This window comes from Lathamus discolor, chromosome 2 (assembly GCF_037157495.1).
Source record: "Lathamus discolor isolate bLatDis1 chromosome 2, bLatDis1.hap1, whole genome shotgun sequence".
In the NCBI taxonomy this organism is placed as follows: domain Eukaryota; kingdom Metazoa; phylum Chordata; class Aves; order Psittaciformes; family Psittacidae; genus Lathamus; species Lathamus discolor.
Genome location: NC_088885.1, coordinates 92,006,268 through 92,128,163, shown reverse-complemented (window position 1 = coordinate 92,128,163; position 121,896 = coordinate 92,006,268). Strand labels below are relative to the sequence as shown.

At 41.2% G+C, this 121,896-nt stretch overlaps 1 protein-coding gene and 1 long non-coding RNA gene across 4 annotated transcripts; one reads left to right on the top strand and one right to left on the bottom strand.

The window, feature by feature from the left end:
* Nucleotides 1–19,647: 19,647 nt before the first annotated feature.
* LOC136008440 (uncharacterized) lies at nucleotides 19,648–65,732 on the top strand. 2 transcript variants are annotated; one of them, XR_010610094.1, is made up of 3 exons: nucleotides 19,648–19,783; nucleotides 54,436–54,567; nucleotides 65,385–65,732. It is a non-coding gene; the product is annotated as an uncharacterized LOC136008440 (long non-coding RNA). The 2 variants fall into 2 exon arrangements; XR_010610093.1 differs by lacking the exon at nucleotides 19,648–19,783 and adding an exon at nucleotides 53,872–54,098.
* A 6,387-nt stretch (nucleotides 65,733–72,119) lies between these two features.
* INO80C (INO80 complex subunit C) lies at nucleotides 72,120–102,417 on the bottom strand. Of its 2 annotated transcripts, none has more exons than XM_065667746.1 (5): nucleotides 102,172–102,417; nucleotides 82,176–82,286; nucleotides 79,258–79,369; nucleotides 77,510–77,577; nucleotides 72,120–72,722 (listed from the first exon to the last, which is right to left on the bottom strand). In XM_065667746.1, the coding sequence occupies exons 1-5, from the start codon at nucleotides 102,307–102,309 to the stop codon at nucleotides 72,591–72,593; spliced, it is 561 nt and encodes a 186-aa protein (XP_065523818.1). In that variant the 5' UTR covers nucleotides 102,310–102,417; the 3' UTR covers nucleotides 72,120–72,590. The 2 variants fall into 2 exon arrangements, with proteins under 2 accessions (XP_065523818.1, XP_065523817.1); XM_065667745.1 differs by lacking the exon at nucleotides 102,172–102,417 and adding an exon at nucleotides 93,301–93,394.
* Nucleotides 102,418–121,896: the final 19,479 nt, after the last annotated feature.

Genomic DNA, 121,896 nt, shown 5'->3' with positions numbered 1-121,896 from the left:
GTAGGCTTTCATTGATGAAAACCACTTTTCATATAGTGGTGAAAACGTAAGTACATTGGAAGAATATTTGTAGGTATCAAATGAACAGCACTTATCTTCTGGCAGCATCCTCAGAAGCTTTTAATCCATGCTGGCTACTGTTGTGCACGTCAGCCAGTACCTGGCGGGAGAGACCAGCTCCTTCTCCAAAGCACAGGGAATGATGTCCCTGATTTTGGCTCTCACTGGCCAGTTACCAGGCAGCACTGGCTGAGGCAGTCAGGTTGGGCCACATCCTTCCTGGTCAAAGATCTTCCTTGCTGAGCAATGTGCCAAGCCTCTGGAAGGAGTATTGGCCCCAGCAGCAACTCTAGCCTGCTTCTGTTTAAGGTTTTCCTTCTTTTTATAAGCAGCTTTGAATGGAGATGACTTTTTGGTGTGTCGAATGGGCCTTTGGAACAATAATTTATGCGACCATACCACAGAACGCCGGTTTTCCCAGTAGTAGGGGAGCTGGTAAGGGAAGAGTGGACAATGCTTTCTGCTATCCTTGAAAGCCTCTCTCTGCTTTTCAGCATTTTCATAAAGATGTGTTTCACAAAGGATAGTTATCCTCCTAAGCCATGGATCTGTCACTAAGATGAGGTCTTTCACTAGTTGTGAAGAAACGGGATGTGACATCTGGGAATAGAGTAAAAAGGCAGAGCAAAAATTCAGGGATCTGAATGCAGCCAGACCTCTGCCAGCTAGGGAATGATCCCTTGAAAAGCTTTTATTTCAACAGGATGACAGATCCAGAGCAGACAAAAGATTTCTTCACCTTTTTCAGAATAGTTATAGCTGTTTTCGTCTATTTTTTCCATGCTTCCCCTCCTTGTCCCCTACCACTGGTCTAGATAGTTAATCAGGAAATCAGCATGTCAGGAGATGGAAACATGGTATAGTTTCTGTAAATTCCACTTCGTCCTGCTTGCCCTCCCTGAAAACATTAGTAACAAGTGTCATGGATATGCAGAGGTCTCTGTGAGAGATCTTTCTTTGAAAAACCACACTGCAGAGGGTGAAAACCCCTTCTTCTGCTCATTGACTATTGTAAAGTCAAAAAAAAATCACACCAATCATCAGTGCAAAAAATTCATTTCTTCTGTAGGTTTCTTGTACCTTCAGCTGCTGCTGTTCTGCCATTTATATTCACATCTGTATCAATGCAGATATTTGATTACTGTGAAAGTAAAATGGGACAATAAGTTTTCTTACTCAATATGCAGTAAAATACTATCTGAAAATAGTGTCTTTGGATAGTTGTATCAAAAACAGGGGAAAAAGGAGCATATTCACATTCTTGAGCAGTCATTCTGTCAGAGGTTATTGTGGTATTTTCACAATTAGTATAATAGTCCTGATTTTACTTTTTTCCATTCTTTTATTACTGACTGTACTTGAATACTTTAGAAAATTGACAGTGGTAGAATTGGACTGTCTGATCAGGGCTCAGTTCTGCTGTTCACACTCCAGCTTAGATTCAAGAGCTCCTTAACCAGGTTTTGGGCCCAAAGTCTAGTCTAAACCTAGTATGTATTTACATTCCTTACCGTAGCTCTACTTTGAGTACATCTGTTTATCATTTCCAGAAAGGAGACACTTATGAAGGTTAGTAAATGAACAGTAAGATCACAGCTTTGTAAAACTGTATCTTCCAGGCATTCGGTTATAGCCAACACATAGCTTTAGATTTGGTTTTATTCATGTCAAAGTGAACAAGAATTTTGCCATTGATTAAAATTAGCAAAATCAGGTCAGAAGAAGTCATTTTGTTGTAAGACCTGTACAGACCAAGGTATTAATTTTCCTATGTGGAATATGGTTAAGCTGCAGACAGGTATGACTCAATACTGTGCTGCTTTTGTGGCTCCTTGTATCGGCTGGTATACCAATTGGCTAAGCATGTGCCCAAAGCTATTAGAGACAGAGTACACAAACCCCAGACCACTTGAGGCCAGGTTTCTAAAGGTTTCCATTGATTTAAATGGGAGCCAGGCACCTAAGTAATTAGAAGAAAAAAAATCTAGTCCTTGCTTCTGAGTGTACCAATCAAGTATAGCAAACACTCATTTCCCCTGAATCTTGAAAGCACAAGACAAGCTCTGTGAATAAAGTAATGCTGGTGATGTGTTTGGAAGAAAAATAATTTACAACTGGCAAATAAGACACTGCTAGCAATGACCATCTAATTGAAGGGACCTCATTTGTTACACAAGCCACAAAGGAGCTCATTGCAACAGACTGTAAACTAATTACTACCTTCGTGTAAAAATTAGGGGAAAAATTAGGGCTTTGTTTGATTTTGGATGCTTCTACTTCTGTGTACTCAATTTGAGAGGGACTACCACGAGGAGGTCAAAAGATGGAGAGCAGAGACTTGGATGGAGCAGTCTGTCCTCTAAACTACAGACATGCTGGCATAATAGGATCTTGCCAAAGCCTTAGATAATATGAGCAGAATTCCATGGCTGCATGGTTGGAATGATTTTTCCCATTGTGCTGACCACTCTGTTGTATTTTAAATATGTTTTCAACAGTATGGTTGGAGATCCCTGTATGAAAGAAGGAAGAATAGGTAGCTGAGCCTTGTAGATTGCATGTATGGTTATTTTTTTATGGTTCTTGCCCTGCAACTTAAATTCCACCGCGGGGCCTGAAACCACAGCAGTGTGCATTCAAACCAGACCAGAAACAGGGATGGAGTTCTGCTCCCTCTATCTCATGACAGGTTGCTCGATGCAAGGATGCCTTGAGGAAAACATCAATTGCCCCTGCTGCCACATTCCCCTCAGGAGTCTCATGTTTAATACCATTCTATGCAGTCCTTTTGCCAAGAAGGAGATCTGTACTTCATCTTTGGATAAAATCTTGTAGCTCTGCCCCAGGATTCCTTTTCCTGGATAAATGACATATGCTGAGGCCCAGCTGGAAAAGCTACCTATTTTGCTGAGTAGACAGGAGGAGGAAGACAGCAAACTTCTCTGAGTCATTCTCCAGGAAAAGGAGTGATGCTGCTGCAGGTTGTCTTTTTAATTCAGGCTTTCTCCAGCATGAAACCTCCATCTCAGAGTTAGGACCAGACCAATTCAGCATTACCTCTGTTGCCTTGCTTACAACAGCTTAGTGCTGAGATGCACCTGACAACTTTTCACATTTGCCCCTTGGAATTTCTGGTAATGCTCACTAACATGGTGAAAGTTGGTATCAAGCCTGTGAGAGATCAATTAAAATAGGAAGCCTGTTTTAAATAATGTGTTTCTGCTTTTGATCAGAATTGCTTTGGTACTGAGGAGCTAAACTCTTTCTCCAACCTTTTATGGACACTGTAGTGATTAAATTATACAGCCGTATCCTTTGGTCTGGAATCTGAGAGCTTCTCAGCCTCTTAGTGTTCTGGATACAACAGTAGACCTAGGGAGTGTTGCTTTGCACTGCAGCACGGGAACCCTCGTTATTAATCTGTAATTACATAACCAGCACTGGGCAAAGACGACACTTATTTTTGGTGAGTACACAGTAATTACACTCAGCTGATTCCAAATAAAATTTTAATAGTTCTTTGCAACACTAATGAAAAAGTTAATAGTAATAGTCTGTAATTTACTTGTGATGAAAGTGTACACTGAGGGTCAGTTACTGCTGCTGCTCACTTGGGTTTTGCCTCATAAAATTAAAGGATATGATTACATTAAGCCTCATCTGGCTTTCAGGATTCATTGCACTGGAATCTGGTCTCATTTCCTTTAGAATAATTACTGGGAACTACATAGTTTGATGGTATTAGTCAGGATTTATGCTGATGTAACTGAGATGAGTTTCAAGCTCAAAGGTTTGCAACTACAGTGGGAAAGGATGTAGAAGTGTTTGTGGGTTTATTACTTACTACACTGTTTGTTGTTGGCCTCTCCTTGTAGGCTGACAGTGACAGACTGCACTGTCAGACAGAAGCTCGAGACTGAGTGAGTCAAAGAGCCTGGGCTGGAAGTGCTGGATTTCTCAAGCAAAAGGCTGGGCGGTAAAGCTGAGGTTACTGCTCACTCTTTCATTATATGTTCCTATTAGGGAGGAGACACCAGAGACACTAACTGAAATACAAGCCACACTAATACACGAAGATTGCTTGACTATAGCATTGTCTAATTTCATATGATGGAACATTTTGAGGACACTTTTTGTTTGCTTTACAGCTAGTGAGAGCTTTGGCAAGAATTATATTCTCGTGTATATTTCTAAGTAAAGATATGGCAGAATGTCAGCATCCCAACAGGATACTGTCTGAACACAACAGAAAAGCAGTGTCTGGAAGGGCCTGGGAGGAGAAAAAGAGGCTGAATGAAATTACGTTATAATAAGATGATTAAAATTCCCCTGGCTTCTGAAATGGGTATACAACTTTATCTTAACTGAAGGCGTGTGTCTGATTTTTAAGATAGTATTTTTTAAGACAGCTGAGTAAGAATGGCCATTCATATCTCTGACTAGCCCTGCAGACACGCAGACCTGTGAGTGCTGGGGAATCTTCTATCACCTTCCCATTAACGGGGAAAAAAAGCATAAAACCAACAGAAAGAAACTACCACTTGTGTTATCAATCTGAAGGTTTATTGTTCTGTTTTTACTCTGGTATAAATCCATAATGTAGTAATAGATGTGGTTGTCAACATAAAAATAAGAAATCTAACTCTTCAGAAGGATTATACTGCAAGACACAGCAGGTATTTGTATGTCTCACAATACAGTAGACTTACATTTCTTTTCCAATACATTCTTTTTGAATTAGTTTGATTGGGAAAACATAATTTTTAATTAAAAATAAGTCATTTTATTTCTTGCAATAAACAGAGTAAAGCGAGGAAAGGTTTCACAGTGCTACAGCAATTTCTGATTAAAAGCCCATAATACTGTGAGACATCTGGATATTTTTTTTCTCTAAATAGGTTGACCCTTCTGCAGTTCTCTTGAGTGAAATCCTGACTTCATTAAAATCAAAAGCAAAATTCTTATTGGCTTCCGTGGGCCAGGATTTTGTCTTGGCACACATTCCGTAAGAACCTTTCTTCTTTCAGACCATAGCTCTGTAGAGTACTTAAACATATGGTTACCCCTCAGAATGTCTATTTGTTAGCAGAAAAATGCTCTTGAAAATATGTTCATCATTAAGATAGGTACTACTAGCACCACTCAGAGACGTCAGCTGAGAGAAAATACATTTTGAAAGAAATATTCCAGTTTTACTCATATTATCCTGTGAACATTCTGTCTGCATGTAAGAATCCAATGGGTGCACTTTTCTTTTAGATTTGACTAGTAACTTTTCATCCCTGGCTTCCATAGAAGCAGGAGTGCTTTGATGAGTATTGCTGTGGAGATAATTAATTCCAGTATTTTGTGAACTGTATATTAGAAGTAGAAGAAAGAAGGGAGGCTAAAGAATCGGAAAGTGGAGTAGCCAATTTAAAAACATGTGGCTCATAAAAAGGTTGTGCTGTTGCTGTTGTTCTTCCAAGGAAGAATTTAATTAGTTGCCTGGTTGCTACTTACCTTTTTAATGCTGTTCAGATTTAAAAGACAAAAAAAGGTGAAAAAAGATATATTTTCTTATACTTTAAATGTTCTACTAAAAAAGAACATTTAGGTCAAAGGGTATTGTTCTGCTGAAGAAAAGGAACTGAAGATTGCTGAGGGCATCTCATTAACATCAGTATATGCTGCTCTGAATGAGTGGTAATACGTGGATGTCACAGATGAAGAACAAATGAGAGAACATACTGCACCTCAAACAAATCATTCCAAATACCATCTTCTCTGGAAGCAGCCTTTTACCTCTGGTGAAAGCCTTGTACTAGTGATTTCTGGAACTTTCTTTCTGACAAGCTGAGGGCTGTTGTCTTGCAGCTCTTTCAAAAGAGTGTTCAGGAGAATACAAAAAATACCCACAATGAAAAACCAAGGGCGGTCACAGGCCTTGCTACTTAAATCACACAGACCACTAGACACTGCTCAGCTCTGTAAGTGTGGGGGAAAACTGACATGCATTACCCACACAACTAGGTATTGTAGATCAGCAATTGTCAGCAGCACATACTTGGCTCAGAATAAAGTTAAGGCTGACCCTGAGAAGCTGCTGGGAAGAAAGCCACTTAATACCACCAAAGGTCTACCACTTGTCAGTAAGTTTTTAATTTAAAAGAAAAGAAAAATGTGCATGTGGGTATAGTCAAAGTAACAAGCAAATTTTCACTGTGTCTCTCTTGGAAGAAACGTGAATATTTTGTTTAAATCAACAAAATGTGCAGCTCCAATTTGGAAACATTACCTATCCCTTCTGCACATACAGGCTTTTGCATTGAGAAGGCTGTGGTAAAAGGAATGCCTGCTATAATTTGCATTCATCTCATTAGTTTGTTTATAGAATGCCCTAAAGAGAGATTTTTTTTGTTTGTGAGTCAGTATAAGCAGATGGAAATAAAAGACCTAATAATACAATCTGTGCTTAAAAAAGACATAAAACTTTACATGAAGGCAGAGCAAAACTTGAATGTGCATCCCATGCATTACTTCTAAGACAGGAACCGTTGCACCAGTGTGAACAAGGGAAGAATTCGGCCTGGTGTATATTGCTAATTTGATTTTATGTACAAATACAGAGATGCTGGAAACATGCAATGTTGATAATTAGGGTTTCAGGGTACTGGATACACTATGTATCTCCTTAGTGCTATGGAGTGCATACATTTCGTAACCAAGAGTTAAACCAATACAAGCAGTGAGAAAAGTTGTGCAATTTGTGGGTTTGTTTGTTTTTTTCCCCCAATTCCCTGTAATAACATGCTACTTAAGCCCTAAGAAGACACTCTCCTGATATTTCCATTAAGTGAACCCAGTGTCCCAGGAGGAGGTGAAAGGGTGGAGAATGGGTGTTCACTTTTCCTGTCCACAGTGAAGCATTTTCTCATACCTATGACTAAGGAGGGAATTTTGCAGCTGAGGTTGTTTTTCCTTTCTGCCTACTATGTTTCTTAATATAGTGATAGGAGAAAACAGTGCTTACCTTTGGTTCCTTGACCAGGGTAGAAAAAGAGGAAGGGAAGCTGTACATCTTGGCTTAGTCTTTGCTTCAGGTGTGAGGGACAGACTTGTGACCCTGCAAAACTTGCACAAGGAGGCTCAACCTGGTTTTGAGTCCTTCTGTATTCCCTCTGACTTCCCTTCAGAGTGCTGTAAGAACTTTATTGTATCTTGGTCTCCTGCTCATCTTTTTCCTGTGGTCCCGAGTTAGCGTAGTCTGTGACAACTTGCTGCTGGTTATTTCAGTGCCTCCTTGGCTGCTGCACTTCTAGACCCCTACTGGGATCTTCCTGAGGCTTTTCAACCTCCTGTACTCCCTATACCAGTATGCAGAGCCCTGACAGGATGAGTATGGGCCCTTCAAACGCTCAGCTGCTCTTGAGAGCCTCTTTGCAGTGGTTGAAGACACCTCTGGTCTTCCCCGATGTCAAAAGTAATGTACCTCACAAGTCTCAAGCCAATGCAGTGCTCAGATTGTCTTGGTTGATCCTTACGGTTGCATAGTAATACTAGTAAAATCTGTACCAGGTATAGGCTGCTTGAATATAAACTTGAAAGATGTTTCTAGGTAAGAAGACAAACAGAAGAAAGCAGTCTTTTGAAATGTGCTAAACCTTAAACATTGCCACTCATAGGCCTCAGGCTGTATATAGATCTTGACCTTTTCAATGTAAAATGGGGCAGGTTGCCCCGCACACTGGAGTGTTTGCCTTTGATATAAGCAGATTAGTTGTTATACAGCCTGACATAAAAAGAGTTAACATAGTCTATTCTTAGTAATATCATTGCTTTTAAGAGTAAGAAAAATCTTTAACAGTCATAAGCAACCAAACAAGTTTAGTTTACATGTGGCTCACAGCACAGCTCATGTCTTAATAGACAAATTGTCTCCTGGATACTTCACAACCCATTCAAGATTATTTATATCCCCTCCCACGTGAGATTACAGCATTTCCCTGATGGCAATTACAGCAATGGTCTACCTGGAATAGCAGTATGAAAGACTCTCTGATCTTTCAGTTCACGGGCAGCAGCCAGAGACAAAGAGCAGAACCAGCTAGCTGGTCCGGGGAATCTGTCTCCACTTGGTTCACAGAGCCTGCTTTGAGATGTTCTGTCTTGCACAGTGGTCTTCTGAACTGTGCACACAAGCATGAGGGAGGCAAACCTGTTTGCTCTCGGGCTTTGAGCACAAGGAAATGGGCAGACTTTAAAGAAATTGTACATTCTGGTGAATTTAAATAAGATAAATATTTCATAAACCTGCTGGCTACCTTGGTTATGTGTGAATTCATAAAAGAGTTTAATTCCTGAAGCAGGAAGGGCTCAAACATCAAAGCTGTCAGCACCTAAGCCCTGTGACTTAAGGTCATTGAATAATTGACATACAGATTTGGTCTTTTGACTGTAGAATATACATGCAAAGTTCTGAAAGTCTTATCAGGGAGAACCTGTGAATGCGGTACATGTAACAGGCATTAAGCACACTTTTAAATAGTGCTGGAGTCAGGCAAGCTTATTTATATCAATTGAAGTTTAATATCAGCCACAAATTTTGTCTGAACAAATAAGAATAATAATCAAATTCTGACAGTACTTTATGTAACAGCCAAACTATAAATGTACCCTTTAGGCCATTAAAACTTTGTTTTGAACTCTCCACTTCCTGAAACATCTCGGAACTGGGAATTTTACATTGTCTGCTCCAGTTACGGTTAGTCTTGAAGAAAAAAATATGTCCCAAGGATCTGTAACTCAGAAATGGTGAAGCAGGCAAAATAAAATTATTTGAAAATCTACCAAGAACCACTCGAGGCATAAAACTGAATCTCAGATGCAAGAATCTTGTTTAAGCAAAAGACCAGCTCTTCCTTCCATATGTTTTAAATAATTCTGAAAAGTGCTGTTTTAGAAACTAACTGCGGACTATTCTGCTTACTCTCTGGAATTCCTTATACAAAATTTGTTTCAAAAATATTGCTGTTTATAGAGAGAACCACATGGAAAGAGTTTCACATAATTTTTTCTGTATCATAGCTGGGATTGATTAGCGTGACTTGGGTTTTCAAAAAAACCCCTAGACCAACAGGCAAAATCCCAGCTCCTTTACAGCAGTAGGTGCTTTCAAATGAATGGATCTGATTTCCTTTCTGATATTTGCAGGGCAAGAAATGACTGTTTAGTTTGTTTTAAGATCTTCCCTCCTGTTGAAGTTTATTACTTTTTGTCATTCCAAAAGCAGTGTTTCTGGTTCTTTGAGTTACAGCTCCTTATTGAACTTTTTAGTAGGGGTAATAGATTTTTATTCTTTCCACATTGTGTTTTTATCAGCTCTTGGTTCAGAGCCGTGACTTCTGTTTTGCGAGGTCTTGGCCTGTTTTTAGCCTTCAAGGAGGCACAAGGAGCAGGAGCGTGACCATCTAAACCTTCAGCTTATGTCTCACAGAGTTGTAACACTTGACTTCATTATTCTTTCATAATGTATATACTGCTGTCATCAGAGTTTGACCTCAGGTTGGCTTTCAAGTTTATAGCATTTATATCTAAAGAAAGCCAAATCAAAATAGGATCAAAACATGAAAGCAGACAAGCTGCCATAACCTAGAAGGACTTCTAAATACACTGACTCAACAGGCACACCATTAAGAACTGAGTAGAAACAGATTTTTCTTGTTCTTTATTCTGCTTTAGAAAATCTTTTCAGAGGTTATTTTCCTTAAATTCTGTCTTCACAGTCAAGCTCTTTACTGTACTGACTTAAAAAAAAACCCAATCTTCAAACTTGGCTAGAAGAGATATGAAGTTTTCCCTTTTTTCTCCTTAAAATATAAAGCTTTTGAATATAATAAACCAAACCTTTTAAGCCAGCAAGAGATACCACTTGCAAAGTAGGCTAAATTTAGACCTTACAATAGAGCTACTCATAAAAGCAAAAAAAAAAAAAAAAAAAGTTTAAAAACATACAAACAAACAAATCACTCTACCATATTATATATCAGTTCCTAAACTGTTCTGTAACATTAAACCTATCCTGCTCATCTGAGAAGTGTTTTTGTTGAGGTGTGAGAATTGCTGGGCTGGACCCTGGGCAAGTCTGTGATTCTTTCCAATATTCAACTTTGCTCCACTGCAATGGATGCACAGGGTCTGATGCAGAATCCTAATGAGATGCCCAGCTTTGACGCATTCACATGCACTACTCAAGAGCTTATTATGTGGCTCATTGGTTTGCGTTTTTTTCACTGTGTTGCTTTCGTGAGGCAAGGATGTAGGCGGTGAGGCTAAGATGACTGACAGAGAAGACAGAGATGCTAAGGAATCAGCTGGGGTATGGAAAAGGAAGGTGGTTACATCTCCTGAACTGATGATCAAAGTGGTGTTTGTGTTTTGTGCCCAGCAAGGCTTGTGTCCCTGAGGTTGCTTACAAGCTGGGGTCTTTGGCCTGGGGTGGGCTCATTGTAAGAGGTATTTGCAAAATCGAAGCCTGTTCTAACCAAACAATCTGTTGGAAGCCATGAGGTTGCTAGTCTGTATCTTATGAAGTCAGTGCAGGCTTGGGAACCTCGTAGTGACAGCTTTAGGCTGGAAAGTTTAGCTATTTATTGCTGCCACATTTCTGAGTTGTCCTTCAAAGAACATTTTTTGACAGCAGGTATCAGACCTTCGATGTAGTGAAAGGTTCAGTTAGGAATGGGGGAGTCTGGACTGAATGTAACTCTCAGCCTATCTCTATTAGATGAGCAGGGTTTAAGTCTCATTATTACATTGTGCATCTGGACAGATTTCCTGGATCTTGATGAGATTTCATACTTCAATTTAGATGGTGCAGGAGACATCTAAGATGTAACCATTGAAATCAGGAGAAAACAGTTTTTAATATTGAAAGCTTTTAAGTCAGAGTTAGCGATATGAAAAATGAAAGCCAGTGTGTTGCCAAAACCATACCAGGGACTGAGGACTTCAACCACTGTTTAAAAATTATAGTCCTGATTCTTACACTGTAAGTGTATATTATAGACATACCCCGTATAGAGCAATAAATACTTAGAAGCAGGATGTAAGTACTTCAGTAATGTAGAATGAAAATGTGCCAGTTGAAACTGCTTCAGTTGTCAATCCTGTGTTGATGTATGCTTCTGTAATAAAAAGCACATACAAAGAGGTTCAGCATTCAGCTTGCCTTGTAGACCAAGCTTGGCAGCTGACAACAGATTAGATTTTTCAGAAAACTAGGGGAAAGTTGGTTTTAGGCACAGGAATATCAGGAAATATCTCACTCGTGAGTACTTAGAACTCTTCAGTCAGCACCAGAGCAGGAGAATGCTTCGGAAGGAAACTCAAAATAAACGAGCAGCCAAAATGGAGAGCGAGGCTAAGGAGGGAAGCAATTTAAATAGATCAGGAGGATTATGTCAGAGCGAGAAAGGTATCTTTTAGACAGCAAAAGCACTCTTTTTCCCCTTCATTGGCCTTCTGCATTACAGCATCTCTTGTCAACTAGTGAGGGAAGGAGGAGGTGGTAATGAAAATAGCTATTTTAGATTTCTTTTTTCTCTTGTTTTTTGACTCCTGCAGCACTGCCTGGCTGATGGAAATTGGTACTAAAAGCCTGAGCAGTGCTGAGGGAACAGGAGTTAGTCTCTTGACTGACCTCTTCACTCAAGTATTGCCAATATAGAAATTAATTAGAGGTCTTTCAAGTAATTGAGATCCATTACTATTACTTAATAGACCACAGCACACAGAAATCCTTCATTCTTTCTTGACCTAATAAGGTCTGTGTTCCTATGAATCATTTCTATGGCAGCATAAATGTATGTTCTGTGTGCCAAACAGCGCTGGCTCAGGTGCCAGAGGTGTGGAGCCTACAGTGAAGACAATGGGAGCTGCTCTCCTGCCTGCAGCCACTGCAAGGCAGAGTGGTGCTGGGGCTCTAAGCAGCCCTTTCATCAGCCTGGCTTTCATTAAAGGACTGCCTACGTAGCCATAAAGTAGCAGTAGGTATGGGATGCGACCCTGTCTTTGACTGTGTTAGCTAACCACAGCACTTGACCATGTGTAACTGCCCCTCAGTCTAGTGTACTGAAAGACAGGCGTTGCAAGCTGTCTCCTTGTACTTGCATTTCTTGTCTTGGAGATTTTAGGAACTGTATAAATGACAACATTAAGCAGCTAGACAGCAATTTCTATCTTCCAAGCTTTGTATGAACACTAAGTAGTAACCACATTACCATAAGCATGAAAAACAGAGATGGAAATAGCAGAGTTTGAGTGAAATTGGTAAGTGACTCAGCTAGACACTTCCGTGAGCAGGGAGATGATCCAAGCTCAAGCTGTGTTGACTAAGAAGGACCCATAAGAAACAGCAGACTGCTACTCTGCAGTTGGATGGTTTCTAATTCAGTGTCAAACTTTGCTCTTAAATGTACCACCAGTAGCTGGGGAGGACAGGAAGGGAATTTAGGTCTTTGTCTTTACTCATTAAGTGCATCAAGACAATGGTGTTAGAAGGTCACTCTTGCCCCTTGTTATATCACTGTGTGATTTCCACCACTACAGAGTGTGCTCCAGTGGGAAATCTGTGATTCTTTACTGGTTTTAGGTAGGAGTAAACTGTTGTAGACAGCTGTATTTGCAGTCAGTATAGTTGTAGAGCAGTGCCCAGAGAGCTGAGCTGTGATCTGGAAGCAGTGTCACTGCTACACCACAGAGCTTCAAGGGAGCTGCAAAACTCACTGGGGAAGCTCTGCAAATAATCAGATGGTCAGCACAGGCTGCAGCTGAACTTCCATCAGCACATACACTGGCAGGTTTGAAGGTGGTTCTGACGTGTTTGCACTGCACTGTGTTCCCATCTTAGGGAAGTGATTCGTAGAGACTTTGGTGAAGGTTGTTGTAAATGCACAGAGTTTCCATGTGTTTCAAGTAAACTTGGTGAATACTTGGAATAGTATTCCACTTTAAACCTTTTGGGGTTTAAATAGTAGACAGACCACATTATGTTCAGGAAATTGACTGAACCAGTAAGAGCTGAAGGTCAGGAAAGCACTCAGGAAAAGGAGAATAGATGTATGCAAACCCTGTTCTTTTTCTTCCTTTGTTGACCACTCATGACCAGAAGTGTCAGGGTTAGGATGCTGGGTTAAAGGGACTCTTCTTCAGAATGCTTACAACCATTCTTTCGCTTTGGTGTCAAGGGGTCACCCTAGCAGTAAAATTACCTGTCAGAGGGCTTGGCTAGTCATAAGGTGGCAGCAACTGAGCTATTTTCAGCCATTTTCATGTGCCTTTGTCTGTTACTGGCTTCTATGTGTCTGACACCATTGCTTACGTGCCTCTTGAGCAGTACAACTGTAAGCCAGAAGGGTGAGATTCAGAGGGACCAGAACTGTAGTGTTGAATGTTAGTTCCAGCTTTCAAGGATTTTCCTAAAATACCAATTGTCTCCTTAAGGTTACAGAGGGATGTGAATCCAGTAGCTGGCTGTTCTGGAAATGATTTGGTGGCTTTTAACAAGTGGCATACAGCCATATTTGGGGGATTGTTTGGGTTTTCTTTTTCCATGGATAGCACTTGCATTTTTCTACAGATCACTGACAGAACATGTTAAAAAACATATATCCAAGAGCGTAGCTGTGCAGAATCCCTTCTGACATGGCTCTGGCTCATGGTTCCAGCTGGTTCTTGAGAACTTAACTTGGGCTTTAGTCAAAGTAGCCTGTTAATTTCTCTGTTTTGTCTTTCAGCTAAGGATTTTACATATGAAAGACCATTAGGACTGGATTTATCAGATCTTATTACCAAGATCCTGGAGTTTAGGAAGCTTACCTCGTGAAAGTAGACATTTTTGATTCAAAGCCATATTTTGCCATAGGCAAAGTAGATTTATATTAGTCTCTTAATAGCAAGTCCTTAATAATCAGGAAGTAAGTACTTCAGGTCTTCCTTCCTCCAATGTCAATTGATGGAGCTGGTCTGCACTATTTTGTTTTGTATGAAATTTATAAATAGTCATGGAGACAGAAGGCCATTGAGTGGGGGCTACTTGGTAGCCTGGAACTGAGACCGTCCCTTGAGAAAGAAAGGATGTGGGCTGAAGCTTTCCACAGCAGAGGGGAGATATCCCCAAACCAGTTGATGTGCTAGAAAAGAGATAAGATGGGCAATTCATAAATTAATATCATTGGAAAAATCTTTCTCAAGACTGAAAGTATTTGGCAGTGTCAACCCAAATGCATAATTTTGAAATGGATATTTTCCTCCAGGAAATTTTCTAGCTTTGGGGTCTTGTGGGGTTGCTTGGGGTTTTTTTCTTGATTGGTTGTTTGGGTTTGTTTTGTTTTGTTTTGTTTTGCTTGGGCTTTTTACATAGTTATAATGTGGAAATTGATGTAAATGCTGAGTGAGTGGGAAATTCTTGTTACTACCCATTAGCATTTAATTTGTACATTTCCAAATAAGTACTGTACTCTTACAAATGATTCAGACTAATTAGCAGACAGGGAGTTTGAAAAGCAGATGTTATTTACAAAAGGCGATAGACAGGAACTTACGGAGAATAGTTTGGAACAGAAGAATAGAAGCAGAGAGACCAACAAACAATCTGGTGTTTTTTTCTTCTTCTGCTAAATATAGAAGGCAAAGCTGCATTTTTTCCAGTGCTGTCAAAAGTGAAGTGCCTTATAAAATGGAAGAGATTTAAAGTAACTCACAAATAAATAGCTGCTGTTGCTAGAGGGAAGGAATAGCTTAGAAAAGGAAGAAAAAGAAATTCTCTCTGAAAGAGACTTAGCTGAGTCTAAATATGAACTTTAATGTCACTGAGACTTTTTCCTGAAATTATACATCCAACCTGAAGGAAGACAGAAAAGAGAAATTCACTCCAAATCCACAATGTGGTGAATATGTTCCTTTAGCATTTTGACTGAGTCTTCGTCATCATCAGTAGCAAATCAAGTTCAGTAAATCATATGGCAGAGGAGTGCATCTGCCATAAAAAAGCTGGGTGCAGAACCAAAAACTGATGAGGCTTTCTGAGCAAGGAAGTGTGCAGCTGCCTGATGAAAAAAGACTTGACTAGCTTAGAATTCACTATGTAGGATTAAAAACATAGGTCTTGCAGTGGATCCAAACAGGTTATCCCAAAGATGATGGTTTTCCTCATGCTATAAAAACACATTGCTCAAGTTTTACAGAAGCATGAAAATCCCCTTGACCCACTGAAATTATGTTTCTTTCTGTCTTTCCACAGAATTCAAAGTTTAAATTCAATAAGGTGGAAGCAAGCCTGTATTTTTCCCTGTTGGTTGAAATAGGAGGATGAGTGGACCTATCCCTTTTGATTCAGACAAATCTGAACTTAATGAAGCTACAGACATGAACATTTCTAGCAAGGGTCAGAGGGTGAATTGTTAATACTCACCCATAATTGAAGAGCATGAGTTAAATCTGGTAAGGAAATCTCATTTCCTACCTTGCTGCAGTAGTTGAACTTTGTTTAAAAGCCAAATGCATTTTACACCATTACTGAAAATTATAGCTTGCAGTTTTGATTCATGCCTCAGCTTAGTTTACAATTAGAAGTCCTTAGATAATGTACTGCAAATCTTTCTATTAAACCCGCAGAGCTTGTTTTCTGTTGAAAGCATTGAGTTCATAGAAGGCTCTTTTCCTCAATGCTAGTGTTTTTACAAGATGCATATGCTGTAAAAGTGCTGTTAATGTGACAAAATTACTTGCTCGTTAAGGAACAGCACATTAACAACTTGGAGATCCAGTATTGTGGCGCTTGAGTCAACAAGAGGGCCCAGAATGTGAGAGCAGTAGGTTTACAGTACATTGGGCTAAAGAGACAAGCCAGCATGTGGATGGATCATCAGACATGGCTGGCTCATGAGCTGTTTCTTTCCTGTATTTCTGTAGTTAGTGGGCAGTTAGGATAAAGAAGCTGGTATGAGAGAACACTACTGGTGCTGCTAGCTTCAGGTCTGTACCAAGCCGCTGGAAGGAGGGGTGTTTTGTGATCTTGTGGCTCTTTTAAAGGGGAGTTGAAATACAAACAAGCTGACTGAGAACATGACTGAGAGGAAGACCCAAAACTCTGTGCAGGACCCCAGCTCTTTCCCTCTGTAAGAAAATGAAAAGACTGTTCAGGCTTTGGTACCTACCATGGTGGGGATTAAAACTTTTGCTGGCTCTGTAAGAGGATTTGTGCCTCTGTCCCATATCCCTGCCCTCTGTGGCATGGGTTTGCCCCTCCGATTGCAGAAGCAGCATTGTGAAATTGGGTGTGATATCAGGGTTACCTTCGAAATCTCATCTTTGGCTATATCACTGTATAGTAAGGTACTACCTTTCCTCACAAGCCTTCCTTCTGTGAAATCCAGGTCATAGTAATTATCCTGATAATACTGAAGGGAGAAATGCTCCAGTGAACAAATTATCAGAAAGACAAAATCTGTTTTGGCAAGTCTCGCTTTGAAATTTGTGAGTTCCTTAAACTGGCCCTGGCAAGAGTATTTGATGCAAATGCTATCCAAGGGGAAAAAAACCCCAAAACTCTAATTTATCATTCTGTAATAATTTAAATCAACTTCAGTGACAGCATAATAGTGAAAGTGATTTACATTTCACTCTATACCAAACTAAAACATAAATTCCTCTGCCTGGCAGGAAAGAATTGCACTATTAATAGGTGCGAAAATGGATCCGGTGCATTTGTAGAATTTTAGGTGACCTGAAAACAGCACATAGTGTGTACTAGGGTGACAACACAAAGGTATCAGAAAATGGCTATTTCCTGGGCCCCCTTAAGAAAAAAAGGATCTTTTGCAGTCAGTGATATTTGTTCAAAGTGAGTTGACTCACCATGCTGCTTTTGCAGAGTTTCACACCAATTTTGCACTTTCGCAGCTGTTCAGCTTAAGGAAGCCTTTCCTTCCAGTGGTTTAATCTACTGCTTTGCTTCAATCCCATCAGGAAATAAAGTGTCACTAGGGGACAGTTACCCAGCATGATACTCATCCAGGATGGATGTCTGCTCAAGCTGCAGAGACACCAGCTGGCAAAGTAGTTGGCCTGTGACAGAAATGCATAGGATGTAACACTACAGAGAGCACAACCCACATTTTTGGTCACTTAATACCACTCAGCTACGCTCTTATGACAGGAGCATGTCAGAAATAGCAATAACACGTGGAGCATGAACAGGTTTCTGTGACCTCATGAAGTGGATCTCCGCAAGGCTTGAAGACCTATAGATTTGTGTACCAAGTACCATATAACCATCTGCCCTCCAGAATAACCCCTGCTCACCTAGGGGCTTCAAGGCCATCTCTCACTGCTGCAAGTCTGTAACCTTCCAGAGTGCTGAATGCTACTTTCCACAATACATCTTTTTTTTCCATCTTTCCTGTTAATCTCTCTTTTTCTACAGACCTTCCATGCAGGTGCATGTACAAACAGTGGGTCTTCCCTGTGTTCCCTACACTTCCCCAGGTTTCCTGCATGTTTTACTCCATGAATATGTGTATGTTGGTTAATTCTGTAAAGTGCTGAATTTTGCCAGTCTTTTAATTATTAGGGACACAAATACCTCTGAGTTTCACAGAACTTACAAAATTTTCCCATTTTTGGGAACTCACCTGTCTTTGTGATCTGACTGATAGTGCCCAGTGGACTAAAAAAGTTGTTAGGAGAAAGAGACTTACAAACAGTGTGACTGAAGAAACATTTTTCCTCAGGAAAGCAGGCTGTAAGGCAGATACATGAAAGGTTTAGAGATGGCTCTTGAGTAGAAAAGATGCACACAGCATTCTGAGGTAGTCAACAAAATAACATAAGGACTACCTGGCAGATTTCACTAAGTATCAATAATAAACATACAAAATATATATGAAAAAAAAAAAAAAGACCCACACTAGAAAACATCCTCATTTTTCATTTACTTGTCAGCTTTGTGAGCAGGGAGTGCGGCAAGGCCCTGCAGCTCTGTCTGCACTTGTATGATCTGAATAGTATCAGTTACAACCTGGATCTTAAAAACAGAGTTGTGTGCATTTGTAAATTGAAGAACCTGAGAGTCAGAGTCTGTGGGATGTTGGAGTTGGGGATTTTGTTTTGCCCCCGTGAGCTTATGCTTTAAGTTTAAACTTGGGAATGAAGAGGGAGGGAGGGAGGAAAGAAAGAGAAGCCAAGCCTTTCAAAGCAGCCAAGCCTTAGCAACATCAAAGAATGAATAACAGTCTATGTGTTCCTAGAACAACTTACCACTGCTGGGGATGGATGGAGTGGATCACAAAAGCTAGGAGGAATTTCATGAGCACTGAGGACCAAGCATTCCTTGCCAGCAAACCTGTAGAAGTGATGAGGCACATTGATTTTGATGTCCATCACAACAAAAAATACTTGTTTCAGACATTTTGGGAAGCAATATAAAACTCACAGACAGAAACAACATTAATAAGGCTTTACACAGTGGAGGTGATAGTTTGACCTAGCAAAGAAATAGTACATATTGGGTAAGGTGAGAAATGGAGTCACACCTAAAAGAAGTGTCAGGCTGTCATGTGGCCTTTAAGCCTTTTTCATGTCAAAGGAAGAAATTAAGCTTTTTAGGGTTTTTTTTGCTCTATAAGTTTCAGTTTTCATGAAGCCAAATTGAGGTAAATCTGAAATTTCGTATTACTTTAAAAGAACACTTACTAAAATGTTCCTGTTGTTCACAGTAATATGGAGTGAGTCAACTTGTTCCACACAGTGACCTTAACTTTCTTCATATTCCAGCAAATCCTGTACAATCCCAGGAGTGTAGGTACAGGCCTGTGTATTATTGTCATTCTGCCCCACACTCCAGTTCTGGTGAAGTAATGCTTTCTGAATATTGTGTCTGCTAACTCTCTCTTTGTGCAAGAGGCAGATGCACGCATCGTCTGGTTTGTAGCAGAGAATCAATGAAGTACAGTTTTACTTGTTTTGTCTTTGCAGAGGCAACAAAATCAAGAAGATAGCAGCTTGGTGACTCCAACCGAGATAACAATTAAGATAAAACCGTGGTATTTCTAGCATATTTTAAGAAGCCTGGAGAAATTAGCATAGCTTGCAGGAAACTGTGGCCTGGAAAGAGATATTCTTTAAGAGTAAACATGAAAATATTGTCTTTTTACCAAGTGTGGTGGGGAACCGATATATCTGTCCTGTGTTAGGATAGGTAAGCGATGTGTGTGAGTTAAGAGGAGCTGAGAATACAGTTTGCAGGGCAACTGAGAAATTAATGAGATCATTCAATCTCTTTCCAAACAAGCACTTTTTAAAATATTGTATTTCCATTGTTATCCAAAATTTTTAACACATCCCTTTATTTTAACTAGCTCAGTTTTAGGTTAACAGCTAACTGCAAAAAGAAATAATAACCCGAAGTGTCCTTGGAGACGTTAACTGTACCTTTCTATTCCCTACGAAGATGTCCTGGATTTAAAGACTTTGTGTATTAAAGCAAGTTAGAGAAGAAATAGCTTCTTTTCTGACACTTGCGCTCCTTTGCTTCAGCTTGTGCAGAAGGCTGGCAGCCCATCTCATTCCCACCAGCGTATCCCACCAGCTTCCCTGGAAGTTCAGCACTGCATTTGGTCTATTCTACTGGTCTTCCCGAGCCCCTCATTTCTGACCTGCAACACCACGCTCCATGAGAAGTCAGGTAGGAGTTGAAAGCATTTCTCATTGCTAAAGTATCAAGCCTCAGTTGTCAGTTTTAGCTTTTTGTCCTTCAGATGTTTGTTTTGCTGGATGATAATATAATTTTGGGGTTTATAATATGGTCTCTTTAGCGATTATTTTAAGCTTCCAGTGGAATAGCAAAAAAGTAGGTACCCTCCTTTAAAAGAGCTGTGCTGGTTTTAGTTGATGTTTGTATACCTTAGCTATCCCTCTGCAGTTGTTAATCAGTGGTACGGGGCATTTTAAGATCTTTATACTCAGGCATCAGCTGACTCTTCCGCAAGCAGATCCAAATTAGGGCCCACGCTGTGCCTTTTTTGTTACCTAGAATGTGCTACTTGTGCATCTCACGTATTCTGTCCTTTAACTGACCTCTGACATTGTGTCACCCCAATAATATCAACTGTTATACCCAGCACCCTCTTGGGGATGCATGGAAAACTGAGAGAGGGAGCAGAACACTTTGTGGCTAAGAAGCAACTTCCTTTTTATTTGAAAAAGACTGCTAGGAACAGCTATGGGAGAGCTTGCAGACAAAATTACTGTGCCCATTTGCTCTGTGATAATTGCTGGCAAGGAGGCTTTGGGGTCAGTGATTTGCTTCCCTCCTGTCTACATGGTTGTTTCACAGTTCTGTGAAACTCAGAGGAAACACTCTGGAGAGCAGAAGACTCTAAACAGCCTTGCTGCAGGCTCACTAGACGGGAAGAGCAATGTTTAGTTCAAGATCAGAAAGACACAAAACACACTCAGTGGGTTGATTCCCTCCCCTTATCCCCCTTCCCACTCCCTACCCTGAGCTTGGTACCAGTTTGAGCCAGAAGAGCTTTCAGTGAAAGTGAGTGTAAAAAGCTGCCCAAAAATGTTTTATTTGGAAAGATAAGTACATTGTGAGATTGTAAAAGAAATACAGTACCACATCAACAGTGCCCAAGGACATGGCATTCGTTACTGTAGCTGCTGCAAGTTTGATTTCCCAATCCCCACCAAAATGTTTGCTCAAAGGATGAATCAGTTACTGTTACTGGAAGTCACACTTTCTGGTCTGAATAATACATTTGCACTTCTGAGGTCTCACTGGGCAATCAGGTGGAAAAGCCACTGGTGCATGAGCAACAGTAGGAAATCATGGCATTGCAAAACTGACCCATTTAGAGAAAATGAACTGCTTATTTCTACAACAGGCCACCCACCCTGAAAACAAAATGTGAGACTAAACTGCAAGAATAAATGGTATGCCTCAAAATAATTATTCAGACACCTCTAGCAAGTTGCTCCAGCTCCCATTCATGCTAGCTTGCCACTAATATGAAAGGTATAGTTCTTTGCTCTCTACAGCTTCCTGAGGAGGGAAAGTGGAGAGGGAGGTGCTGATCTCCTCTCCCTGGTATCCAGTGATAAGATAGGTGGTAATGTTTCAAAGCTGTGCCAAGGGATATTGGCAATGTTTACACTGAGCAATAGGAAGCATTGTTTTACAAGTGAGAGGTCAGACACCTGTCTGTTAGAAGTAAGACATTTTTATGTGGAAATGGGCATAAACCAGAATTTCAGATGTGAATATTACTGGGTTGTTAGATCACTCAAACGAAATGTAGAAAACATTTCCTTCCTTGTCCCAGCCTCTCACCTATATAATAGATGGCAAAAAGTCCCTTTGGCTTAGAGAACTCTGATGTTAGAGTTGATGTAGGCCTATGATCTGGACTTTGACCTATTCAAGAGTAGTCGGGGTGTAAGGAACTGCATAACCCAGACTAAGGGAGCATCCTTGTATCGAAGTGGCAGTTGATAAGTACCATTTGCCCAGTGAGAAAAGGGTATTTTGAGGTGAGAAAAATCTCTGGCAGCCCAGCTTTCCAGTTGAAAGCATCCAGTCCCCAGGAAGTTTATAGGGAGGTGTTGAGATTATTCGTATAGCAGGTGGCTTGTTATCTGAAATGGGTTCTGTACCAGATCTGGAACAGGACAGCAGCATAATGAAGGAGCTATGATGAAGTCTCAGAAGTACTGAGGAGAGGCTAAGTCAGGCAAAGCTGTAAACCTCTAGGGACTAGAGTGGATAGGAGTGGCAGCAATAAGAAAGTCATGATGACAACCCCAGAAGCATGCTGCAGCACAGAGGAGCTGTGTCAGAGAGGCTGTTGCTATGAGATTTCTTTGGATAAACATCTGGAGCCCTCGGACTTACTGACGTGATGCTGCTTCAAGAGCCAAAACCTCTGTCACTACTTTAATTGGAACCCTGTTGCTTAAAGAGCATTTAGCACCATCTCAGCTGTGAAACCACTGCCTTGAATGAGTGTAGTATCTCTGAGAGAAGACATCTTCATATAAGGTACAATCGCATGTAGAAAAGAAAAATGGTCTTGTGGTTTAATCTGAAATGAGGATCCTTGCCTTTGGCTTCTATAGACTGTAATTTTGTCCTCTGGCAGGTCACTTTGGAACAATCTTATTTTAGTGGCACATAACCAAAACAACTGCCTTGGCCCCCAGGCTGTGGGTGTGGGTAAGAAGCAGAACATGTTATGCAGTACACAGGGAGAAGGGTACAAGATTATCTTTCTCTGCTAGGGACTCCATGAACCTGCCTTTTATTTTGCTTTGCATCTTAGGTTAAAAAAAAAAAGAAGCCAAAAAAAACCCAGAACAAGGCATCTCTTTATTTCAGCTCCAGCCTCCAGGAGCGTATGACCTGTTTTTCTGTGTCATTTAGCTCTCAGAACACCCGCTCTAAAATCACCTGTTCCAACTTTGCAATTGCTCGACATCTCTGAAAGCTGTTCTGGGGATCTGGAGTGATGTGGACTTTATAGGAGGCATCTAATCTTGGGCTTAAATGGAATTATGAGGCTGAATGAAATGCTGCTAGTTAGAACCCGTTAATATCCTTAGTGGCATGTGCTGTACAAGTATTAATAGGGCTTTCAGGGAAGTGCATGGCTCTGTCAGTGCCACATGTGAATGGAATTCAGAGCTGCCTGTAGTTTTGTCCCATTGGTGTTCAAAGAAGAGGAAAGCTTTGTGTTTGCTCTAAGTGGCTTTAATTAAGGTGTATTGAAGAAAAAGCTGAAGAGTATAAAAGACTATCCACTGTTAGGAGAGCAGTTTATCTTTCTCCTAAAATGCCTTCTTTATTCAAAAGTACTTTCACACAGAGGGTTCTGTGTTTCCATTATACCTTTGGTATGTGTCTTTGATTTTATCAGCTTGCCTCTAATTTCTCTGTCAGAGTTTGGTAAGCTGTAGACTGTTCATTTAACTCAGCAGCTTTGAAAATCATTTTGAATATTGTGTATGAGTCACTGTACTGAAGGGAAAAGGATGAAAAGGAGTGAGTGTGGAGAAAACTGGAGCTGTTAAATGTGAAAGGGGAGACAGGTATCCTCATTTACATGCAGCAACCCAGGGGCTGAATAGGAGACCAGTGCTCAGGACACCTGCAAAGACAGACTCCAGTAGAGTGCACTTTGTCATATCTGAGTCCTACAAGGTCATTTCTGGGAGCATCTAGACTTAGCAGAAGGATTCTTGTCATTAAGGAAAATTGGTCTGATCCCTGACTTGACTTTCAAGAAAAAAGAAGGAGACAGCTTCCCTGATAACCAGCACATCTTGCTCATGGGTTGCCACAACTGCAGTGTTCAGAAACTTGGGAGTTTCATAGAGCCAACTGGAGCTTATGTGTACCCATGTTCATATCCCTGGGAGAAGATAAACCAGAGGGCTCCAGATTTCTTTTTCCTGGGTCAAGGCCTCCTCTAAAGTTTCCTCACCTTTGAAGAAGATACAGTGTATTTAGTGTGAAGTTGGTTAGCCAGTGCATGTTGCTGGCTACCTTGCATGCAGACCCATCTGGTCAAATCGTGTCTCTGCCTTTCTAGCCTACTTCACATGCCCTTGTTCATGTTTGATTAACCTCCTCCAGTTCTCTTTCTTCTGGTCTTGCCACCAGCATTTTTGTCTCTTTAACCAAAAGGATTTTCTTACATGCATCCACCGGTCAGCTATGTTCTTCTCTTTGCAGTGCCAGCTTTCTTCAGATTCTGCCTCTTTCCTTACAGCCTTTTCATTTTAGTTTTGCTGCGCTACAGGATGTGCATAAGGCAAGTTTATCCTCTATAATATCCACATAGCTATAAGCCATCCCTTTACTCTAGGAGACAAAGTCTGTGGGATAGAAGGGAGCATTCTGTTGGGCATCTTTCTGAACCTTGTTATCCCAGCCCAAACATGAGTACAGAAGTAAGCTCAGACAGCAGAAATCAGCTCGGGCTGGGCTGCAAGGCAGCTGAATCAGCTGATCACAAGTGGCCTTGGTTCTTTTAGACTCCAAGATTTCAGGTATCTGTACAACCTGTATCAATGTGTTTTTCCAATTGTGAAATGTTTTCTGCCTCCAAGACTGAAGAAAAATTCCACTCTAACTTCTACAGCCCATGCATAAAGAGTTTTTCTTAATTGCAGTAAAGAGATGGATACTACTACCACACAAGAAGTATTAATATGTGTCTGAGGCAGAAGGATTGCACTTGTTTCTGTGAACCTCTTGGTACATAGAGATCAATGGGAAAAGGAAATTTAAAGACAGATGACATGTCTGATAAAAAGCTAATTGCCTGGAGCGTTGAACTAGGCTAAAGACGTCCATTGTTGAAATTTTCCTCCCAAGGAGATTTTGCCCAAGGGAAACCTTACTTCATAGCATGCTGGTAAGAAAGGGAGAAATCTCAAGGCGGGGAATTCATGGAACAACTTGGAAATCTTAATTCTAGTGAACTGCTAGAAGCATATGGTGTTCATCTTAAGCCTTGAGGAATCTCAGCTCCAGAACTGGAAAGCTTCTGACAAACACATGCAATATATTCCTCAAAATAGGAATTCTTCATGGTTGCTGTAAAAGTATCACTGGGGAGCATCACTTCAAAAATGCAGTGAAGAGTGTCCTTGGGAGTTGCAGGTGAATGCGCAATATCCTACCTAGAGGGAAAGCATTTCAGGGTAGTCAGAACAGAAACATATACTTAGAAAAACAATTACATAACCTGACCACATCACAGTTTCTGCATAAAGTCCTCAGCTTGTCTTTGAAGAATCTGAAGACTTAAAAATATTGGGAAGAAAAATCTGGCATGTATCGTCCAGGTTTTTTGGAGGTTTTGATGACGTTTGTAAGAAAAAGGGACTTTATGTTATACTAGAGAGGTAAATTTTTTGTACCTAATTAAATTCTGGCTAGGCATCAAACGTTTTAAAAGTACAGGCTGTTTTGCAAAATGTAGGTGACCTAACAGTGGCTTGTGAAGCTCTGTGCTGGGATTGATCTTGTTCCATTTTGTTGATGATTTAAAGACTGAGTTGAAGATGTGGTCACTGCATATCACTATCCATGTTAGGACAAACTAGCACACAAAATCTAGAAAGAATTCAATGAATTCTGTTTTGTTCAGTGAACTAAATAGCAGGCACAATTTAACGTGTGCACATACAGACCCATGTACAACAGAAAGAAAAATCTGGGTTTTCACAGATGGTGATGAATCTAAACAAGGAAGTTTTCCTTCAGAAGCAGAGATCTAGGACTGGTTATTGACAGTGGTTCAGCCTGTTTCACCCAGACAAACAAAACAATGAGAAAGTATTGCTTTAGGTTCCCATAAAATGAAAGCTGTAGTCACATGAAGCAGCAATCTGAATATCCTTTAAACAAATGTAAGGAAGTAATTCTGCAGAATTCAGTACTAACAGCATGTCATAAAAAGCAAGGTTTGCAAGATCTAAAGGATTAGATCATTTTGCTACCATCAACAGCTTTATAGGAGAAAAATTATACAACTAATATCAAACATCAAAATCTGGGCTATAAACTTCACTTCTGGGAAGTAAAATGAAGAAAAATACCTTCCATAGAACTCTACAGTGAGAGAGGTATAATTTTAGTTGGACAGAGGTTACCTTTCTCTTACACAGAAGAATGGCCTGGACTGGTGAGTTAATATGTTACTTTGCTGTTGAATTCTGATGACCCATCTTCAGCTTTAGTATTTGTGAGGAAGACAATGCCTGTCTGTGGGCTTGCATCAGTTGTGTGTGTTTCCTCATTAGACATTATTTTATAGAGAATGGAAGTTCAGTTAAAGTCAAATGAAATTGTTGGCAGTTTGAAACGCTGGCTGCCTCCTTTGCCCTTTTTAGGTTATGTAATATGGTAAAAAAAAAAAATATTGTATTTTATGCTTTATAGCAATTATATCCAAAGTAAATGTAGCCATCTCTGCTAAGTGTTTTCACTGAAATACCAAAAGTCAGGTGTTCTTACTTTAGCATCTGAAGGTCAACCTCCATCTCATAGTTACAGATTTTTCCAAGATACTGAATTACATATTAATATCTAATAAAAAATGTAAAAGTACAGAAATTGTTTTTAAAATGAAACTGGGAAAAAAAAAAGAGAAAATAATTTCTTTCAACCACAAAATTGATGTAACTGCTATTTCCTATTGGGAGTCTGATTGCCCTTCTACTCAGTTTATTCCCACTGGACTTAAAGAAATAGGTCTTCTCTTCCCTTTCTTTTTCTTTTCTTTTCTTTTTATTCCTTGAGGGGGAATTATAAGAGATTTTCACAGCAGAATAAACTATTGATGTAATAACACATGTAGTGCTTAGTTAACACACGTTCACAGACAGGCAGCAATTACTAGCATTTTTCTCATATTAAGTTATAACTGCTGAAATCTTGCAAAGCCTTTCCTGGCGCCAAATCTTCAGACACCAGATAAGATTGCTGAAAGCACTGAAGGTGTTTATAACCACGTGGCGTGTCACTTTTCAAACATTGCTTGGTATTTAGCCTTAGTTCGAAGTCACCTTTAAGAAGTCAGATGTCGCAACATCTGTGTTTATCTATATATATATATAAATATATGTATATGCATAATGTATATACATGTATATACATGGTTTAGAGAAGGAACTAGCAGAAAAGCTTACCTTTGGGACTTTAGGACTGAAAGAGTCACATTTTGAAGGAGGAATTAAAGGAAAATACTTTGCATTAATGACATGTATTTTCTGAACCTTTCCCTGCAGACTCTTCTCTCTCTCAAGAAGTATTGTTTCCCCATAAAAACTGTGGAAGACTTTTTAAAGTCCCAAATAAACTTATAAGCCATTAGATACAAATTGGGTGATTATACGTGAACAGTTCCTAAATTGTTCTGTCTGGATAGGTAGGAACTCAGTAGTATTAGGCAGCAGGAGTCCCTGATGTGACCGTCTATTAGCAGACGTCTCTTGATAATTGGGGATAATAGCAAAGTAGTGAACAGAGACTTAATTGTCACTGATTTTCTTTTTTCTTTTCCCCAAAAGTTTTACCTTCTAGAAATTAAATTGCTTTCTCTAGACTGACCTATCACTGAAAGATACCCTTGATATTCAGCCCCAGTAACCAACTTGACTCAGTGGCGAAATCAGAAAGCACTGCAAATAAATCATGTACTGTGCTCAGAGCATTTCTGTCTGTCCTCATCAAAAGTGTTGTGATAAAGGTAATGGATTACTCCTCTTCACTGGGTGTAATCACTGTGAGCATCAGCAGCCACAGCACCTGATGTGACCAATAGAAATGCAACCTTGACATAATCAGCTGTGACTCTGAGGCTGGTTTTCAGGCTATGAGGAGCAGTCTGTGTGGAGCAGTTGGTCTGAGATCCTTGCTTTGTTTTGAAATTCACTGTGAAGCACTCAGCATAGCTGACAAACGAGCTCATTTTCTGGGTGCGGCTCTCCAGGGCTTGGGAAGGACAACTGCAAAGTTCTCAGGGAAAGCTTTTTTAGAGTGCTGAATATCGATGAGCTGGTAAATTGTTTTGAGTTGTTTGCTTGTGCCGAGGGTGCTTTTGAATCATGCGCAGCCGTAGTCAAGAACAACTCACTTGTCATGAATGAGAATGTTTTTTGTCTAAGATTTGCTCTGCGAGTCAGTGGGGCATTATTGTTCTGCTTTATCCTTCCCTCTGGATGTCCGTCAGTTGCAGTGAGAGAAGAAGCAAAAAGATGAGAAAGGACAAGCAGAAATCCAAGAAACCTGTCAAGTAGTTAATACATAACAAGGTTTACACCGGGGAAATGGGAGAGAGCCAAGACACATATGTATGGCTCTGGATCCGTTGCAGAGGTTTCTGAAGACCAGGAATGTTGTTGTTATTCCCTGACACAGCTGACCTGTGTGCCTGCCAGGGAATGGGGAAGGCAGAGGAGGGTGTGCGTGTGTTTGTCTTTTCCTCCTCGGTATGAAATACGTCTTCTTTCCTCTGCCATTGGCACTGCTTGTAACTGTGTCTGGTTACAAAATCACCACCTCCCCTGTGGAATGATGAGGTTGTCTGAATCCCAAGTGTGAAGGGATGGGCTTCTGCGTAACACTTATTTTTGTTTTGCTTTGTGTTTTATTCAGGTTTTGCTTTTTGTGTCTATAATGCAGTGCTCTAAATACGTCTTTTGTTTCTGTAAGGGCAGTGTCTGAAATGTTCCCTTCTGATTTTTGTTTGAGGGTGGCTACAGAGTATTTTTAATTTCCTCTATTTGGTAGCCTTTAGCAGGGTCTGATCCACACTCAAGGACTAAAAGCCTTTTGAAAATGTTGTGTCATCCTACAGATAGTAGGACCTAATAGGTCGAGTACCTACTGTAAACAAAATAGTTTACAGTACCTTTAATAATTTATGCAAAGTAACTGGTTCATTTTGAACTGATTTACTGCTGTTATGTCCACAGACAGGATTCATAAGGATGGGTTAAATGTACGTGTGTATACATATATGTAATAGCTAGATACAAATACATGTTTCTGTATAAATTTTAGAGCATTGAAAGCATTTAAAGCATTTGAAAAAAAATAAAAGCCTTCTTCAGACAAGCTGATATTGTTGAAATTACCTTTTCACTGCTCCCCAAGGGTCTTTAAGTCTTCCCAGTTCAGGGCATGGGGACAGTGGCCCACAAACTGTGGGATACAGGCCAAGAAGTCTTGCATGCGCACGGTTTCAGGGAGTGCTTGCGTGTCACACCTTGTGCCAAATCAGTTGGCAAAGGGACAAGTTTTGCTTGCAACAGTTTCCTGTATGCAGTTCAAAACAGCACAGCTTCTGTGCCATCCTGTACAAGATGAACTCAAATGTATGCATTGCCACACCTTACCTCTAACTCCCATGCATGCTCTTCTCAACACTTGTCACCTCTGGCCTGGATTAAGCCACTGAAAGACATGTACAGGCAGTGGTGTGGTGGCTGGCTGGAGTCCAGGGGCTGCTCCTCATGGAGAACAGTGCTTGATCAAGCTCTCCTGTGCCTGCTGGGAACACGCACGTTGTGGCACATGTTGAGTCACCATGTGGCTCATGCTGAGTCTACTCCGGTCTCCACTCCCAATCACCTCTGTGACCCTGAGCCATGAGAAGAAGACAGGACTTACCTTCTGCCCCTGCTCAGGTACCAACCTAATGCCCAGAAAATGGGAACAAATACTTCTATTAACATCACTGTGGAATTGCATAGTCCTTGAGCAGAACTGCCTCACAGTTTCGGCTAGGAAAGCCTGGAGAGGTTCAGGGTTGCCTAGGAATCCTCAATTTCAGGGAAGTAAGATTCCATCAAATGTATTGTCACTTTATGGTGGCCAAAAAGGGGAGTTTGGATCTGCTTGAACAGTATCTCTTTGTCAGAAAATCATCCTGGGGGAAGTAGCAGGATTTGGTACAATGAGAAGGTCTCAAAAGGCTGGCTTGCTGCTTCTCACTGCTACACCAAGTGGGAGACACCACTTTCTCTTTCAATAGCAGTTTCCTATAAGGGGAGTGTGCACAGTGTTCCTTACTCATTCCTGTATTTTTAGCTAATGAAAAGGAGCAGTCCGTCTCTGAATGGTCTTAATTACATACACATTAAGAACAAAAACAAACCTAATGCTAATAACTATGTTGAATGGAAGTCTAAGCTGCTATAGGTCACTTGATAGAATGCAAGCTGAATTTAATGCATTGAAATGTGCCTCAGAAGCTCTGCAGAGACTCTTGCACATTGTTTTAGCAAATGGGATAGAGAAGGCTTAGATTACCAATGCCACTAGTGACAGCAAAATTTTTTTTGGCCAGGCTGCACTGCAGAAACTGTTGTTCCACTTGTCACTGCTCAAGTACCTGATTTGACATTCAGCAGCTCTTTGAAAGAAAGAAAGCTTAGAGAGTTGTTTCCTAACATGAGCTGAGCAGGATAGAGAGAGCTACCACGTATGTCAAAACTACCAGGAAAATTGTTTTCACGAACATTTAGACCTCTGAGAAGGACCCTTCTACACACGTTTTGTTCCATGCGCTTACCTTGCTAGAAACTGTATTGAGGGCTCACCTGGGTTTATCAGCTCTGTGGCATGGGCCCAGCTGTGACCTGGAAGCAGTGTTCTTCTGTGAGCAAGGACAGCTGCTTCTGCTGTCAGCCACACCTGGTCATCGGTGAGGATTTTTGTACCTCTAACCATAAGGCACTTCATTTTATTTACTGACAACATTTTATTTACTGACATTTTATTTATAGAATCATAGAACCATAAAACAGTTTGGGTTGGAAAGGACCTTAAGATCATTTAGTTCCAACCCCCCTGCCATGGGCAGAGACACCTCACGCTAAACCATCTCACCCATGGTTCTGTCCAACCTGGCCTTGGACACCTCCAGGAATGGAGCATTCACAGCTTCCCTGGGCAACTCATTCCAGTGCCTCACCACCCTGACAGTAAAGAAATTCTTCCTCATATCTACCCTGAATTTCCCCCGTTTAGGTTTTAACCCATTACCAATTGTCCTGTCACTACAGTCACTAATGAAGTGGTCCTCTCCAGCATCCTTGTAGGCCCCCTTCAGATACTGGAAGGCTGCGATGAGTTCTCCACGCAGCCTTCTCTTCTCCAGGCTCAACAGCCACAACTTTCTCAGCCTGTCTTCATACAGGAGGTGCTCCAGTCCCCTGATCATCCTCGTGGCCCTCCTCTGGACTTGTTCCAGCACTTCCATGTCCTTTTTATGTTGAGGACACCAGAACTGCACACAATACTCCAGGTGAGGTCTCACAAGAGCAGAGTAGAGGGGCAGGATCACCTCCTTGGACCTGCTGGTCACGCTCCTTTTGATGCAGCCCAGGATGAAGTTGGCTTTCTAAGCTGCGAGCGCACACTGAAGCCAGATCATGTTCATTTTTTCATAGACCAACACCCCCAAGTCCTTCTCTGCAGGGCTGCTCTGAATCTCTTCTCTGCCCAACCGCTGTGCCTAGGATTGCTTTGACCCAAGTGAAGGACCTTGCACTTGTCATGGTTGAACTTCATAAGGTTGGCATCAGCCCACCTCACAAGCGTGTCAAGGTCCCTCTGGATGGCATCCCTTCTCTCCAGCGTATCAACCGAACCACACAGCTTGGTGTCATCGGCAAACTTGCTGAGGGCGCACTCAATCCCACTGTCCATGTCACTGACAAAGATGTTAAACAAGACCGGTCCCAACACCGATCCCTGAGGGACACCACTTGTTACCGGTCTCCAGCTGGACATCGAGCCATTGACCACAACTCTTTGTGTGCGGCCATCCAGCCAGTTCTTTATCCACCGAGTGGTCCATCCATCAAATTGATATCTCTCCAATTTAGAGACAAAGATGTCATGTGGGACAGTGTCAAATGCTTTGCACAAGTCCAGGTAGATGACATCAGCTGCTCTACCCCTGTCCATCAGTTCCATAGCCCTATCATAGAAGGCCACCAAATTGGTCAGGCAGGATTTCCCCTTAGTGAAGCCATGCTGGCTGTCACCAAGCACCTTGTCTTTCATGTGCCTTAGCATGCCTTCCAGGAGAATGTGCTCCAAGATTTTGCCAGGAACAGAGGTGAAACTGACTGGTCTGTAATTCCCTGGGTCTTCCATTTTCCCCTTCTTGAAAATGGGGGTTATATTTCCCTTTTTCCAGTCGTCGGGAACTTCACCTGACTGCCATGATTTTTCAAATACGATGGCCAGTGGCTTAGCAACTTCATTCGCCAGCTCCTTCAGGACCCGCGGATGGATTCCATCAAGTCCCGTGGACTTGTGTACATTCAGGTTCTTAAGATGGTCTTGAACCAGTTCCTCTCCTACAGTGGGCCCAAGGTCTTCATTCTCACAGCCCCTGCATCTGCCTTCCAAGACTTGGGTGGTGTGGTCAGAGCCTTTGCCAGTAAAGATTGAGGCAAAGAAGTCATTCAGAACCTCAGCCTTCTCTAAATCCAGGGTAGCCAGTTCTCCCGATTGCTTCCAGAGAGAGCTCACGCTGTCCTTAGTCTGTCTTTTATTTGCAGTGTACCTGTAGAATCCCTTCCTGTTATCCTTAACATCCCTAGCCAAGTTTAATTCTAACTGGGCCTTAGCTTTTCTAACTTGGTCCCTAGCTTCCCGGACAACATCACTGTATTCTTCCCAGGCTTACAGTCATGTAGGATTGCTTCAGACCTGGATGTTCAGCTGCCCTGGCTAAAATAGGGATGATACAGGTATTCTTGTGTTTCCAGAGGGGAACATCTAGTGCGACACTACAGTGCTAAAGGCATAGAAGAAAGGGGAATTAAGGGAGAAAAGAACTGGGAGGAAGAAAATCTCTTTGAGTATATTCCCTGTATTACAGGCAATGTTCATAAACTACCCAGCGCTTGAACTCTGAATATGTGGTCAGAATTTCCTCTCACTTCTGAATGACCTACTGCACAAACATTGACTTGTTGATGTATAATAGCTGCCTTCAAACAGGATATTATTCAGCAGTCTAAAATAATCTAAACCTCATTTGAAATAGCCAGGTTAATCCCCATCACCTGTGAATGAGGAATAAAAAAATAAATTATTCACAACTTATTACTTCCCTAGCAAAGTGCCATGGATTTTTGCAGCTGTTAATGTGGAATCAATTAAACTGTTGAGCCATTCTTTTGGAGTCTTAAAGTACTTAATTTTCAAGTCTGGGATTAAACATGAACAGTGGTGGACCCTTCACAGTATAAATTCACAGCACCGTGAGGGCTGTGTTTTGAGGTGTTTTGGACCAGCAAAGACTTATTTAGAAAATAAACCTATTAAAGGCAAAAAGGAGAGAATGTTTTCATTTAAAGAAGAGGGCTTGGGTACATGGGGTTGGATTTTGACTTAAATTGCACTAAATGAGCTGGTATGAATGATGAGATGTGGATAGATATACATAGCTTGCTGGAAAGAAACAACGGCATTTGCTTAGTTTATACCAGATAGAAGCAACATTGGTCATACTTATACGATACCAAAATCCTTCTGACATGAACCAACATTAATTGGATGCATTCAATTAAAAACAGTAATTCTTTACCTTTAAAGAAATGGCAAACAGAAATGTTACTAAGCAAAACAGTCGCATCTGGTATTCCCCCCGCACTGTTATAAGGGCCGCGTCACCCACAGCCAGGTTTTCCACCCGCCAGGAAATGAGTGCTTCTTCAAGTAAACTGCCCCCTTCATAAAGACACATCCTTGTAGGCTGTTTTTCGGCTTTTTGATGTGTGTTGGAGGGAGGCAGGAGACAGAAGCATGCTAGGAAAACATCTTCCTATAGGGGGGCTGAAGGGTCAGTCGTTTCCTCAGCAAGGCAGGGAGACATGGGGGAAACAGTTGGCTTTGTAGTCAGAGGCAGGAGAAGTTCATGCAGTTTTTCCTTTGAGGTTTTGCCTCCTGTTCAGAGGTGGCTGCACAAGCTAACTGTCCTCTGTCATGGTGTGTGCTGGGGAACAAACATACTTAGCAATTTGAAGCCTTCTGCTGGGCATGTTCACTAGCAAGGTGATTTCACAGTTACCCAGAGGGTCTCTGCTAAACCATGGTTTTATCACAAGGGGAATTTAGTTCGCAGGTAGCCCTCTGAGGCCACTGGGCCTACTACTGGCTTTCCTCCACTATTCTTGACCTCCCTGCTTCCATCTGTTCTCCAAAATGTGCTTTTGAGAGGTGAAAGTGGATACTTTTGTCTGTGTATTTTGCTGTCAATGATCACAGTAACAGCTAATCCCACAGCATTTAAAATGTGGTGATGCCAGTTGTACATTTAACAGCCTTCGGAGCCACTAATAGGATATTTCTTTTGCCAATGAAAAGAATATAAATGCTTGTCAGACAGCTTTGGAAGCAGGTGTGTAATGTGCTGGATCTGAAAAGAAAGAGTTTCATTTTCAGCCCTGTCAGCCAACAAAACCGTGTTGAGCTTTTCCAGTCCTTCATATCCCAGAAGGGTATTACACTGAGCTAGCAACCGGCCTTGGAGAAGGAAGGAGTGAAACCCAAGAGCAGAGACTGACACTTTGCATGACCCTGGCTCAACGGAGCAGCTAATGTGCATCAGCTCTGCCAATAGCTGCAAATGGGCTCCTCTGGAGCCAGCTTCTTGTTTCATGTATCACATAAGCTTATAACCATAACTAAACTAAACTTCAACAAGTTAGGATTTTTGGAAACACTTTTGATTCACTCTTTTACCCTATGAAACCCCATTGCTGTTCCTGCTGGAGAGAATCCAGCAGTTATCCAAGCGCAAGTTCTTGCTTATTTTCTCATTTATTCCTGATCATCTTGGTTTCCTTTGGTTTGTTTTGAGAAGGGAGACGAAAGTAATGCTCACAGGTGCCAAAGCACCTCAGTTTCTGAGGGCTAAATAATTTCCATGACTCATGTTACTCCTCTTGGAAGAGCAGGAATGAGGAGGATGGCTGTGGAGAGAGATGTTCTGGCCAGGCAGTCCATATGGTACCAGAATAGACAGCAGACAGCAAGAATGCAAGAGAGAGCAGTGGGCAGCTATCATCATGAACATTGACCTTTTATGAGGGAGAGTAGTGAGTGGACTGAAACAGAGGAGCAGTATGTTTTGTGATGGTGGAAGAGGGAAGACAGGGGTGAACATAGATGTGGGGGGCAAGGTGGGAAGTTGGGGTAGACAAAGGAAAGGAACAGGAGGCAGGACTGTCTGCTCAAGAAAAGGTGGCTTTCATTGGAGCTCCTTGTCTTTTTTGTGCTATTAGAGCCAAGTCATCCTAATAGGTTTTCTCCTCAAAATTTCAAAACTTCTCCACTAAAATCCCAAAGAAAGTTATTTCGCAGAGACCCCAAGTCTTCCTGAGCAGTGACACTCACCTGCCAGAACTGCCTTCTGTTGGTAGACTTCTGTAGATCTGTAGAGTGAAAGTCTACAGATAAGCATAGGTCTGCTTATCCCATGGTCTTTACTTCAGAAAGACTTGATCCTTTGAATGTGTCAAGCAAACACTTCTGGTTTTGGTAATCAGTCATCGATCCCCCCAGATTTATATTGTCCAGATGCTTTTTTGTAATGCATTGTGGCGTTGCCCATAATGTATAACTGAGAGTGGGTGCGGGTCTCTCAAGGTCTTGGCTCAGTCACTTGACCCCAAATAGTCCTTGCATCAGTCTTTACTAGTGGCTTTCACACAGGAAAAGTCTCAACATCAGATACAGCAAGCACAGAAGCTGCGTATTAGCTCCTGTCCCCCACTAACAGATCACAGCTAGAAGGGCAGAGACTCTTGGATCTGTGCGCAGCTGGAGCTATAAGCAGAATAAATGATAAGTCATATAGACTGATTAAAGCAATGTTTGTCTTCATCTTGTGGAGCAGTGCTCAAACACAGCTTACCTAGACCGTGGGCTGCCTGCCTGTATTCTCACAGGTTCTGCTTCAGTGTCCTCCAGCACCTCGGTTTTGTTTGTACTGCTTCTGCCTGGGCTTTATAACTAAAACTGTTCTGCAGCCTCTTCATATTTGGCACCTTTTTTGAAACTTTCTTTTACTATCCCTAGCAGATTAGTGTTGCCATTGTTTTTAGCCATGCTTCCTGAAGGTAAAAGTTTTGCTTTCATTAGGGCAAATGCCAGGACAACGGTATCTTAACAACCTGAAAGTTCATCCGTTTGTTATGGGTTCTTTTAGCACAAACTTGTTTTAAGGAGTGGGAAGCCAGACAAGAATAGCTGTCTTTAATTTTCTAATAGCTACAGGATCCCATTGCAAAGATGTGGTAACAGATAAGGGCAACAAGGGAGGGAAGTCCTGGTCCATTTCCAGACACCACAGAACTGGCAATTCTAGATACCATTTGCAGCAGCTGCTTAGAGTGACAGCTATGGTGCCACCATGGTGAGTGAAAGCAGATGCAGCTAATCACGAAGCTGCTACATCTGCTCCAGGAGGGTGACCACAAACACTAGGACTTCTTTCTAAGTGCAGTATAATAGTAACAATCATTTAGTAAGGTTTTTCTACTTAATTCAAAACCAGGCATCATCAGTTAGCAGACATTATACGAGACTTGTTTAAAGGGTTTTCTATTTCAACACATTCTACCTATGCGTATGTAACTGAAAAGGAGAATTTAATAGAATTCACTTTCTAGCATGTTTTAGGCTGAGAAACACAGTGGATGGAAGAAGCATGTGTATGTGCTTGTACCTGGAAACTAGATAAGCCATCTTTCAGCTGGATCTGGTTATTAACTAAACCCAACAAAATGATAGGGACAGGGGTATATTGTGAACAACCTCTTCCTGACTGGAAGCCACTTTTTCTGCTTTGTGTGTGTTCACCAATAAAGTCACGTTGCATGTGTGTTTGTGTGAGTTTTGGGAGGCAAGCACTGGTGTGGATTACAGAATTTTAAACACAGCCATCCCTATAAATAAACTGAAAATTTTATTTAGAGAAAACTCAACTGATAATAGGTGCAATACCAGACCTTTATTGTAGGAATGCAGTGAAATGATCAAAGAGTAGAGAGTCTTGTTTAAATGAACAAAATTAGCATGCTTTTAAAACTATACAAAACGTACTTCTGAATGTTGACACTAAGACTACAGACCGTGAGTCAGGAAACATCTGATTGTTCGCTAAAGTGTCAAGAGAGGAAGAAGAGGGGTGATAAGACGAGAAAGAGCAGATCCTCAGCTGCTTTGCTTAGCCCTTGAGATGCAAACTCTTTTCATTGTTGTTCTGAAAAAGTTTCAAGGGAAGAATTGACCTCATCTGTGCCCTCTGTGACGCTCAGTGATAACCACAAGGCTCTGCTCCTTCAATCTGCTTAAAAGGTAGCAAAGGCTTGTTGTTGCAAGAGGCCAGGAGAAAAACTTGTTTGTTTTGGGGCTGGTGTTTTTTTGGTGCAAAACAACACAAATGGCAATGTGTCACTCCCTGAAGGATGAGGTGTTGATACAAGCACCTATCTACATCACTGGGGAGTGGAGGGCTGAGGGAGTTGAGGTCATCTTCTCGTGTTTAAAACAGGAACTCAGACTTATGTGGAGCTAAAAACATACATTTTTTACCTTCCAGAGTTCTTTGGTCTTAAAATGAAGAATGGCCTGCACCTTGTAATTTATGGCTATGTTACAGTAAACAGTTTGCATTATTTAGTCTAAAACCAGGTATTAACAAAAGTATTAAAAGGGGGAAGGAAGGCTCATGATTATTATTGCAGTGTTAGCTTTCATTCAAGTAACGCAGCTAGAGTTACAGTGCTAACAACAGTAAAATAGGTGAGTGATTAGAAAAAAATATCATGCTAGGATTGTCTCTCCTGAGTTTATATATATATATATATATATATATACGTGTATATATATATATATATATGTTTGTGGTGGGTTGACCTTAATTCTATTTTTGACCTTTTACATATTTAAAAGATTGCTCATCCAGATATCCCCCAAAGGCCAGGATTTCCAAAAAGTTAAAGCTTCAAGTCTCTGAGAGTAACTGCAGCTGACCCCATCTCTATTATGGGGAAAATAGCTAAACACCCACAGAGCAAACCCCATGAGCTGGGAGAAGGCTCTAAGGAATCAAGCCCGCTCTTTCATGAGCTCGTATTCTGGAAGACACTCTCAGTTTTGTATTCAGAATGAGTGTTGTAACCAACACATCTGCTCTGTAGACTGACCTCAGTAGAACTAAGACTTTATAAACTGAAATGAAAGTGAGCACATCATTCTTAACATGGTGTGCCCCTCTTTCGCTTCTACTCCACTGCAGTTATGTTGGTTATAACCATAAGCTGCAGGTTGTTTCCCATAGTCTGAGCACAATTTAGTCATTTACTGGTGTAATGGAGCTTAAACAGAAGATTCAGACTTTTAAAGCTGAAGCTTGGTAGCACGGAGCACTTTCATTTCCTCCTTTCAAACACAGAATCACTGCTCAAAAGCCCTTTGTGGGAAATTCTTCATCCATTTTTATGTGATCCTGCTAAGAAGATCTTGGCCTGAGTCTATCATCAAGTTAATATATGGGAGATGCGATTTCATCTACATAATTTGTGTGCCTGCAAGAAGTCATTTTCCTAGGAGTACCAGAGGCAGTTCTAGGCAGCCATACCTTAAGGCTGTGCTTTCTAATTTAAAGATAAAAAGGCAATCAGTGGCTATTCATGCCTTAAAGCTAGAACTGCAAAGGACAGAGAGAAACCCTTACTGTCATGTAAGTATTTCAAGACTCATCCCTTTTTGTAATATCATGTGTTTATTCTTGGAATATGTTTTACTTTCTGTGTATAAATACATGTATGTTTGTACCTGTATATTTCCACCAAAGGATGCTGAAAAGATGAATGTCTGTGGACTTCAGATAACGAAACTATAAAAAGACCATAACACCTAGCATTCACATTATTACCAGCTCAAAATCGAAGCATGCAAAAGCAAACAAACCAAAAATACTGCAAATTTCTCTTAGTCTTGGCTCAAAAACTAGCTCTGGAGTTTTTCAAAGGCTTCTATTAATAAAACATTTATGTAGCTTTTTCTTCTCCTAGTCTCATTTCTTCACAGTTTCATCTTGAGAAGTAACTATTAGAGTGTGTCCACCACCCTCATCCTCTGGAAAAAAGAGATTTCTGCAAAGTGAACTTCCAACCTCACTTTGCTACCAAATGCTAGGTGTTGGGACCAAAGTCGAGCACAGTTACGGAGTTTTTGAAGAGTGCACTAGTAGAAATTAAGTAACTGAGTGAATTCAGAGGAACAGCTTTGATTCATTACCACTGAGGAGTGGGGGGACTCAGAGCCAGGCAGGACCTCTACATCCCAAGCATTGCCTGCTGGTAGCTCCAGTGGGTTCCTGGGTAAGACCCCATCGCTGCATGATGCTGTTACTGCTGTCTCATAGCAAAAGCACTCCAGTCTGCGTTCTCAGAAAGCACAGCACACAGGTTAGCCTTAACTGACCCATCTTAGTATTTGCAGCAATCCAGCCATTCAAACCTTGGCTGCAAAAGCTCCACAAGGAATTAGCTAGGTTGGGTGTGATGCTTGAGCTGGCTTGCTTGCCTGTGACCTGTATAAACTGCAGTCTCAGCATTCCTGCAGCACACAGAGCTAGAAATCACTGTATCCGCTTCTAATGAGTGTAGGCTCTGTTCACACTTGGCAGGTTTCTCCACCTCTGCTGGTTAGACCAGCAACAGATATTCTCTCTCTCGGAGTTTTACCTTGCTTATACCCTGGCATTATCACAGCTCTGTTACTTGGAGGTCAGACTGAGTAACTCTTTGGGATTAGGCAAAGCTATGGTGATATCAGAAGAAATACCTTGAGAATTATGCTCTTAAACCAATACAAAGTTGAAGGCCATGGAGTGGGTAGTTGACAGGGCTTTACAGCTCCTGAGTGTGCTCTGTTTTCATTCAGTGACATGATGCGCTGCCAGACATGTCCTACCAGTGAACTTGTTTAGCATCACGCTAGGCAGTGTTTCCTCCTGGGGTGTGAGATGTGCCTGGTCTTAGGCAGGAGCAGTTGCTTCTTTATAAAAACCTGCCTGTTTTGGCTGGGTTTTGAAGCAAGCCAGTCTTCTTAGAGCAATACCAGCTCTTAAAAGCACTTCTGTGGACTGTGTGGGATTTTGAAAGCTATTGTGTGCCTTTGTTGCATGGGTTTTACATGTCTCCACTTCTTACTTGTTAAATCATAACAAATTGAGGATAGTGTTTCATACTTTTCACGGACTCAGTCATATTTTCAAAAGCTGTTTATTTTTAATATAAACAAATGAAATAACCTGCTTTGCCTTTTCATATCTACAACACCCCCCGCCCCACAACCCCCCCCCCCCCCCCCCCCCGCCCCGTGTTTGCAAAACACTGCAGCAGCCTAACAAAATACAGAGTGTGGTGTTTCCTGTTGTGACCCAAAATACTTGCTCGTGTGCTCCAGCCCAGCCATGGCAGTTTGCTGCTTTTGGCTATGAGCGGTGGATGCTTTATAGCAGTTAACTATTATGTTCCGTATGCACACGTTATCCTATCTACATTCCCTGCCAAAGCAGTTTCCTCTTGCAAAACTTCCTTTGTCATTTTCCCACTTTTTTTTCCATTTTTTTTTCTTTTTGTTTCCTCTTATCCAGCACCGTTATCCGGTGTTCTGAAAAGCCAAAACAGCCCATTGCTTGTAAACCTTTCCTTCTTTTTCTCTTTTGCTGCATCTCTGTTGGATTTAATACCTGCAAGTCCTCATTTCCTATGTCTTACTTGTCATATTTCATTTTTGAAATACCCATGGGTCATGTCTCTTCCAGATGCCATGTGCTATTTGTGTTATTTTTACATTGCAGCCTTATTCAGTGTATTTCCCACTGCTATCTTTGTCCACTCAATCTTCCCGGTATTATCTGACTAAGAAATGGTTGGATTTCCAGGCATGTTCTTTCATTAGGCAGTATGTCTCAATACTATGATAAGAGCCCTTTTAGTACAATTTGTCATATAAATGGCATCTTGCTTTTCCATTCCGTGCCAGTATTTGTTGTCCTTTAAAAGAAATAATAAAAAACCTACGTAAAAAAAAAAGCCCCAAGAGAATCAAAACCAGCTCCCAGTGAATTTGATGTAAGTTACCAGCAGTCAAATCTCATACAGTGCAACAGCTTCTAATGTCTGCTTTAAGATAGGAAGTTTTTGCAGGAGTGCTTTCCTTTGAGCTGAAATAAGCAATGAAAAAGGGATTTGGTGGCTAAAATCATCTGCCCTGTTACAGTGAGTTGCAGAGTTCTAACCTATGTTCAGTGTTTCAGAGTCCTCTGCACAGGGAAGGGTTCAGGAGGACTGTCCATACTGGACTGGGAGTTGCCTAAGTGGAGCAGCACACTTTCTTGGGGTAATCAGACATCACGTTTCTGTGGTATCTCTCCAACCCTCTCCATTTATTAAAATTTACTGACATAGTTCTTTGAGTTACCAAGCAAAATCCATGCCGCAAACTTTTTATATGTGTTACAAACTTGTTGGAATAAATAGTCTCTCAAGCACGTGTAATAAGTAAGGGGGAAGGGAGGAAGAAGAGGAAGGGAGGTATCATCACAAATATATTTTTCATGGGTCCATTAATCCATAAAATATTTTGAGAGCTCTGTAATAAGTGTGCAGACTGCAAAGCCAACTCATTAGAAAAAACGTTGAAGTATTCTGTAAAACATTTAGGATCTTGGATTTCTGAGTGCTGGAAAAGTTAATCTCATACCAACTTGCTGCTGATTGCAGAGCAATGGTGTTAAAAAGTCTGTAACAGGAATGATATGGATGTTGCACTTGCCAGAACTGTTTTACTAATGATTTCTGAGCAGAAAACAGATTGTTTTGTAACACACAAGCCCTCAGCAGTTTTAGTTTAGCAGTAAAACCAGAGACCGACAAAAGCAATGTCTGACTCTTGGCTACCTTGTTTCCTGTGTTATTTTCACTGGTGTTAAGTCAGAATGAAAATGTCACAGTTTGGATTATTCTCAGTCCACTCAGAGCTGCAGCAAGTATCACACGATGTGATACACCAGTAGTTTCTATACCAGGCATTCAGATTCATTACACCTTGCCTGAGAGCTGTGTTTAATCTAGGGGAATGGAATCCCTGATTCTGGATCGGTGTTTCCAGAGTGGTGAGGTGTCCTAGGACATTAAATTAGAGTTCCCTGTTCTTCAGCTTTGTCCCATTTAGTTACGGGGACCAAGAGACAGCAAAGTCAAGTGGTTTTCTTTTGGTTTGTGCTGCATAGCCCAATCTGACATGCAAGGAGATCAAAGACCCTGCCTAGCAAAACCCTTGCTGGCCTTACTGGCAGAAGAGAGGCATGACATGCAAGTGGCATGGCAGAGCCCAGCAAGACCCGGGGTCAGTGGAGCCATCTGCAGAACAAGGCTGAAAGTCAGCACATCCTCCCCCTGTACCAGGGGACTTTCTGTTTTGAGCGGATGAAGTGGCTGTCTGTACAAGCTGATATGCCGAGTTTGCCTGCCAGGTATCTAAGGATTTTGTAAAACTTAAGGCTTCTGGGATTCATTCCAAATTGCCTTTCACATATCTGCGAGCACAATTTACATTTATTGACAAGCTTTTCTTCGGAGAGGTGAGTAGAAACTAGGAGTGACCTGCAAGGACAAGAGCAGTTTCTCCTGTCACAGGAGGAGAGGTAAATGGCTGCAGCCCAAGTGACCAGGCAGCCGACCCCAGCTCTACCCCAGCCGGTCCTTCCTGTTCATCACCCTGCGCTTCCATGGAAAAATAATTTCATACGAATTTTAGAGGAACATCCAGTTAATCAAAACACAGCAGGCTGCCAGCGGAACCTGAGCAGAGCGCTGCTATCACACACCATGGCACTTCCAATTCTGCTGCTTCATTCTCTTGACAGAGATATTAACAAAAAGAGGAAACGGGCTATTACCATGACAAAGGCTTTGACAGCACAGGGAGAATGGCATGTTAACTCATCATCGGGCAGGGTGAAGCTGGCTGGTAATAACTGCGCTCCCGCTCTGTACCACTCACAGCACTTGAAATCTACCTCGCTGCTGTGTGGGTTTGTCTGCTGTGGAGCAGGGCACGTTCTACTCACCTGGGTACTTAGGCATAGCAGCCAAGCGCCCCACTTCTAATAGCACAGGCTATTAAAAGATCATCTTCAGTCTGTTTTGTTTCAGATCTCTGAGTTAACACCCACTGATGTATGTATCAAGCAAGTGAAAATTTATGCTTCATTTAATGGACAGAGGGGTGCTTTTATTCTAAAGGGGAGTCAGCTTGTGCCATATGTGTAGAAGCACTGTCATCTGCTTTTATTGCGAGCAGATGTCGGAGTGTGTTTGACTTGGAAAAACCCAGGAGACTCAGAATTAGCTACACTAATAGAGGACATTTGGTAAACTGGGTGTATTTTAGTTATTTCAAGATCCAATTCAGATTGTGAGAAATAAGGATCAGCTTTCTGTGGGGCTCTCAGAAAGCCCTGGAAGCATGGACATTCCTCTGTTGTTTCCTCCCTGCCTGAGCTCCACTAATGACTGGTCTTCGGGAGGCTGCTGTGTTTGTTCTCTGCCGTTTCCATGCCGTGGGTCACTGTAGTAACGGCGCGCCGCAGTTAGCCCTGACACAGTGCATTTAGCTAAAGGTGTGCTGGGCAGCACCTCTCCTCCCCTGGTCTGTCTGTCAAACCTCTATCATTAAACTAGCTGAATGGTGAGCAATTACAGCTTTGGATGGTACTCTGGCCATTTCTTTCAGTTAGGTCTTTAATTGCTGTTGTTGTTCTTTGGAGTCTGATATCCAGAATAATTTTCCTGACCTGCCTCTCCCAGCTTATTTAGGTCCTGAGCCCCTTAAGCCAGGAACTGTCTTTCAATCCACAGGCAAAACTGGGCTCGCTGTGTTCTTCATCACTGTGAATAGATACACAGAGACCACCTTTGTAAGAAGGTGTAGCATCATCTGTTATATCAGGTGGTATAAATGTAGGTAGACAAGCCTTGGGTTGTTTGCCAGGTCTGACAAAACAACAGCAAAGAAAACCCCCAAAGGTTTAAATGTTCATGGTCACTGGAGGGTGTCCAGCTATCCAATCTCTTTAAGTGATTTTTTCCAATAAACAGAATAAATGTAAGCAACTGGTAAATCTCTTTTTTGTTCTTTTCCCTTAGTAACTGGAGTTGGTGTAACTAAGTCAACCCAAGCCCAGGCTGCTGGCCAGGCTTTCTTCCCCCCTGACTCCTTGTATTCCTGCTTCCTCCACCGTGCAAGCACTGGTGCAGAGATGGACATCTTTGAGACCTGTTTTGAGGAGCTGTTCTGTCTCAAACCAAAACACTGGCCCCCAGCTCCTTGTTTCTGATCCCAGAGTAGCCCCGTGCTAATGCTATCAGAAGTATTTCTGTGGCCATCCAGTGGACCAAGTTGGGAAACTGATCCAGCTGAAAGATAACCAGAAAAGCATATTGTGTTTTGATTCCAGCTGAGCCAGTTTCCTAATCTAATGTGTTGAGGTGCTGCAACAATACAATTACAGGCAGGACAAAGTTGCAGGGGCAGGAGCAAGATCATTAGAGAAAAGGACAAAGTGAACCTGAAGACATGGAGGTTGAGCTGCACCCTTGGACCTAGAAGCAGATCTAGGCTAAGGGAGAAAGTAGGGCATTGCGACAGCACTGGCTCGGCCCAGGACAAGAGGGACTCCCCTGCAGCAGCTCTGTGAGCAGACACATCTCATTGGGAGACTCAGTAATAGTTATACGCTCGGAGGCAGGGTGGTGATCTCAATTAGGATCTCTAAATAACACTGCCTTGTCTCCATGTGTACCGCCTGGGATGTGCAGCTGTGGGCTTGGAGAGTTAGATGTATTAGGGCCCTCCTGCAGGGAGGAGGCTGTACTTTGGCTCCTGCCTGAGGCCAGTGGCTTTTCTGTTGGCCCTGTGGTGTGAGGGGGCAGCTGCTCTTTCTTGATAGGGTGCATGGCTGTTGGTTTCACTGTGTTTTCTCAGGTTGCAAAACATTTAGAAGAAAGAGGGAACATGATCAGAGAAAGGCTTTGAAAATGCAAGGAAGGAATAGGAGCAGCCTTTGCCACAGATGGGAGCACTTGCTTTGATCTAAAGAGGAGTTTCTCTCTGTCATTTGTTTTGTTTGTCTGATGTGGTGCCACAGCCTCCCTCTGCCCCCTGTGCTCTCAGGGGCACCACAACACAGTCAGGGTGGTGGGTGCATGGGTGCTGCAGGGTCTTCTCCCACCCTGGGGGCCCCAAGGACATCCCAAGGTTTCCATCAGCTCTTGAGAGGAGCTTGGGCTTGCAGCAGTTTAGAGAAAGGAACTGAATGGATGAAAGCTAGGTCTTGCTTTGTTTTGGCAGATGTGCTGACTGCCAGTGTTGTTCTCTTAACACCACCCTACTCCACCCCAGCACAACATACAACCTAACAATTAGGAAGCTCCAGTTCCATGTTCTGTTAAAATCCCAAACCAAACCAAAACCACAAACATACAGAAAAGATAGAGCTAAAGCTTGGCTTTTACAGGTTTCTTTTGAATGCCACTCCTAAGAAGAGAAATTTTAACTCAGAGGTAGATCACAGAGTCATAGAACGGTTTGGCGTGGAAGGGACCTTAAAGATCACCTAGGAAATCTAGATAATCATCATCCAGATCATCTAGATAATGATTGCAGAATTACATGAATAACAAAGTAGGAGCCCATAAGATGTGCTATAAAGTGAATGTTTATGTGGAAAGTGTTTCAGAATCTTACAGGAACTCTGCCTATGTCAGAGTATTTTCCCAGACCGGTAGAATTCAGGAGGCAACAGACAGTGTTTTCTTTTTATCTACTGTTTACTTATACCATGAAAATAAACCATAGCACAGACAATATTGGCTGTTCAGAAATGTAGCTGCAGCTATTGATATAGGAAGAAGGATTAGTGGGAAACTTCTTTCTTGGATGTGAGCTTTGAGTGGCTTCAAAATACTGAAGGATGGAGACACTCAGCTGTTCACAGTGAAGCTTCAGCATGGATGTCTTCTGGAGATGGATGAAGCCGCTTACGATTCAGAAATGTTATTTCAGCATAGGATAGGTGCTGTTTTCAGACACCACATGAATTACACCTTTTCTTACGTTATTTTCCTCACAAGCAAAAGCATACTGATTACAGAAAACACCAAGAAAAAAGGTCTTTGTGTTCTGAAAAAGGAACAGTGTCAAATGAAAGGGGGAAAAGGTTTACTGAGGGCTTCACTTACTGTAAATGAAAGTTTTGATTAGCTATAATAAGTGCTCTCCTAGCAAGTCTGCTTTCCTGCTGATACTCTCTCCCCTATTTTACTTCTGTGACCTTCAACCTAAAACTTTGTCTGTATGGTTTTGCCTTGCTCCATAGCTGCTCCGGGTTGTTGCAGAAATCGTGTGTCTGCCTGTCTCAGGTTAGTAATCCTGTGCCATCTGGAGCATGTTCACTGTTTACTCTTTGCATTTCTTATTGTCCATTTCGCAAAACCAGTTTGCAAGTTAATCATGCAATACATAAACTTGAATAAAACTGTTGAAGGGAATTGCCCTGACAGCAGCAAGCATCCACTCTCCAGCCCCACTCACTCAGGGTCACTCATGGGTGCAGGAGGGTGTGAGGTCCTTTGGAGAAAGGAGAATGCACTGCTTGCAACCTCCATCCCAGCAGCCATTGCCGGAGGGATGTTCATGCAGATGTGTGGAATAAAGTTAGGCTCCTAACAGCTATGAAATGTTGTCAATGGGATGTGAAAATGGCCATGCATCAATGGGAAGGTACCCCTAGTTAGGATAGCCTGCCGGGAGGAAAGCAGGGTACAGAATTGACGGACCTGGCATCCACAAGGCATGTTGCTATGAGGTATGCCATGAAAACGTGAACTGAGCAGCTAGCATATCAGAGAATAAGCAATTAAGGTGTGTTTTGTTTTGATTTGTCTTTTTCTGGGTATTCTGGGGTTTTAACACAATTGGTGGATCTACAAGGGACTGTATGCTGATGGTTGATGAAGCCATATTTACATGACTACTGAAATGACTTATTCAACAGGAAGGCAACCTAGCCAATCCATCATCGGTTAAATTTTAATTCAGTGACAATGTAACCTCCGGAAAACACTGTTTGCATCTATAATTAATAGGTTGTTATGCACTGTAGCTTACAATTATTTGATATACTTTCCTCAAACTCTGTGAAGAAGTGTTACATGTCATCTCTTTCTGAATTCACAACAGATGAAAACAGCCAGGCTGGTTTCATCCAAGGAGCTTCATTTGCAGGGAGATGCAGATCCAGTTTGCTGTTTGCTGTCTGATACAATTTAGGCAGAGCAGTGCAGCACTTCCTTTTTTTTTCCAACAGAGATTCTCCCTTGAAAATGAAGTTCTGGCAGTCTGCTTTTGTACAAAGTAGACTCAAATGCAATTATGCTGCTATGACAACTTAGTCTTATAGCTCTCACAGTCCTTTTTCTTATCATCTTTGTAGTGCTGCCACGGTAGAAACCGATTCTGGTTTTTCTTCATCCAGTGTAAATAGAAATGTACATCAGTGAAGTCAAAGTTGTACTGGTGTAAGATCAGCTCAGAGCCAGTATATTAAACATCTCTGTTAACGTATAGATACACTTCTTTCTTAAAAATGGGAGTGTGAAAAGGAGGAAAACAATGTAAGGTGCTCGGTCACCTGGCCCTCACTTAATGCAAGCCATGTTAACCATCCATCTGCATGGGGAAGGAAAGCTTCTCTTTGAATCTCCACCGCTACTAGCACATCTCTCCCCTCCTCACCTTCTTCCTTCAGGAATAAGCCATGACATTTCTTCAGAGCCCCTCTTTGCCAAGGGGTCCTGTACCCCAGGCTGCTCCTGGGGCTGGGGTTATGAGAGCAAGTTACTGCCCTTCAGGGAGGCCTGCTTTGGGTGAAACAGAACCCAACAAGCTTCTCTGGTCACTGCACAGTGCCTCTAAAGGAAGGCAGGCCGAGGGGCTGGGCTGTATATGGGAAGAGCTGGTGAGGGGTAGCTGGCTGGAAGGACCACGCTGGTCACCCGGCTTGCTGCATGGATTAGCTGCTCCACTGGGACAGCGTCCCGGGAAGTGTTCAACAGCTGAGGAGAGTTTTATGGGGAATGAGCACCTGCTTTCTGCTCCCTGCTTTCTGCGCCTGGTCCCTGTACAGGGTATGAGTCTGCTATCTCCTGCCATTAAAGCAGAACCTCTGCTGCAACAGGTTCCACTTTCCCCTTAGATCTTCTCATTCAGCCTTTAAGGCAGGCAGTAGGAAGTGTGTTTTGAGGGTCACTTTGAAATTGGGAGCCTGGTGCAAACACACTAATGCAAAAAGCCCAGGGCCAGCCCTGAGGGAACATGTGGTTTTGTCATCAAGACATCTCCATTAATTGCTACCAAAGCCAGAGTTTTTCCGTGTGTTTACCTTTGATGAGTTATGTTCAGCAAAATATTGTAAGTGTGGGCAACATAATTTGCAGTGACACCCAGGGAGCTGTGGAGAGGTGCCAGAGGTGTGACAGAGAGCATTTCAGTTTCATGTGGCCTCCTGATGCTCCCCAGAGCACACTGAAAAGAATCCAGACATTTTTTCCTTTTATTTAAGGTAAAAAGTATTCCCTTTCCAGCTGTGAAAGCACCTGCATAGGCCAGAACAGAAGGTGTTTGTGGTAAAAAGACCCACTGGCTTAGCCAGACTGTTCTGATCTTTTTTTCCTCCCTGAATTCTCTAGGGAGGAGAGGAGCCGGCATCCAGTGGCAGGAGAGAGACTCAGGGCTTCCGCTGAATTTCCTCCTTCTGGCACATGCCCTAGAAGAAGTAGGTACTTCTGTCACCTGATGTCCTTTCTGTCACTTAGGGTGAGACCTGAGGTCAGAAAAAGACTCTTGGCTAAGGCATCTACCAGACCCAGTGAGGGATAGGAGGGAGCTCATGGCTCGCTGCTTCCAAAGCAGACTCTAGCTTTAACAGTCCAGTCTACTAGATCTTCTAGCCTAGAAGTGTTGCCCTGCACCTCACCAGCTCCAGAGCCCCAGGCGCCCCATGGCCATCACCCCGTGAGCTCCCTTCTTGCCATCATGCAGTCACTTTGCAGTGGAGATCTACTTCCCCAGCTCCTCCTTCCCCATCAAACCCACCCAGAAGCTGCTATTTTCAGAGCTGGGGGTAAACGGGGTGAGTACACAGGTCCTTACAGAATCTCGAGGAAGGTACCACTACAGTTGCCTAGGGTGCTGCAATACAGCCTCAAAACCAAGCCAAGGAATAGCAAGCATTAACGGTGAAGAAGTTACAGACCTGTGTAAACTGTGTGGATTGCCTCCTTGCTTTTGCAGGGCTGGTCCTGGAAGCCCTGGAGCAGAGGTGGGACCTAGCTCCCCAGATGAGGGAACCGTGACAGCCACAGTGGCTCCAGACCTCTTCTGACATGCTCCCCCAACCTGAGTGCTTGATCCTGTGTGATCCTGGGTGCTGCAGTACCTGTGCCTCCTTCCCTGGCTTTACCCTTCAGCGAGCTCTGTCAGCAAGAGCATCACCTACACCCGAGGGTGGTCAGGAGCCCTGTATGTCTGGTATCACCAGACACAGGAAAGCTGCTTTCAAAATGGCATCTGGCCACCCTTTCTCTCCCCCTCTGCCCTGCCTCAGAAACAGAGAACAGACACCACTGCAGGTGTTTTCCATGTGTCACTTTAACATCTTTGAAGTGGCAGCCTCAGAGAGATGTCTTTTCTGTGAAGAAACACCTCCTTTGCAGCTTGCTCCTTGACATTTCAATGAATAAACTAAGAAGGTTCTGGTCTCTTTTAATTGCATAATGCAGATTTCACGCACAGGCTGGTCGCCCTGGAGCTCACTACAGCATATGAGAGATATTTTCATCTGAAATAGAGACCTAAACCCAGCATTGACTTCACAAACACTGTTTCTGTCTCAAGCCCCACATTCGCCTGTGCGTGCTTTTCTGGCCAGCCCTGATGCTGTCTGCTACCCGCCTCCCAGCTGAAACCTCACATTTTCTCTGTCTTACTGTCTAGACTTGTGTCTTGCAGCCTAAGAGTTTGTCTGAAACTCTTAGGAAAGCCAAGACAGATCCTTGACAATATTGGTTGTGGGACTTGTCTGTAGCTAAGTGAGGTGAAACTTGAAGGGTAACTTTCTGCATTCCCGTTGACCTACTGGTCAGACAGTCGCCAGCTGCAACCTTCCTGCTGTAGAGGTTCAGCGGAACCTTTCCTAGGGCAAAGTCTTAATGCATCTCCATACACATGGCAGCTGTTTTCCTTAGGCAGCTAGAGTATTCATGAATTATTTTATATCATGTCTATATTCCAACCAACCTCTCTCCCCTCTTGCACATACTACTCCCTACTCCCAAAGGACATCCTTCTAAACACCAGACTCCTTTAGCCCTCACCCAGTTTGTCCTCAGCTCCAGGGGTGCCTGTCCTGTTGTGCACCAGGTCTCCCAGTGTGGGATCCGTGTGTGCCTCCCTACACTCTCAGTAGCAGGTCACCGTCTGCTGCACTGCCACTGCCCGCAGTCCTGTACGTCAGCCCTGGGCATTGCCTGCTTCAGGCTGCTCTCCTGAATGGCTCTTTCCTCAGAAGTGAAAACCCTGGCCCTGCTTCTGTATGAGATCAAAATACCTGGCTGTGTTCATTACTAGAGGTAAGCCACATTCACAAGAAGAAAAGGCGTATGAAAGCTTTATGTTCTCACAGTCTTGATTCTTCCACAGTAAACTGCCTTGTACTATCAATCATACCCCAGCAGAAGTACAAGAGTGCCCAGAGCTGTCTCTTGTATTTACTTTGTGAACATGCTAATGACTGTTGGACCAAAATGAAGCAGGTCTTCCCTGAGGAGATAATACCATTTTGTTCTGAGAGGCAGATTGTAACAGATAGCATGTATGGGCACTTACTTGTGTGTGCTTCTCTGTTCTTCTCTCCTGTTTTCTCACAGAGCAAAGTTGAGTCACTGATGTGAATTGATTGTTGTCGGCAAAACAAATATTCTGTGTTTTGAGAGTTTCGTAGGAGAAGAAATGGGAATCATACTCTTCCTTTCTCTGTAGCTCATCTCACAGTCTCTCGAGAAGTGGTGGCTTGCTTTCCGGCACGATGTGATGCTCATACTTAATCTTAACAATAGCAATTTGTGATCGATAAATTAGAAGTCAAGTGATCCGGTATCATGAAAAGAGCTTGGAGCTCATTGAGATTCTTGTTTTGTTTCCTTTGTTGGCTTGTATAGTAGCTGGACAAACAACATTTCCTGGTTCTGATTTCGTATCAGATTCTATGACTGTGTATTTCACAGCTACCATAAAAGCAGGTACAGCAGTGATGGGAGCCATATAAGTACCTAGATAGATGATAAAAATATTGTTGCTGAGCCCTTCAGGGTGTGCTTTGTAAGAGAAGACACTTAATCTAAAGAATAAGGGATTGTTAACTTTTACTATATAGCATATGCAATACTAGAATTTATTAGCCTATTGTTCAATACAGTAACTGATGTGCTGTTTAAGAGGGTTTTTTCTTAAATCCATGAGATAAAAGAAGTTTCCAAACTTCCTCCCTCAGTTTTCCTGGTTGTAACATATGAATGCTGGCAATACTAAGTGAAAGTGCAGTAAATTAAACACCAGTATACATACATAGCACACAGGGGGGACACGACTCATGTGTGTCCTTGAAAAGATTTGGGTTTTCCCTGGATCAATAATGGATTGATTTCTAGTGCAGCTACAGTAATGTAACTGCATAGAGTGGGCACTCTGCGCTTCCAGCATCTGAGAGCATGCAGGAGAGCAGGTCACGGTGGCACTCTTCATGCTGTCTGTAACACATAGTTAATAAACCGCTGTTGTGCGGGTGTCCAAAGCTGTCCCCAGCAAAATAACCTGCTTGAAGGATAAACACAATCCCTTTAGTGCCTACATAGCTCAAGCGGGCTAGACATCATGCACTGCCAGGTCTGGCCGCTGCTGTGGGGAGCTCACTGATGCATGTGCAGTAGTGGGGGGCAACAAACAGAAGGAAACATAACATGAAGGAAAAAAGATGGTGTTACTACCAAGAGGATTCAGCAATCAGGGAGCCGTGCATTCATTACTGGCTGTATGCAACAGTCAGTAGTAGAAAGTGTTGCCAACCTGTATGGCATCCAACATATTTCTGTATTTTTTGCATTTGCATTCAGTTTCTTTTTTAAATGGAGTATGAAGTGACAACGTTTAGCCCATAGCTGTTTCCAGTGCACAGGGAGGGAAGAGTACTTTTCTTTACCTTTCTGCCTTTTGAGGGAAAAGCAATCATTCTTTACACAAAATCTGCATCAGTGGCAGCTTTTAAAGACTTCCCTTCTTGATGTCTGAATTTAGTTTTTAAAAATTCTGAAGTGCCAGCTTTTTCTCTATAAAAGCTGCTTATCCCTCAATTGCAAGAACTTCAAACAGTTTGCTGACAGCATCTAGGGAGCCCCAACTGAAATAACTCCAGTTGGTTATAGCTTCTCTTGGCAAGTAGGGTGATTAAGAGCAGAATCCTGTGGTGATGGAGATCATTACGTTGAAGACTCTCTCTGCTGTGGATCTCTACACATCTTCAGGCATGCTCACCACTTTCCACATTTCTCTGCCTTGCAGTGGGCATACATTGCCACTGTGCAGATCCATCTGCAGGAGTGACCTGTTCCTCTGTGCTTTCTTGACACTGAACCTTGGCTCAGCCAAGAGGCAACCTGTGCTCTGCAGCAGTGCATACACTTTGCTGACACTTGTCTCATATTGCTTCATGCTGGGCTGCAAAGCCAAACTGGCTACTTCACCCATTTCAGTGTCTGACATTAATACATCCCTCCTCCATGCCTGCAGTGTAATAGAGTAGCAGAGTTCATTTATGCTTTGTTAAGTCTGCACGACAGGCAGCAAGATGCATTTTAATAGTTTTCATCTGGATATGTGCAGCACAGAGGCACAGTGTATTGATTTTTCTGTTTATTTTCCCATCTCTGAAGGAATACATGTTTTTGCTCAGCAGCTGTAGGCGCGTAACCTCAGGCTCACCAGTATTTGTCTTCATGGTTGACCCGTCCAACTTCCACTTACCTGTCACATAGTTTGGGGACCTCCCTTTACATGGTACTCAGAGGCATAAAATTAAGATACATGTTGATACCAGCTCCCTGTTTGCTAGGATCTGAAAGGAGAAAGCCACTGCAGGGACAAGGGTCCATGGCAGTCAGGAAGCTGATCCCTGTGGGTGCAGGTGTATGAAATGCAATATCTGAGTGCCTTTGGGAATGTGGGCCCTGGTGTCTGTGTAAATAGTCTGCTGCAATACCAGTACCAGACCCTATGGCATCTCTGGCCATCCATGCCAAACCTCTGCTGGAGTAAGCAGAGGCTGCATAGATCAGTAGATCTGGGCAAGGAATTTTTTACTGAAGGCTTCCAGAGCCAGCTTTTGGGTGCAGAGCTGCACACATTAGAAGAGAGCAGGGCCTGAGCCGACATAAAACAATTTCAAGCGGCACTGAAATGCTGCAATCCTTCTGCATCTTACCATCTTTTCAGTGGCTCAACACCGCATGCATGCACAGGCTGTGAGTATGAAACAAGCACAGTGGGCTCATAGCAAGCTGTTTGTCTCCTTTTTAACATAGTGCAAGCACTGTGTGCCTAAAGAAATACAAACTCCTTTCTAACAACTGGCTCAGTCTCAAAATGCTGTTTGTATGGATCCCCATTTCAGCAACCATACTTTCACCTGGCTCAGGAGGAAGACTGCTTTACCCCTGCAGGTGGAACCAACACAGGCAGCTGCACAAACCTCATGAAACTTTTACTTCGCAGGCAGACCAAGGCTATCCTGAACCCAGGAAATGTTGTTTTAAAGGGGTAAAAACATGTCTTCAGGGTTTTTGTCCTCAAGCTGATAGGTTAGGCTGGGAATACCTGATCGTCTCCAGCTGGCTCCAAGAGCGCCTGCAAACCTCCAGCATGCTTCTTGCAAGCTTTGCTTTAAACCTGGAGGAAACGAGCACCTGCAGCCTCTGGGGGCTTAGTTTTTAACAGCTGTTGCTTACTGGGCTTCTCTCTCTTTCAACTTGCAAGTGCTCCTGTCCTTTCCTTGCACCCCTTTTTCATGTCCTCCGTGATTTAAAGGAATTGGCCATGAGAAAAGCTGGTGGAGGACTCCATCAATGTTCTTGACAGCACCCTCCCTGTGGCAGTATGTGGGGAAAACCTTCGTGAAGCCCTTTAGCCCTCTCAGAGGGTAAAAAGCAGCAAGTCTCGCCTTTATCTTCCTCCACGCTACACATGCCATGGAGTCATTGGTAAAAAGGTGGGCCCAACAGCAAAACCTCCTCCCCTTTCCCCCCTTTTTGCTGGCAGCCCTGGCACAGACATCCCCGGGCACAGATGTGACAGTGCTGCCACAGGGGAAATCTCTGCGCTGGCAGAAGATGGTTCAGCAGTGGCTTTCCTTGCCAAGCCCCCAAGCGTGCCAGTCACTGGTAGAAGCTAGGATTTGATTTGATTTTCCTCTTTTTTTGCCAACTCACCATATGAGATGGTGGTACTTTCTGTGATATTTTAGTAGTTAACAAACATTATGTGCATGCTGTGAGAAAAATCCTACACTGAAACATGATAGCGTGTAACGTATCCTTCCTTTACAGCACCTTTTAAACAACTTTTTTAATCGGCCTGTGGAACGGAGAGCAACAGAGGAAGACAGGAAAAGCTGAGGAAAAAAAGCAACAGAGAGGGAAATCTCGGAGTTTGTGGCTATCAGACAAAAGAGCAAAAAGGTAGGATTGCATTTGTGTGGTTGTTAGTCTTTTAGCCGTTCCCAATGGTTATAAGGTAGGCACTGGCTCAGTTTGTCCCAATGTCCGTATACTGTCTTGGACCCTTGCTTTCTAAGGCAGAAGGGAACATTAGAAAGCTACAGAAGACCATGGGTATGAGAGCGTGATTAAGGCAAATTTTAGCATGCTTGTACTCCATATGCAGGCTCGGCTTGTACTCAACAGACTTGGCTCTAAGCAAGCTAGTGAGGGACTGTACCACTCTGCATGCGAATTGGCCCTCACAACCCCTTTCCCCCCCTGCAAAGGGTTACTGGCTCTTTGGGACAAGCCCAATTTCACCATCACCTCACATACAAACACATGAAATAGAGCGAACCCTGCATTTATTTGCTGAAGCAGATACCTGCTTAGTGTTTAAAACTGTGGTTTCATTTCTATAATGGTATATGGCAGCATCATAACCTTTAACAGCCCATGAATCAGAAGTTGTCAGCTTTCCCCTCCTGCCATAAGCGTTGTGATTCTTGCTGTGTACTTCAGTTCCTTGCGGTTAGCCGAAGCTTGCTTGCACATTTTTCCGGTTTAGAACCGACCATAATTTCCTGTGCTCTTTAACAACAGAGGAATGCCAGCGAGACAGCCTTTCCATGCAGCTCCTTTCTCCTATGCGCCAAGGGTGCTCTCAGTAAACAGGGCTGTTGCCTCTCCTTGTATCGAAGCAGGCTGCAAAGAGACTCCACTTTGTGCCTTTCTCCTGGCTGAGTGAGGGATGGGGAGGCTGGAGGGCAAAGCTGGCCTGAAAATGTCAAAAACTAAACCAAATCCCAAACAGCCATAAAGAACCCCACAACTTGTATATACTTCTGTGGAAATTTTCCTTTTATTGTTATTATTTCAGCTTGTAGTTGGCCATGGGAACGTTTCCAAAGAAACCAGTGTTCTGGGAAACCTTTTGTTTTCCACAAAGGCTGTTATTCAAAAGCAATTAACATAAAAACATTAAAATTGTCTAACTTCAGAGACAGAAGAATGGAGGAAGGAAATGTGAGAGTGTGTGTGTGTGCACGCATGAGGGAATACAGCAGTCTGGGGTAATGGAAGAGGCAGAAGGGGACACCAGTGGCTCAGGTCAATGCGTGGATGGGCACAGTTATGAGGGAAAGTCAGGATGGGGAGACCACACACATGGGGGATGCAGGAGCAGGGAGAACAGCTTGGGGCTGCTGTGACCTTGGAGGGTAGGACATGCCGAGGAGAGGTGTGTGGCCTGGGGCAGCTGGACCGCCAGCACTGAGGGTGGAGATGCCCAAAGCATCCCTCTGTTCTTCAGGCCAGGTATGAAGTTTGTGTTGTGTTTTTTGGCAGCTCTGTTGTGATGAGGTGCAGCTGTGGTTTCAAAACCAGGATTGTGTTCTGGCAGCCCAGGGCAATGCTTCTGAATTATCTTGCTTCCCACATTAATGCTGGGCAAAGGTAGAGGCAGCTACAGTGCTGGTGGTTTTACACAGATACGGTGGAAGTTTTCTCCACCATTTCTCCAGCGGGTTTTGAACCAGCTGGTTGATTCCACTCTCACTTTAGAGGGCAAAAGGTCGCTAGATACTGAGGCTCTGTCTAGTTGTGTGTAAATGGAGGTTGACCAGTGGGAGTTCCCAGCTGCCCTGAGGCAGATCTCTCTGCCCTTCTGAGAAAAGCACAGCTCTTTTAAAGTCTGAACTGCACCATATGCAGCCTGCTTTATTTTGCAAGAGGAGTGCAACAGCTATAAATTCACATATTATCTCGTTAGGTCTTTCGACCTTTCTTTCTGTCTTTCCTCTCCCAGTTTTCCCTCACTTCTTACCCTGCTTATGTTCAGACACATCACTTGGAGCCAGCCAGAAATGTGGGATAGAGCTCCTTCCTCCTCAGGAAGGACGTAGGTGACTTGGGAGGCAGCCAGAGGTAATGTTGCAGGCAGGAGACCTGTGGAAAGGAGAAGTGGCAGTAAATACTGTGAAGGCTGAGAGCACCAGGGATGGGAAAGGTGAGCTGGAGTTGCTGGTGTGGAAGGGAGAGATGCAGAAGCTGATTAAAGACAGACAGGATTCCTGAGATCATCAACACTTGGAAGAACTTACCCATGTCCCAGAGGCAGGTTTGAAAGAGAAATCTACAAAGACCCTTGCTTATATGAAAGTCTGAAATGTGAAAGCTTGTTCTAACCTAGAAAGCGGTCTCACACTCCGAAAAACCCAGAGAAATGGGGCAAGAAGCATGGCATAAAAAGCAAAAGGTGGATAAACAGCAGGGCTGGCAGAGCTGAAAGTGATTCTGTAAAGGAGCACGGTGGCCAGTGGCATGAGGGGAGGTGTCTTGGACTGTTCTGCTGCAGAAGGAGGCTGTTCTGGGGCGGTGTTCCTGACTGGTGATTTCCCTGCAAGCCTTCCCTTTCATTCAAAGTGCAGTATAAACTTATAATAGTTCATGAGTAGCCAGTACCACAGGGTCCCCTCACCTCCATCCTTCTGCCTTGTTTCAAGATCAAATTTTAATTGAAACAAGATGTGGCAGACAGGATGAGATTCTATAAATAGGTGCTAAAATGTCATCTTAAGGGGAATGTATGTGACCCAGTTCAAATCCAGTATGAAGAAAAAAAAGTGTTAAACACATAACCCCATTACAGAGAGGAAGGCCTCCTTGTAAATTGTTTTATCCTTTGACAGATATTTATTTAGGCTGGTTCAAGCAAATGATAACATATTTTCTGCTTTGGTGCCTGCTAAATGTATTTTGCTAACAGCTTCCATTCCATATCACATTTTGTATTGTCATTGAATTTGTGGCACAGATAATGTGCACTCTTACCGGTTTCTTCTTCATTCACAATTTTTAAAGAGTTTAATCCATGTATTCTATTACCTGGTATGCAGAAGAGATTTTATTTGGGTTTTTAACCAAATCCTTATTTAAAATGTGTAACTTTTAATTATATAATATTCTAGGACGACCGTACCATTTATCCGAGAAACCATTTAGAACATTGTAGAGGTTGTGATGGAGGGTTTGAAACCCACATAGGGTGCTTAAACTTCCAGTTTCATTTATGCAACACAGTATTTAAGTCACCTGGGCCCCCCTTGAAGATTACCTGTATAAGCAGCAGAGGCAGACAGTATTTAGCATTTCGCATTCAATCTCTTTCCAACACATGAAGTGCTCTCAAACAGCTGGTCACGTAAGTCAAAGTTTGGTGAGGTTATGTATTTCAATACTTGCCTCTCTGCACTGCATATTTTCTCCTTTGTTTCTTGTTTGCCTTGCTTTCTGAGAGGTTGTGGTGTATTATCCTTGCTGCTGAAGTTCTGCAGCGGCTTTGAGGAGACTTTATACTACAGGTGTAAATCTGTTTCCACTGTAAAAACTATAAAGCTAAGTGTGGCTACAATAAGAGCCCAATATAATTTTTTAAGTAAGATTCTGCAACTTAAATACATGAAACACAGACTTTTAAACATCATCCATACTCGCTGAGCTTGACACAGTATTACTATAGTCAGCACTGAGAGAAAACCTTTTAAAGACCAGTAATAACAGTAATGTCTTTCTAGGTGTTCTATTAAAATGAATCCTCCTCATCTGTTCTGTGAAGTTAAAGGAAACTTGATGCCATACAGCAGTGCTAGCTGCTTGTGTACATGCTGCAGACCTTTTCAAATACTTTGAAACCTGTATCTTTATGAAAGCCAAGTACTTATATTACATCAGAGTTAAGAAACAACACATTCAATGGTCATAAATGCAGAGTGAAGGCCTTAACATTCAAAATATAGGTGCCTTCTTTCTTTCTGTCTAAGTGGTGGATTTAGACTAATGGAAGCTGTGAATTTAAACATCCTAGGCAGTCTCTAGCATGAAAAGTTACACAGCTTGTATTACAAAATGAAATATAAAGTTACCTCAAGCAGCAGACAGCAAGCAGTTTGTTTTGATAAGGTTTTTGGGACAGGCTGACAGGTCAGTTCTTGACGTTGCTGTTGCTTGAATTTGGGCATTAATCTTGCTATCTAATAGATGCATCTTAAATTGTGTTTTAAAATTTGTTAGCCTGAGTACCAGTGTGTACAAAAGCAGGATAAGGTTGTGGTGGTGAAGGAATAAAAGAGAGAGGTCCTCTACCTAAAAGCATGTGGTAGGTCTCCTCTCCCGCAAGCATTCAACACATGTTCTTCAGCAGCAAAACACCGAGGACAGAAACCTCAGGAGACAGGGGGCACAGGCCCTCTGTCTTTCTCACCAGTTTGGAGATGTCCCTCCGGACACAACATCAAAGGGCTTCAATTCCTTCCATCTCCTCGTGGTTCTATGTGGCAGCAAAAAGTGAGCAATAGAGGAGAACTTTTAGCTGTCTGAGGCCTGAAGTTCCCAGGAACCTAGAAGATCCACAGGCTCCTGCATGATCTTGTGCCCTTTACACACCGGGGGCACTGTACTTAGCCAGCTGCACCACGACATAAAGCAGGCATGACCCATTCATAGAACCACTAAATATGTGAAATAATATGAGGTACGTGCTGTACAAAAGAAAGTATCTCTGTGAACCTTCAAGCTGGCATTCAGCTTTGAAAGCAGTAAACTGAGCCAAACTGAGACCTGTCTGCACCTTTCGCTATAGAAAAATCAAAGCATACATGCACAAGGCAGGACTTGTTGTCCTGCGTAAAATGCCAAACAGACAGGTATATCTGCAAGTAAAGAAAGAAAGCGGGTATTTCAAAGTCTGGACTGCACATGTACAGCCTTACATGTGGTACTTTCTTTTGCAAGAGGAGAGAAGATTGCTGAATTTTCTAATTTTGCCTCTCTCCCTATATCCCCTTTCAATGCCTTTTTGGTCATTTTCAGATAGTCCTGGCCTCTTTAAGAATCTGGTTAGGGAATAGAAACCATATTGTTTAACATGGGTGACCAGTCACACAGTGTATTTCAATCCTGAACAAAAATGCTTGGAGGTATTGGTACCATTAGCAACCCATAGGCAAAAATTGCTTTTATTGAACCTATTCAAGACATGGTTATAAGAAAAGGCTGTAAAAGATGTTATCCATTTGTGGTCAGAAGAAGTATCAAGTACACAGATTACTCTTTCTGAATACTTCAGTTCCTGTACTTGGCAGTGAATTTGCTTTATCTCCAGAAGAGCATTGCAAATGAAACCTTTAGCAAACGAATCATGCTCTACTGGGCTTTCTGTCCTTTACACGACAGTCCTGCTTCCAGTCCCAGATTCACAATGCCTACCAAGAAATATATTCTCTTCAGGCAGCAGAAAATGTAAACATATCCTAACAGCGGAAGCCAGCTTAGCAGCTGGGATTTGGGATGAAAGCACCATGAGACAACTGAAGCAGGATTTGGCTTGGGGATCATGTGGGAAGCATTTCCACTGCCAGGCCAGTGATGAAAAAGAGAGAGGGGGTGAGGGGACCACGAGCTCCAAGTTGTGAATCACCATTTTTGATGGCCAAGGAGTCTGCAGACAGAAAGGGGAGGAAAGTGACCACTGCAGCCTCACCTACCCTACTTCCCATTAGGAACAACTGCGCTTTTTGTTTCCCTCTCTGAGATACAATTTTTCGTCAGAGCATCTCCCTCCTGCATCCTAATCAAACAACGCTGTCACTGCAGAGTCAGTGTTCAGAGTGACATCTGACATCCTGGACAAGTCAGCCAGTGGATCTCTTGCCTCAGTCCTGGTGGTAGAGGTCTCCATCTAATTTTATTCAGGATAAAATGGTAAAAAAGCAACAAGACATGTAGACTGCCCAGAAGAAGGACCCGCTATCATTGAGAGAGAGCTTGACTTTTGGGTTTTCTTTTTCCCTCAAATACGTTTAAAATGTTGACTCTCCCGCTGGAGGAAAACACTACCAGGTAAAAGATGGCAGCAAACACATTAAAATGGTTGTTACACAGAAAATCACAGGAGATACAGAATAGTTTGGTTTGGAAGAGACCTTCAAAGCTCATCTGGTCCAACCCTCCTGCAGTGAGCAGGGACATTTTCAACTAGATCTGGCTTCCCGGAACCACATCCAGCCTGGCCTTGAGTGTCTCCAGGGATGGTGCCTCCACCACCTCTCTGGGCAACAAGAGATGAAAAAAAAAGCTGAGGAAGAGGAATTTAACATCAAAAGTGCATGCATCCTGAGACATCCCTCATCCTAGCAAGTACATCTTTCAGCCACCTACCACAGAGGGTGAGTACCCATCCAGCTCTGCACCAGACCAAATGTCCCACAGCTGAAGTTGGCTGGGAGTGGGATTTTGGACAAGTGTGCAGTGGAAACACGTATCAGCCACAAACTAGCTTCCAAGCTTGGGCTGTAATTCTTCCCAAATGCAGTACAGAAATGAGTTTGTGCTTCTCCCTGTTGTTGGGGCCTGGACTGATTTATCAAGAAACACCAGGGAGCTGCACAGGTACTCACGCAGTGAACTTTATTATAGTTTAATTCCAGGGAGGGCCCTGCTTTTCACCCTGCTTCCTGGTCCCTAGGGAAACAACCGAGGAAAGTAGGGCCCTTTGCAGCAGGCTTGACCCCGTGTCGCAATAGACGGAGCCACCTGTGTCTGTGTCACCGTGCCTGTGTCCAAGTCAAACAGCTCACTTCCTGGAGTCCCCGGCCGGAGGGAATGTCGCGGTGCGTCACGGCTTGGAGCGGAAAGCGGATAGCACTGCAGAGAGCACACGCTGTGACCGGCTTAGATGTAGGCATCGCTCCTGTGAGCTAATGGCAGCAGATGGCTTGTTCCTGTGCTTGATGGCAGGAGGCACGGAAGAGGGGGGAGGGTGGCAGTGGCAGTTCTTCCCCGGAAACCTATCTGTCTGGCTGATATCAAGCCCGGCATCTGTGTGCTCTGGGAAGTTCAGATAGATGTGTTACACCACTGGTTCAGCCCCTGGGCTCCCCAGCTGCTGGGCTTGCAGTGGGCTTAGAGGTCAGTCCTGAGCAAGCGTATTGCAGAAGTTAGTTATTTTCTCAGCTCTTCCCCACACCCTGCTGAGGCACCAAGCCTCTGGTTCTTTTCTCAGAAACTAAACTAAAGCTTTGCTCCACTAAAACTTGGCCACCACAGAAAAAGGTCTAAAAATATAACGGTTAATATAATAAATGGATTTGCTCTATAGAAATAAGTTGCAGATTGGATGGCAGCCACGTTTCTTCCCTTTTTCTTCATTTCTCACTCTTAGCAGCACACACGCATTTCTTCTGTGGTGGGGTTCCCATCATTACAGTTTCAGGCAGCCTCAGTCATGAAGCACTGTGGCCATGAGCTGTCTGGGATAGGAGCTGGCCTTCGCATTCCCCTTATGTGGGGTGGGAGGGAAGAGGGATGACATGCCTCTCTACTTGTCTAAGTCAACATACAGATGGTTATAATAAGGCACCGCAGCGTGAAAGTCTTCATCTAAGATCACTGTGACATGCGTAAAATTGCAGTTTAAATGCGCTGCACTGGTTTTGGGTAGAGGGAAGAAGGTTTTCAGTACTTCTGCCTACCACTGCTTACCCATGTTGGCTCCCTGCAGGGCAACTTGTTTTCAAGGTGGGTGCATGAACAGAGAAGCCCCCTCTTTCCTCCAAAGCTCAGTAGCTGGCTGACTGCTTCTTAGTGTGAGTGTTCAGAAAAGCTTTTTAAAGCACACTCTCTCCAGAGGTTTGTGGTAAGAAAGTGATGTTAATTTGCCTAGTCTAGAAGCAGAAAGATGAAAAAAGAGCTAAACACACAGTGTTCTTTGTTGCAAATAACCTGGAATTAGTGTCCTTGTTGGAGACAAGTGGCATAAATGGCTTTAATGGGATCTTTTTGCTCTTGCTTACAGAGCAATGCAGTATTGCTGCCACAGCACCAGTGCACTGTATAGCACAATCCACTATTTTCACTTTTAATGAGTAGTGACTCTAATTACTGTAGATATTGCACTGGGTGTGTGCCCATATTTTATTGCATTTTCCAAAGGGGATTGTGTCATATCAGCTTCTTGAAAAAGTTTAGGATAGCTGCCTGTGTCATGGAAAAATAAGTCTTGATTAACAGAGGATGCAGGCAGCCAAAGTAAATACTAGAAATGTGTAAAGCAGTTAAGGTGGTGCAGATTAGTACATATGGAGGAATGAGTGAATCTGAGCACTTGACATGATTCATTTTACATAGAAAGAAAAGTCATTGTGTTACTACATTTTTATTTGGAGGTCCCTGCTGACAGGGTTGGAGCTATTTCAATGTCCCGCTCAACTCAAAATCTCAAATATCATGAGGAGTTCGGCCTGCATTCAGATCTTTCCTGACTTGCAAATATGGAAGGACAAGTAATGGGGAGGAAAAGTGAAATGTTCAAAGGTGTGTCTGTCAGCGGAAAGTGCTGGTGTGCACACATGGCACCTCTTGGTCAAGCCACATACCCTCTGTTAAAAAAACCCCAACAAACCATGTGAAAGTTAGAGGTGATGGCAGCTGGGTAATGGGACCATCTAAAGGCAGGAGGAGTGCTTTGCAAGTCTTTGAGTGTTGCTGCAGAGCTGCTCTTACCTCTTTTTGTGTTGCTAGCACACACAGCTGCGATAAACATATTGCAGACAAAGAAGCAGGTGAAAAGCTGCAGTTATTTAAATCAGGAGCTAAGACACCTCCAGTTAACTTGGCTATGCAGAAAGCACGAATTATCATATTCTTACCCTGTCATTTAAAGACAAATGTTTTGCAGCAAAACCTTATCATTATGTGTACATATTAGAAATAAAGTTTGTTGGGTTTTTTTTTTACAGCAATCGTAGGACTTCTAGACTTGCTAAGAGGTGGGCCCAACTTGTGGTTAAATCCAGCAGACGATAGTCTTGCTGATCTCAGGATTTTCCAAAGACTAAAATGCAGATGTCTGGATTTCTCAAAACCCCACTGAACTTCAAAAACATTAGACCCATTTCACTCTTCCCCAGATATCTGAGATGACTGTAAACCACTTGAGCGTCCTGGCAAGATTTCCTGCAATTGACAATCTGTTGAATAGCTCCTAGTGGCTTATTATTAATTTCAGGTTTTCTGTTTTAGCAAACAAAATCAAAGTTTATCCCTTAGGATCTGCTTGACTACAATAAAGTATTTATAAGGTGCGCCCCATGTGTATGCAGGTGCAATGGTTTTTCCAGTTGTGCTGTTTTTATAAGAGCACCATTTAAAACACACACGTGTTGGGTGTGTTCTGTACAGAGATGTATATAAAGCCTGAGCCAAGAAAAATAAAGAGATCTCCCAGTAAACCCCGGCATTCCTGTGATGGAGATCACTGTGCCATCCCCAGCCCTGCTTTCTAACAGGAGCCTGAGGCCAAGATGTGCAGGTTGGTGCCTGCCATGACGGCTTGGATGTGGGCTTGTCTAGATGAGAATTTGCCTTAGCTGAATCAAATGGAAGTCATTACCTAGAGATAAGCCTGAAGTGCTCACACACATTGAGTTCCTGGCAAAATCTTTCCAGTGCATATATTTACGTTAAAGGTTTGTACATTTATTTACACTCAGGGTTTGTAGATAGAGTGTGATATATACCCCTAATCTAGATGAGTTGGCAGGAGAGAGACAGTATTACGACAGAAGTGCCCACATGCTTGCTTGACTGAAATCTGAAAGGTTTTAGTGTGTGTGTGTCTTTTTAAATGTTTTAAGTTTCTCAAGTGGTAACTGAGAGCCTTGAGTAGCCATACAGTTTGAAAAACAGAAATATGCTTGCTGATGGAAAAGGATCTGCACATTAGGATGTCTGGCTGGCCCCATGTCAGGCCATTTTTGATTTTCTGGTGAACTCATTCCATTTTAAGCTTTGCTTCAATGGCCCTTTTGACAGAAGACCTGCTGTAAAGGATGCTTCTGGCTTTGGCCCACCCTGGCGTTTTGATTATCCTTTGCAGAAGGCTGCCTTTTCTGCAACATGGGCCATTAACTTTCCTCTTGTGGTTTCAGCTTTTCTTCTTGCTTTTCCACTTAGGATTTTTCTTCTTCTAGTTCTTCTTTTCTGTTTTCAGTACGCAGTATCTGCAGATCTGCAGGTGAATTCTACTGATTTCATATGAACACCTTCCTTTGATTAACTTAGTCATTTATTTTTCACTCTCATGTTTAAGATGAATATCACAGGGCTGTGGTTGTTTGCGGGGTTTTGGTTGCTTGCTTGTTGAGTGTTTTTGGAGCAGAGAAGGGAAGCAGAGGGTGGAGGGAATCACATCTCCAAGGGAAGGTACTGTTACTAATTATGCCTTGGAGATTATTTCTTAGTGGCTCAGATATAATTACTACTTGGTCAAACTTGTATGTGCTATTTAGGACAAAATAAAGCCCATCCTTCAGTATCACCAAAAAATGAAGCTGTTACTTCAAATACTCATCTTTAGGGGGTCAGGAAACTGCATCTGTAATTCTTATGCAACCTATACCCCCTGAATATCTTCCCCTAGAGACCACCCCTGCAGCCCACCTCCTACCAAAACTTTGCCACCTAAAGTGATGCAGAGGTGCAAAGGAAGACTTTCAGGACACCTGTAACTGCTGGACCCTGGTTCTGTCTTTTGAGAAGTGCTTAGAGATGTGGGGTTTAGGACAGGGTTTTTAACCTTGTCCAGTGTCTTTCTCAAGTTTGGAAAAACTGGAGGTAGAGGACAGCACTAAATAGGTCATGAAGGTAACAGAAATGTGGCCTGAAAGGCAGAGAACAGTTCCAGGAGAGTAACAGAGCCCCTTGACTGCCCTCCGTTACTTTTTTTTTTCCTCCTGTAGTGCTCATGCTTTCACCACTTCAGATCCAGTACTGGGAGCAACACCAGGTACCTTCTGGTGACAAGAAGCACGTGCTTTGTGAGCTGGTCATATGAGTGTTAAGTCAAATTCCAGAGTTGGTAAGACTCATTCCCAGGCCTCCAGAGAGAAGCAGATCCCCAAAAGGGATCTAGAACTGAGTTTAATAGTCTATGCTCAAACCTGCAGTCCTCCATAGCCTCACAGCTGCTGGCTGCATCCTGGATGATTACCCAGACATCTGAAGCTTTGCCTTTGAGCATGCCCAAAGACATGTCAGCCTCAACAGAGCTGAGCAGCTCAGTGCCAGACTCCTGCCCATGTTCTGTCCTGCAGCAAGCAGTTGCAGTGCTCTTCCAGATCACATGCTGCAAAAAGGCTATTGTAGGCTATTGAAATGCAGCCAGTACAGGATGCTGCTGCAGTTCCTGCTCTCCTTATCCAACTATCCAATGTGGGGATGCTTCCCCTCAGCCTTTTGATATGGGCTCAGTCTCTTCTTTCACCTAACAGACACAAAGCACCTTTCCCACCCTCTGGAGAGTGGCAGAACTACCAGGTCTGTGTGACTGTTTTGCAGTGGGTGCAATTCCATGATTTGTAGAGTTGGAGGAATTAATTGAGATGCTGTTAAGCACAGTAAGCAGAGCGTGTGTGTGAAAGGTTATAGAGCAGGATTCCGATGTTTGTTCCAAAACCCAGCCATGCTTATGCGTATTTTTTATGAAAGATATAAACAGACATTGGGGTGAGAGTCACTGTCCAAAGGCTCTGGAGAGATCTGCATATCCCAGTGGCATTGAATACAGGAAATGTACAGGAAGAATGGCTTTTGCATGTTCTGTCCCAGTGTGATCCTTCGGAAGGACATCTCAAGGTCCGCAGAGAATTTGGCTTCCAATGCATTATTAGGAAAATTATAAGAAAGTGGAGACAGCTGCTGAAATGAACCATTTGCAGGGGGTAGGGAGGGTTCATAGTGGTGTTTGATGTGCCGTTTCCCAAGGTTTCAGGAAGCATGGGGGCAAACCACGGTACCGATGTGGAACACCTCGTACTTCATTAAAATGGTGGTAATAACTCTCAAATTTACAAAGCTCTTGGTAAGGGCTCATGTAACACTGGAAAGGAATTGCTGTTACTTATTTCTTAGCCCTCTGGTTTTGTACAGCCTGATACAAGAGATGAAGTGTAACAAACAAATTCTTGGTTGTTAGAGGCCAGAAATATTTGGTTGGTTGTGCTTTGCTCTCATCTTCAGTAACAAAAGCCCATTTAATAGGAGAACAAGGCTTGTGCCTATTAGCTGCTGTCACTTGCGCACACAAGACTGATGGTAGCCGTCAACTCCACATCACCAGCTATGACATACCTTCCGGAAAGAAACAGTTTGAAGCAGTGAGTTATGCTCTATTTATGGTCTTTATTCCAAATATAAAACCACCATCATGTTATTTCAGAGGATTAAGAATCACCCACAGAGTGGTTTATAAATTATTTCTCTTCAGCATAGCCAAATAATGTTGGGCAACTGCTTCTGCAGTCCTGCTTTCAGTCCTCTCATCTTAGCCTAAGTGCAGCTCTTGTTGAAATTCCCAAGATTTCCTCTTTATTAAGGTTATTATCAGACTCTACGCTGCCTCTGTTGTTCCTCATGCAAGAACTGCTATTCAGATGCACTCGTAGAGGCTGCTGGCTGTTCCCAGTTGTTTGAAAGTGGATGCCTGAGCTGGAAGGCAGACTCCCATGAGATTGCCTACACATATTCACCCCCACCATGTTTGCCTAGCCACTTGATGAAGGGTGCAGCTGTAGACACAGGACAGGGGGGTATGTGCTGTACAGCCAGCCCTCTACTGTCTTGGTGAGCAGCTGTGGCCTGAAGGTTTCACACAGTTAACTGCTCTAATTGTCTGGATGGAGTTCAGACCACAGCAACACTCCTGTGTGTGGGTGAGGTCACTCCTTCATGCCCTTCTGTGAGCATGCAGGGTTTACCAGCATCCAAATTGTGCAAGCTGGAAGATGAGAGAGGATTTGGGCCAACAGACAATTATATTAAAAGGTCCTACTTCTGTCCCCTTTATGTCATCTTGATGCATTAGTTGTGAAACTAGTGACTTGACACGCAGTATGTAGGCAATGTGTGTTCATGCTTTTGCTGTCTTCTCAAAGTCATCTCCTCCTTCTGGGAGAAGAGAACCAAGAGAAGCTGTCTTGTAAATCTGCTGTCCCTCAGGGTATAAATGGGATCACAGCCAAAATTCAAACTATTCCCTATAGTTCCCTAAAATTCCCCATTACCCTTGCTTACCCAGCACCCAATGCCCATTAACTATTGGTCAAGCAGACCAGGCCTGTATCTCCCCTCATAAGGGTTTATTGCAGTAGATTTTCAGATCTATAGGGATGCACTGAATGTGTAAGGATACCAATCTATTTTCATGGGATTAGGCAGGAAATCCTGTCTTCCCATGCATAGGCAGGGAGCTGCCTTCAGACATCCTAAAACCTGATGCTGAGAACTTCCTTCTCTGTGTCCAAAGTATGCTTTGGATTCAAGTCTAGCAGAGAAAAGGGGCACTGTTCATAAGTGCTGTGCATGATTTCTTCACTTGAGAGAAGAGCAATTTTTGCATCCCAGATCTGGGACATTGGAAAAGACTTCAGATAGCACATGAACAAGATGCAGTTTTCTGGGGTGTTGTGCTGGTGTACTGGGGTCAGGTAACAGAGTCACAGCAGTCAGCGTGAAAGCAGATGAGAGGAGCTCTTGCCCAGAGAACACACTGGTAAACAGTAACCACAGCCACCCCAATCCAACTTACTGTCTAGTTCACTAGTACTACCATTTTTAAGTACAGATTATCGATTTTAGCGTCAAAGAAAGCAATGTTCTGTACTTAACACATGTGATCTCATAGGTCATAAACTGTATACAATTACACAAGCACTACTTCCCAGTAAACAGTGTTGTTGTTATTTCTCCCAAGAGATTACTGCTATTACTGTCTGTAGGCTGTGATTTACAGTAGTGTAATCATCTGAAAAGACTGGATTTTTTTAAGCTTCTCAGATAATAAAAAACCAAGTCAAGCAGTCTTTACAGATACCAAATGAGTTAAACAATGTTTTTCTTACCTGAAGATGTATTATTTTATTATGTCCCACCCATCCACTCTCCAACAGGAGAAGTGTTCTTTTTGTTGGGGCACACATACTAAAATGAGAAAAATATGAAGGGATTTCTGTGACTTCTAATATTAGTGTTGTCATCATCTTAGTACAACTGAAGTGCTCAGTAACAACACGGATACCACTTGACTTTTCCTGTTTAAAAGAGCACCAAGTCAGGGGTGTTCTCCCAGAACGTGACATCAAGTCTGTGAAAGTCACTGCCCTGAAGTGATTCAGAAAGAAAATCTATGTGCCAATTTGTCTCAAATATGTAAACCACGTACATTGTCAGATTGTAAGAGGCCTTAAAACCCGTTTCTAGTAATAAATTACTGTACTAATTTATTAAAGATTACTTAGCCCTTCAGGAAAAAGACTGTAATCATGCAGGAGCTGGAGCTTTCTTCTGAAGAGAGGTGAACCTACAAAAATCTTTCTAGCCTATACTAGTTAAGCTTTACTTTGGTACTCTTCACCAGTAAGAAGCCCTCCCTTTTGCTTACCTTTATTTCCTTGTGCTCTGGTGGGGTTTGATGCTTACAGGCCTATGTTAAAGAAGATTAAGGCACATCTCCCTGCATGTGCTACTCTTGTCCTCTGTGGAAGCCCATATATAGCAACTCTGTAGGGATCCAGAATGCTGTGATGAGAGAAAGCTGTGAAATAAAGGACAGTGAAACCACTAGCTCCAAAATGAGCTAGCCCCAGGCTTTTCTGAATAGAATTTTGCTGCTTTCCAGGACACAGGGCCAAGGTCATTCCTAGTACAGATGCCCCTGAGGGAAGGGCTGGGACAGGAAGTTTCCATGGGCACAGACCTGCTGTATGAACCAGCAGGGAATAATCAGGGCAAGAGCCCTGGAGCTCCAGCATCCTGCTGTTCCATCCACTACAGAGGATGTGAAGGATGGAGGCAGCAGCTGCAGCTGTTGAGAGCTTCATTCTTCTCATGGCCCGCAGCACTCCCTTTCCCTCAGGGCAGCTGCAGTCCTACAGCCCCATGCTGCCCAGTCCCTGCCCCAGCTGCAGCACAGCAGCACCAGGGCTTTGGTTGTACCAGGCACTTCAGCTACAGCAGCTTTGCTGCCCTGAGGCCGACAGCTGCAGAGGCAGTTGCCTGCTTTATCCAGGCCTTCCAGAGCAAGCACATCCAGAGCAAGCATGAAGTAAATACAAGTTACTGCAGTCTTTAAAACCAATACAGACAACCCCACAGCAAGCTGGAGACGACCCCTCATCTCCAGCAGCAAGCAGGGCAGTTAGCTGCACAGTAAAACAGGAGCTTGGCCTCTGGTGAACATCCTCATTCTTTCTGAGGGGTAAGACAGATAAGGCAAGTAAAATATGTTTTCTACCTGCCAAAAAGACAAAGGGTAAAGCTTTGCCCATTGGACTGTACCTCGTGAGTTGCTGGAGAAGCTCACTTCCCATTAATGTCAGTGAGATCGCTGTGGGAGCTTAGCAACTGGTATGCTGTAAGCTGTTATAAGGGTAATGAAGGGGGATGACAGGAGAACATATTAATGCAGATGCACGTCAGGCTGAAGCCATCTGTGGTCTGTATTAAATAATGCATTCAGGTGATACTTCACAGATAGTAACGGCTGTACTTGAACAAATTAGTCCTCACCCTGACTGCTGGCTTTCTGCTTTACAGATGTGACAGTACTATTAGTCAAAATATATTCTCCCCAAATCTGAAATGGTATTTGTTGCTGTTTGTCTTTTCAAATGCCTTTCTTTTGTCCTCCTTTCAATTTAATTCAACTTACTTGTGTTTATCTTGATAGCCTCCTGTAACTACTTTTAAATATAAATGTACTTCTCAGTTTTCACTTCTTCTAAAGCTGTCAATAAAACATGGTTTAAAATTACTCCATGACACAGATGAGCTCTTCACTTCTCCATATTTTACATACAGCAAGGGAGGTATTGCTCAGTTCTCTCATAGAAGCACTGATGAGGGCAGCAGGTCCACATGCTGTTCCCAAAGAGAGCCTAGTAGGACTGAACAACGTCGTACATGTTGGCCGCTAGATCTCTTCTGTCCTCAGCTTCCTGCTAAAACAAATTCATTTTGATTGTTTCACACAGTAAACTGTGATTGACCAATGTAATGCTGAATGGTGCTGGTGGCTGACTCACCACTCTTGGCTTGACTACTGCCCAGCCTAATGAGTAAAAGTAAGATACCACTAAGAAAAAAGGGCCAGTAGCTAACAAAGCAAGAAGCAAGGAACAAAAGAAAAGGGAATATAGAAGCCGTGGTATAGATAGAGAGCACTGAGAGGCAAGTCACTAACGTTTTGCCAAATCTAAGCTGTATTTACTTTCCTGATGCCCATTTTCTCAGTAAGAAAGACACTTTGGTTTTGAAAATGGAATGCATAAACACCACACTGCAGACAGTAGCTGAGAAGCAACATCTTAATATACAGCACAGGAGTTCACAGAGCACTTCTGGTGGTGAGGGAGTCTGGGTTCCTAAACAGTCATTCCCAAAGAACGTTAAAAATATTTGTGGGAGAGAACAAGCTGGTGAAATGCTATTTTCTGAGCTGCTGTCTGCTTAAAGCATAAATGATCTTACAGCAGTTCTATGCGTTTTCTTTTCTTATCAGTGTTAAGCTTATCTTATAAACATATCTTCAGTACGTAAAGTAAGTTAAAAACATCCATTCTAAAACTCGGATGCAAAGAGAATGTGGCTTGGATGCTTACTGGCATGAAGAGAGATATCCTGTCTTATTCTTTTTTGTTCCGTGATACAGTTGTAGCATTATCTGGTATCCAGGACTTTGAAGGATCTATTGTAAGCATGTCAAAGACTTTTTAAACTACTTTGGTTTTGTAAATATTAGATCACAAAACTGAGGAATGAGTCCCACAGACTTTCATTAAACAATGTGTTCCATTATTGTTTTTTCCTGTTTTGGAACTGAAATGAAACTACCATTAATAACACCCTGTATATTTTTTTTTTTATTTCAATTAGAAAAAAAAATCTGTTCTAATAGTTATCATGCCTATAGAAAAGTACATTCACAGTGTAGCTTAGACACTGACCGGTTACCACTGCATGCTGCTTGTGCAATCAGAGAGAAGAGGGGCCTTGAACAAGATCCTGATGTCCATGACAGAGCCTGGGTGAGACAGGAATGCTGTCCCATGATCAGTGTCTCATCTCCTCAGTGACCTGGGCAGTTCAGGACTGACAAGCTATGGGACAAGTCTTCCACTTGGCACTTTTGCACATGGGAAGGAAGTATTCTCACAGCAAGTGGTAACGTGCCTAGCAGCTTTTCTGACTAACACCCACTGGCTCAGAGAGATAAGAGAGGCAAGCGTCACAGCTACAGGGCAGTTGGTGGAGTATGGGTGTGAAGGCTGTGTGGTTGGAGGATGGGGGTGGCTGAGCCTTAACTTGGGAGTCCAGATTAAAACAAGAGTCTATGGTTGTGACAGTTCTTAAATGCAAATATTTGGTGAGGCTGTCCATTTCCACAGTGCTCAGTACCATAAACAGTCATCACAGTAGCGTCACTTACTAAATATTTCAGCTTTATTTTACAAATGGGACAACCTTTTTACAGCCAAGTGGCAAGTGCATCTGGCAAGGCAGGTTTAGAAGTTGGGATATCTTGGTACCTTTTCCTTAACTCAAATGACTGTTTCTTCTGAGCCAGAGCAGTACATAAAATATACAGGGTGGGGACGAAATCCCCTCTCTACAGAAATTAATAAAACTCAGACATTATGGTGCACATACATACCCTTAAGGTCTAAGTTATTCTGTTCACCAAACCAAATTGCTTACAAATTGGCAAACTAACAAATATCAGCATTTATCAAAATTAAATCCATATGTTCTTCAAATCCACATATCAACTATTTCCAGATGTAAAAATCCATGGATAGTTTTTTAAGGAACCTCAGTCCCACAGTCAGTTTCCACCATGATTTGCAAAACTAGCACTGTTCACAAGCAATACACAACAATATTTGGTCTTTTCAGGAAACAATACTTGTTGCTTTCCTGAGAGCTAGGTATCCTGTAACCACATCTGAAGGGAGCATCCGAATGTAGGCAAATTCTTCAATAGTACTAAATCTTAGCTTGCTCTGGGGATCTGTGTAATTTGCCTGAAAAAGAAACAAAGGGAGAGGCACTATTCAAGTAAAATCTCAAAACAGAATGCTAAAAAAAGTATCTAATTACAAGACTACAAAATAATGAGTTCTTTTCCCAGTAACAGCACTGCTGTTCTACCATGTGACCAAGGGTTTGTACTTTTTTCTTTCTCCTCATGTCAGAACTTAAGAGATGTTAACAGACCCCTATAAAATCACATTAGAAATGCATTAAACACAACAGAGAGCTGAAATAGTTTAATACAAAACACTGTGTAAAAGAAATTCCTCAACTTTCTAAACTCACCCTAGCAACTCTGTGCCTTGTGCAGTCTCTCTCAAGGCAGCTCTCCAAAGAGTCAGGCTGCTGCCAATAAATTACCCACAAAGAGGCTGAATTATGGGTGCTCCGATAGCTTTGGACTGATTTTCTCTTCCTGCATACAACTTCGCTTTTAATTTACTTTAAAGTGGCTGTTAAAGCAAGGGAGTCTCAGCTTATGGTTCTGTGACTGAACTGATAAGAAATTTGAACTCAGTTTAGTGCTTTGCTACAGATGCCTGCTTTCAGAATAGCAGCCTGGCCAGCTCACCCTGGGCTACGCTTGTATCCCCTCCTATATTTGGACCCTGGGTGCCTGGAAGCAGTGCTAGTTTCCTTCATCTCCTGTTCCATGTTGCTACAGAAACCTTGAGCTCTGGGGCAGCACAGGAGGCTAGGCTGCAAGAAGGCAGCTTCAGAGTATTGCCTCTCCACCTTCAGCCTTCAGGGCAATCACTTCCTGTTCAGCACTGGATTGCCAAGTGCCTGCCAACGTTCTAGAAGTGTTCTTCTGTAACTTTCTTTATCAGGACATGGTGGCAGGCTGCAAGGCACAGGCAGTTGATATCCCTTAAGACATTGCTACTAAAAAAGAAAAGGCCAGGAAGAGCCGGAGCATTCCCTTCATAAGTGCAGAGCCCTCTGTCACTTTTATGTTGGAAAGGATCTGTTGACCATAGTAACAATCCAGTTAATCATCTGCCCTGATAAGACTTAGCAGTAAATTAAGTGTTATTTGTAGCTTGTTTCTTTACACAGAAATGCCACAAGGTTAAATAAGTGTAGTGAGCTAACAGTCAAGCGATCAATTAATTTTCAAACAAAGTTAGGGCATTAGGAGTAAATTTATTCCTGGTGGTAATTTGATGTTACTGTGTATAAATTCATGCATAAATTTATCTTTATTTCACACTTTAATTCTGCCCTTTTGTAAGAAAAACCTAACCAAGTAGACTGCTTTTCAAATGTGCATGAATCTGTAATAAACCAGCCAAGCAACATCTGCAATTTGTATTGCACATCAATCTAGGTTAAAAATATTATGGCAGAACTCATCACCATTCTGATACTTCACATTGGGCTGTACTGTTTGCACACCTTAATGAATCCTAACTACTCATTTATGCCATGACTTCAGTCTAAAAACAAAGTTTACTGCTACTTCAGCAATAATTACAACAGATTAGAGAAGTGAGGTGATTTTGCAAAGAAAAAAAGCCTCTGTTGTGTTTAGAAACTGAGTCAAAGGCCACAGATACCTGCTCTCCAAATACAATAAATACGTTATCTATCTCGATTTGTTTCTATAGTAACAAGACTGATCCATTTTCAAAAAAGGAAGAGAAATATAAACATCTGAATGTTCGGGGTTTTGAGGTTTTTTATCTGCTTTACAATAAATTACTCTGGTTTGCATGTTAAAATATCTAAATACTGATCTTGCAAATTTTGAAAGAATAGTTCTATTTTGCATTGTCAATGTAGTAGATAATAGCTTTTGAATTCTAGGTTGCCTTACAAATATAAACCAGCAGCTCTGCTCAGGCCGTTGGTAAATTTAATTCCAGCTGTGTTACACACAGAAAGAGAAGAGGATCAGTAGAATTTAATTGTGGGGTTTAATATAACTGCAGGTATACTGACAAGAGTGTTTTAATACACTTCCTTTTTTTTTGTGCCTGTTAGGCCATTTCATTCTTCCAATATTAGGTAATGCTAATGGATTTATTTTACTATTTTTTTTCCACCCATGGGGAATCCAGCATTCCCACAGAAAATATATTCTTACACAAACCTTTCCAGATTTTACACAGAAAATAAAGGGACGCTTTTCTTACACTATATTTCTAAAATATTCTGTTATCCCACATATCTGCCTGCTAGGGAATTAGCTTGAAAATATATTTAGTGCTTCTTATGAAACATTTCTAGCTTAGCAATTTAAAGGACATACTGTCTCAGTTATCTTAATAAAAAAGACCTTTTTTTAACACAGTATTTTTATCACAGTCTGGAGAAACCTTGCAGGCCAGGTAAAATAGGAAACTTGACTCACAATGCAATTAGAGGATAGAAAATTAAGGGGGGAAAAAAGTGGAAAGACAAAAAAAGGAAACAAAAGCAGCACTGAATGGATTCATATAGGAAGGAGAGTATTTCTACTGAGCTGGAGTAGTTAAGAGTACATAAATCAATGACAGAAAGGAGGAGCTGACAAAGAAAAGCCCAGGAACTGAGAGGAAGACTTATTTTCCATGGCTAAACTGACTCTTAGCCGGTAGGGATACGGTCTTCACTCACATCTATAACCTACCTGCACCATCATCTTGCTAGGTGCAAGGGCTGACTAGTTTTGAAACGCATCAAAGGCCAATGCTGGAAAGCATTATTTGGTTCTGTGGAGATGTGGTAGAGAAAGGGACTTATCCACTTATGCCCTCTGCCCCATATAAACCCCCCACAGGTCACAGATGTTGCAGCAATTCTAGTAATACCTGGGGTTGTGCCACTAATACTTGCAAAGCAAATCTGAGGGGAGAGGACAGGAAACAGATAAACACCATTAAGTGACCCAGTATGGAATTTTTGCTATTTTGGTAAAATCTGCTCGTTGTTTCACATGTCCATCTAATCTCATTTCCTCCATCCACTGCATCTTATAGAGTAGGAGTACTTATGCAAGGTTCCTTATTCAGCTGACCCCTGCTCCTAGTCTGAAAACAAGCTGCTACTACATCAAAGCAAGAGTATCCTAAGAGTACAACAAGACTGTAAGTCTGCCTGGCTCGAGGGAATTATTTTCCCTGAGTTTTTGAGCAGTCTCTTCCATTTGCTGTCTGCCAGTTCATCTGCAAGGGAGATGTTGCTTTTCCATTCCCTCTTGAACACTGGGGGTTAAGCAGCCTCAATCCGAGCAACGCGCTCCATCTCCAAATCATGCTCAAAGGCACAGGCTGGAAACATGCCACCTCCTAGGTGCCTCATTTAAATGTGTTACTTGAAAAATAAAGAAGTCAAAGAAAATATATGCTACAGATCAAGAACTCAAATGCTAGGACATGAGGATTGCAGTCAGTGCTATAGTCATTCTTTATGCCTTGCACTGTTTATCCACTGTGCATCCACTATAAGGCAGTCCTTAATTAAGTGCTCATCCTATTTTTTTTTCCCAACAGAGACTTTCACCTAATTCAGTGTACAGAATGCAAGGTGTGTTAACCTGCATCAACATAACAAATGTGCACTTTTATAAGCATCTCTATGGGATGATATCAAGCCTGTGAGGTGGGCTAGTACCCTGTGGGTGAAAAACAGATTAAACTGTGGGAAGGGACCCAGAAATTCTGTCTAACACTCTTTGACGTGACAAAGTTTTTATTATTGGAGTTATTTAGTGTAAGCATTACTTCACGCTTTTTGTAGTCCAAAATACAACATTCCCATTCATTTCAATTGTAATACATGCATGGGATTCTACAAAATAAATCACTGGGGGCTGAGGGTGAAAAGTGAAAAGATATGCTGTTACCAACACCTGTTTTGTTTTAAGTATTATTTAAATTATTCATGTCACATAGGAACAGTGTCTGCAGCAGATACAAAATTTTTGTTGGGCATAATTCAATGTCTTTAATCCTGGTTTGTGCCAACAGAATCTTTGGGGAATTCAGGTGCCAAATTGTAACTACCGAGACTTTTGAAGCATGTGAAAACCATATCTAAGTCAAATGTGGGCTGGTTTCGTTTTCCTTTCTTTTTTCTTTTTTTTTCCCCTTTTCTTTAACAAAACCATGTAAAAAAAGCCCATCTGTGACACACAGGCTATCTGCCAAAATCCAAGTTCCAGCTCTGAAGCATGGGGGTATTTGACATTCTCAAAAGTCCATGCCAAGTGTCTGTCTCAGGCTCATTTGTTTGAGGGAAAGTTTGAGAGCAATGACAACAAGTGGCTGGGGTTTTTTTAACCTGGGCCAATCAATGTGATTTTGCCTCATCTCATGTTTGGAAATTGCTTAGCCATCTTTTTAAAACTTTTTCTAAAAGATACAACAAAATAAATCAGCCTCAGGCAAACTCTCAGCATGGTGAGTTTCAGTCTGTGTGGTTAAAGCTTGACAAAGTTAGCAGTCACGGAGGCTGTGGGCTACCAGTTTTCCCTGTAACACTCTAAAGAATCAGAAATGATAGGGACTAACGCAGGCCTCTACAGCTGGGAGCATGGTGTGATAGGAGAGCCACCTATCACCCATTTCCTGGCAGGAAAAGGGATTTAATCTGTCCTGACATCTATTAACAACCAAAGAATTTTGTGATGTTGTGACAGTATTTGGGGTTTGGCCCTAAATCACTGGACAGCTATTAAGCACAAGGCTGAATAGGAACCTCAGCAAGTACATCTTTTACAAAAGCAAGCACCAGCTTTATTTCATTGTGGAAAGTGAGATGCCAATTTTGAAGAGAAAAACAAAATACTTACCGGAAGTCCTGAAATATCTGAATATTTCTTGGCAGGCTTAAAGGAAGGAGGAGCATCAATATTAAAATCTAGAGAGAAACAAAGGGGTAAATTCAGTGTGCTATGTATATTCTGAAACATAACCCAAAATAATGTAAATAGGTGACAATACTTCTTTAAAAGGTTGCCTTTAAGATCTGAGGTCTCTATTAACTAGCAACGCTAAGGCAAAGAAATAAGAAGCAGAAAATATTTAGCCTGTTAGCACTGTACAGAACAGCCTGGTTCTGCTCACCTGTTGGAGTACAAGTTTAGTAAGCAGAACTGCCTTCCTCTATTTGAAATGTGTTGATTTCAGTCTCAATTAATTCCTTTGCAGTCAATTATTTGCAAAGAATGGCCATTATCATACGCATGCTGTATGTTAAGGCCACAAAATGTTGCTCAAGATTGCAGCTCTGAAATACCATAATCCAGAAAAGCAAAGTAATCTTTTAAATCAGTTAAATCTTTAAGCATGTACCACTTTAAGCCCAGCCAATGACCTAGAAAATTGTCTGAATGTTTAAATTAAATGTTGGAAATTGCTGTTCTTTGGTGCCCTTTAGATAGCAACTCTCATTCATAAACTATTTTAGGATACACTCGGTATGTTTAAACAGTTAAATTGCTATTTTTGGATGTTTACAAAAATATCTTGTACCTGATTCATTTCTTTCCTCCTTCCTGATCTCTCTTGCACCTCATTCAGATGCTATGATCAATTCAAATGCTCCATGCATACCAAATTTCTAACTCATCATCTCATAATTCAAAAGACACTAATGCCACAGACAGCTGGTTTTAAATATGCAACTGAATTTCTTTTTCCTCCTTCTTAAAAATCCTGTAAATTGATGGTTGCAAACAGAACGTAATAGAAATAGCAACATCAGCAGATTGTCAGTTACAATAGCCAGGAACACACAGTAGCTTGCATTTTTCTGTAACAGTTGTGTCTAAAGCACTTCAAAAAATGGCAAGCTATTTTTGGATGAAGCACCGAGTCTGACAAAAAGTGTATGCATATGCTCAATTCTGAAATGCCTCCGCTTGCTCAAGTAGAATCTGAGGATCACATTCTTCCTCTAGCTGTGTTCAGTCATACTTTATGAGTAGACTTGTTTACCTAGATTAAGACCATTGCTGTAACTCTACTGCTGTAGATGTGAACCAGTTAAAACTACTAATCGACTGCTAGCAGTGTAGTTTCAGCTGTGCTGAACTAAATAGGGGATGTAGGATTAAAGCTCCCAAGAATCTAGGATAACGAGCTGGATAGGAACCTTGATCTGAAGTCTAAGGTATTGCAGGTATGTGGCTTAGCAGAATCTATTTGAAAATAGTTCAAATACAGGTAATCAAGCAGCAGTCACCCATCGGAAGACATCTGGGCTATATGCAGAGGAGAAGGGTCCTCAGCAGTAAAGAGGTGATCAAAACCTGATGGGAATAAGAAGTTTCTGACCTGCTTTGGATAAATACATTCACTTTATTAAACTCTCCCTGAATGTATGTGAACTTTGTCACAATACTCCAAATTACATGCCTCCCCCTACTTTCCACTTAGGGCTGATGAGTGTGATTAGACCAGTCTTAAATGTACTACTGGACCCTGTTCAAGCAGGATACTGCATGCACTGATGAAACAATTTAGATTTGTTTTAAAGAAAGTTATTTGTGTGGATTTTATTATTTATAAATACATGCAAAGCATCTAAGCAGCTTACAGCTAGGATCATTTAGTTGCCATGGCAATGCCCTTTCAGAAGCAAGAATTTGTTTTAGGTTCTTCCAAGTTCTGTTCTTCTTGCCAGCTGCTGCTCCACCAATGCCGGAGTGCTAGAATTAAAGATATGGTGTTTAGAGAAAAAAATAAATGAAGAATGCTATTTCAGAGCATGACACTTCTATTTCATAGTCCTTCTGATATGTCTTATCTTGTCATGAACCATTTGCTATCCTCACTTATTTCATCAGCAGGCTAAGATACTGTACACTTTAATCCTGGCTGCAAGAAAAACAAAGCTTTTTGGACTGTGTCAAAGCTACTATGCTTACAATTAACTGAAGGAAATTAAAATCTCCTTTTTACATGGAAATAGAAAATCAATGCAGTCAGGTTTAGCCTGAGATTACAGGATTCTGTATGTACTTCCCATCTTATTGGAACTTATTACTATGAAGTTGTGTCTATAGTTGTGATTACATGGCTAAATTTTCTCTCTCCTTTTTACAGCATATTACAGGGGCAGCTCTAGCCCTTTTAGAGATTAGAAAACGCAACTGATCTTGCAAAATGTAATGAGAAAGTTTCTGGAAATTTTATTTTTCTTTCAAAGGATAGAAGAGAGAAGAATAGAAAAGGAGTAATAAATAGAATGTTGGCTGCCAAGACAATTTTGCATTTTGAAAGGTACACTAATGGAAAGCTTGCCACAGGTACTATAATAGTAGTTTCAGTTATCAAATGTGATTGCTACAGAGTAATTTATTTATGTCCCTCCAGAGACAGAAGCTGCACAACATACTGTACTACTTCTAAATGATCAAAGGACATGGATTTACAGCTTTACTTCAGAAAAGAAAATGTTCTTACATCTGGGGAGTTGTTGTTATTTCTGTTAATAATTGCCACCTGCCACATCAGTCTTATCAGAACTCGGCAAAGTTCTGCAAAAACACTTCTGCTGTGATTGGTTTCTAAATTAGCTTGTTAAACTGTTGAAGATGATAGAAGGAAGAATTCAATGAGAAAGCTTTTTTCTGTAGACGCAAGATATATTCAGAAAAGATGCTCATGAGCTGATGATATATTGCATTTTGCAATGAATATCCAGTATAGAAAGTACATACAAATGTTTGCTCTGAGGGTAACATCTTAGTAATCTAAAGATCATTGTAAAATAGAGACTGCTGGAATATGAAATGAAAATAGATGTAATACTGCAATAGTAATTCAAATTCATCATATTAATATTCCCTCAAATCATTGCATAATTATTTTTTTTTCAGTGATCTGGTTTATCAAAAGCAACTATTGGGTTTATATGAACTTTTGCCTCCTAGGAATTGGGGTATTACCTCACATGCCCACAGTCAAAAGGCAATGACTGACAAGTGCAAACAAACCAAGCAACCTCTGCACTAGTGAAGTTCAGGGAAAGCTGGAACTAGGACAGGTGATGCTACTCATTGCTCTGCACAATAGCTGGAAGGTCTCCTTCCCCATCCCCATTGCCCAGGGATGCAAATTCCATTCAGGTTAGAAGAAGGTAATTGCTTTCTTATCTGCTTTTAAGGCTATCCTCTGCAGTGGTTCAAACTTGGGTATGTTTATGAGATAGACATTATGTGATTTATTTTCTTCCTTTAAAGGCAAGTTAGGCTGGCAGGATGCAAATCATCATCCAAATTGTTACCACCAGTTCATATTGTCAAAAAGCTAGTTAAAACTCAATACATTTCTTCTCAAATTAGTTACAGTATTGGAGAGGACAATTTCATGTTTTTATTATAATTCTCTACTATTTCTGCAGCAGTTGCCAAAGGCCCTGTACATTCATTATTATTTTGAGCATGCAGGCATTAGTATTGCCTCTTTGGAAATGGTGACATCCCTCTAAGAACAGAAGCACAAGGCATCATGGCTTTTTAAACCCCTTATGGAAGCTGTATGGAATGCCTCTGGGCACAAATGTAGCTTTTCCAATAAGCCCCATTTCTCAAAGATATTGGTACTCACTGGAGCATTAGAGTGAGCAAAATATACGGCTGTTTAAATGCCCCTCTTGTGACAGAAGTCTTCTGCAAAGCAGACAGAGGACAACTTGCAAGTCAGAGATTAATTTTATATCCCCTGCCAAACCTGTGCTTACTGAGCTGAGTGATGCCTGATTACTCAGGTTTTCTGTTATGGGATAGTGTATCTTGTTAATACAGAATGAAATCTGAGATAAAATCCTTCTTTCTAAGTACTGGCTTAGGACCAGCAGTCTGAGAAGTCTGCTTGTCTAGGAAGCAGTTGTACAGTGTGCCAATGAGTTGGCCTTGGCACAGTGAGATAAAAAGATACTAAAAAACACCCCAGCAGTGACAGCATTACTACCTGTAGTCTTCCTTCACCTTCTCCCCCAGTTTAAAGCTCAGAGTGTTTTAGCAGCCAGTAGTTCATCAGCTGTCAGAGTTTACATGACTTCTGCAAGCCAGCAGGCCGAGCTTCCGGGGAGCATGGAGCCTTTGCTTCTAAATCTAGCAATTACTGGAAGAACAGACACCACAGGTCTGTTTCAGGGACCAGGAGAGGAGCAAAATGCCATTTGCTAATGACTCTCTGGCTGATTTCAATTTGCATTGCAGCTGGCCTTGGCTAGGAACTGGGAGGTGGGATTCCTACGTTCACAGCTGTGAATGTTATCTCACAAACTACCTCAACTCTACTTGTGGAAGTTTGTGAGATACCACACCATGCGCTTTGGACCATAGTGTGGCATGGGCTTGAGGTGAATTTCTTAAAAACTGTCAGGCTTTTATTAGGCTGTTAAGCTGACTTTCTTCATATTTACATTAGCAACATGGTTAAATAGAATCCTAGTTAATGGTTTATTTGAAGAGTTTAGAATTTCAAGTTATTAAAATATATGCTTACAATGAAGTTTGGATCTTTAAATGGTAACGGCTTGACGGTTGTTTCCACTGATCCTGTGCCGGAGTCTGTGTTCAGAAATTTGTTTTCATTCATGGCCTCTCCACCTGCACTCTGAAGAAAAAAGTACTTGTTACGCTGAACAAGCTTAACTGGAGACAGAGCCATCTGCTGTATTACCTACCTGTTGTCTTTTTAGCCTTCCTGCATCTTTTGAATCTTTAAAGATGTTGTATACCAGCAGTGAAGCATGAAACAGAGTATTTGTCAAGCAGTTTACAACTAACATAGAAAGGGAGGAAAGGAATAGAGTGGCCAAAGCCTACTATGTAAAAACAGCATTGGGTTTATTTCAGTATTAATGAAAGCCATGTCTATATAATGCAAGACAGCATGGGAAACCTGAAACAGCAGAAATGTACACCAGATCTATTTCAGAATGCTCAATATTAGAGCATTAAAAGCAATATATAAAACTTATTTATAAGGGTTTTTTTTAAGGTTCTGAAGAAACAATTGATTAATCAGTTTATTTTCTATCCTTGGCTTCAATCATGCCTGAATGAGGATTGAGAGAAAAAAAAATAGCATATATATATTAGTTTTATATACAAGCCTCACAAAATCTACTTGGGTACTAGTTGGTGTTTTCTAGGCTTTTCTTTGTGGTTTATTTATTTAGCAGGAAGAACAGGGAAGGTGTGTGTGTGACTGGGAAGCTAAAAATTTGTGTGGTGGTCTAACCAAATTCTGATAGTTCTGCATGCCTGAGTTTCTGATGGTTTTTATTTTGTGAGTACCCTGTAAGTCTCCACACTACCAGAACTGGCCTATATGACATGCATAAATGTTCCTCGTCAAATCCTGACCTATACGGAAGCCAATGAGAATTTTGCCATTGAGTTTGGCAGTTCAGGCAATAGGATTTCATACCTTGGTTCTTTGTTCTTGAAGAACACAAAGCCTGGCTAAAAGCTAAATCAATATTTACTGAATGGGTGGTTAAAATGTTTCTTCACCTTCAGACAGATAATTCTTAGAACAAAAAAACCAACGCTTTCCTGTGGAAACCTGCACTGCAAATCCTTCTGTGTTGGTACAATCCTCCTTTAAGTAGGAGAAAAAAGGACCGTTCTTATTACTGAATTATGGGAGCACCTCTAGAAACTGAGACTATAAAGCAAAGACCATGATTTAGCATATCCTTCTCCATGTGATTACAAGGGAAGTGTTTGTATTCTTAACTACACGCGTAAGTAATTACAGGATTAGGAACTAGGCAAATTGAACTCTTCTTTGGGGAAATACATCAGTTATTCAACAGTGCCTGCTTTTAACACAGTAAAGAGAGGTCTTAAATATTCAAAGTATGGTATAAAGAAGTATTCAAGCAAAATAGTCATGTTTATAGAGTCTTGTTAAAATCAAATATATGATGATCTATTTTCAAAACAACAGTCAGTCCTCTGTAAGCTCATAGTACAGGGGACGCTGCCGTAATAACATCAGTGGAAACAACACTGAAGTCTGTAGCTCAAATTCAACTCTTTCCTTGCTGAGGACAACATTAAAAGGCAGTGGCTGTCAAAGAAACAGAAGAAATGCAGATGGATGTTTAGAAATATGTGAATTGTGTGACAATGAGCAGAGAAAACACCTTCAGCAATCCTGAGTAAAGTGGCTTTGTACAATGAGTTGCTAGGTTTCAAACTATAGTCTTTCACACACATGCTTCCAACACTTTGGATTTCAGCAGCAAACATTAAAGTCAATCTTGAGAAAGACAAGGCTTGAGATACAAGACTATTTTTGATGACTAAATTATCTCTGATACTGCTCATTACCACTATAAAATCTCTAAGTGGAGGAATCAGCACTTAGTTACTCTTCAAAGCATTCTTGCCTTTTATTTGGTACGATTTGGTCAGTTTTAAAAGCAATCCTTCAGTTTTTTTAATTAATTATTTTACCACTTTTGCCTTTTCAATTATCTTCCCCTAAGCATTCTGTTGTTCATGAAATGGGTTTTGACTAGCATTTCAACAACATCTCAAAACAGTACCTAGTTTTTTGAGACAGAGCAAATGAAAACAGTTACACAGTAAAGGGGAGGAAGCTTCCTTATACATACAGTTCTTGATTTCTACAGCTGGGTACACTGACATACCCCACTCATTGTCTTCAGTGTTTTTTTCTGTGTGGATTCAGCACTAATCTTGCTGGCGCATTTGGAAGGAAAGTAAGGAACAGTTCCTGGCAGGACAATTCCTGACTGAAAATTCTACACATCATTTCTTTTCCAGACCAATCCCTGAGGGATTTCAGGTATTAGTGCCGCTAAGAGCTGGGATAACTCACGTTACAGACCAGATGTTAATTTTGTTTGTGCCATTATTCCTTGCACAGTGGCAGAGGCAGCAGGATCTGGAGCAGCAGCCGCTGCTTTTCAGGGCCACATGAACACCCAAGTCATCCTCTAGTCCCACTGAAACATAATACGAGCAGCATCTTCTGGATCTGTCATGGACAATTTGACAGCAGTGGTTTCCTCTTCAAGGCAAAAGGTGCAGGCTGGTGTGCAGAACTGTAAAGCAGCTTGCATACCATAGTGCTAGGCAATTGACACTATGTCTTGAGAGCCCTGTGACAGACTGGGAAACAAGTAAGACTGAATACTATCATCCCAGTTAAATGCTGGGAACTGAGATACAGACATATTGCAGAGGCATGCCAGTTCCCTCACTCAGCACCGCTTGCATGAAAACTCTGATTTCAGCAGTATCACTATGGAAGAGAGGTACACAGCTAATGTGCTTTTCTTCCTGGAAAAACATTAAAGAATGGAGTAGAAGCACCGCTTCCCAAATAATGTGCTACTGCACAGAGTGGACTCTGGCAAGTACAGAGCTTTGAGATGCTCTTTCTCTGCAGCCTGCAGAAGTCTCGGCCAGTATCCTCGGCAGTCTTGTAGCCACAAACTGAAAGTGTCTCGACAAACTATAACTCCGTCCAGCCTGTGTTTAAAAATGCTAGTATTTAAAGCATAAGAAACACCATTTAATGTTTCAGGTTTGGTTTTTGAAAGTTTTCTTAAAGGCAGAAGTAGGGGGTGGGGGGAAGGGATGCCAAATTAATTTTAACCAATATGGATCTACCTTTGTACTGCAAACCCCATTTCCTGAAACTCAGTAATACAGGGATAATACCAAACATTATTTAAAGCCTGAAAGAAGATTGCTCAGTGAACAATTGCTATACAGTAAAGGTAACATTTATCTTTTTAACATTATTTGAACAAATCTCTCCCAAATGTGCTTGGTCATTTAGTTTGGAAGATATTTCATTCTTCGCTGACACGTGTCAGGGCAAACAAACAGGAATTAATTCAACTCCCCTTTGTAGTTCTGTGAAGTGATGGCGGTTTCGTGAGCACAGTGAGGAAGCGCCTGCCACCAGGGAACATGTACAGCTCAATGTGTGCTGTAACCCCCAGTCACGTGTGGGGCAACTTCCCCTTCCTGCCCAACTCACAACCAGTCCCCAGCACATTTTCTGTACCCGGCCACTCTCTTAGCTAACTTCCTCACTCCCAGTGTCCTAGGATAATCCTGAATGCTTTGCAGGAGGGCTAGAAAGAAAGTGTAACCATGCGATGAAAATCTTAATAGCTTCTTTAAATCATAGAATAGAATCATAGAATAGTTAGGGTTGGAAAGGACCTCAAGATCATCTAGTTCCAAGTTTCCTTTTAACTGATCTTGTAATGTAAACATCACTTATGGGGAGCTTAGTATACACCGCAAGGAAAGAGTCAGTGAAGCAGCTTTTCATGTGCACTTTATAACTAAATTGTGCCTTTTAAATGGTGGTTTATGTAACTAGGGCTATGGGGAATTTGTGCTACAAAAGTCACTAGGCAGTACTTGTTTTTCTCCATAGGCTGTTGAAGGTTATATCAACAAAGACTTTAGAGTGGCTTTACATTTACAGGGTACATCTGCACTGACAAATGAAGGTGTGAATTCAGTACAGCTTATGCTAGTTTTACCCCAAATAACAATAAAAACACTACAGTAAAGACTACAGCTAAGCCATGAGTAAATTAATCATTTCCTTCCTCTGGCTGTTAACCTCCACAGAAGCCCATGCTACTACCTCTTCCCATGCTACCTCTCTCTGTTCTCCTTCTCCCAGTATCCTATTTAGCCAGGTGCAGAGCAACCTTGACTGGAATGGCATGTTTTAAATTTGTAGACAGCAGGTCAAAGGCTTCTTATAGGACCATTTGTGCAATTTTATTCCTTCTATAAAGCTGAGTTTATATGCTTTACCTGAATTTTACCTACAACCACAGGGTGACAGATTGGCAACCTCTATCCCTCCTGGGATTATACAGGAGAAACAGGGATGGGAGCTGCTTCTTTTTTTGCATTTAATTTCCCAAGACCATGTATCAAGTATTCAATGTATCCTGGTGGGTGGGACACTGTCCTCCCTGTTATCTAGTAGGACTGGGTGACAGTCACCAGAGGAGAAAGCTGGCTGAGGACTTCACTTGGTGAGGAGACAGCAACAATTGGAGAGAGTGAAGACCTGCAGCAAACACTTGGTTGTCCTGAGAGGTTTGTTGTAAGACCCGCCAAGTCTGGGAAAGAGACCTGAGCTAAAGCTTAGCTACCTTAACACTGATTTCTTTTGAATAAAGCCAAACCCCAGGAATGAGCTTAGTCTGGACCCTATTGTATATGCTTTCTGTAGTGGGAGAAAACACACACTGCGAGGCTGCCTATTCACATACTACTTTCAGTCTTAGGTTTTGGTAGATCTATTAGTTTTTCTAAATATAGTCTGTTCCAAATTCCCTACCGCAGATGTATCAGTTTTCACAGGATTCCCAAAGATTGCTTCATCTGTCTGGTTTTATTTAGGGAAAGGACAAGCAAAACTTGTAGACCATGGAAGCTGAATTCTTTGTTTTGGCTATTTCTAGGTGGAATCAGCACTGTGGGGTTTGGGATGGGTGTCTATGATGGGACTAAATACCAGGTTGAATTAGCTTATTATGAAACTGCTTGTCTGAATCATCATTCCCTTTTTTTCCTGGATCTTTTTTTTTTCCAACAAGGATTAAAACTGCATAACTGAGTAACTAATACATGCTGAAGTATTATTTCTTACCTATTTACTTTTGGATTATAGTCTATAATTTTTTTTTCATTGTTTTAGACTAATAGGATTTTACAATGTATCAAAAACATAAAAAATATGAAATATAAAAGTCAGACATGTAAATTTGTGCATTTCTGGCATCCTACCACTGCACAGCATGCATGCCATGGCTTAGAAAAAGAACGGATTTTCACATCACTGAAAGTACACTATGATCGTCAAAAGCCCTTTTTGGTAGATGTTATGGTTTTACATGGCAAAACAGGCTTTACAAATAGAAGGTAAACTGAACAGTGCGTTGGTGAAGGAAAACTTAAAATGCATAAATAAATTCTGGCAGAACTGGAAAGGGAGTTTCTAGTTTAAAGGAGCAAAACCAATACTGTAAGTATTTATTTTCTCTGTTTTATTTTCTGGAAATCAGTCAGTAGTGAGTTTTAACACTATACTGAGTACAGCAGTTGTAGATGAAGGTGACTACGTACGCAGGGTTTTGGTTTGGTTTTGCTTCTGTATTCAGTATTTCTGATACACTGGCTTTGTCTTACAGTGATGATTAGGGTGTTGTATGTCACTATTGAAAAGTAAGAAAAGAGTTCTGGTTCTAAGTCAAGCCCTCACACTTGGTGGCAACTTTGCCCAAAGCTCCCAGTTTGGCTTGCTGAGGAACCCACTTGTCTCCAACTTTTTGTATGTGAAATTCAGTAACTAGTTTAAATTATTTTTACTTACTTTCAGCAGCTGATTTTCGTAATTACAATAATACTACAATGACATTCTTCATTTAATTGACACAGTTGTTTTAACTCATCCTCATTAATGGTATATGTCTAATTACTCCTGTAGTAGGTTACTCCTAATGCAGCAATATCCAACTTGTAGCAACTTTCTCAGGTTTTAGCTGTAAGTTCTGTGACATCCTGATGAAGTTCTGGCATGCAGCCAGGGAAGGAAATGGTAATTTATAAAATCGATGGATAATACCTGTATTTTCACTAGCAGCCAACTGCAGTGAGTGAAAATGCCATGTGGAAACAGAGCACGGATGTCACTAGATGACAGCAGAGAAGATACGACCAGACTTTTCAAAACTGGGAGTAGACTTTGACTGTCAGCTTTTTAACAGAGTCCCAGCTAATACTGCTCATACTGGAACATATATTCACCACTTGATTAATATATTAGCTTTGACTGTATAACAAGCCTGGCATAGGCGCTTGCACATTCTGAATATTTAATTCATTTAACTTTAAATGATGACATTTACAGGAGCCATTACAAATTGAACACGTACACTCTAGCAGACAAAAATGCAGCTCTTCACATCGCTGGGAAAAATTCACATAGAAAGGTGTCAGACTTAGACATGCTTAAGCTGAAGCAAATATGATGGCTAAAAAATTTCTCATCACCAATGTTATTAGCATAGTGTATTTCTGAAAGCAAACTCACTGAAGACTCTGTAAGGAGGTAAGACTGAAGAAACAGCACTTTCTTGAACAAGATTAACTCTCTCCATGTCTGTGACAGAAAGGTTTGCTGGGAAGTGTAACGTGTATGAACGTGTCTTCCCCATCTGGTTGCATTTTACTGGTTCTTGGATTCAGCAGGAAAAACTTTTTCTCTTTTCGTTTCCACTCACTAAAATGAAGACCAATATAATTTCCCCAGCCTTTTCTCTCTCAGCACTCTAGTACATGGTAGCATTTTTGGAACATTCGCCCTTCACAGAAGGCCCTGCCTTATTTTAGGATTAAAAAAAAATATTATTTCAGCTTGAAAATATTGAAATGAAAGGAACAAAACCCTAAACTTGCATATTCACAGCAAATTCTGTTCCACAGCATACTGAAAAACTCAATTTACTAACCAAAACACCTGAGTAGTAGCCACCTGAAAAAAGGCATAAAGTATACCATGCATATCAGTGTTCTTGATTTCAAGCAGCTAGTAGGGTGGGCAAGATAATCATGCATACAGTATAAACTGGGAGGAAATCCATTGAAGTCAATGGATTTCATCGTTTTGTCATTGCCAACTCATCTTAAAAGACAGGATTCCTGCATCAGGTTTCTGCTTCCATTGACATCAAAAGTTAATCTGCCAAATGCCTAACATCAAAAATATTTTTGCTTAAATTATGACATTGTCCTCAAATGCTGCTGCTCCTTTCACTTATAAAGAAAGCTGTGGGAGGGCTGTTGACAACAAACATAACAACACAAAGCTTGAAATAGATCACTGAATTATTACAATAATAGTTTATAATTCCATGTATGTGTTGCTAAACGTACTTCAGCTTCTTCCAAGCATTCCCCAGAGGACTTCTGAGTCACATGTAAAACTACTTTTCTGTGCGAGACTTACAAAATCTGCCCTTCCTAAAGCAGCAGTTCTTTCCCTCTAACTTGCTGAGTATTTCCACTGAGCATCAAGAGTTAATCAACTATGCAAATTAACTCCAAATATATGACCAAAATGTAGACATAATCTCAGCTGTTGGGTGTATTACAGGGAGGGAGGAGATGTTTGAAGCAGGACATGGAAAACGTTTTGACCACCATCTAAATAAGGATAATGCATAAAGACACATATTATGTCCAGAAAGCAGTCTGTACATTATGCTTTCAAACTTTTACACTGCTGTTCTGAGGTAAGTAAAAACATCTTACATTCCAACTGCCTTAGAAAGGCTGAATAAAATTTTACTCATGCACTAAAAGATTGGACTGTCACAAAGTGATGGATAGCTTTTCTATGTTCTCTGTAGGGCATTTCAATACCATAGACTCCAAGTGCTCTTGATTAAAAGGCGACATTCTCATTTAGGGTCCTGTCACTGCCAGAGCTTCAAACCATTATCATTCCCCCGCACTGGCGCGTCCAGTGGCAAAATACTTACCAAAATGTATAAAATACTAATTACTTCAGACACTTTGATAGAGGTATAAAACACCCTAACGCAAAGCTCTATTACGCTGTGTGAGGGTCTGAATTCAAAATTAAAAATGCAGCCAAAGGGAGAATAAGATTTTAATTACATTCCCCAGCTCTCAAACATTTCTTCAAAACCTAGGGGAAAAAGACCTACGAATTTCATGACACAGGAAGTCCCTTCTTACTGGTATACTGCTCAATTAAGAAAAAATAATCCAGAAAAACTCAAGTTTACTTTGTTCTCTTCAGAATTATTAAACTTTCAAACACAGAAAGATACTAACAAGCTTCAGTAAAAAGCTTTGATTTCTTCTCAAGAGATTTCAGATGCCAAACATGTTTTTCCATTTAAAAACTGTGATAGACAAAGTTTTATAACTTACAGATATTTCAAGGGGAAAAAAAATACTATTTTCTATGGGGAAAAGCCTCAAATAAAATGTAATTGGGACGCAACTGTGAATAGCTTCTCACTATCCCAGAAAAGCTTGGCTTAATTTGCATTTGCCACAAAACTCCCTTCGGCTTAAATAATTGCAAAGGATCTCTCACTTTTGGATTTCTTTTGGTGGACTGGGACTATTCCTTGTTTATAATGTTTGACAGTTTTCTTTATTAATAAAATTGTAACTTGGACAAACTCATGAGCTGAATGGCACACTGAAGCAGCTCTGGAGCTAACAATTTCAGTATATACGCAATGAAAAAGCACATGTTAGTTCATACTTTCACAAAGGGTAAAACTGAGCTCAGCTAACACAATATTTTGATTACCCGAGAGAAAAAAAGTCATCTAAACTGATGGGCCTTAAGACTGAAAACTGATGGAAGCATACTGGCAAAAACAGACCAGAGTAAATCACAATTGAATTTTTATGCAAACTATCAGCACGTTCCTTTCTCTATCAGAAAAATTCAGTTCAGTCAAGGACTTTGGCTAAACTGCTTCTTAAAGTTTAAAATACATAATTTGATATAGAACAGTTAAGGTCAAAGTATTTCTGGAGAAAAGACTGGAGGATTACAATATGCTCGTGTGCTGTTAACATTGTAATGCTGCTCAGGGAGTATATCAAAATCCTTCTGTTGAACAACAGGCTTCAGCCAAGACAGGAGAAGGATCCAAGTCCATTCATCTGAACGTGACTGAACCAGGAACAAGGAAAGCAAAAAGACATCCGCTCCTGCGGCTGACGGGAAAGCAATTCCATTCTGCAAAAAATATTCAGTTTCCTGACTCTATAGTTTATTCTGTAAAATGTCACCCATTTTGACAGGAAAAAACATTTGAGTAACAAACAAAAACATAAAAAACATCTCTTAATTTAAAATTAGTTTTGAGTAAACACAGGGTGTATCTTTCTTCCAGGGCCCCTATTCTACCTATTTTCCTTAGGAAAAATAGACCTGAATTAGTACAGTCAAATTTTACATTTGGATGTTATGAACTGGTAAACTGATACAGAAAACAGAACTTTAGCATTTGCAAATTTAGCATTTGCAAATTTTAACACTTCCTTCTGTCTGTCTTAATTGTCATTTTAAGTAGACAAAAATTCTATTTCTATTATGTTTCTGCTAACTACACCTACTGCTGCCATTATACATTAGTTAACACTGGCAGTTGTACTGCAAAGGCTTAGCATTGCAGTCGAAAGTTGCTCAGAAGGTTTTTCCATTTTTGTACAGGTACCTAAGGCTGCCATGACCAAAAACCATGTCAGAAAGACAAACATTAGGTACACTGACATATGGAACATTTCACTTCTAAAGCAACTCAGAATAAAACTGTTCTTTCAGCAAACCTTCAAAAAGTTATCAAAGGCATAATGTATCAGAGAGCAGTAATTGCATAAGATGCCCCAAAGGTCTTTAAAAGAGGACAAGAAAATAAACTATACTTTAGTTTTTAAAAATCTTCAGACTATAAATGTCATCTTTACTGTTTGTCTCATGGCACAAAAAAAGTCTGGCATGCCCTCACTACTATATTCACTTCCCTTCACCTAGCAAACTCAACACAACCACTGAATTTTGAACACAAAAGTCTCCTGAATTCAGCAAAATTGTAGGTGCATTATCCTATGGATATCTACTTTTAACTGGATAATGAAAAAAAATGATGCCTGAACTAAAATAAAGAGTGGCAAATTCTAATTTCGATGAAAATAAGGTAATAGAGGTATCTATTGTAGAGAATTTTTGCATACCGATTTGTATCCCAAATGCCTTTTTTGCTGGACTTGAAACAGAACACAACTATTACAAGACTTGACTTTTCCACTACATTAGTGAAGTTTTGGTATCACATCCACAATTGCAGGTGAGAGGGAAACATAGTATTTGATATTTTGTGATGGCTTTAACAGGATTTTTAAAGAAGTTTCCCACAATGAATTATTTAGTAAATAAAGTAACTTTGGGACAGATGGAAAGGAGGAGGGTAAAAAGGGCGATTCTGAGGCTGCAACAAAAGGCAATTCTGACTGCAACAAGTAGGTTTAACAAAAATTAAGGAGAAAAAGGAATTTCTGACTTGAGAAAGTTTAAGGTTGTTAATGTGAGACTCAAACTTGCATTGCTTGTTCTAGACTGTGTAAACAAAGATAAGCAACTTAAGGAGTAAGGACTTCCCTGCAAACCACTTGGTTTGAGAAGCCTGAACACACTGTGCATTTATCAAGGGAAAATTAAGTTCTCCTATTCAAATATGTTGATTTTAGAGAGTTAATCTTGCTGTAAGAACATTGTGCTGTTCCTCCCAGGGAAAAGCAGTTCTACTAAAACAGAAGCATTGTTACAGTGTAGGGAGAATTATACACTGTCTGAATGTAGCCATTGAGTTTTGGGCTTTATTAATGCAGGAGTGTCTGACTGCTTGTCTAGGGGGAGGATGCACCCATCTTAAATCTCATAAATCAGACATCTGAAATGAGACATGGTAACACTGAATCATTGTGGCTGGAAGGGGTCTTTGGAGGTCACTAGCCCATTTCCTATCCAAAGTGTGGTCAGAACTGACCTTGGACGAGGCTGGTTAGGGCTTTGTCCCAGCAGGTCTTGAACACCTCCAAGCACAGCTCTCTGGGCAACTCTCCATCTCCCTAGTTAGAAATCAATATCCTATAAAATGGAAAATACTGGGTTTAGTAACAAAAAGCTCTTCTGGTCATGACCAGTCATATAACTCACGTTAATTATTGCCCTAATTTCTGCATGTTCCATTTCAGCAGTATTTTGCTGTAGTCCTGGTGGTTTCAGGGCATAAATGTAACAAAGTTTCTAGGCAGAGGGGTCATCTTTTATTAAATGCACCTGTTTATCTGGAAAATTAAGAGAAGCTTCTGGATGGACTGCATATGAATACACCACTGACTAAACAGAAAGACTTTTTATGGTACATAACTTTCATGCAGCTTCCAACGGCGTTTTAACTCCCAACTCCTTTCTCCTAGGTGATAAGTATTTTCATAATACTCTCTCCCTTCCCTGATTAATATCCCTGTACTTCTGGAATGCCACTAACCTTTTCTTCAAAGTTGGTCTACTTGATACACACCTAACCAAATGCTAAGCAGTTGTTCTGTTTTTAGCTTGGGAAGTTGCTGTTTCATTTTCAGATTTGAAAAAAAAAGACTTATATGCTTGCAAGCTTGTATTATTTTTCCATCTGTACCACTTAAATGAAACTATCCATACCTGTAAATCTTGTGTAATTTATGCAGAACCTATAAGCTTCTCAGCCTTCTCTGCCCTTCTTCTCATTCTTTCACTAACTCAGAAAAGCATAAATCTGAGGAAGCAGTAAACAAGGCAGTTGTGATAAGCACATTGCATCCTTATGAACACAGGAGTAAGTAATGCTACAAGCATGCCAACACTACTGTAAGAGTAGAAAAGTAAAACAACTAACTTGCTTAAAATTGTATAGGTGCTTTCACCTGTAGGTCTGTGGATATTTGCAAAATTAGTTGGGTTTGGGTTTTATAAATTATATCAGATTTTATGTAATTCACATATTAGGCAGGCTGTGCATGGAAGCACATGGTAGTGTAACATGCTGTCTATTTAATGAAAATTAAGGACATATAGAAACAGAATGGTTTGGGTTGTAAGGGCCCTTAAAGACCATGTAGTTCCACCCCCCTGCCATGGGCAGGGACACCTCCCACTAGACCAGGTTTCTCAAAGCCCCAGCCAGCCTAGCCTTGAACTTTTCCAGGGATGGAGCAGCCACAATTTCTCTGGGCAACCTGTTCAGTGCCTCACCATCCTCAGAGTGAAGATTTTTTTTCCTAAATGCTCCTTGGCCACAACAGGGTTTTATAATCAGCAAGAACAGTTGTTCCAGAGCAGGATGGTTACAAACAACATAACTATAGATACTCACCCCTCCCAGCATGATGGACTCTGCTAAATTACATTATTACTCACAAAATAGTTTCCTTCTATCCATTTCAAATTTGTTGAATTAACAGTGATGCATTTTCATTACAACATAGATGCATGTTATTAGATGGCATGAATATGTAGCTTTTTGGCCACAGTTTTGGATGGAAAATATTTCTGATCCCTGTTTGCACAACTGTGTATTTGGCATTAAAATTACTAGATAAAATGTGCTACAGAAATAAATGTCTAAAATACATAAGCAGACCATTCTGACAACTACAGCAGTTCAATATGTGTTCAATACCAGACTATGGAGTCATTCTCTTTGAAACGGACGGAACTTCCATCCTTGGCTGTATAGGAGAAAACATTTCCATGCTCCCCTCCCACCACACCAGACTGTCCTCCAGCCTGGTGGTTCGGGTGCACATAGAGCAAAAAGAGACTTGGAATCCCCTCAGGCAGTGGCACAAACAGCACTAACTTGAAGTGGAGGACACAGCAAACATTTGTAAGGGTACATGATATAAAAAGCAAGTACCAGTGCCAGAAGTGTGCCTTCTGTTCTATTTTTGAAAGAAGGGATTTAGTACCTACTTTCAAGAAGGCTGAGAGATGTTCATGGTTCTTTCTTCAGTGAAAAGAGTTGCCTGAATCTTCAGGGAGAAGTAGGACTAGTCCATAAGATTTCCTGCTAGATAAGATTTCCTGCTAGATTATTTTGGTGGCATCTCACAGGTCTTGCTGGCATTTGTAGAATCAGTTCAGGTACTTAGAGATTGACTCATTTTTCTATAGTAAACTAATGAAATCACAGGAGACTGGAACTCTATAGATTGCCTAATTGAGCCTCTTGAAGTTGCAGGTATGCTTTACAGTGAGACAAGACATGCTGTTCATGGATATGAATTCTGTGAGGATCAAGTATATTTCACAACACGGAGTGTCATGACTTTTAATGGCTTTTCTGCAGGTCTACGTAAATAGCCAATCTCTCCATTCTCTTTTCTTGGAATGTTAAAAATGTGTTCAAAACCATGCCAGGCTACCAAATTAATATTTCTATTAGCCTTTCTAATCCAAAATTAATATACTTACAGAATTACTAATGCCTTGCTAAAGCAACAACTGAAGTTACTACCTAACATAAGCATTACACTTTACAAAAATACAAACACAGTCTGACATCTCTTCAGATCTGCAATATCTAGACAGTTAATTTATTCCAAGTTTTCTTTTGTCAATCTGAACCTTTTAATGCACTAACTGGATTCTGAGATTGCTTTTTAGGAGCACTATGTCTCAAATTGTCATGCTAAAGTACATGCGTACAGTACTTAACAAAAAATAACCCATGCTATTTTATCTCCTTATGATAGAACCAGTAAACCATCTTTATTATCTCTCCTAAATTTCTTGCATGTTTATTATGAATCCTGAAATTAAGTGGAATCACTTAAAGTAGAACTCCTTCTTTTCTGTTAGCTAAAGGAAAAAATAAAATTCTCTACTAGGATAAGGGGAGAAGGGTAAAAACCCTCATGACACCAACATATTGATGCCCAAAGTAGAAGTCAACAGACATATGCTTTTGCCTTTCTACAACATAACACATCTGTGTTTACTCTAAATCTAAAATCTAATCACATTTGGTTGGGGGGTTGGTAATTCTCTGAGCCTGGCATAGTCTGGTTTGGAATTTCACATACTTTCATGATTACAAATCATCTAAAGTCTTCAGTATGTGATAAATGACAAGCAAAGTAAATTCTTAGCTCTCAGTGTTGATAGTTTCTCTTTCAATCTAGATTTCTTTATAACAGCAATTCCTTTCTTTTAAATAAAGGTAAACTTAAAGCACACATACATTTTACCAGATTTCCCTGCGAAATCTGTTAATGATCTTTTAACTGTCATTTTTCCCCATCAGGGACTGAAGAGACTCTGGTTCTTTAACAGATTTGCTTCAAACATGCAAGATACAAAAGCTGGTACCCGAGGATAATCCTGACTCTCATTAGTGGGCTGCCTAAATATAAACTTTTTTGGGAAGAGTACAAAAAACCATGGAAGAAAAGACGCTTAATATTTCAGCTGTTCACTATCTGCTTTGTTGCAGAAAGTGTCTCCTTGGTCTTGTCTGAAAGGATTAGGAGACTAAGCGATGACCCTCTGAGTGCTTCATTCAGAGAACTGCAAGTCTGGGGGATTTTCAGTGCTCTGTGGTCTGGTGACATGCAGTGTGATGCCAGAGTATGTTACCCATCTGTGGGATAGATGCCCCAATTTAAACACTACCTGCTAAAACTCTTGTTAAGACATGGCAATTTGTTCTAAACTGGCTGCTAGTTTTGCTAAAGACAAGACTCTCGGGATGTAAGTGTGTAAGCAGCTGAACTTGAAGAGCTCACCTCAGCAGTTCTTATCAGTAACTACCAAGCAACTGCACTGTATTATGATATCTGTACTTTATCCAATGAAAGTGTCATTTAAGTAAATTTAATTAGGTTCAAGTTAACGTCCCCTGGGAGTACACTACATCTATGAAAAATATCATTCCAGGCAAGCAGTAGCTACAGACTGGCACTGCTTCATTGGTTAAACTCATGTATTTTCTCTTACTGTTATAACCTTAAGGGATGGGAGATGTTTAAAAAACCCAAGAAGCGTAGTCTGGAGTCTAATGACATGGTAGCTTTTTAATAAACTGGCAAATACTTATGCACTTATGTATGCTTCTATCATGCTGTATCAGGGTCCTGATGTCTCTTTCAAGGAAGGTGGATTGGTAAGAAACACAACTTAATAAATTTCCAACTACAAAGGAAAATCATGTTTTTCTGTTACAGACAGTCTTATATGGAATAGTGTTATAATAATTAGAATAGGTTTAATGTTATAATGATTGGAGTAAAGAAGGTCTGAATTCTTAAGTAGGCAATTTTTAATTTCAGATCGGAAAGTTATTATACTGTGACGCACAAGAGGAGGTACTTGTCCCAGAACATGGTGAGAGCAGCAGTTCAGCTCAGCAGCTGTAGTGGTACTCACTGATTCTGTAGTTACACTCATTCCCCCTAACCTCTTTTTTCAGGAAATTACAGCCAGATCAAAGGGACTCCTTAAAATAAAGTTATTTTTAAATAGGCTTGATGGTTTCCTACTTACAGTGACAGGCTTGTTAAAACAGCACAGGAGGAGAATTGATTAAACTTACTGATGGTTTGCAGTCCAACTGCATGCTGTTTATGTACTAGGGTAAGCCCTGTCTTGGCAGACAGCTTTTGAATACCTAACAGTAACCATGTTAATGTGTATGTATTTAATTATTCTTGTTAAACTCTACTCTGATCTTCAGTTTATGATATAAAACTTCATTGTTCAGTTACATTCAAAATAAAAATGTATTTCTAAGCTCCTTTTACTTTCATATTGTGCCTGAGATAAGCTTATTTTAGAGGACAATAACTTTAAACCATTTTGACTTTATTTTCCAGTACTGTTGTATAGCTTCTGTTTTTAAGCATAAAACAAGAAATACATAAAGTGTTAAGTATACACGAGAGCAGATACATAAAATGGAAGGTCACCAGTAGTACTGCTGCAATATTCACAATTACAGATAAAATCAGCGTATTTTATAATTTAACCCTTAAATACCACTGCAAGTTCAGAATTTGTTTTCTAAACGGTACCAAGACCTGCCCTTGCTACAGTGATGGAGAAGAAGAAAGCAGAAAGTATTCTTTCTGCATTTCCGTAGTCCACAGGGTAGATTACATCAATTCAAAATGTAAGATGAAACATGGTGTCATTCTCAAAGTGAGACGTTCACTTCATCACGTAACTCTGAAGCTGTTCCACAAATCATGCAAGTACATATGTATTTACTATAGTACTTAGCATATATTCTCTCTTTAACTGTCATCCAACAAAATCAAGAGACTTTTTTTTTTTTCCCAAATCACTGTCTTACCTCACTGCAAATTTTATCTTTAAAGCTTGCTATCTGTCATGGGCAAGCATTCTGTTTCATCAATTACATCATGATGTGGCATATACTCTTAAAAGGTTCCTGTTGCTGTACAATCTATAAAAATCACGGTGTGAACATTAAAGTAGAAGAACTGCTGGCATTTTAAGATCTGTGTCAAGATTCTATCCAGGTTAAGTGATAGTAATCAAAAAGACAGATGACCTGGAGACAAGTCTGCATGAGAGCCAGAGATAGAGCTGAGCCAGCACAGCAGCTATTGGGAATCGTTGGACAAGGACCTCTAACTGGACGGTGCTACATAAACAACAGCATTGTTTTTGATACAGGAATGTTACCATTTAATATATATACTAATCCTCAACATTAAAATCTTCTCCTGAAGCAAAGACTGAGGTATTTTCCAGTGACGCAACTGCATGGGAGGAATAATTCTGTAATGCTAATGAAAATGATGTAATCAATTTGCAATCATGCTTTCCTGTAAACTCGCTTTTAATTTTACATTTGGCAAATACAGGCATTATATCCAAAAAAGCATGTGTCTCCTTCTGCAGACATGACTGACAAGGCCTGTGTGCACTATGCTTCCAAAACAAACATGACTCAATACCTTTGGGTCGGTAACTCATACGAATGATGAATAATGTTTTTTGGTAACATTCCTAAAGTGTGTCTTAGAGAAAGTAGCAATTCATCTGTTGGAGAAACATAATCAAAATTGGGTTTATAAAAATTTGCATGCTGTGTGATAATTGTGGCTTCTTGTAGGATACACACAGTTACACAAACTACTTGATTACATGGCTATACTTAAGCCAATTTGTTATATGTAGAAAAATAAACACATTTTTGAAATCTACAGCTTTACCATACCAACATGTCTTTCAGGGCGAGCACTGAGAGAGCCACTTGTGACATAAAGCATGTGAAAGAAAAACAAACTGTGTGATTTGCGGAACTTACAAAAGCCCCTTTTTGTGTAATTTCACAGTGATGGAATCACAGATGTGGGTAAGTTCACAGCTGGCACAATGTGAAGTGTATTTTCACGTAGGCCAGGCACTAGGTCCTCAGTAGAGGTTATCAATTAATATCATGAGAATATTATCTGAGTCCCCAGATCCCAAGTTGACCCCTGAAATTAGTCACAAAACTCTCCACAGGAATCCTCTTGCTAGTCAACAAAGGAAATAATCTCCTATTTCTGTTTCACAATGTCAGTCTATCTGAAACAGAAACCATATTGAGCAATAGCACAATTCATATGTCTTCTGAAAGGCTGAAATTAATATTAAAATATTAAAAGGGTTGAGAAAAAATATAAAAAAATATTAAAAGGGTTAAAAAATATTAAAAGGGTTAATTAGGAAAGTGAACAGTCGGAGGATAACAAGTGCTACCTGCAAACCTGTGCTGAAAGCGGTATGTATTAAAGGTGTGTACCTATTAGACTGCTAGATGAATGTTCCTTATTTGGAGTTAAAAAAATAAAAGAAAATAAAAATCCCACAATGACTGGATACTTGGTATGTAACATATTTAGGAAAAGTATTTAAAATTCATGGATGACCTAGTCCCTGACTGGCTTAGCCACCTAAAGATTGGGTAAGTTATAAAACAGAGTGTTAAGTGCTTGTTGACTGTCTATGTTCTGAATAGCTCAGCAGACCAGAATTATTGAGTGTTTCATTGTGTCACAGGTTTCCTTATCCAGAAAGAGTACATTACTCAGCAATTAGCTAAGGACTTTATAAGGACTTCTGGAGATTTCTGCAGAAGAAATTGCCCAATGATCAATGCTTCTCACTCGAAAAATGCAAAGCCCCCATTTAATTTCTGTTTGAACTGGCTCGCTCCAGAGCTAGTCAGCAACATTGAATGTGATTGCTAGAAGATCAACGAGCTGTTTCGTGCCCCATTCCTGAGGTTACACATTTTCTGAGGCTCATTTTTTTTCCTTTTCCTTATGGGATTGATCTGCACTGCTGAAGTCAGTGAATGCGTACTCAGACATAACGTTGAGAAATTACTCCTTTCTCCACTGAAATCACTTGTGAGAAGAATTACAAAAACTTTTATCACACACTACCAAAACACAGCTTGAGTAAGAGATCACGGATTGTCTCAGAATACTGGAAGCTGTCCACAAGCTTAAGTTTGGTGTGAACATTAAGAAGGCAGTTTTAGAGGCTAAAGGGTTTGGAGGATTTTTTAAAATACAAAATATTGCATATTAAATATTTAAATTATATATATCATATTTTATATCTGCATACACAGACACACACACATGCACACAGCAGTCCTCTCCATACTGGAAAACCCAGACTGTTATCCCTAGCAGACCTTCAAAAGTTGTCAAACCTGATCATGCCAGGCAGTAACTTTTCACAGTTGCACTGCAGTTTGTTAAGTTACATTCAGCTCTACAGTTCATAAGCCTTCTAGTAGGGATAAGCCCAGGAGGAAAGGAAAATAAACTATGAACCATGTATGTAACAAGGTGGAAACCAAGTGTTACAAGAGCACCATTCAGCATGAGGAAGGGTTTGTGCCTGTGCTCCAGTGTGTGCACAATGGCTTTTAATTGGCTGGAGAGAAGACCTGATGAAAAATGCAGCAATGTTCCCCTCATCTTATGGCTCATGTGAAAATGAGCAACCTAAGTGGCAGTAGGGCATATTTTGTAGGTGTACTACTGGTGTAGTTCATAAAACATTACTGAGAAAAATCATTCTGGAAGGAATAACAAGAATAAAACCACTATTTTTTCCAACCCCTTTTGGTTAGCTATCGAAATCTTTCTAAAAGTAATCTAAGACATACTGCATCTAAAGTCTATACAATTGCCATATACACACTAATTCTGACCTTCCTGGACTTACTTTGGAGCATGAGGTGCCCCGTCATGATCAAGGGGCAGCTGTCGTCAGGTGGGGATGGGTCTCTGGTGTCACACAATGCAGAAGTAGTGGTTTGGAGAAACGCACATTAACAGCCCTCCCCTGACCCTGTTCCCCAAAACTCAGGCTCTGACGTTACGTCTTCATTTCACATTTAACTCTTAGGTCTGAGCTCAACGAAGAGAAGGCCATAATGCAAAACTGTATTTGAGCTGCACACAACGGAATTAGCAGCTCATGCGAGCGCTAGTCCCTAGCTCTAGTAGACGGAGGGCACACAACCTCCTCACTACAGGAGGATGAAAACAGCCTGAACCTCAGCGTCCAAACGCCTATAAAGGAACCGTCGGCCCGAGGGCCGCCGGAGGTCGGCCGCTCAGCGGCAGACACCCATCCGGCGGGCCTTGGCAGCTGCCGGCCGGCCCCGGGGGAGGCAGGGGGCCTGCGGCGCTACCGACAGCGGCAGCGAGCCCCTCCGCACACCGTAACGACTACACCGCCCCGCTAACGGCACGTCAATAGCACAGGAGCATGCGCGATGGGGAGAGGACGGGAAAGGCCGCCGCCGCGCACGCGCTCTGCCCGCCCCGCGCCTCAGTACCTGAGAGCCGCCCGGCGCTGTCGCCGCTTTCTTTTTTTTGGCGGGGCCGCCGCCTGTGCCGGGGCTGGCCGGGCGCTTCTTGGTACGGGATGGGCCGCCGGCGGGAGAGGCGGCCGCCGCGGGGATCACACTCGCCATTTCTCCCCCCCTCCGCGCCCGGGCTGAAGGCGCCGGCGGGGCGGAACCGAGAGAGAGAGAGAGCTTGCCCCTTCCCGGTACCGGGCGGCGGGACGCGCATGCGCAGTAGCCGCGGCGCGACGTCGTCCGCGTCGTTCACGTCTGGGCTGTGGCGGGGAAGGTGCTAGTCATGGGGGGATCATGGGATGGGTTGGATCTTCAGATCGTCCGGTTCTAACCTCCCTGCCATCGGCGCAGACACCTTCCACTAGGCCAACTTGCTTCAAGCCCCGTCGAACCTGGCCTTGAGCACTGCCAGGGATGGGGCATCCCCAGCCTCTGGACCACCTGTGCCAGGGCCTCAGCATTCTCAGGCAGGTCATGGCGGTTTGGATCCACTCGCAAGTTTTTCCACCACGGATGCGTGAGAGCAGTGCTTCAGCAGCGGGGGTGAACCTCGCAGGAAGCTGCCTGCCGCCTTACTGTGTTCCTCCCACCAGGCCTGCAGTAGCTCAGGCCCCTTCTGTGCTCAGTTCACCTCACCTCAGCTGGCTGCATAGCCCTAGTGCTCCCGAGTGTAGGCGGTGACAAAATGTGGTGAGCTTGGGGTTTGCTAACTGTCAGAGGTAGGAAGTGTGCAAGGCTGGGAAGGGTGCTCTCACCAAGCCCCATGTATCACAGAGGCTTTTCAGATCTGCACTGAGCAGTCACCTGGGAAGTGCAAACTAAAAAGCTGTGTAAGATTCAACTGAATGAATGCAATCTGTAGTCTGGGACATGTGGGTTCTAGCCCATGCACAGCTGGAGCTCTGGAGTACAGTGCTGTGTTTGCAGGCAGTCGCTGTCTCAAGCCTCCCCAAAGTGAGGCAGTTTATGCACACCACTTTCAGACCACAAGAAGAGTCTGTGGGTCCCAAATGTGTCAGCTTTTTCCAGTTGCCTTGGTAAAACCTGCAGCTGGTTTTAATTGCGTCCCTCCATTCTGAGATCATGAACTCAGAGAAGCTTACCCATAAGTCTAAGTGTGGTTGTCCACACTTAAACTATACCACCTTTAAAATGCAAGTTGCAAGTAATTACAGTTGTCATTAAAGACTGTAGTCATATTTTCAAGAGAGCTGATAGTGAATGTCTTTCTGGTTAATTCCTACTGCTACAGATTTGTTGCTTCCATGCTGTTTTGACATGGCTAGTGACTTGGTCCAGCATTTTTTTTTTCCTTTTATTGGAATCTGGAGTAATTTTGCACTGGAGCAACATGCCAGAATAGATTTCTGATGATTTGGGCAGAACTCCAAAGTTTCTTTGCAGTCCTCTTGCTGTCTGGTGCTGTTTCATACCCTACCCCAGAGAACAAGCTGGTGGCAGTAATGGGTTGCAGACAGTTGTTGAGCTGCTTGGTGGCTGTTAAAACTGATTTTAGTTTCTTTATGCTTGTGTAAACCTGCATTCAACATACTGGTCAACTTATTAACATATTTGTTTGAGGCACCTCTATACAATGCCTCACTACTAGGTTTCTAGCTGCAGCTGTATGAGATCCTGCCCCAGCATGTGCATTGTGGGGAGGCAGAGGTCCAACAAGTTGATGTTCAGGCATAAAATTTAGGTCACGTTTATAGATAGTGCTGTAATGAGGGCTGAGCTTGGTCACAGTAGGGGTGCCAGGCAGTGCTGTGTTAAACAAAAGCTCTGAAGGTGGCCTGAAAGAGAGCTGGAGACTAAAGCCTGGACTTCCAGGCTGTGTTCCAGGCACCTGTGTATGTAGCAGAAAAGCAGGACAAGAGTTGCTTTCCAGGGGTGTAAGCAAGGCCTTCTGCAAACATCTAAGTCCCATCTTCTCCTCCCCAATGGTAGTTGTCTTTCTTTCTGAGTATGTGGGCTGCCAACAGCACTGCAAAGCCAACTGGTAAACACAATTGTGTTTGCCCTCAGTGACTGTTTTTGGCTGTTGTGTGTGATGCAGTATGTGTTGCTGCCTGTTTCAGGTGACAGCCTCCTGTCGCATGCCCAGCTTGGTGACCTGAGCTTGAAATTAGCAGGAACACTGGGAATTGCAGGGGAGTCATGTTCCCGGACAAAGCCAAATGTGCTGTGCTGTGTGCTCAGACCATTGATCTTAGTCAGCCTTTTTTGGTTCCCAGGGCTGGGTCCCATCCCTTTCCCACGCACATGCTGTGTGCTCAGCTCCCAGCATGCCCGATTAAAAAAGAAAGTGTACCTTATCAGAGGAATGTTTTTACTGAGAGGAGCAACTTTAATGCGGCCGCAGAGTAGATGTTGCATGTAAGTCATGCAAAGAATGAACATGCTGCATCAGTGGAAGTTTTTAAATAGCATTTACCCAGGCATTTTCTTATCTGTACCCATTTTTATCAATCAGTTGTCTCGAAACAAGATCACAAGGCCCATGTGTGTTGCAGTGATATTAAATGCAGTGCAATTTTACATGGTACCAAATGCTTTACAATCCCAGGAGGCCTACAACTCATTGGAAAATAACATTAATGGCAATGTAAACGGTGAGAGTGTCTGCAGGGGATGAGTAATGGAATTAGGGATGTGGGAAGGGCTGTGGAGTTGCAAGGCAGCCATCTCCCTGCTCCTTGAGTGGCTGCCCACACCCGGCCCTGCTGAATATTGAGAGGTGGTGTTCTGGTGAGTAAGCGTGTATGCATCTTGCTAGGTTTCTGTTACACGTGTAAATAGGCAGTTGCTTTGTCATATGGATGAGGGCTTGCCTGAAGAAGTGCACATGCAATTGCTAGTCTTCCTTGGTGTGACATGGCTTTTCCTGCTGCTTATTCTAAACCTGGTTTGAGGTGAACACGCTTTCCCTCATTAGTACTGCAGTGCCTATTTTTTTATATGCTGCCTGGCTAATAAGAAAATTAAATACCATTCAGTAATAACCCTGCAAGCTTTTTGACGTGAACAGTCACCCATCTGCCTGTTAGTAATAGTGGCAATGAACTTGAAAGGCTCCTTGTGCTTTTCTTGATAATAGGTGTGGAAAAATGCAGGAGTCTCCTGAATTAGGGAAGAAGATCTCAGGCTCCTAGCCCAGGATTGTGAGGTGCTGTTTTGGTTTTGTTGTGTGTGGGGTTTTTTTCCTTTCACTGAATCAAAAGCGGCCACAAACAATAGTTTTCTCATCACGGAGGGGATTACTGTGAAGCTGTTAATGCATACGAAGGGTGGGGAATACTTCATGATTAGGATAATTTAAGATTTTCTATTTTGTTTTTTCCTTCATGGAGGAAGAAAACGATGACAGCAGAAGATGTTTGGAAAACCGGCAGAAGGATCTTTAGCATGACTTAAGATAAGGCAGAGTAGAGAGCAAGGCCGCTGTGCAGACTGTGTCTATGAGCTGTGAGGGTTGTGGAAGGGCTCTGCTGTGGGCTGAGAGGCATCACATCAGCAAGGACTGACCTGAAGTGGAAAAAGATGCTGCCGTTACGAATGTCACTAGTGTGTATCTAGAGGTGCAGCGGCAGCTGGTGAAGATCCATAGGCCAAAAGTGTTGGGACAGGTCACACCCTATCAGAGCAGCTCCATGTCCCAGCCCCAGGAGTGGCTTGCTAGTGAGTAGAGAGCTGTGCCAGCTCCCTTCCTACCTGTACTGTGAACTGGCCTAGTGAGTGGCTGCTTGTACAGAGACACCCCACAACTGCCACATTCAGGCTGAGTGGGACCAAATGCCTTGGATGCTGTTGGACCAAATGCATCGGTACTCTTCTGCTTCATCAAAAGGAAAAGCCAGTATCCGCAACTGTGAATTTATTCTACTCTAAGCCTTGTAATTAAATCTATCTCAGTACCTAATTTACATCCCGCCTTCCTGTTAAGCTTTCAACATTCCTGCTATTTTTATTTCTGTACTACCAGAAAAATGGGGTTAAAAATTAAACTGTCTGTGGCTTCACTCATTGGCCATATTGCAGTTTATAAAGTGATTTAGTATCCAAAATGGTGTGAGAGCATATACATAATCCCTCTGTATACCACTGAATTAAATCGAAGGCTTTAAATTTCTCACATAACCTACTTCTGCATTTCTTTTGGTATCTACAAAGTGGGGATAACTTTTTACTAGGTGGTAAGTTGAACTCAGTGCAGGAAGTTGTGGCAGTTGAGATACATTGTCTAGTGATGGTTACGTAGTGATTTGTACCATTGCAATTGACTGGCCGTGGTATCAGACAACTTTTCTGTTAATTCAGCCATCTTTAGAAGCATTGCACAGATGCAATTTGTGTTATAATTTGTAATGTTTTAACTCTTTTTAAAGACTTACGTTTTATTTTAAAAAATAACTTTTTTTTTTTTTAAGCTGTGTATGTGTCTATCAGGTGTCATTTGCATTTTTATAGAGGCTCTGGAAAAAGAAAGGATTGAAGTTCTCAGCTTCGCTGCCCTATCAGGTAAAAAGCAATGGATTCCTGCAGGGTAGCTTGTGAGGTCTGATGGCATTTTGTACATTATTCTTTAAAAGCACTTGGAGGCTTTGATGACTTTTCAGAGCCTGCAGCTTGAACTCTTGTGATTTGCATTTGTTCCCTGCAATTTGCAGCTGCAGGCGCTGCACTAGCTTTGTTTAAATATAATGCCAAGTGCCTTTAAAATAGGTATTTGAACTTTGGATTAAGGAGACTACTTGTGTAATATTAAAGGCCTTTTTACTGCACACATCAAATATCTAATTTTCAATGCAATCGTCCTGTTAGAAGTTTTGAAAAAGACATTTCTGTATTCTTAGTAACACAAAAAGAGAAGCAGGTCTTTAGAAATGCCTTTTTTTGCCATTTTCCTAGTAGCCTCTCCTTCTCTAAATTTATTTTAAAATGTGATGAATTTGACACATCAGAAATGAGCAGTAAGAGAGGAGACCAAGTGCTGTTCTGTTTGCAGTTTAGTTGTACTTAATTTGAATTTTTTTGCTACTAATAGTAAAGTTAAGCTGGCAGCATGCTTGCCACTTATCAGTGTTGTTACATGAAGTGTGGACGTCTGACCAAAATTTGTGTGCATGCTGTGTCTGGCAAGTTTAACCAAAATACTGTGTAGGCAAGAGAAATCTATCACAAGATGTTAGGTTAAATACAGATTTTGTTAGGGTGAAATACAGTTCTACACTGGAAAACAAGTGACATGTAGTGTTTGACTTTGATTTCAAATGTTATACTGTTGGTGTATACTGTAAGAGGAAGAAACTGGCCATTGTGCAGTTAATGGAACCCTGTATTCTCTATATTCTGGATAATTATTTATTATGCAATATTTAACATATTTACCCACTGTCTCAAAAGATTTATGAATTAATTTATCATACCAGATTTAATCTTATCTTTTTGAAAGTGAAAATGGGTTAAGAATTTCCCTATTTACTTTACATTCAGATTCTGATGAATGTTTTCCGCAGTTATTCATGTGAACAAGTTCTTGATTTCTGAAATGCTCAGCTGAGAAAGATAAAAATGCCATGATACTCGTTTGCATAATCTTTAATACAGTAACCACCTTGAAAATGCTGTAGGTTTGTAGACTGCAAAAAATGTGGATTAGCTGAGTAAGTAATCTGATTTATGAACATAAGAGCTCTGTGGAATGGCAAATAGTTTGTGAGCAATCTGGAGACTGAGCATGGTCATAGAATTAATTTATTAATAATTTTAAATAAAGAATAAATTCACAGAAATAAAAGTGTCCCATTGAATTACTTAACAGAACAGCGGTTGAAGTCACTTAATAAACTGCTCACAGGGATTAGCTCATGCATCTTCACTTGTTAGAACAAGTCTTCCAGTGCTACAGCACTTTTAGTTCTATAGTAATTCTGCATTTGCTTGTAGATTAAGGCTGTGATATTTTTACTGCAATTAGGATATAAATTTGAGTAAGTTAATACTGTCAACAGTATCTGTACTAGTGGGCCATCTATGAATGTTACAACTTTGCTCACTATTATTTTCCCGATGCAAAACCCTCCCCACAAAAGATGAGGATGCAGAGCGCAAACACTATCTGATGCCTGCTTGATGACATCTTGACTTTCTTGGTAATCTGTCAGTCTCACCTTTTTCTTGTTTGTTATCCGTATGCAAACTAGGAATTTAAGTGTGAGGTAAACCACAGTGTTTTAGCCAAGGTCTCTGCTCTGCCAAAATGGAACAGGCAATAATCACCCTAACTGAATTTGAAGATGCTCCCAGTCCAAGTGGAGACTGTACTTAGAGCATGAGATTAGAATTTAGAGAAAAGTTGGGTTTGTTTTTGTAAAATATATATTTTATACATCTATATCAGCACAGACAAGCACAAATTAACAGTTTATTTCTAAGCCAATGATTTTTAAGAGTCTTGTCTGTTGATCCTGAAAAATCCCTGGAGTCCATGTGAGGTGACCAAAAGAAGCAAATCCATAGTGCTTAGCATCAGTGTCATTTTTGTGACATTCCTAAAAAAGATCATCTCTTTTTCAGTAAAAAGTGTCTGTCTACAAGACGCAAAAAAACCCACAGAAAATAATTGGAACTACGTAAGTCATGGACTGGAGTAAAAATGAGTGGGTAACAGTCACAGTAGAAGGCATTGCAGAACCTGGGTAAATTATGAGCTAAATGTGAATCAGCGCTATTGCGGTGCTGTGAAACAGGCATCACACAAGGAAGCCTGCGAGGCACATGCTGTAATCCCTTCACTTGTCAAAGCTTTGGTTAGGCTCAATTTGAGTGCTATGTCTAGCTTTGGGCATTACACTTCTGGACTCTCTCCAAACCTCTCCTATCTTTCTCAAGGAGAATTAGAGGATGCTCTCAGGTCTAGGAAGCGTGATCTGTGAAGAATGATTGAGAATTTGGGCCTAAGGAGGAGAAGGGAGGTGGAGGAGATTTATGCAGAAAAGGAAAAACTGTTGTCTGTTCTCATTGTAGATGAACTCAATTTACTGAGCAGTAGAGACTATTCTTTATGCACTAACCATACTCTACACATTTTTATTCTTTTTTTTTCTACTAGTAATGACCTGACTAGAAGAATCTGTTTTGTTACTTTCTGTGCTGCACTCAAGTGGGTAATATGTAGAGGAGTTTTGGTACTGGGAGGGTGTTTGTGGTGGTGTTTGCATTTTTTTTTTTCAATGATTGACTACAAATTGGGAGCACTTGGGTTTTGTTTTCTAGGTTTTGGTAGATAAGTCCAAGGACATGAAAGCCACTGCAAGGCAGGAGGGACCATCTCTCTCCGTGTCTGTAACAATGAAGAAATAAAAGGATTAACTTTACATCAAGGATGATTTAGGTTGTATTACAAAGAGCTTTTTTCAGAGAAGGCTAGCTTCTCACTAGAATAGCTTGCTTTTGAAGGTTCTGAAAAACAGGTTAGATATCTCCCACAGAAGGTCACACGTAACTGATGCTACCAAGAGACAGGAGAGTAGACAAGATGACCTCTCAAGATTTTTTCCAGTTCTGTTTTCTGTGATTGCATCAATTCTATTGTTATTTGTGAAAGGCATCTGCTTTCACACAGAGAAATGAGAATGTGAGGCTGGCTGTACAGGGTCAGATGGTTTAACCCAGCACACCATCCTCAGTGGGACCTGAAAGTGTGGGGAAGACTCTACTAACAGGCCAGCTACACAGGATGATACTTATTCTGTAGATGGCTTCTGTGCGTATATTTAGTTGCTCTTGGAGATTTCAATTCTATGAATTTGCTCAGTGCTTCTTGAACAAGTCAGGGTGATTGGTGTTCATGGTATCCCACAAACAGAAGTTACTATGGCTGAATCACCTGTGTGAAGACCCACCTTTCTCTGCTTTGAACCCGATTCCCTTCTAGCTTCATTTGTTGGTTTTTGGCTCTTGCTTTTTTCAGAGACAATAACGACACATCTTCTCCATTGCCACTAAATACTTTATAGGCCTTTACCTTATTCAGTCTTAAAAATTCCTGTTTCTAGACTCAAGGCTTCTGGCTTACTTACCTATTTCTTATATAGAAGATGATGCTTGGATTCTCCTTGTTTCCCTGTCTGGAACATTTTCACCTCTACGTCCTTTCAGATAGAGGGAAAAAACTGCATGCAGTATTTAAGATGCAGTCACTCTGTAAGTGGCAAAGAGATGTTCTCTGTTTTATTCTCAGTTCCTTTTTGAATAAGTGATTTTCTGACTATTGTGGAGCACTAAGCTTATGTTTCCATAATCTGTGTGTCCTAACCTCAAGGTCTCTCTTCCTGAGTAATACCAGTTGACTCACTGTGTATTTGAAATTTGGACAGCTTTATTCTCCTGTGTATCTTTTTACGTTTACCTATATTGAATTTCCTGTGCTGGTTTATTGCCTAAGTGCTAAGTCACATAAGGTCTGTGTATAGTTCTCCATTATGAGTCCTTGCCTTCACTACCATAAATAATGAAGTAGCATCAGCAACTTTTTCCGCCTTGCTACACCCCTTTTCCAACTTGCTTATAAATACAATGACCAGCACGAGTCCCAGGACAGATCTTTGTGAGGACTGTTTAGTTCCATAACTCTTTTAGGTGGTTATATTCAATTTTTTTACACGTTTTATCTGTGTGAGAACATTCATTATTTTTGGGTAGGTACTTAGCTTACTTCATCTTTCTGGATAGATTGTATGAACTGGATTTTTGCTGTCCATGTGCTTGTGGGTATAAAAATGCAACAGCAGTAGCAAACAGTGTGGTTCTCTTGTATAGGAGAAACTATTCTTTTCACCAAATACAAATTTGTCAGTTTAATTGCGGTATTAAGTTCCTAGTTCTGATGCATAGATTTGCTGTGGAAGAATACAATGATTAGAATACAATGATTTCATCATCTGTGTCTTCATTTTTTGAATACTGGAATCATGAATGGATGTATTTTACCACTTGAAGAAAGATTTTGAGGAAGAACATCGTTAACTGTGTGCTGCTGAGGATGTCATGTTATACAGTAAAAAACGTGCAAATCCATTTGAATATTTTCAATAGCCATGATTAGTATTTAAGCAAAATAGACTCTTTTTTTTTTATTTCAGCACTGTTTAGTGTTATTGCTGAGATTATTGACAAAAAATAGGTGGCAACCTGTTGTAGTGTCTTTTTTATTTCTTACTCTGTAGTTGAATATGGCTCCGCAAACTTGAGAGAGAGGAAAAAAGTATCTTTAAGCTGGGGTTATGCTGTCCTGGTCTTGTTGAAATTTGGCAAAAGGGATGAGTTTACTTGTTTGCATTAGGTGGATATAAACAGTCTCTTGCAAATGGGGAATTTTACTAATTGCTTCATTTTATGAGCAAGCTAAAGATCTCTAGTCCTTTAATGGAGAAAAGACCATCATTAAAAATGTAATGCATGTTTTGGGGTAATTAAAAATGGTGCCTCTGAGTACTTTTCAAAGTTTCTACTCTTCCCCCAATTCTTTCCTTCCCCCAGTGCATGTCTGGCATGGGGGTGTGTTGTTTCCTGTAGCAAATATTAAGGGCTGATAAGAACAGGAGATATTGGCTTGATTACCTTTCATCTTCCATGACTGAAAGCAAGTATTTTCTGCAAGATTTTAATTTATAAAAACAACCCTACAAGTATCATTTAAATTCCTCTCTTGAAAGGTTCCAAGGAATCTGTCTTCCCCAGCTAAGGATCTGAGAATGCATATAATTATATCTAATCATTCCACCACTGTCAGATTAGATTGATTTTTAGTCACTTTTGTGCAGATTAGATTCAACTCAGGTGCTCAGAGTGAAAGAAGGTGCATTAATCTGCAGTGACGTTTTGTCTCTCTCAGTTAGCAAGTTCTAAGAGATGTCAGATAATGCAAGTTCGATGGTATGAAGCATTTCTTTTTTGTCCCATGGATTTAGTAAAGTTAAGGAGGTTCAGGCCTTCAAAGGCAACCATCATCAATTTAACCATTTGTCCTACAAAAAATGCAGCAAAAAAAAAAAATTAATGGAAATAAAGAATATTCCTGACAGATTTAAAGGCTGGAGACAAATGGTAGTGGTTAAATTGAGGGAGACTTGTAAAAAAAAAATCTATTTCTGCAATGTAAGCCGGTAGAGCACACATCTTTGTGCAGTCAGAATCTGTCTATCAAAATTTTACTTCATGCATTGACGTTTACAATATGTGTAAGTTTGCATGTAGTGGTTTCTCTAATGCTGCATAACCGTGTTATCTGGCATGTATGTGTTTCTGTGTAGTGTTGAAGGTCATACACTGATTTCTTCAGACTGCATGTGGTCAGACCACAGTTCTAATTATTTTCAAAGGAGTAATACATGAGCATTACAGAAGTGAATAGTGAAGGACGAAGTATTGAAAAATGAAGTGCAAATAAGTGACATTGCAATGTGTGTCCTCTAATTTGGCAGATTTAATGCTGGCAAAGCTTTACTGTAGCTCAAAGTATATGTTTATCTCTTAATTATCACAGTTACTGAATATGCTCATTGCATAATCTGGGGTGCAGTAATTGAGTCCATTACTGTAGATAAACAATTGCCAATTTATAGTACTTCAGAAGAAAAATCATGACTGTAAACAGATGTTGCAAAAATGAAAATATTGATGCTATCATACTTTTACTATGATGAAATCTTAAACGATTTTCTTAATGTGCGGTCTGCCAATGCTCGTTGAAAATTGCCAATATTTGCTCTTTATTTCTTGGAGAAAAGAGGCTACTCCAATTCTACTGAAATATTTTTTTCCTTTTCACACTTGCCTTAATTTTTTTGTTTGTTTTTTTTTTTTTTTGTTTAATTTCGGTATTAGCTGATCAAGAAGCCAGTTCTTTTTAACAACTTAAGAATTGGCTTTTGATTAAATGAGAGCAATATGGGATGTAATTTTAACTGATGGAGCAATGATGATTTTGTAGGCGGGTAGGCACTTTTCAATCTCCTACTTAAAAAGATATAATAAGTTCATCCTTTTTCAGGAATGTTTGCATAAATCCCAATTTAGTATTAAAACTAATAAAAAACCAACCTGGTAGGAGTTCAGTATTAATACCAGCAACTACTTAGAACAGCACGGTAAGATGTAGGGGTTTTCCTGCAGATCAGAATCCCTTGTAATTTTTAGGTTTAATTCTTTCTATCTTGACAGGATGTTAACCCGCCTAATCCCAAAACAGTGGTCAACATCCACTTTCCCACTTTCACACAGCTCTTAACTGATTGTTTAAAATTGTACCATAGGTTGGAAAGAGGGAATTTTGCTACATCTGAAACAAACTATATAAGATATAGGTTTGGTTGGGTGGGATTTTTGTTTGCTTGGTTGATTTTGCTTTGGTTTTGTTTTTTCTTTCCTTTATTAGTGATTATGAATTATCCAGTGCCTTAAAATACGTAACTACAGGACCCAACTTCTGCATCAGCAGTGACATCATATCAGACATCAATTGTCTGAACAATTTCTGTTTGGATGAAGCAAGGCCTGGGCTGATTCCTCTTGAAAGCATAGGAAAACTCGCCATTTACCATAGCAAGAGCTAGAATTTCTCCTGAAACAGGAGTTACTTCATATACTCAAGAAGACTGTGTGACTGTAAAATTGGAATTAGAACCTCTAATGTCTTATGAGAATGAAGTTGCAACCTGTATGAAAGCCTTTCTGCCTTCTAACTGCCCCCTTGCTTTGTTAGCTTACATACTATTGTGCTATACAGCACTGATAGATTGGATTTTAATATATATGAACATAAATTTTAATATTTATGCAAATGGAAGTCACATACATACATATAAAAATGAGATAAAACTATATGCATACAGAGAAGTGTGTGTGTGAGTGTATGTAAAAAGCACTTCAGAAGGCTTTGCTACTATCATTAAAGTTTTGCTATAGAGTATAATGAGAGTGAGAACATGCCTTCTGTTATGCAGAATTATTCTCCCAGTCTCAAGGGGCAATTTTGTATCTTATGTCTGCAAAATGAAACTGATCTCACAAATACTTAGCCCAGAAGTGTTCATTTAATCTTGGAAGTAGTCCCACTGAATTTAATGAGCCCTTAGACGGTAAATTCTTTGGGGCTCTTATTTTCCTTTGTGCCTTATTCAGTGGTAAGCACAATCTCCATTAGCTCTTACATTAACATCTACTGTTACTTACAGCAAAATGCTTTTACTTTTTGGCTTGAAAATGCTAATTCAAACACATAGGCAGAAAAACTCTGAGGCAAAAGACAACAATTAAATTAGAATTATTCCAAAATTACATTTGAAGAATCTGAATTGGCTTTGTGAAATTTCAGAAGCTGCATTTCTGAGTGCTGCTGCAGGGGTTGTCTGATTTGGCTTTAACTGGAAAAAGACTTTTACAGCCATTGGGATCTTTGAGAGGGGAAGGACTGTAGACTTCAGTTAGTAAACACACCAACCTACAGACTGATGCTGATAGTCAAGGTAACTTTGGCTTCTGTGTGGCTGGGAGTAAGTGTAGAAAACCACAGCTTTTGTTAACTCCGATGCTGACAGCCAGAAGTATCTGACAGTTGCCCATCGGGGTCCTCTTAAAATCCATTCCAGTCAACAGCATTTTTCCAACTGACTGCACCAGCCTCGGATGAGCCTCCTCTTCTGCATGCTTCCCAAATCACATGCCTAAAATAAGCTTCCTGGAGGCTGGATTTGCTCAGTAGAATTAATGTGGTCTGACTATATATTTATGATTAAGTTACATGTAAAGCACAAGCTCATTTTAGATAATTGATACATCATTTTTTTCTTCCCAGATGGTTTCAATCTTTAGCTTCAGAGCAGAGGATAATTTAACCTTGCCAGCAGAGAATTTCTAGATTTTATAAGTTTATAAACTTTGTAAGCTTTCTGATTTTGTTAGATCAGCATTTCTATTCCAGTGGTGTAAAACAATGTCCCATGCTGGCCAGAGATCAATATGAGGGTTACAGTGCATGACCATAGTCCTTAGCAGCATGCTTAGAAAGAGTTAATGGAAAATTGTATATGGTTTCTTAGGTATTTTTATCTTGAGGGGTTACTTTGCTAGCATCAATTCATTTTCTCTTTGGGGAAAAAAAGAGGGGTAGGAAATGAGAGGAAGAGGGAGCAGTAATAAATACAAATGTAGGCAATAAATCCAAACTATTCTATCATTGCTATGAGAAAATTAGGTGAGACAAGTTGATTTGTGTATTGGTTTTCACTTTAAAACCATATTTGAAAGGCACATTAGCTACTGCATTGGTTTCCATGTTAAAAAATGGTATTCTGGCTCAGCAGTGCTGTCAAGAAGTACAATATGTCCCACCTCATTAAGTATCATCTTTTTCCTCTCCATCTGTCTAGAACAGCAGGAAAACTAGTTTTCAAATAGAAAAATAATCAGTTTTATACATTTCCTTTCTTCACCTCTGTATCTGTATTCATCTAAAAATTCAATCAGATTTCCAGGGAAGTGTTTCTAGAACTACAATCCTAATAAAGGTGCCATTCGGAACATCAGGGTCTGTTGTTTGGGGTTTAGTAAGGTGAGCAACTATGAGAGCCCCCAGAAAAATACATGAGGAAAGGAAAACCTGCCTGTTTAATAGAAATATAAACTGTGGTTGGTTGACATCACAGCTAGAAGAAATTTAGGAAGGGGGGCATTTCCTTTTCTGTTTGAATAAGTGACCAAGAGTTCATCACTCTTTGAGTGTTTGAAGCAGTGGAGCACTTTGTGCCTGAACACATGATTTATATGGAAGTAAATAACTGTGTCATATATAGGAGAAATGCCTTGGAGATTATTTGATTCATGACAGACAGTACTGTTCAGTTTAAGGGCCTGATCCGCTATAACAAAGTGTAATACTTGCCACTTGCTTAGCTGAGCAGACAGCAGCAAGCTGCAGATGCTGGCTTTACTGCTGGAACTAAGAGAAAAACACCTCCAAAAGCCAGGAAGAAAAGGCCATCAAAACCATCAAAACATTGCCTGTGCTTTCAGGTAATTGCATTCATCACCATTCAGTTTTTGGGAATCCTGGCATTCTTCAGGTTAAAGTGATTCCCCTCATGGGACTCGTATCAATGCCATCTCCTTATTCTTTATGGTAGCCACTCAGAGGTCCTTCAAGAAACCAATTTTAAGCCTGTATTGTCTTTCTGAAGAATACTCCCAAAGACTGAATGAGGGGCTCTGATTAAACCTTTTTCTTTCAGAGGCCTCAGAGCAGACTGATAACTGTTCAACTAGTTGGAGTTCTGATAATGAATGAATAAAACTGTTAACTTCAAAAGGTCACTACTTTGCAAAGTCAGAGAGTAGCTGTGGGCAGGAGTTGGCAGCACACAAGGCTGGAGTCCCACATCAGAGGTTGGGTAGAAAATTGTATTTTGTAGCTGAGATAATACCAGAGGATGTGTAACTGTGTGAATACATATTGTTTGCAATACAAAAAGCCATTTTAAAAAAGTAAATAAATACAGGTTTAGAAAAAGGCAAATAGGCTAGCATAATTTATTACCTGCATTCTAAAATGTTTACATCATTAATTCTACTGTAAACACAAAAGGTAAGAGACCCCAGTGTGCAACAAAAGAAATAAGCATGCAAATCCATTTCAAGCCACAGACATCAGTTACCAATTTGCCACTAGGTGATGTTTAACAATCTGAGAGTAATGAAAGGAATTTTCAGGGAGAATAATTTAGTGTTCTGGGATATGCATGTGCTGAGGATGATGTCATACCCTGAAAGAATAACTATGCAAACCATAAATAGTCTTTCAGCTAGAGAGACTTAACACTTACTTTGCAAGACAGAGTGTTTCTTTGAAGAAAATGCTTTTCTCTTTATCCAAAGTCTTCTTTTTATCCAAATAAGGATATTTCAAATCATAAAGCAAGTTTTACTGTTAAAAACTGTTCTAAACCGTGATGTGCTCTAGTGAAAAGTGAGACACATGTAATAAAATAGGAGTACAACTTAATAATGAAGCACAGGAATGGGAAGGGAGGCAAGACCTTGAATCCTTTTAGCACTATGTCACCGACTTGCATTGCAGCCTGAGGCAAGACCCTGGTCTGCCTCCCCAAAAGCAGGGGTAACCTTATTTACGTTACAGGGTCACACGAAGTTTAGTTAGCATACTGTGTGGTGTCTCTTGGCCTTGGTGTAAGTGAAGCTGTTCGTGTATCAACAATGGGACCGAGACAGTTGTATCAGCAAAAGCCCTGAGAACCTCAGGTTAAGACTGTGTTGGATGTACAACATGTTTACTCACCTAAAGCTTGCACTGACCACAGTGCCAGTGTTCCCAATATTTAATAATACTCAGATTTTATGTACCTTCACAGAAGTAGAAAAAAGCAAGACGTTGTTTAGTTGTAAAGGTGCAAATGTAAACCAGCATTTTGGAAATGATATTGTGCTTACTCTTGGCTCTGATGAACTGATTAGCCCCAGGATTAGTACCAGGTAACTGGAATGCAATTTATAACCCCAAGCAGGTACTATATTACCTTCCACACCCACTGCCACCCACTGTGTTCTGCTGGTGACTTCATCAGACTGACAGATTCACACAAAGGTCGTTGGACTTTGAAAGTTTAAAAAGGAAACGCCACATTCTTGTCCTGTCTTTGACATTCTGCCATTGTCTCTTTTCCATAGCAAGCTTCAAGATCCCACTGGAACTTGTGGCATTTGGACATTGTATAAAGTACTTTATCTAAGGTCTGTGGAAATACCTACTTACTGAGCTCTGCTCACACACATCTGCTGCTCGCTTACACTGGAAATCTCATAGACTTCTCCCTTTTGCATCATGGGAAACTATCTCAGAAATGTCACTCTGGAGAGTTAAACCTCTTTTTCTAGAAAAGACTGGAGGAAAAGAAAGGTATGAAAATAGAGTAATACAAAATTAAATACATGAATTTGATGGTGCTGTGCTGGTTCTAGACTATATGCCATCTTTTTCTCATCTCCTCTTAAGTGTCTAGCTCATTGCTCGCACAGTCTCCATGCCTGTTACACTCAATGAAATAGTCTTTCTGTACTACCCACCTGTGCTAGGATTTCTGAGTATATATCCAAAAAATAATGAGGCTTATTTTTAATTTAACAACATAATATTTGGGTGGGGATGGGAGAAAGGGAGGCGAGGTTTCTGTGGCGGCATCGTGTAATAGGGATGAAAACATAATCTTTTTCACAGATGTACAAAATTACTCTCTAAGCAGAACTGTTTGCACTGCATAAAGGAAGAATTAAGAAATGCAGGCAAACTGTGAGGTCGGAAGAAGATCAACAACACAGGCAGATCTTGCTTATTTTGTCTGTTCCAAGCAGCACTGCTTTGGCTGTGGCAGCTGCTGTAGCTCTAGGGCTGAAACAGCAGCTGCCAAGTGCTACCTGGAGGTGCTGGATTTTTTTCCTCTAATCCCTCCATGCTGGGCTCCTGCTCAGCCACAGTGTACTTGGTTATGGTGCAGGATTTAGGAATCGGGCAGTAAGCATTAAAACAGCTCCAGACAGAGATTTTTATCCACCTTGTCTAAAAACAGTGCAACCCTGGAAGAAAGGCAGTGAATGTACTACTATCAAAAATCACTGCTGTGCAGCAAGATAGAAGAAAACTTGTTAGTATGCCCCTATTACTTAAATGTATCCTGGGTGAAGCATTTTATGTTTGCATATACTTTGAGATTGTGGGGTAGAAGGATTTGAGAATAAGAACAGAGCTGTAAGAATGTTAGACAATTTCCTAATGCTTGAAAATTTTTAGCAAAGAAGTCTGAGTGATAGATTATTCCTTGATTTTAAAGAAAGCCTCTTTATACTCTGGATAAATTATTTGACACACACACATACACCCTCCATGTTGTCCCCTGGATCCAGAAATCAAAACCCTAGGAAAAGTATGTGAATTCCTACGATCTGGGCCAGATCATAAGGGAGAAACTGAAAGAAGACATAGAGGTGATACTTGCCTGTTGCTTTTGCCAGCTGCTTGCATGTCTACAAAGCTCACCTACAGCAATTATGTACTGCCAGTACATTTCAATTAAGCACATACTTGAGGAGAGACGTAGCTGAAGATGACCTTCAGGACTATCGCTTCTGTGGACTTCTGCAAACTGCAGAAAACAAGTGAACTGCAAATCACCTTTGTACTGAAAACAGAAATTGACCCAAGTTCAGCTGGAAGCTGGGGAGGTGCCACCATGTATTTGTAGTGGGCCTTGTAATCTTTTCCTGGGTACCCACTTTGGCAGGTGTGAGAGAGAGGATATGAAGCTAGACAGACCTTTGGTCTGACCCAAATCATCCCTTCGTGCAGGCGTGGCTTGTTTGCAATGTCATTGAGGTAAACCGTAGATGTAATTACATCACTGAACTGCAGTTTGTGTTGGCCATTTTAAAACCCTAATTGGGCAATAAAACTGGAATCTAGATTGCAGGTGGAGTCCTCTGACAGGAAATAATATGCAGGAATGCTAATCAACACACACTTCATGGTAAGGACTAATGGGAAAGGCTTGTTCTACCTGAAAAGTGAGTGGTAATTAGTGTATTTTCATCACATCAGTCCACTTCCTTTACCTGCCAGCAATTTCTTCTGATGCTTGTAACTAAAAAGAAATGTTCTTGCTTTCTTCTGCTGCTTATTCTTCACAAGCCAGGTATATAACAAATAGTGCTGTTCTAACACAATTGTTTATTAAGTTCCAACCACTGCCTCCATTAGAAACCTGCTGAAGGCAAATGGACTATACAGTTGTCACTGAAGGCATAGTTTAATGGTGCAGCGTATCTCTACACTGATGAATTCAGCCTTTTTACTGTGGTTAGTCTATGATGCGTGGAGCAGAAGGTACCTTTGTTTTGCAGACCTGTCTGTGGGAAGCCCTCTTTCTCTCCTTTGCTATTCTGTATATGACAGACAGAGCCTATTTATTAAAGGAGCCTTAGAGGTACAAAATTGAAACCCTTGGATACCATTTTTACAGTTCCTTTTCAGAAGGTACTTTCTCCTCCAAGCAATTGGTTTCCAAGTGGCCTCCGGCACCCCATAAAAAATTGCCTTGTTTCACATTTGGCAACAAATTATATTGCTGACCCAGTGCGTTAACAGCAATGGTAAATAGTGAAGGATAGATGGAAGGATAGATTTGGGTGAGAAATCTGTGACAGGCTTTTATGTGAAAACGTTTAGTATCTGCTTTCACTTTAATAGCTTACTGTTTTTAAGTCAGTGACAAAAACATCCTGCTGAAATAGGAACGCTGGGATCCCATCTGCAGAGAGAATGAATGGTGTTAGACAGAACTTACTATCATATAGACGTGACAGTTTATCAGGCAAACATATTAGTTGCTAGTTTTACTGTTCTTTTAAAGACTGCTTGGGAAAAGTTGCTTTAACTAGGCTTATGAACTTTCAAATGGATACATAAAATTATATCTTGTCTTTGCTTATCCATAACATAAAGCTACTCTGGTAAAAATAGAGACTTCATCTTTCAGAGGTTTACTACACCTTTATGTTGCCCTCAGGCCACCTCTATTTTTCTTGGGAGAAAGCTCTTTCATATTTCCTCCAGAATGAGACCAGTCACTTTCACTCTGCAAAGGCTAGAGCTGTTCGTGATAAATCCTCAGTCCTTGCAGTCACATGTCTATTTGACTGAAGTGAAACAGTTATTTCTCTCTTATGATTTAAGCATCCACAATTTGTAGTTGTGAATTAAGTATTTTGTAATATATTGATTTGTAATATATTGAACCACGTCATTGCTGAGACAGAAGTATCCTAGAAGCACAGCACTCTTCTTTTTTCCTGTAACAGAACTTAGAATAAGTATCAAAACAAATTATGACAAATTATGACATATGGAATAACAACAGCCTGTGTAAGAACGATGAATATGCTCCAGGTTTAATGTAGATGGAAATAGAAGCACTTTCATACCTGCCAAAGCCTTTTACCGACATTTTGAACACTGGTGTTTACATTCTTTGAAATGTTTATATCTAGAAGCAACCTCCTTCCTTGGCAAACTGAGTTTAAATCATCTTGGACCTCTGACAACCAAACTGATGAATCTCTTTATGCTCTGATGTTGTTCTAAAGCTTGTTTTCAATAGGAGAGTTAACAGAAGATAAAATTAAGGAATGGGATTTAAGAAACTAGCTTCTGATGAGGAAGCCTCCAGTCATTTGCTCCATATGCCCAACAGGATAGATAAGTATAGTTATCAGTCAAGATGCTTTTTAGGAATACTGAAAAAAAGAAAGTGCAAGAGCACCAACAGCATTCTCTTTTACCAAACACTTTCTTCAAGATTTGTGGTCTCCTGCCACTCCTGACCCTTCTATAGTACAATAGTGCAGCATAGATAGCGGTAGTACAGTGTGGCTGCGATTACAGCTTGCATTTGGTACCAAATGACCCAATAACTGTTTGGTTATCAAACTCACATGGTATCCGTAGGGTTAGGGTTACCCAGTTCAGTTTTTCTGGTCCAGTCTTGCTGTTTCTCTGTCCTTAAACTTTCTCCACAGATACAGGACAGCATCCTAGTTGCAGTCCAATATAGGGGAAGGAATGGGGTAAAGGAGGAC

What these genes read in the sequence shown, in the direction of transcription:
- INO80C (XM_065667746.1), bottom strand. Translation starts at nt 102,309, where the DNA reads ATGGCGAGTGTGATCCCCGCGGCGGCCGCCTCTCCCGCCGGCGGCCCA. An exon ending in GCAACTAAATGATCCTAGCT is followed by an intron (nt 77,578 to 79,257) that starts GTAAGCTGCTTA and finishes GTTTCTCTCTAG; the next exon opens with ATTTTAATATTGATGCTCCT. An exon ending in CAGATATTTCAGGACTTCCG is followed by an intron (nt 72,723 to 77,509) that starts GTAAGTATTTTG and finishes TTTCTTTTTCAG; the next exon opens with GCAAATTACACAGATCCCCA.